Consider the following 144,179-nt stretch of genomic DNA (forward strand, 5'->3'; position numbering starts at 1 on the left):
TATGCCAGGCTCCTACCTCCTGTCTACGCTCCGCATCGCCTCCTCTCGCGCGCAAGATGGTGGCCTGGTTGGAGAGAGAGAAAATCAGTCTTTCTCTCTCCTCCCTCTCTCTCCTCTTAACCCCCGTTCGTGCGTGGAAGAGTAGAATGGAAATGGATGGTCGGATGGATGCCGATTCTTGACGAGATTGAAGGGCAATGCCAAATCATTGTAGATTGCTGATTCCAAGCAGAATTCATGGCTGGAAATCAATCATGGGACGTGCCAAATTTAATGGGAAAACCCGCAAGACACGGTAATAATTATTTTTTCAAAGAAAATGGCCTTTTGATGCAAATTTGGTTGATAAAAATGTGTTCATATGGATTGAGTTTTGAGTATGTCGTGCTTTGAGTTGTTTTCTAGCTGTTCATCGTTTAAAAATTAGAAAAACATGTGCGGGATAGCAGAAAATAGAAAACCGAGACACGAAAAACCATAAAAATGAAGGAAAATAGGGTTTTTTGGGCTAAAAATGATGCAATAAATTAATCCACACCTACTAAAATTCTTTTTCTGCTGAAATGAACTAAGGGCCACAGCCCATAAGCTGAACTTTATTTTTTGCAATTAAAAAATGGGAGAAAATGGGAAAATTTGCAAGAAAATGGTGGAAAAACCCTAAAAATAGGGGAAAAATTATATGTTGGGCGTCGGAAAATGGGAAAAATTATGAGTAATGTCCATGAATGTATAGTGAGGCTGAGGCATGAAGATTTGCTTCAGATCAGCCTTGCTTCTGTGTTTTAGTTCGGTTTTGTCCTCTTTTGATATGAAAAATAAGGGGAAAAGCCGTAAAATGCCATGCAACGAAGCATACAATCGTTAGAAAGAAAGCATTAAAAGGATGTTTTTGCACTTGTGCGCGATACTGTTTTACTAAATGTTTGAGCACTGGACATCCACGAAATGCATGGAGCATGAAAAAGAATTTAAAAGTATCAGTGATCAGCTCCTGGACATGCATTGCAATTAGTTTATGAGGACATGACCTACGTTGAGAGGCAGTGAGATACCCATGCTGTAGGCTAGTCGTGGGATCCTAAAGGGGAAATCAAGTAAGGACAATGGTACATTCCTGGACACGCTTATTGGGTACCTTGAGCGACGTTTGTGCGAAATGTCTGAATGTTGAGCGACGCATCGAGGGGCCAATCCCCAAGGTGTAGGAGAGTCGCAGAGGGTTGACGGCATTTAGCCATAGGAGGAACCCCATGTGTATGTGATTTGAGCCTTTTGGCTATGTGAAAGGGACTCCCTCTGAGGAGTAGTGGGCTAGGATCAGTTGGACTACAACGTATTACAAACGCAATGTTTAGGAAGGCAGAGATTTTGATGGACGCTCCTGGCCGCGAGGCCGAGGGGTTGTCTTGTGCGTAGTGACGAGGTCCGGCTAGTGCATGAGCCAGTGCCGGCCCGTTTTTTGGTCCATCATTATGGTTAAGTTTTCCCATGGGGAAAGAAAAGGATAAGGAAAAGGGAATGTAGATTACAAGAGGTGGGCAATGATAGAGAAGGTTTTGCATATGCATTGTAATTTCACTAGCATAGTATGAGGTTTTGCTTCTTGAGATGAATGATTCTTATGAGGGGTTGAGAAGAGAGAATAAAAAAATCTTATATCTCTTACAAAAGGTAGAAGACAAAGGAACCTCACTTTGGAGAGAGATACATATAGGAAAAGTCTTGGAATTTTGAGGAGGGTGTAGAACATCCACCATTAGTAGATGTTATAGCCTTTGCTAAAAGTCATTTGTACCATAAGTATATTGTTGTATTTTCTTTCTTAGGTGGGCCATAGCTTCTTGTATAGATGCATTATTTATTATGGAACTCCAAATATTGAAATAAGGGTGGGTGTTATGCTCAAAGAATGAGAAAGAAATTTATTATTATTAGTTTAATAACAAGCTATGAGAGTGAAATGCATGAAGAGAGAATATGTGAGAGAGGAGAAAAGAAATAGATATAGGATGTATGCACCACATCAAAAAATTATGGGGAGGGCTATTTGGAGTATCTCCTTAAATACTCAAAGGCATGCATATCCAAGCTTTCATTCATTTTCAAAGATATTGGGCCCAAGTGAGTGACAAGGTAAACTTATGCATTATTTATAAAAGGCATCCACATATCCCCTTGTCATTATGTTGACTTTTTGAATACTTGGTACAAATTTCTTAAATGTGAGGAGACTCACACACTTAGCTCCAAGGTTTATTAATGTCTTGTGACCCACTCTCAAGTCCATCTAAGCCTAGCCAAGGACCTAATGGTAGAATTATTGTAGGAAAATATCTTTAAAAGAAAATTATTTATAGGATGAAATTATCTAAGGAAAACATAGATCACTCTTACCTAGCAAAAATATACAAGCCCTTACAAATACTAGTTCCTACATAAGGCTCAAACTATGGCCCATAAAGCTATGTACATCTTACACGTTTTAATAAGAGATTCACATGGAAAAATAACAAAAGTTATGAAATGCACCCATCATATTTAGCTAGAGATATTTATCACTCTAGCATCATATTCTCTTCTATTTATGGTAGTAGGTTCAAAGGATCTTCTTCGTGTAAAGGTATGCCATCATGGAAGGCTCTACAATGGTACAAGTTTAATCTCCAACCATTCACCCGCATTTTATGCATCTCACCCTAGGCATCTTACAATTAATAGTTGCCATTAGAGTACCTCTCTAGGACAATAAAAGAGCCCTCTTATGTTGCCACAAACTTGCCATCCTTCTTGTTGTCATATCTAAGCACTAAAAATCCTTTCACAATATCCTTATTTAAGAGCTTGTTATATTGAACTTTCTCCTCCTTTTCTTAGCTTAGATAACATAATATGGAATTGCCTTTTTCATATCTAATTCCAATCTTTCAAGGCCTAGAATGTGTTGCTTAATCTTTTACTTTGGTTTGAGGTTATTCCTTTGAAGTACATGCAAACTTGCTAGCTCTATCTCAATGGGAAAAAGTGTCCATAGGCCAAATAAAATTGGGTAAAACCTAAGGATGTCTCCTCCAGTAGTGCGGTAGGCCCATAGTGCTACATTTAAATCCTTATCACAAGTCTTAGGCTTGTCACAAACTATGTCGTATCTATTCTATATATTATTTAGAGTTTTTCCGTAAGGATTGAGAACCAACCAAAAGGCTCCCAAGACTATGTGGCACAATTAGAAGAGTTTGGTATTCAAGAAATAAAGAGGGTTTGTTTTAAAATTATGAGTGGGGGTTATATTTACACACACACACACACACACACTCTCTCTCTCTCTCTCTCTCTCTCTCTCTATATATATATATATATATATATATATATAAAGAGCCACATACAATCTTTCAAAGACACCTTTTCCCTTTCCATAATCACAATTGAACATAGGATATGATTATAGAAAGGGAAAAGGTATATTTGAAAGATTGTATGTGCCTCTTGAGAGATTCGAATTTCCTTTTTAAATACATACATGATATGATACGATATTTTAATGGTTGAACATATGTATACAATGTACATCCACAAAAGTACATAGACTATAAAAACACATGAACAATACATACACACACAACACTTATGCATGCACATATATATACAAACACATACACTTGTATGCAAATGTGAGCACATGTATGCATATATGTGTACATGTTCATACACATGTAAACATATATGAGTGAGAGAAAAAAAATGGAGAGAGAGCAAACGAGAGAGAATGGATACATACTTATAAACATGCACACATGTACATTTGTAGACACAAATATCTATAGACAAATGTGTGTGTGTGTGTGTGTGTGTGCAATGCATATACACACATGTGCATACACATATATACACATGTATTAAACACACACACACACACACACACACACACACACACATTGATTACATAGTAATAATTAACTATTAAATGTTAGTGTAAAAATTATACTTAACCTATAATCAATACGTATATGTATACTTAATATTTATATTGCATGCTAATAATTAATTATTATATATAATTATCATTAATATATTATCAAAATTAATTATGAGTATAATATATGTATTATAATGATTAATATATGTATAATATTTAATATATATACTTATATAATAATTAACATGAATATAGATCATTATGATTATTTATTTAATAAATTAATTAATTATACATATGATTTAATGATATATAAATTTAATAATCTATGTATTAATTATAGTTATTAATATACAAATAAATTATATATTAATAATTAACTATGGATACATTAATTAATTGTTAATAAAATGCATAACATATATGTATATTCATATGTATACATTATTCGTATATACATTAACATATTTGCTTATGTGGCAATAATAATGATTTAGATATTCAAGAAACAAAGAGGGCCTTTTTAAAAGGGTGAGTGGGGATTATATTTGTTTTCTCTCTTGAGAGAGAGAGAGAGAGAGAGAGAGAGAGAGAGAGAGAGAGAGAGAGAGAGAGAGAGAGAGAGAGAGAGAGAGAGAGATGAATTTTAAAAAAATTTAGACATATCAAATGATATTATATTTTAATGGTTGCATATGTGCATGCAATGTGTATATGCTTTAAAAATATACATAAATGCATATATGCTATAAAAACACATGAATAATACATACATACATATAAATGTACGCATGTATACACTGTTGAGATATCGAGCTCCACTCGTGATACGCCAGGGTGACCGTTGTGTATTTATATCACCGACTTGTCAGTTGTTGCAGACGCGGTTGGTACACCGCCCATGAATAATAGCTACATGATAGCTATCCTTATCTACTCTAGTTCATGGCTCAGTTAGTATGCCACCTTAGTTAGTTGAGTTTGGTTTGAGACCCATATATAGGGTTCTTCTATTTCTTTGTATGAGAGTTCTTTTGGCTTACACAAACTAAGAAGAGGAAAACTGTTTTCAGCCTCCACCCTTATGTGTATTCCCCCATTGTGCAAGCAAGAAAGCTACAAGTGAGACTCCTTCCTTCTCTCCCACATTCTTGACATGGTATCAGAGCCTTGTTCGTGGTAAGGAGCTCAAGAAAGCAAGCCAAGCTCGCGGTGGTCTAGTAAGAGGAGCAGTGTTGCTTTCATTCTCTGTTTTGGGAGCAGATCTCTGCAGGTAGCACAGCCAGAAATTGCAGGAGTGCATTGTCTCAGGTTGAGACGCCCTTCGCGGTGAAGCAAGAGGGCACTATATGCTGCGAGAGGGGCTTTAGCCCTTGGTGACCCTGTTTTTTTTTATTTGAGGCCATTTCGGGGCCTGTTTTGAAGGCAGAAGTTTTCTGCACGCACTTAGGAAAAGGCCCTGTTTTATGCTGTGCGACCATTGTTCTACAGTTCGGTGAAAAGTTATTGTAGAAATTGCATCATATCCTTGTGCGCAGAGACATTGGGAGTTTCAGAATCATCCTTGGTTCCTGTTTATGCAAAATCGTCACTAGGAAGTGACTGTGTGGTCAAATACCACTTTCGCCAGTTTTGCAGATTTGCCCTTGTGAGGGTGAAGCTGAGTTTTTGCAGTGACAGAATTTTTCGCAGTGTTCTGTAATGGCGTCTGATTCTCTTTCACAGATTGTAACTGAAAAGCTTGACAAGAACAACTTCCAGGCATGGAAGTTTAGAATGACGAATTTCCTTATGGGAAAAGGATATTGGGAATTTGTTGCAGGAAATGAAGAAGAACCAGTTCTTCCTGATGTTCCCAATCAACAGCAAATGCAGGCATTCAAAGCATGGCATGAGAGAGCCAGGAAAGTTATGTACTGGCTATCTATCAGCATTTCAGACTCTATGATTGTGCATATTCAGGATGCAAGTACGCCAAAGGAGGCATGGGATACTCTGTCAAAGATGTATAGCACAAATACGCAAGCCAGGAAAATGCAGCTCAAGCAAGAGTTGCACAATGTGCAAAGAGAAAATATGAGCATCAATGACTACCACATGAAGGTGAAGAAGATTGCAGATGCACTTGCTTCCATTGGGTCGCTAGTGGAAGATGATGATTTAGTTTCTGTGACCTTGAATGGTCTAGGAAAGGATTATGCACAGTTTCGGACATCCATTTCAGTTCGTGAAAGATTTCCTGATTTTGAGGAGTTGATTGCTCTTCTAATTTCTGAGGAGCAGAGAAATGGTGGTGCATCTTCTTCAGGAGGAACTTCAAAAGAAACTGTCTTCTACTCAAATGTTGGAAGAGGTAGAGGCAGAGGTAGAGGAGGCTGATTTGGAGGCCGTGGTAGAAATCAGAATATGCAGCAAACTCAAGAAAACCAGTCCTATGGAGGAGGACGTGGTAACTCTAGAGGCAGGGGGAGCCAAAGAGGTCGTGGTGGATGGCAAAGAGGCCAAAATGCAAACAGTAATGTTGAATGCTACTATTGTGGTAAAATGGGTCATATGGCTAAAGACTGCTATAAAAAGCAGAATGACATCATGAATGGAAAACTGCAACAAGAAAATTATGCATCTTCTAGTAGACAGGGTGATGACAGAAATGAGCATTTGTTTATGGTGCAGCACATGAACAATTCTGTGACAAGTGCAGAAGAAAGCAACGATGTGTGGTATGTTGACTCAGGTGCATCAAACCACATGACAGGTCATGTAGAATGGATGGAGGATGCAAGGAAAATGGAAAAACCAGGATTTGTGGAGACTGGTGATGATACTGCACATTCGATTGTGCAGATTGGAAGAATTCCTTTGTCTATGCAGGATGGGAAAAAGAAATACTTGTCCGATGTATTTCATGTCCCGAATATCACCAAGAATCTGGTTTCTGTTGGTCAAATGGTTGAACATGGCTTGCAGGTCAGATTTAATCCTCATGGATGCTTTGTTGAGGATATGAAAAATAAAGGTCGCTTGATAGTAAAAGGAAAGAAGAAGGGCAGAATGTTTACGTTGGATGCAGACATGTCTGAATTGAGTGCAGCAATGTTTGCACATGGGACCGGTGTAGTTGTAGATATTGATATCTGGCATAAACGCATTGGTCATGTTAATGTACAATGACTTAAATCAATGCAGGCCCAAAATATTGTTGCAGGATTGCCTAGATTCAAGGTTGCAGAAATGCATAAGGTATGTGAAGCCTGTCAGTTTGGAAAACAGGCAAGGAAACCATTTCCTAGACATGTTCAAGAGAGTAAGAAGCCATTGGAATTAATCCACTCTGATGTGTGGACTACTAAAGCTGCATCTCTAGGAGGCTGTCATTATTTTGTTACTTTTATTGATGACTATAGCAGAAAAGTTTGGGTGTATTTTATGAAAAAGAAAAGTGAAGTTTTTGGGTATTTCAAAACTCTTAAAGCTATGGTTGAAAAAGAAACAGGTCTGCAGATATAATGCCTAAGGTCAGATGGAGGGGGAGAGTACATCTCAAATGAGTTTGCAAGGTTCCTGCAGGAGCATGGCATAAAGCAGCAATATTCATGCAGTCATACCCCACAACAAAATGGAATTGCAGAAAGGAAAAACAGGCATATTGGAGAGGTATCTCGTGCCATGCTCAATGAAAAAGACCTGCCAGATTTTTATTGGGCTGAAGCAGTTGCTACAGCAGTCTACATAATGAACAGGACTTCCACTGCAGCAATACATGGGATGACTCCAGAGGAGAGGTATACTGGTAGGAAGCCAGATATTTCTCATTTGAAAATTTTTGGTTGCATTGCCTATGTACACGTGCCAGATGAGTTGAGATCCAAGCTGGATCCAAAAGCTGAGAAGTGCATCTTTATTGGTTACTCTCTGCAGCAAAAAGGGTATAGATGCTATAACCCTTCTACTCGTAAGTTTACAGTGAGCAGAGATGTTGTTTTTTATGAGATGAGTAGCTGGTATAAACCAGTAAATGTGATTGATGATGTAGATGCACAAAATGGTAATGTTGCACAGAATTCATAGCAGCAGTCACAAAATATTAGTGGACCTGGAGCGTCCTCTAGCAGTGGTTCACATTCTTCACCATGGACATGTAGATTGAGATCAGGAGAATCTTCTCAAAGCAATGCAGATAGTGGTATGCAGGTATCACGAAAAGGAAAAGAGAAGGTTGATCAGCCCATGTTTGATGTGAATGCAAGTCACTCTTATGTGGATGGTGAATCTAGTGGCTCAGAACAGAGCATTGATGATGAGTTGGGTATTCCTTCTATTGTTACACCTGGAGTAAGGAAGACCAAGGATGTTTTGAGAGCACTTGGGAGTGAACCTACTTTGCACAGGTCTACGAGAACTAGGTATCCTGTGGATAGGCTGAAATATGATGGATTTACAGCCATTCACTATGCATATATGGTCAAAGTGATACAGGAACCAGAACCCACTTCTTTTGAGCAAGCCATGGGAAAAGAAAAATGGGAGAAAGCCATGGATGAAGAAATGGATGCCTTGGAAGCAAATGCTACATGGGAATTGGTACCTTTGCCTAAAGGTAAGAATGCAATTGGCTGTAAGTGGGTTTATAAGGTGAAGCACAATGCAGATGGTTCTGTGAACAGATACAAGGCAAGATTAGTAGTCAAGGGGTATGCACAAACATATGGCATTGACTATGAAGAAACATTCAGTCCGGTTGCAAGGATGGCAACCGTAAGATCAGTCATTGCTATGGCTACATCAAAGGAATGGTCTTTATATCAGATGGATGTAAATAATGCCTTCTTGCATGGTGACTTGCAAGAAGAGGTCTATATGGAGCAGCCACCAGGTTATGTGCATGATGTTTATCCTGAGTTTGTTTGCAGGTTGAAGAAAGCCTTGTATGGCTTGAAGCAAGCACCTAGAGCATGGTCTGACAAGATAGGAAAGTATCTTATCACTATTGGCTTTCGGATTTCCAAGGCAGATTTCTCACTTTATGTGAGAAAAACAGAAAAAGGTATTATGCTACTTGTCATTTATGTTGATGATTTGATTATGACAGGTGACAGTGATGAAGATATCCTTCATGTGAAAATGCTATTGAAGCAGAAGTTTGAGATGAAGGATTTGGGAGAGTTGCGTTATTTCTTGGGCATTGAGGTGATTAGATCACCAAGTGGGATACAACTCTTGCAGAGGCAGTATGGATTGGACATGCTGTCCAAATATGGGATGACAGGCTGTAAGCCTATTTCAGTTCCTTTGGAGCAGAATGTGAAGCTGAGCACAGATGCAGGTGAGCTTCTGGAAGACCCTACTATGTACAGACGCATAGTAGGAAGTTTGATTTATATGACTATTACCAGGCCAGATTTGAGCTATGTTGTTGGATTGGTAAGTCAGTTTATGCAGGCTCCAAGGAAACCACATTTGGATGCGGCTAGACGCATACTCAGGTATGTGAAGTCCACATTGCAGTATGGACTATTTTATGAGACTGGGGTTCACATACAGCTGCATGGATACACTGATGCTGATTGGGTTGGTAGTATTTCTGATAGACGATCTACCAGTGGATATGTGTTCTCTTTTGGGAGTGATGCAGTCACTTGGAGCAGCAAGAAAGAGCCTACAGTTGCCTTGTCGAGCACAGAGGCTGAGTACAGGGGTGCAACAATGGCTGCATGTGAGGTAGCTTGGTTGCATAAGCTACTTTATGATATGCATCAGTCTACAGATGGGCCAGTTGTCATTTATTGTGACAACATGAGTAGTATACACTTGGCAAATAACCCAGTCTATCATGCTAGAACAAAGCACATTGAGGTGCATTATCACTATGTGTGGGAGAGGGTTTTACTAGGTCTTATTGATCTAGTTTATGTCAGCACAAAGGATCAGGTAGCTGACATATTTACGAAGGCATTGGGCGCAGAGAAGCTGCGCAAGTTCAAAGACCTGCTTGGTGTGTAGGAATTGGGATTGAGCTCGAGGGGGAGTGTTGAGATATCGAGCTCCACTCATGATACGCCAGGGTGACCGTTGTGTATTTATATCACCGACTTGTCAGTTGTTGCAGACGCGGTTGGTACACCGCCCATGAATAATAGCTACATGATAGCTATCCTTATCTACTCTAGTTCATGGCTCAGTTAGTATGCCACCTTAGTTAGTTGAGTTTGGTTTGAGACCCATATATAGGGTTCTTCTATTTCTTTGTATGAGAGTTCTTTTGGCTTACACAAACTAAGAAGAGGAAAACTGTTTTCAGCCTCCACCCTTATGTGTATTCCCCCATTGTGCAAGCAAGAAAGCTACAAGTGAGACTCCTTCCTTCTCTCCCACATTCTTGACATACACATGTGCAAACACATACACACATGTATGCATATATATTTACATGCTCATACACATATAAATATATATGAGTGAGAGAAAAAATGTAGAGAGAATGGATACACACTTATAAAACACGCACTTACAAATATGCACACATGTGCACATGTAAACACGCATGTGTATACACATATATTGTGTATACATGCACACATATGAGGTAAAAAAATATGAGTGACATGAGGAAGAAAAAGAATAGATACAAACTAAAATTTATGAGAGATAGAGAGAAAACACACGTTTACACGACCACACAAATATACACCAATGTATTGAACACATATATACATATATAGATACATACACACACATATATATACATACATGTGTGCACATACACACCCTCCCTCTCCCTCCCCGAACCACCACACACACACACATACACACACAAAGCAAAGGAAAAGCAAGAAGAGCCAAAAAGGAAGAATGCATGTATCACACACACACACACCCACACCCCGATTATGTATTGGTCATTAACTATTCAATGTTATTATATAAATTATACTTAACCTATAGTCAATATGTATATATAAAGTTGATGCTTATATTATGAATCAACCATTAATACTTAATATATTAATTAACTATTAATAAAAAGAATATATATATATATAATTTATATATAGAGTGATGCATGTATATTTTATGTATATATGTTAATATATAACTATAATATATAATATCAATAAATATATTATTATTTTAACCAATAATTATTATATATAAGTATCTTTTATGTATTATTTATATTGATAATAATTATAATTTATATATTATTAATATTTTATATAATTGATTATATAAGAATGATTAATTATTAATACATCAATTAATTATAAATGAAATATACATACTTATATTACAATTAATCTATTATACATATATAGTTATGTATATATTATTAATTATTACTTATATGTGTGTAAGAGAGGGCGGGGAGAAGGAGGAGAAGATGAAGAAAGTGTTGGTATAATTTATGGGTTGTTAAATTGATGTGATATTGTAGGTTGAGTGTGTGAGGATAATATGCATGCCATGATAAATATATTTGTCTTTGAGAAACTTTAAGAAATTACTATAAGGGTTCTTTTGAGATATAGTTTATGTTTGATCTTGTTAATGTTGGTCTTTCACTCCATATATCAATGAGTTCCACATCCCCATATATTACATTTTTGAACATTCGACATTTTATTAGTCTAATTTGCCAAAGCTTTTGAAGTTTGAATTATATTTCTTGTATCAATCTCCCCATGAACCCTCTTACCACATGAAACATGCTTTCAAACCCTTGTATGGAATATTAGGATAGCATCGATGCAAAGCACCTAAATAATATGAATACGAATTTTATATTATTAAAAAATACATAACTATTATAGAATAGCTTGGCAAAATATTGGATATAATATGAGGACATGTTAACAATTACATAAATTACTATACCTAATTAAGAAAAACATTGGTGATAAAATTCTTTCATATAAAACATTATTTTCTATGATATATTCTTTTGTACAAAAACACGATTTTCTATGAAAATCTTTGCCCCTATAAAAACCAAGAGATTAGCATTTTAACTTTTAAGTCTAGCCTTTCTTTGGTATTGAGGGATTAGAAAAAAGATTAGCACCACAAGTTTCAAGTTTGAACTATCTTTGGTGTAGAGAAACTAGGACAAAGATGAAGAAAATTGTAAAATGTTAAATTACTTAATATAAAGTAAGCTTTACCTTGTAATGATTTCAAAGCTGAAGTTGAAAAATACGTTTAAAAATGATTTAATTTATAAAATCTTTTAATAATTTATAAATAAAAATAAATAAAAATACTTTAATATTTACAATCTTATTGAAATAACCTAATTATATTTAAATAAAATAAAAAATTAAAATATATTGAAATTAGCTTAATAATTATAATGTAAAATAAAATAAATAGAGAGACCTTTACTTGAGGGATTTATTATTTAAGTAGAACTATTTAGTAATAGAAAAAAGTATAGAAAACAGTAATAGTGCTTTAAATTTAGGAAAATAATCTAAAATTTTAAGGATAGGTTTAGATATACAGAATTTTTACTGACTTAAATATTACTAAATTAAAAGATTAGTTATTAACTAACTCAAAAGATAGAAACACTACACTTATTGAACTTTATTATAAGGTTCATATTTAATATCTTCATTTGCATTAGAAATATAGTTTGAGTATTGGTTTAATGTAGAATGAAACTTCACATATTGATTGAGTTTTATCATAGAAACAAAATTTGAGTTTTGGTTTTCTACATAATTACAATGCAAGTAACTTGTATGTTTGATTGAATGACCTGAAGCATGCATTCAATTTCAAACTACTATATTGTAGAATACACAGCATCAATGCAACTACTCTATATCTAATCCATAATCTAACATATTCAATTATTTTCAAATGATTCGAAAAAAATGTACTTAAAGAAAAACTATTTGATATTTACAACTTGGCAATGTTATCTTGTATAAAAATGTTTTGGTACTTACAATTTGGCAATACCATTTCATATAAAAATGCTTCATTCATTTCTATGGGATGGGCTAGCCTCATTGACATTTGAGGTACTTGCCTCAATATCTACATTTTGTTTACTTGTGGCTTGTATGATCTCCCCAAGGATCTACTCAAAATCACACTTGTCTTTGCATTGTTTCTAATAAACTCTGCTTGAGTAGCCTTAAGCTCTTCCAATGATTCAGCTACATTCTAATGAGCTTCACCTCTTTTCCTACATAACACATTTACTTGTTTTGCTTTTCAGCCTGCACATAAGTGTCATGATCATTATCATCATCTAATGCATCACCACTAGATGCATACCAACTACTCATTTAATCAAAGATGACATCCCTGCTCACTCTGAACTTACATGTGACAGGGTTATAACAGTGATACCCTTTCTGCTCTAAAGAGTATCCAATAAAGACACATTTTTCTACCTTTGGATCAAGCTTCTTCTGTAGCTCATCTAGCACATGAACATATGCAACGCATCCAAATACCTTCAAGTGCGATACATCAGGCTTCTTGCCAGTAAAGCATTCTTCAGGAGTCATCCCATGAACTGTAGCTATGGGAGTTCTAATCATAATATAAACAGCAGTATGAACAGCCTCAGTCCAAAAATGCTTAGGCATATTCTTTTCAGCCACCATCAAGGCATATGCAACTTCTGCAATATGCTTGTTTTTCCTTTCTGCAACCCCATTTTGTTGTGAGGTATACCTGCATGTGAACTGTCTCTTTATCCCATGAGACCTCAGAAAATCATTGAGCTCATTCGAGAGGTACTCTCCCCCTCCATCTGACCTCAAGCACTTTACTTTCAAGCCTGTTTCTCTTTCAACTGTAGCCTTGAAAGTTCTAAAGTGCTCAAATGCTTCACTGTTTTCCTTCATAAAATATACCCACAACTTTCTAGAATAATCATCAATGAATGTGACAAAGTATGAACTACCTCCAAGAGATACATTTTTTGTAGGCCCCCAAATATCTGTATGCACAACATCAAGGATATTTATGTTTACATCTCTGTCATATGAAAACGGTTGTCTTGCCTGCTTACCAAACTGACATGCTTCGCATACCTTATTAAATTCTGCAACTCTAAATGTAGGCAAACATGTAACCAACCCTTTGGACTGCATTAATTTCAGCCTTTGTACATTTGCATGTCCAATGCATTTGTGCCAAATTTCAATATCTGCAACAACACCTTTTTCTTTAGCATACATAGCAGCATTCATAGTAGGAATTCCAACATCCAGAGTAAACATACATCCAACTCTACTTCCCTTTGCTACCACCCTGTACTTGTCATTGAAGTCTTCTACAAAGTAGCCCTTTGCATTAAATTTGACTTGCAGCCCTTGCTCTACCATTTGATCGACTGATACCAAGTTCTTTGTAATAGATTGCACATGTAATACATCTGAAAGACTCTTTGTCTTACCATCATGCAAGGACAAGGAAACTTTTCCAATGTGTGAAATTGGGTGGCATGAATCATCACCCATTTGCACATAACCTGCATTTTGCAAATCTTGCATCTCTCCAAACCATTCTACATGGCTGGTCATATGATTGGATGCACCTGAATCAACATACCAAACATCATCATGTGTTTCCTTTCCTGTAACAGCATTTAGCATATGCTGCATAACAAACAGACGTTCATTTTTGTCTTCATTCTGTTGTGAAGACGATGCATAGTTTCCTTGCTGCAACTTACCACTGCAAATATCATCTTTCTTAGCATAACATTGGGTTGCAATATGACCTGTTTTGCCATAGTAGTGACACACAATACCAGAGTTGTTAGAGCCTTTGTTCTGCCATCCACCTCTTCCTCTAAAGCTCCCCCTACCTCTAAAGTTACCACGACCTCCTGAAATTTGCATATTGCCAAATTGTTAATTCAATCTATTTTGCTGGTTGTCACTACCACGTCCTGTACCATGGCTGCTTGAAGAGAACCTGCCACGTCCCCTTCCTGAACTGGAGTAGAAAGCTTAGACCTGTTTACCAATTCTTTCAGATGTCTCACTTTGCATGTTGATCTCTTTAGTTATCATAAGAGAGACAAACTCATCGAAATCGGGAAATGGTTTTTTGACATATATGGAAGTTACAAAAGACTTCCAAGCCTTTTCATTGTTAAGTCCACCCAAAGTAGACGACACCAAATCATCATCATCAGGCATTGCATCAATCACTGCCAAGGCATCTGCAATGCTCCTTACCTTCAATACATACTCATTGATAGACATCTTCCCTTTCTTCATTGTATTCAACTCTTGATTGAGTTGAATCTTTCGTGCCTTTGTATTTACAGAAAACATACTTTCAAGTATGGTCCAAGCTGCATATGAATTCTCTGTATTTTTGATATGTCCCAGCATATTATTGTCAATTACTGCAGACAGCCAATACATGACCTTTTTGTCTTTTGCATTTCATTCCTTCCGTGCCTTTGTCTCTTGTGCAGTTAGAGGATCACTCACCTCCGGCTCCTTTTCTTCACTTGACACAAACTCGTAGAGGCCTTTTCCAATAAGGAAGTTCGTGACACGAAACTTCCATGAAGGGTAGATATTCTTGTCGAGCTTCTCAATAATGGGGTTTCCACTGTTCTTTGCCATTATCATAAAACTAATACCAAACAACAAGCAAATCTTCTACAACCCTCGACTTGTAGTGCATAGCAATACACCAGATAGCCTTTTTCATTGTTTGTTCAACAATACATGCAATCTGCAACCAATTTGCAGATAAACTTTTTGTTTATTCTTCGGTAAACACCTTTGAACTTACAGATCTGAAATCTGTAACTTGTGCACCTGTATACGGCAAACACAACTTAAATTGCAGGGTATCTCGAACTACTGTCCGCAATCTTGCAGCTCTAAAACGAGGCCTGAAACGGCCTCAGATGCCCAAAATAACTACGGGACAGCCCTAAAGGGCTATTTTGTAGAATACACAATGGTCTTCACGCACACCAAATCTCACTGCAATCTGAGATTTTTGCTCTGACCTGCTTCTGGTGCCTCCATAGGCACTGTCCAAGAGAAAGAGTGGAAGAATGGGAGAGCTTCTTACCCTCGTCTTGCTTGCTCGAACCTTGATTCTTCTCCTTCACTTCAGCCTTCGAAATTAGCCTCTCTCAGTGGTGCGACTCTGATACCATGTCAAGAATCACACAGTGGGGGGAGTTGCTCAAGATGCTGCGCCGAACACACACAGAATGCACAAGGAGAAGCTCACTCAAGAGACAAGAAGAGAGATGGAGGCCAAAACATTTTCTTGTTGGTTTCTTCTTCTTCTTCCACACTCTTTACAATGTACACAAAGTATAGATAAGATACAACATAAAGGAAAGTGGCCTACTAAGTCAAACAATGCATAACCGACTACACTAGTCAACTGGCGCTATAACTATGCCAGTTGTAAATAGGTGTAACAACCTGAATATAATAAGTAATGAGTCAGTGGCCATGTGAGAGTCATAATAACCACCGACGTGCTAAGTGTAGATGTGTGGACCCATCTAACCAGGCGGTCCATCATCAATGTCCGCATGTGTTGAGCTTGTCATCTCAACACTTGCACCTGATTGTATCCAGAGAAACCGTTCAGAAAATTGTAGGCCTCTTTTTCAGCTACTCTCTCGAGCATGTGCTCGGTGTATGACAGTGGGTAGTTATCTCTCTTCGTAGCTATGTTTACCTTCTTCTAATTGACACATACTCTAATCTTCCCATTTTTCTTTAATATGATGACTATGGGCAAGACCCAGTCCGTGTGTTCAATTTCATAAATGAATCCCACTCTCATAAGTTTATCAATTTCTTCCTCAACAATGTGAGCGTGCTTTGGATTCATGGGATACAGTCCTCACTGCTTGGCAGGCATTGCGTCAAGTGTCATGGGTATATTATGAGTCACCACACTTGGGTCTACCCCTTTGAGTTCTTTTAGAGGGACCAAGCAAAGACGTCTATATACTCTCACACAAGAGTAAAGAGACTTACTTCATAATGCTTAGCCAAGTCATCTGCTATAAAGACAAGTCATGGGGTCTTTCCCTCCCTAGCTAAATTGACCTCCTTGACCTTGGCGAGTTCCTTGATTGGTTCACTTACTTGCCCCTGATATTTGGCTCCGAGCAAGATCACCACCCTATCTTCCTTTTTGAACTTCGTGAATCATTTTGGCAGGTCTTGGGGTTTTCACTGTTCTTGTCTCCGCATTTTGTTGCTCAGTGTCCGTCGTTCCTCCTTCACCCATCAGCATCATAGGTGGACGGTTAGGTCCCCCTTAGTGAGTTAGTCCTGGGAGGTCAATGTATTTCTAGGTCACTAATTGAGTTGACTTCCAATTCGGAATCAAACTCTCTGTCTTTGCTAGAAGAGGGGCTCTCTCTTGGTGGTCGTAGCTCAGAAGGTGAGTCCATTCGCAGTAGTGGTGGGTCATTCGGTTGGGCTAGGCCTACCTGCTCATAGTCGATTGCACCAATGTGCTCCAACCAAGTTTGATTGCAGTCTGTGTGTCAGAATCCTTTCTCTACTCTAAGTGCACTCTTCCTATACGGTCTAGGGTCTACTCATATTTGTTTGATTATACACCCCCCAGTGTCGTACTCTAGATTATCAATTTCCCTTTCGCTCTCTTCATTGAAGGAACAATAGTCCTCATATTCATTGTTAGAGCTGTCTTTTTATGGTTTCCCCTCGTTCTCTTGGTTCTGGCAATTCTCTTCTTGTTGGATTAAGGCCCAATTGTACTTCAAGTTTAAATTGTGTACCTTGGACCATCGCCATTCAGGCTTATCCAAGAGATCTTAGAGTGGCTTAAGATTCATTGTTGGATTTCCAGCTAACTTGTGGCGTGTCAGCTATGTGAGAGGTAGCCATTAGTGCTCGCTTGAAACACTTAAACAATAAGCAGTCCATGGGTCTTGGCGGTTGAGCTTGTGCTTACCTCTACATTTTGGTTTCGTTGCCAGAACCAATAGATTCAAGATTGAGCACTTGTGTACTCCCAATTGAGCATCGCAATAAGGGTTTCATCTCCAAACTGGAGCTTGAGATAGATATGAGGTTTGGGTCTTTAATCCATGCTACAAGTAAGTATCTTTGGTCTTTGATGGTTAGTTTAGTAGGAGAAAATAATTCAATACTTTGCTTTCAATTTTTGTTGCATTTAGAGTAGGTTAAGGTTAGAAAATCAGTTGGAGAAGTGTAGGGTTTGATGTTGTAAAACAGACCAAACATGGCACAAATCTGGGAAAACCAAGAAGCAGGAGAGCTGAAGGGGGTTGAGGTCGACAAGTGAGGGGGCAGGAGTGGCAAGAACATTGTGAAGGAGGGGTTTGATAGCCAAGAGACTAGGGGGGAGCTCATTTGAAACCCTAGTTGTTTGAGAGAGAGAGAGAGAGAGAGAGAGAGAGAGAGAGAGAGAGAGAGAGAGAGAGAGAGAGAGAGAGAGAGAGAGAGAGAGAGAGAGAGAGTGTGTGTGTGTGTGTGTGTGAGCTTCATTGTGTGGACCTACTTCAATTGCATTGTTGACAAGTTCATTGCCCACTACAGGTATACCCACACCTTCTCCTTCATGCATAGGTAGGATCTGGAGGTGCTCGACTGGAGTGAAGGCCACAATGGCTCAGCTTGACAAATTTTGTGTCGACTCAGAAAAAACCACGTTTCATTTGGCCGGTCTAAGTGACGGTGATTTTGGGTTGAGTTCTAGAATCAGCCCTCGGCCCACTCCCATTTGGCCATTTGGCCCAATTGACTCGAATAGTTGGTGGAAACTCAGCCCTCAGCCCACTGTACTCGAATATGTCAAAATTCGGCCCTCGGCCTATTCAGCCCTCAGCCTATTCGGACCTCGGCCCAATCCCATTCGGCCATTCGGCCCAATTGACTCAGATAGTTGGAAACTCCCACTCGACTCGGACATGTCAAAATTCGGTCCTCGATGTGTCTGAATTAGCCACTCGGCCCCTACAATTCGAGCCTATTGGGCCGAGTCTGATTTTTCCCAAATTTTTGATAATTAGACCATACAAAAGCTTGAGATGCCTTTCTAGCAGAAGGAACAAAGGGATCAATGAGACTCAGGCATAGAGGTGACACTAGTCGACCATCTAAGCGATCCGTCCCGGCAACATCATCGGGTGGAGTCTTAGAGCACTAAAAACAAATCATGACTGAGTGGAGGGAATAACAAAGAATCCTATAAACCCACGAGGACAACCAAAAACCGAGCATACAAGCCTATCAAGCTAAACCCATGAGGAGAGCGCTAGAGTCGTCTAGGCACTTGTTTTCTTACTCACTCTGATTTCCAGCCCTCAAAGCATAATTGTGAAGAGCTAAAAGCCTGATTTCACACAATGCATAGATAAGAGCACACACACACACACACACATAGACTGAGGGTAAGTTGAGGATTGGTTGTAATTAACAAGGAACACACCTAGACTTAAGAACTTGAAGAAACCTACCAATAAGAGAAGACCCAAAGACAAAAGGGTGTTCGAATCCCCAAAAACAGGACCAAGTGAAGGACACAACCAAAAATCCGAACGCAACAAGGACAAAAAATATTACGGAAGTGGATCTACCCGGCCTCATTGACTTGATTGACAACTTGGCAGAATAGGAAGTCCTAGATATGGAAGAGGGCAGCTTAGGTTGTAGAAGCAATGAGGAGCTTAACCAAAGAGATTTTCCTGAGGCTGTCCAGCAGTTAGTGAACAAATACAATGCTCAAACCCAACTAGAGTATCGCGGTAGACCTATAGAGGATATCATAGTAGATCTCAAGGAGGAGAGAAAGTTGGCACATAGGGCTCTACAGTTAGTGAACAAATACAATCCTCAACCTAGGAGACTTTCTTGAGGCTGTCCAACAATTAGTGAACAAATACGATGCTCAAACCCGACTAGAGTATTGCGGTAGACCTGTAGGGGATATCATAGCAAATCTCAAGGAGGAGAGGAAGCTGGCACATAGGGCTCTGCAAGGCCTAGCTAGGTATAACCAGGATTAGCAAACTAGGAACTTGTGCCAGAGCTTAGAAATGTGAGAGATCAAGATATTGCTAGCCTTAGCGACGGGCAAAAATCGATCAAAGAGCGAGAGAGCGCTAGAAGGAGATCTCACGACAAGGGTACCTGGTATACAAGTCTAGATGCTGCGGAGTGTGCCGATTTCAATGGCTTGCAAAATCTATTCATTAAGAGATTTTCCAAACCTAGATACTCCGATAATTTGCTGTGACTCATGGATGTCAAGCAGAAGGAGAAATAGGATATTCAAGATTATGTGACCCATGTGAGGAGCCTCTTTAAGAGAATTCCCATGGGTGAGAGACCAACCAAAAGGGGGATATCCATGGTATTCATCAATGGGGGTGATATCCATGGTACTCATCCATGGAATACGAAGCGAAGAGCTCTACAAAGCCTTGGCCAACAACTCAAGCTTGCAGCGAGATGCACTAGCAAGGGTCTTTGAAGAAGCTATTAGAATGGATGACTAGCTCAAGGAAAGAGGCTCCAAAGGCTCAAATCAAGAAGAGTCTAGTGCCAGGAGTTTCGAGAGAGTCTCAATGCCAAGTGAGAGGGTAGACCCAAGCACTCATGACAAAAGGAAGGGCACCAAGTCGAGACAAGAACTAGTAGAGATTAGGATGGGCATAGCCAAACTACATGAGATGATGAGATGACCAACGCACCCACATGTCCAATGTGTGCATTGTGGCAAAAACCACTGCTAGTTGAGTGTTAGGACCCTAGGTCATGACCTTGTGCTAAAAGTGGTAGGTTAGGCTATGACACCATGCATTGTTGATTACCTTAGAGGCTCCCATACCTGCAACATTATAGTCAACCCTATCTTGTAAATAGGCCACCAAACTTCTTTGGAAGGGGAGCCACATTGTCTCTCCTGACACCTAATGATGCTAAAGTGACCGTCCCTAGAATGGAAATAAATCCTACAAGTATCCCTAGACCATCGGGACCCTACATGACTCATTCACCTAGTGATACTCTAGTCCACTATGTGGACGAGCCTAGCAACAATGATCCTTACGTAAACCCATATGTGTCATACGGTGAGGAAGGCAATGCTATCCTCATGGACTATCGATCAGTACTACCAGTGATGGCATTAGGTATAGGGAAAGGCAAAGGCCTAGGAGGGCAAGCCCAAGAGCCCGATGTGTTGGACTTGTGATCACGCTGGACATATTTCTTCACATTGCCTCGAGAGAGAGAAAGAAAATAGAGATAAGGCGGACCTAAGATGCGCTGAGTATGGAATCACTCATCTTTTTGTCAATTGCACTAGGCAGAGGCCATCCTCTAGTTTTGAAAATGAGCCATCGGTTCCATTGGGATTGTTTGGTGTTGAGGCACTCGATGGGGAGGCCACACCTATCCCATTGCATATCATGACCCGCGCCACACCTGCATGCATACAAAGCAGGTCGGCATATCATTGCCAGGCCTAGCAACCTGGACGCAACCTTAGTTGGAAAGAAGAGTCGAAGACAAAGGAAGAAAATATGAGACGCTAAGGTCACCCTCAAAACTGAAAGTGCCATGACACTACCTATTGGAAGGAAAGTCATTGATGCAGAGGAAGAAACGTCGGCTCCTAGGTCTACTGAAAAGGGAAGTGCTAAGGTCAAGGTGTACCCCAACCCGAAATGCCAACTTGAAGCCATCAAGAAGGTGAAAGAATGGGTGAAGGAGGCCCAAGAGCACCTAAAAGATGTTGAGCCCATACTAGAAGACAAGATCGATGATCTCTCAAGCATAAGCATGCCAATCTCTCTCCCATGACCAAGATCAAGGGAGGTGATGGCACCATAAGCTGGGTCACAGAGACAAAGCCTAGACGCGCTGGGCCAGTAATACAATCAAGGCCATTGCCCAAGAACTACAGACCTAGGAGAGAGGCAAGTGACTAGCAACCTCCTCAATACATTGGTGACCACTACGGTAACTCTGAGCTTAGGCAACCTTCTTAGGCAGCACCCAATGCTACGGCTAGAGCTAAAGCAGTGGGTTGAATAACCAAATGAGCCAATTCCCACAGACTTGCTTGAGCACAATGCAAAAACCCAAATATTGAGTTTGAAATTGCACTCCATGCCTAAATCCTTGCACATCAATGTCTTTTGGGAAGGCACGAAAATGCATGCAGTCCTACCAATCTTAGCAATGGGGGACGTCACCAAAAAGGGGATTGTGGACATAGGGGCAGGAGTGAGTGTGCTAAGCCATGCGATACTCCAAACTTGGGGTAACCCATTGATCGAGACTGCTAGGTTTAATGTCACATTGGCAAAGGGAATGAAGGTGAAACTATTTAGAATGTTGAAAAATTGGCCAATAAAGATCTCATGAATCCAATTCTTTATTGACTTCGTAGTCATGAAGGGAGTGGACTACAACATCCTGCTAGGCTTGATCCTAGATGCGCAACGTGAGATTTTTAGAAGAGTAGGGCAACAGTCTTATCTTCTTAGAAAATTGAACAAAAGCTATAAGAGTAGAGATGGACACTTGGAAGACTATGCTAGTCAACCTAGATGCCATCTCCACCATGCTGAAGGGCGATGGATAGACTAGGGGATCCTATGGGGCCCTTACTAAGTATATCCCGTGCCCTGAGGATGAGCAAGACTAGATACATGTTCTTGCTACCATCAACCTATCGTTCTCAGATACTGAGGAGTATGAACAAGCCATCAAGGCAACTGGCAAGCTCAAGGACATGCCTTCAGTGCCAGAGTTTGCACAATGACTAGAACCCTTATGTAGAAGCCCCAACCCTATTGCATTCCAAGTCCTAAGCTCAAGCATATGATAAAGAACAAACGTACATAAACTATAATAGTATAAGCAAAGACATCATCTTATCCAACACCCATCGGCTTCCTAAGGAAGGAAAAATGCTATGATGAGAGACTTTTGGTAAGCAAATCTGCAAGACTTTGGTCAGTTGAGATCTTGACAAGCTTAGTGGACTTTTCCAATGACCTCTCCCATAAAATCATAACACATCTCAATGTGCTTTATCTTTGCATGAAATATCAAATTCTTGGCCAATTGCATAGCACTCATAGAATCCAAATGTATGTAGGTACCACATCAGTAATACCAAGGTCTGTAACCAAACGGCCTAACCAAAGAGCCTTCTTGCAAGCCTCAATGGATGCAAGATACTCTGCATTTTATAGTGGATAGGGCCATGCGTTTTTGCACCCTAGATATCCAAGAAACAACACCTCCAACAAAGATGAAGATATAGCTAGATGTAGACTTCCTACTATCTACATGTCTTCCACAATCAAAGTAAGTGTACCCCACAACTCCTCTGATATCCTGGCCGCTGCCATAATATATGCACATATCTAAAGTCCCCTTAAGGTACCACATGATACGCTTCATGGAATCCCAATGTTGCCTAGTAGGTATAGCCATATAACATGCCACATCTTCCACTAAAAATGCTATGTCAGGATGAGTGGCTATCATGGCATTCATCAAAATATCCATTGTAAATGCATAAGAGATCTTGGTCATCTTGGCCTTTTGCTTATCAAAGTGCATATAATCAACCTAACTAGCCTTCACATGAGAAGGTAAAGGATAGCCTATAGTTTTAACATCCTGCATATGAAACTACTCAAGGACCTTTTGGATGTACTTATTTTGTGACAAGTAAAGGATTCCCTTAGAGCGAGTGTGTGTGTTGTGCATCGCAAGAATGTGTGAGGCATACCCCATGTCTTTTATCTCAAAGCTCTTCTTGAGCTGACTTTTCAAGGCATCTAGCTCATCATTAGTGCTTCCAACAATTGACATATTATCCACATAAAGAATGAAAATCATAAGGCTAACATTGTGGGCCTTCTTTTTCTGTATAAACATGGATCAATATTAGTGTGGGCATATCACTGTGAATGCATGAAAGCATCTAACTTGTGGTACCATTCTATAGGTGCCTGGTTAAGGCCATAAAGGCTCTTTCTTAACTTACACACTAGGTGTTCCTTGCCATTTTCCTCAAATCCCTTAGGTTATTGCATATAAATCTCATAATGCAAGTTCCCATATAAGAAAGTCATCTTACCATCCATATGAGAGAGATCTAGTTCTAGTTGCGCAACCAAAGCTAATACCAAGCGTAGGATAGTTATCTTGACTATACAAAAGAGAAGAATTCATCGAAGTCAACATGATGCTCCTACTTAAAACTCTTAGCAACCAATCTGGTCTTATAGACTAGCTTGGGGGGTCCACACATACTTTTCAACTTGTACACTCACTTGCATGGCAAAGCACATTTTTCACTAGGCAAAGGAACCAAATCTCACATATGATTTTGCTACAATGAGTCATACTCTAATTTCATGGCTCTCTTCCAAGAGTGACTTTCATCTTTCTTCATTGCCTCATCATAGGTAAGAGGTGTCAAGATTGTGGGAGAGAAGGAAGGAGTCTCACTTGCACAATGGGGGAATACACACAGAGGTGGAGGCTGAAAACAGTTTTCCTCTTCTTAGTTGTGTAAGCCAAAAAGAACTCAAGTACAGATAAATAGAAGAACCCTATATATGGGTTTCAAACCAAACTCAACTAACTAAGGTAGCATACTAACTGAGCCATGAACTAGAGTAGATAAGGATAGCTGTCATCTTGCTATTATTCATGGGCGGTGTACCAACCGCATCTGCAGCTACCAAGTCGGTGACATAAATGCACAACGGTCACCCTGGCATATTACGAGTGGAGCTCGATATCTCAACACTCCCCCTCGAGCTCAATCCCAATTCCTGCACACCAAGCAGGTCTCTGAACTTGCGCAACTTCTCTGCGCCCAATGCCTTCGTAAATATGTTAGCTACCTGATCCTCTGTGCTGACATAAACTAGATCAATAAGACCTAGTAAAACCCTCTCCCGCACATAGTAATAATGCACCTCAATGTGCTTTGTTCTAGCATGATAGACTAGGTTATTTGCCAAGTGTATACTACTCATGTTGTCACAATAAATGACAACTGGCCCATCTGTAGGCTGATACATATCATAAAGTAGCTTATGCAACCAAGCTACCTCACATGCAGCCATTGCTGCACCCTTGTACTCAACCTCTGTGCTTGACAAGGCAACTGTAGGCTATTTCTTGCTGCTCCAAGTGACTACAGCACTCCCAAAAGAGAACACATTTCCACTGCTAGATCGTCTATTAGAAATACTACCAACCCAATCAACATCATTGTATCCATGCAACTGTATCTGAACCCCAGTCTCATAAAATAGTCCATACTGCAATGTGGACTTCACATACTTGAGTATGCGTCTAGCCGCATCCAAATGCGGTTTCCTTGGAGCCTGCATAAACTGACTTACCAATCCAACAGCATAGCTCAAATCTGGCCTGGTAATAGTCATATAAATCAAACTTCCTACTATGCATCTGTACATAGTAGGGTCTTCGAGAAGCTCACCTGCATCTGTGCTCAACTTCACATTCTGCTCCAAAGGAACTGAAATAGGCTTACAGCCTGTCATCCCATATTTGGACAGCATGTCCAATCCAAACTGCCTCTGGAAGAGCCATATCCCACTTGGTGATCTAATCACCTCAATGCCCAAGAAATAATGCATCTCTCCCAAATCCTTCATCTCAAACTTCTGCTTCAATAGCATTTTCACATGAAGGATATCTTCATCACTATCACCTGTGATAATCAAATCATCAACATAAATGACAAGCAGCATAATACCTTTCTCTGTTTTTCTCACATAAAGTGAGAAATCTGCCTTGGAAATCTAAAAGCCAATAGTGACAAGATACTATCCTATCTTGTCAGACCATGCTCTAGGTGCTTGCTTCAAGCCATACAAGGCTTTCTTGAACCTGTAAATAAACTCAGGATGAACATCATGCACATAACTTGGTGGCTGCTCCATATAGACCTCTTCTTGCAAATCACCATGCAAGAAGGCATTCTTTACATCCATCTGATGTAAAGACCATCCCTTTGATGCAGCCATAGCAATGACTGCTCTTATGGTTGCCATCCTTGCAACTAGACTGAATGTTTCTTCATAATCAATGCCATATGTTTGTGCATACCCCTTGACTACTAATCTTGCCTTGTATCTATTCACAAAACCATTCGCATTGTGCTTCACCTTATAAACCCACTTACAAACAATCGCATTCTTATCTTTAGGCAAAGGTACCAATTCCCATGTAGCATTTGCTTCCAAAGCATCCATTTCTTCATCCATGGCTTTCTCCTATTTTTCTTTTCCCATGGCTTGCTCAAAAGAAGTGGGTTCTGGTTCTTGTATCACTTTGACTATATAGGCATAGTGAATGGCTATAAATCCATCATATTTCAGCCTATCCACAGGATACCTAGCTCTGGTAGACCTGCGCAAAGTAGGCTCACTTCTAGGTGCTCTCAAAACATCCCTAGTCTTTCTTACTCCAGGTGTAACAATAGAAGGAATACCCAACTCATCATCAATGCTCTGTTCTGAGCCACTGGATTCACCATCCACATAAGAGTGACCTGCATTCACATCAAACATAGGCTGATCTACCTTCTCTTCTCCTTTTCATGATACCTGCATACCAGTATCTGCATTGCTTTGAGAAGATTCTCCTAATCTCAATCTGTCTGTCCATGGCGAAGAATGTGAACCACTGCTAGAGAACGCTCTAGGTCCACTAATATTTTGTGATTGCTGCTGTGAATTCTATGCAGCATTACCATTTTGCACATCTACATCATCAATCACATTTACTGGTTTATATCAGCTACTCATCTCATAAAAAACAACATCTCTACTCATTGTAAACTTACGAGTAGAAGGGTTATAGCATCTATACCCTTTCTGCTGTGCAGAGAGTAACCAATAAAGATGCACTTCTCAGCTTTTGGATCCAACTTGGATCTCAACTCATCTGGCACATGAACATAGGCAATGCAACCAAAAATTTTCAAATGAGAAATATATGGTTTCCTACTAGTATACCTATCCTCTGGAGTCATCCCATGTATTACTGTAGTGGGAGTCCTGTTCATTATGTAGACTGCTGTAGCAACTGCTTCAGCCCAGTAAAAATCTGGCAAGTCTTTTTCGTTGAGCATGGCACGAGATACCTCTCCAATATGCCTGTTTTTCCTTTCTACAATTCAATTTTGTTATGGGGTATGATTGCATGAACATTGCTGCTTTATGGCATGCTCCTGCAGGAACCTTGCAAACTCATTTGAGAGGTACTCTCCCCCTCCATCTGACCTTAGGCATTTTATTTGCAGGCCTGTTTCTTTTTCAACCATAGCTTTAAGAGTTTTGAAATACCCAAACACTTCACTTTTCTTTTTCATAAAATACACCCAAACTTTTCTACTATAGTCATCAATAAAAGTGACAAAATAATGACAGCCTCCAATAGATGCAGCTTTAGTAGTCCACACATCAGAGTGGATTAATTCCAATGGCTTCTTACTCTCTTGAACATGTCTAGGAAATGGTTTCCTTGCCTGTTTTCCAAACTGACAGGCTTCACATGCCTTATGCATTTCTGCAACCTTGAATTTCGGCAAACTTGCAACAATATTTTGGGCCTGCATTGATTTAAGTCGCTGTACATTAACATGACCAATGCGTTTATGCCAGATATCAATATCTGCAACTACACCGGTCCCATGTGCAAACATTGTTGCACTCAATTCAGACATGTCTGCATCCAATGTAAACATTCTGCCCTTCTTCTTTCCTTTTGCTATCAAGCGACCTTTATTTTTCATATCCTCAACAAAGCATCCATGAGGATTAAATCTGACCTGCAAGCCCTGCTCAACCATTTGACCAACTGAAACCAGATTCTTGGTGATATTCGGGACATGAAATACATCGGACATGTATTTCTTTTTCCCATCCTGTATAGACAAAGGAAATTTTCCAATCTGCACAATAGGATGTGCAGTATCATCACCAGTCTCCATAAATCCTAATTTTTCCATTTGCCTTGCATCCTGCATTCATTCTGCATGACCTGTCATGTGGTTTGACGCACCTGAGTCAACATACCACACTTCGTTGCTTTCTTCTGCACTTGTCACAGAATTGTTCATGTGCTGTACCATAAACAAATGCTCATTTTTGTCATCACCCTGTCTACTAGAAGATGCATAATTTCCTTGTTGCAATTTTCCATTCATGATGTCATTCTGCTTTTTATAGCAGTCTTTAGCCATATGACCCATTTTACCACAGTAGTAGCATTCAACATTGTTGTTTGCATTTTGGCCTCTTTGACATCCACTACGACCTCTTTGGCTCCCCCTGGCTCTAGAGTTACCACGTCCTCCTCCATAGGACTGGTTTTCTTGAGTTTGCTACATACTCTGATTTCTACCACTGCCTCCTGATCGGCCTCCTCTACCTCTGCCTCTACCTCTTCCAGCATTTGAGTAGAAGACATTTTCTTTTGAAGTTCCTCTTGAAGAAGATGCACCACCATTTCTCTACTCCTCAGAAATTAGAAGAGCAATCAATCCCTCAAAATCAAGAAATCTTTCACAGACAGAAATGGATGTTCGGAACTGTGCATAATCCTTTCCTAGACCATTCAAGGTCACAGAAACTAAATCATCATCTTCCACTGGCGACCCAATGGAAGCAAGTGCATCTGCAATCTTCTTCACCTTCATGTGGTAGTCATTGATGCTCATACTTTCTCTTTGCACATTGTGCAACTCTTGCTTGAGCTGCATTTTCATGGCTTGCGTATTTGTGCTATACATTTTTGACAAAGTATCCCATGCCTCCTCTAGCGTATTTGCATCCTGAATATGCACAATCATAGAGTCTGAAATACTAATAGACAGCCAGTACATAACTTTTCTAGCTCTCTCATGCCATCCTTTAAATGCTTGCATTTGCTGTTGATTGGGAACATCAGGAAGAATTGGTTCTTCTTCATTTCCTGCAATGAATTCCCAATATCCTTTTCCCATAAGAAAATTCGTCATTCTAAACTTCCATGCTTGGAAGTTGTTCTTGTCAAGCTTTTCAGTGACAATCTATGAAAGAGAATCTGACGCCATTACAGAACATTGCAAAAAATTCTCTCACTGCAAAAAACACAGCTTCAGCCTCACAAGGGCAAATCTGCAAAACTAACGAAAGTGGTATTTGACCACATAGTCACTTCCAAGTGACGATTTTGCATCAACAGGTAACAAGGATGATTCTGTAACTCCTAATGTCTCTGCACACAGGCATACGATGCAATTTCTACGGTAAATTTTCACTGACCTGTAGAATAGTGGTCGCACAGCAAAAAACAAGGCATTTTCCTAAGTGTGTGTGGAAAACTTCTGCCTCCAAAACAGACCTCGAAATGGCCTCAAATAAAAAAAATAGGGCAACTAAGGGCTAAAGCCCTTGCCCGTAGCATATACTGCCCTCTTGCTACACCGTGAAGGGCGTCTCAATCTGAGACAATGCACTCTTGCACTTTCCGACTGTGCTACCTGCTGCAGAGACTTGCTCCCAAAATAGAAAAATGAAAGCAACATTGGTCCTCTTAACAGAACACTAAGAACTTGGTTTGCTTTCTTGAGCTCCTTACCACGAACAAGGCTCTAATACCATGTCAAGATTGTGGGAGAGAAGGAAGGAGTCTCACTTGTAGCTTTCTCACTTGCACAATGGGGGAATACACACAGAGATGCAGGCTGAAAACAATTTTCCTCTTCTTAGTTGTGTAAGACAAAAAGAACTCAAGTACAGATAAATAGAAGAACCCTATATATGGGTCTCAAACCAAACTCAACTAACTAAGGTGGCATACTAACTGAGCCATGAACTAGAGTAGATAAGGATAGTTGTCATCTTGCTATTATTCATGGGGGGTGTACCAATCGCATCTGCAGCTACCAAGTCGGTAACATAAATACACAATGGTCACCCTGGCATATCACGAGTGGAGCTCGATATCTCAACAAGAGGGTCACCAATAATCACCATAACATAACCCATAGAGGGCACAGATCGATTACAAGCTAACATCTATCTCTAGAAGACCGCCACAAAATAGTAGAGTATGCAACATGTACCTCCTATCTAACATCATAGTCCTAGGCTACTAGAGCATCACTTGCTACAAGTTGTCTAGCTTTTTGTACAGTAACATGATGTGTCTCTTGATATATCACCCTTCGTACCACCTCAATGACTTGCATAGGTTGCTTATACCTTTTATCTTCATGGAAAATAACATCATCATGGCTATAGATGACCATCCAAGCCTACGAATCCCATAGGTAATATCCCATCTCACCTGCATCTCCATAACCAAGAAATATGCATTTTATGGACTCAGGATCCAACTGATTGTACTTGCCCTTGGATACATGGCAGAAATCTTTATAACCAAAGACACAAAAATGAGCATATGATGGAGGTTTTTCAGACCATACCTCCTATGCAACCTGATAGTCAAGAGCAATGTATGGAGATCGATTAATCAAATGTATGGCAATAGTAATTGTTGTAGTCCAAAAGTATTGTAGTAAGAATGCCTAGCTAAGTGTACTACGGACTTGCTCTTGAATCATCCTATTCATATTCTTAGCCATATCATTTTGGGGTGGGGTGTACGGGGTGGTCAACTGACACTTAATGCCCCTCTCGTCACAAATTTCTCCAAGGCTTTACATACATACTCTCCCCATTGTTAGATCATAGGCATTTTAGCCTATATCTAGATAGGTTCTCAATAAGAGCAAGCCAACACTGAGATGCAACCAAAACTTTCAATTTTCACTTAATGAAATATGCCCAAACCTTATGTAAGTAATCATTAATGAAAGTAAAGAAATACTACACACCGCCTAAAGACTTCCAAGGTATTGGACCACAAACATCAAAATGAGCAAGTGCTAGAGGCTCATCCATGCGTGTAATGCCGAAATTATTGTGCAAACTATGGGTATACCTATCCATAAAGAGATAATGATCACAAGAAACAAAACACTTATAGTTAAGAGTGGAAGATATTGCAAACGGATAAGCATTTTTATTCCCTTTAATAACATGTGCCCAAGGTGACGATGCCATAACCAAAAGAGACAACATAACCTACATTATCCAACTACCCAGCCGAAAGTAGGCTTTTAGTCAAAGACAAAACATGGTGTGTATCATGCAAAGTAAACATACTACTTGAAGAAAATTATAGTTGGACATCTCCAATACCAACAATATCTAATACCAAGTTATTAACCAATCTAATAGATCTTGTCATGCTATGGTAGTAGTGGAATCACTCTTGACAAGAGATGATATGAAATGAAACCCCCAAATCAATTATCCAATACTGAGTGTAGGTAGACAAGGCATCACAGTTGCAAAACATTAAGAGAAGAAGCTACAAGTATGTAGTCATCATTAGAATCGGTCTGCACGACATTAATCTCTTCAATCTTAATACTAGACTTTCCAAGGACAATGCTATGATTATCATTATTTTCTTGCACTTTACCCTTTTCCTTTTCCTTACACTTGTTATCTTGCATTTTATGACATTGTGGCTGAATGATTCTACTTCCCACAATATTGACAAGTCAATACAAACTTATGGCCACAAGACTTACTATTGCGAGACTGTCCACATGATTGAGAATGCGACTTCTGAAAGTTTCTTTCACATTGGTCATTACCACTCCTACCATTATTGCCTTTGATTGTCAAATCATGAGAGGTTCATGAAGCATCTACATTCTTTCTATTAACCTCTTCATTCAAGAATGCACCCTCTACATCCTACAATTTTAGCCCACTGGCAAGCATATTTGTATACATTATAGTACGGAAAGTGTTGCACAACTTAGACAATGTAACCAACAAGAACAAGGGAGGAATATTGTCCTTAAATTCAATCCCTTGCAAATATAAGTGGCTGAAAATAGAATGAAACTCATTTAAATGGGTAGAATGGAAGTGTCCTCCTTCATACGAAGGTCCATGAGTTGCTTGGACAATACATCTAAGAGGCAAGGATCTACTTATCGTAGACATTGTACAAATCTTATCCCATAAGTACTAGGTGGTCTAATTTTCAAAGACAACATTATACTTGACCTACTTAGAGAGTGGCAAAATGATTGTATATTTACATAAATCATCCAGTTTAGGCCAATCTTCTATGTCAAAGCATTGGGCTTTACAACCTCATGTCTCAATGGCTTAATCTATAATTTTTGCACTAGAACTTGACAAAATTGTGCCTTTCAATAGCTATAGTTGTGTGTCATCCAACTTCTCAACATTGAAGATGGCACTGTCATTCAACCTTCTAATAAATTGCAAGAAATGAAAGCACAATCAAAGACAAATGGCTTTTGTAAATGATGGAAAAATAATCCCATAGCCAAGTCAGTTTCTAACAAAGGAAGTATTACAAAGAGTAGGCATGTCCACTAATCATCAAAGAATAAGGGTCAAGTCAAGGTGTTTGCCTTATAAATTATGTATAAGCCTACAATTGCAACAAGTGGAAAATAATGATAATAGTAAACACCAAAGCCAAGTGTGCCCAATCAATTGATAAAATCCAATATACAAAACTACCATGTATATCTTGCAATAAGTGAGATACGTACAAACCACTAGGAATCATGAAGTATGCAACTCATACCGAGAACTATCAAACTCAATGAGTTAGAGAGAGATACATCCAATAGGTATAACTATCATGTATACAGTAGGTCTCCAAGATAGCAGATACACAATTAACTGAGAAAGATTAAAGAAGCTTAATACATAGCCAAATAGAATGAATACATCACTGACAACAACTTGACAGAGATAGGTGTCAACTCAAAGCATGAATCCAATCAGCCCACTAGACAACAACTATATTCAAATAGCATTCAAATATCATAGACAACTCAACTATGTCCCATGGTCTCACTAAAGTAAGCTCAACTGCATAAACCCAAAGCTCTACTCAAATGCAAAGTATCCAAGTAACACAAGTAACTCCACTGGAATAAAACTAAATGCCAAATGAGCAATGCACGCTCAAAAAATCAAGTACATGGTCATTCAAGCATCCAAGATACATGAGCAATGCAAGCTCAAAGCATCAAGTACATGGCCATTCGAGCATCCAAGATACATGAAGCATAAGCTAGGAGCATAAAACCCAAGAGAGTCTTCAAGCTCATGACTGCGTGAGTCACTGAAGTAACAAAGGCATGTAACCACAACCAAGATGAATGTCACAAAGCTCAAAATCAAAGCTTAAAAGCTTTCAATAGCATATTCGGGTGTAGAACATTAATGGCATACATCAAAATATTGGATGAAGGATCTGAATAACATCTAGAAGCAATAGGCATTAAACTTCCGTGTGTAAAAGCTTGTTACTCTGTTATTGCAACACATAAATGACAATAAAATTTGAGCTATTTCAAGCCCAAATCCTTCCCCAGAATCATTCCAAGAAATGAACATAATATCCATGGCTGCCATTCATGAAGAGCTAAAGCTGTCCAAATCTAGGTAGGAGTAAACTAAAGAAGAAGCTCCCCAAATCAATGCTCTAATATGAGTTGAAGGGAGAAGCCTTGAGTAGAAGCATGTGACTAGAAGCAAGAGCGATGGTGGAAGGATCAAGCGACGTAGGATGTGGGAACTCCAATAATCACCATGTGTGATCGGCGGTCTTCCCTTATTCAAATGACACTAAAGGAATAAATAATGAAGTGACAGTGATGGGTGCCCACCACTTGCAGTGTACATGTGTGTGGTTATTATTAGTGTAATGGATACATGGGTAGTTAGGCATAGGTGCCTTTATCTCCAACAGGTCTTGAGTCCTCCTATCAGCTTGCCAGAGAGGGTGACACTTTGTGTTGGTATGCATAGATTTCAACTACATGTCCTCAACATGGGTAGTTAGGCATAGGTGCCTTTATCTCCAACAGGTCTTGAGTCCTCCTATCAGCTTGCCAGAGAGGGTGACACTTTGTGTTGGTATGCATAGATTTCAACTACATGTCCTCAACATGGATAAACTACCCCCCTTTCATTATTCCCTTGATTGATTTAAGCCAATTAGAGATCAGTAAGATCATTAGGGTAGACATGATCAAGCTAGACACTAGGAGGACATGGTTGGCACCAATGAAGATGTTAGGAACGAAGATGGCTTTCTGCAAAGAGCATCTACTTCACACTATATATGTTGGTTTTATTGTCCACCCAAGATACATGGACACCCACCTCTCTCATGGGATCAAATGTGCTTTTGGCCAGTTGCACACATTATCACATCACTTGTTGAGAATTTAGGCAATCACACCTAGTGTAGCCTCTTGTAAGGATCAATTGGGCTAAGGATGTGCGAGCTTACTAAATCCCATAAGCACAGTGGTGGAAAGTGCTACCTACCCAAAAGACTATGAAGCATTGTACTTACCTATCATTTGAATGCAATGTCATTGTACTTTTGTCCTTCCACTCAATGTCATTGTCTATACACACAAGATTTTGTTTATGAGTCCAAACTTCCATCTTGGAACCTAATTCACTTGTGTGACAGTCATTGTCTCTAAGTCAATATTATCATGAGTCTTGTATTTTTCTTTCATCCTCATCAGAGCTATGGTGAGCATGGCTCACATAAGTAAACCTCTCTACCAACCTCTCTCCACCTTTGCTTAGCTCAAGTCCAACTAATGAGCTCATTTCTCACCTCTATATTCTTTCTTTCTTTCATGTCTGCCATAGCTTGTAGGACCTACCCTGCTTGGAGCTCTCATATCTCCTCATACAAGCCAAATCTCTTCAATCTTCCTTTTGGAGATTTATTTCCCTGCTTCTAAAGCTTCTTTGTGTCACTTCACTTCATGACATTGTGTAGTTTGTGTCTCAACATTGCAAAAAATGGAGCTCACCATTTGATTTGTGCATGTTTCTGCCCATACAGTCATTCTCCCTCTACGCAATGTGATCTTCCCTGAGATCATAGACATTTTGAAGCCTATTACCTAGGCTATCTCCAGCTCAAATATTTTCCCAAATGGTCCATTGTATAAGTTGTAATTAGTGAAAAACCAAATTCATGTCTGAAACCCTAAAAGGGCAACCATAGCTCAAAAATCCCATCATTTTCTCACTCCTCCAAGCCTATTGGAGTTCCTGTCACTTTGTTTGAGTTTGAACTTAATTTCCAGTAAACATTTGGGCAGCAAACCAGTAAGGAGGGGAAGATTTGTGAATAATTGAAAGGCTCAAACAACAACAACAAACTAGTATCTCTTGAATTACACTGCCATTACTTGTGTCTCTTGACACAACCAAAGTTAGCTCATTTCTAAGAATTTTGGTGCTGATTTCCTACTGCTCTAGTCACTCCAAAATGGGCAAAGACTCTCAGACATGTTGCTTCAAAAAAAGGATTCAAGTTTCATACTTGAGAAACGTGCATAAATCTTACCCTCATGAAGAAGGGCCTATGGACCATCACTAATGGACAAGAGAAGAAACCCCAGGATGCAATTCTTGCAATTGCCTGGCAAAAAAGTGATGACAAAGCTCAAGCCATCATAAAGCTTGAGCTGGATGACAACTATATGCACCATGTGGATAGTTTATACACACAAGATTTTGTTTATGAGTCCAAGCTTCCATCTTGGAACTTAATTCACTTGTGTGATAGTCATTGTCTCTAAGTCAATATTATCATGAGTCTTGTATTTTTCTTTCATCCTCATCGAAGCCATGGTGAGCATGGCTCACATAAGTAAACCTCTCTACCAACCTCTCTCCACCTTTGCTTAGCTCAAGTCCAACTAATGAGCTCATTTCTCACCTCCATCTTCTTTCTTTCTTTCATGTCTGCCATATCTTGTAGGACCTACCCTGCTTGGAGCTCTCATATCTCCTCATAAAAGCCAAATCTCTTCAAGCTTCCTTTTGGAGATTTATTCCCCTTCTTCTAAAGCTTCTTTGTGTCACTTCACTTCATGACATTGTGTAGTTTGTATCTCAACATTGCAAAAATTGGAGCTCACCATTTGATTTGTCCATGTTTTTGCCCATACAGTCATTCTCCCTCTACGCAGTGTGATCTTCCCTAAGATCATAGATGTTTTGAAGCCTATTACCCAGGCTTTCTCCAGCTCAAATATTTTCCCAAATGGTCCATTGTATAAGTTGTAATTAGTGAAAAACTAGGTTCATGTCTGAAACCCTAAAAGGGCAGCCATAGCCATTTCACTTGAAGCTAAAAAATCCCATCATTTTCTCACTCCTCCAAGCCTATTGGAGTTCCTATCACTTTGTTTGATTTTGTACTTAATTCCTAGTAAACATTTGGGAAGCAAACCAGTAAGGAGGGGAAGATTTGTGAAGAATTGAAAGGCTCAAGCAACAACAACAAACTAGTATCTCTTGAATTACATTGCCATTACTTGTGTCTCTTGACACAACCAAAGTTAGATCATTTCTAAGAATTTTGGTGTTGATTTCCTACTACTCTAGTTACTCCAACATTGGCAAAGACTCTTTGACATGTTGCTTCAAAAAAAAGATTCAAGTTTCATACCTAGGAAATATGCATAAATCTTATCCTCATGAAGAAGGGCCTATGGACCATCACTAATGGACAAGATAAGAAGACCCAGGATGCAACTCTTGCAATTGCCTGGCTGAAAAGTGATGACAAAGCTCAAGCCATCATAAAGCTTGAGCTGGATGACAACTATATGCACCATGTGGATACCTATGTCACGTCCCATGACTCTTGGAAAAGATTGGATACTTTGTTTGGTGCATTGTCAAAGTCTTCAAAGTATGGTTTATTAATTGAAATTTTCAAATTGGACATGAAACCTAACACATCTCTTGCAACACATCTGAATTACATGGAAAGTCTCTTAACCCAGTTTGTAGGGATCAACATTAAAATGGATGAAGATGTATGTATTGGTGTTTTGTTAAAAAGTTTGCCTCTAGATTATGATAATGTCTCCACTGCTTTAATAAACATGCCAAATCCTAAACTTGTTGACATTCATGCCTCTCTATTAGAGGAAGAAAATAATATCAAAAATAAAGGAGAGCCAAGTACTTCTAAGGGTGAACAAATGTTGTATGTCAGTAACAAGTACAAAGGCAAAAAGAATCAGCTAATTTCTGACTTTTGCAAAAAGGATCGAACATATTGAAAAGTTCTGTCATGCTAGAAAGAGGCATCAAAAGGCCTATCTGGCAGTAATTGTTAGGGAAGAAGAAGACCACAAACATAAAGAAGAAAAAGAAGAAGAAGACTATCAAGAGCAGAAGGACAAGCCTCACCAGTCATATTCACACTACTTTGATAGACTTTTTTGAAGCCTTGTATAGCCTAGCCCCAATGATCCTTTCACAAGCTTGTAAAATCCTCATGTAACTTGGCACTACAGCCTCTATACACTTTGTGAGGCCCTTGTTACAACTTCTGGATGTCCACCATGTCTTTGGTACCCACACTTAGCTTTGTTTGTGACAGCCCTCTAGATAATTACCATGTTTGTGGTGTGCCCACACTTTGCAGATGGTTGTCACCAAAGCCTCCATACTGTGCTTTTCTAGTTGTGATTGAGGAGGGGCGTTGAGAATTTAGGCAATCACACCCAGTGGAGCCTCTTTGTATAGAGAAGTTGGGCTAAGGATATGCAAGTTTACTGAATCCCATAAGCACAGTGGTGGAAAGTGCTACCTACCCAAAATACTATAAAAAATCATTGTACTTGCCTATCATTTGAATGAAATGTCATTGTACTTTGTGTTTATGAGTCCAAGCTTCCATCTTGGAACCTAATTCACTTGTGTGACAGGTCATTGTCTCCAAGTTAATATTATCACGAGTCTTGTATTTCTCTTTCATCCTCCATAGCCAAGCTCAAGATCCATGCTTTTCAACATCACTTAGAGATTGAGACTAGCAAATATAAATCCATACCACCGAAGGAGCATATATGTTAGACTTGTCAGCTTGAGCTAGAGATCAAAGAGCACTATATCTTCTTACTGCCCAGCTTACCATGAGATCTAGGGTTGCTTTCATTGTCTGTTCTTCAAAGATTGGTTTGGCCCTCTATTGAGAGTCAAGGACTATACAAATCAGAAATGACTTGGCCTCTTCCTCTTGCGGTGGCTTAGAGATGGGCTAGAGCAAGGTCGCATGCACCTCCATGATATCATATCCCCTTTCAATGATTTTATACCTCCTAGGATTCTACCTCCATACATTATATCAGCTAGGGTTTATCACTTTATTGAAACTTTTTTAGTTGATTTTCTTCTAGACTTATTGTTCTTCCAAATAGTTGTATCATCACAAATGTTTTAACTCATGGCCTCATATGTCATTTTGTCCTTTTGGTGACATCAACATATCATTTCATCTCATTCTCTCTCTCTCTCTCTCTCTCTCTCTCTCTCTCTCTCTCTCTCTCTCTCTCCACATGCAAATAGGAAAGAGGCAAGAAAAGAGGAAGCTTTAAGCACAAGTTGGTACACACTAGAATGAGATTATATTCAAAATTTTCAACTTTTATACATAGGCAATTTTTGAGGTAATTGGCTAGTATATCAAATGCTACAAGTAATTGCATGTTGTAACAAATGTAATGTTGGGATAGTTGCTAAATTTTGGTATAAAGTTGTTGAATCAAGAGACTAGATCTAGCGGTCAAAACTAGTAGTTTTTATCTACTTTTTTTCCTAGCACATTAAGGGACCTCAGGATGTTATATCTCCCATGCTTCTTTTCTTCATATTGTCATTATGCCATCTAGAGTAAGGATAGTATGTTGAGATGGCAAGCTCAACACATGCAGACATTGATGATGGCTTGTTTGGTTAGATGGGTCTACATATATCATGTTGATCTTGACGTTGATGATTATTATGGTCCTCACATGTCCTTTGACTTATCACTTATTATATTGGGGTAGTTACACCTACCTACAACTGGCATAGTTATAGTGTCAACCAATTAGTATAGTCAATTATGCATTGTTTGACTTAGTGGGCCACTTTCACTTATATTGTATATTATCTATACTTTGTGTACATTGTATTGTGAGAGAAAAATGTCATGAATCGCATGGTGGGAAAACTTCTTTGAGTTGTTGTGCCAAACATGTACCATATACATAAGAGGAAGCTCACTCAAGAACATGAGAAGAGAGAAGGAGGCCAAAACTTTTTCTTGCTAGTTTCTTCTTCTTCTTTTACATACAATATAATATACACAAATTATATTAAGATACAACATTAAAAAAAGTGTCCTACAAAGTGAGGATCATAAAGGCTACTGATATGCTAAGTGTATATATGTGAACCCATCTAACCAAGTGGTCCATCATCAATGTCTACACATGTTGAGATTGCTATCTCAACACTCCCCCTCAAGCTCAACTGTATCTTTGCAACTCCAAGAAAGCTTCGAAATTTTCAAAGTTTCTTTGCACCTAATGCCTTTGTGAAAATGTTAGCTATCTAATCTTGGGTGTTGATATATACCAAGCCAATCTCTCTTGCAACAAGCACATTCTCTCTCATAAAGTAATGCATCTCAATGTGTTTTATCCTAGTATAAAACACTAGATTCCTAGCTAGCTACATGCTGCTCATGTTATCATAGTTGATGACAACTAGACTATCTTCCTATACATCTGAATCACGAAATAACTTTTGTAGCCATACCACCTCACATGCTACCATAGCAACACCTCTGTACTCAATCTTTGTACTTGATAAAGCAATTATAGGTTGCTTTTTGCTACTCCATGTAACTGCTACAATAGCAAGGGAAAATATGAATCTATTGGTAGATATTCTATTAGACATGCTACTAGCCTAATCTATATCTAAGTGTCTAAAGATCTCTATATCCTTGCCTCATAAAAAGTCCATAATTCCAAGTGTACTTCACATATCTTAACATATGTATGGCTACATCTAAATGAGACTTTTTAGGCATCTGCATAAATTGATTGACAATACCAATAGCATAGGCCTTGTGATAGTCATGTAAATCAAACACCCTATTATCCTTCCGAACATAGTAGGGCCTTCTATCTTATCCCCAACATCAGTACTCAACTTCACATTGTTCTCCAATGGCATTAAAAGAGGCTTACATGCTACCACACCATACTTGGGCAACATTGACAAGATTGTGGGAGAGAAGGAAGGAGTCTCACTTGAAGCTTTCTTGCTTGCACAATGGGGGAAGACACACAAGGGTGGAGGCTGAAAACAGTTTTCCTCTTCTTAGTTGTGTAAGCCAAAAGAACTCTAGTACAAAGAAATAGAAGAACCCTATATATGGGTCTCAAACCAAACTCAACTAACTAAGGTGGCATACTAACTGAGCCACGAACTAGAGTAGATAAGGATAGCTATCATGTAGCTATTATTCATGGGCGGTGTACCAACCGCGTCTGCAACTGACAAGTCGGTGACACAAATACACAACGGTCACCCTGGCGTATCACGAGTGGAGCTCGATATCTCAACACTCCCCCTCGAGCTCAATCCCAATTCCTGCACACCAAGCAGGTCTCTGAACTTGCGCAGCTTCTCTGCGCCCAATGCCTTCGTGAATATGTCAGCTACCTGATCCTCTGTGCTGACATAAACTAGATCAATAAGACCTAGTAAAACCCTCTCTCACACATAGTGATAATGCACCTCAATGTGCTTTGTTCTAGCATGATAGACTGGGTTATTTGCCAAGTGTATACTACTCATGTTGTCACAATAAATGACAACTGGTCCATCTGTAGACTGATGCATATCATAAAGTAGCTTATGCAACCAAGCTACCTCACATGCAGCCATTGCTGCACCCCTATACTCAGCCTCTGTGCTTGACAAGGCAACTGTAGGCTGTTTCTTGCTGCTCCAAGTGACTGCAGCACTCCCAAAAGAGAACACATATCCACTGGTAGATCGTCTATCAAAAATACTACCAGCCCAATCAGCATCACTGTATCCATGCAACTGTATCTGAACCCCAGTCTCATAAAATAGTCCATACTGCAATGTGGACTTCACATACTTGAGTATGCGTCTAGCCGCATCCAAATGTGGTTTCCTTGGAGCCTGTATAAACTGACTTACCAATCCAACAGCATAGCTCAAATTTGGCCTGGTAATAGTCATATAAATCAAACTTCCTACTATGCGTCTGTACATAGTAGGGTCTTCTAGAAGCTCACATGCATCTGTGCTTAGCTTCACATTTTGCTCCAAAGGAACTGAAATAGGCTTACAGCCTGTCATCCCATATTTGGACAGCATGTCCAATCCATACTGCCTCTGCAAGAGCTGTATCCCACTTGGTGATCTAATCACCTCAATGCCCAAGAAATAACGCAGCTCTCCCAAATCCTTCATCTCAAACTTCTGCTTCAATAGCATTTTCACATGAAGGATATCTTCATCACTGTCACCTGTCATAATCAAATCATCAACATAAATGACAAGTAGCATAATACCTTTCTCTGTTTTTCTCACATAAAGTGAGAAATCTGCCTTGGAAATCTGAAAGCCAATAGTGACAAGATACTGTCCTATCTTGTCAGACCATGCTCTAGGTGCTTGCTTCAAGCCATACAAGGCTTTCTTCAACCTGCAAACAAACTCAGGATGAACAGCATGCACATAACCTGGTGGTTGCTCCATATAGACCTCTTCTTGCAAATCACCATGCAAGAAGGCATTCTTTACATCCATCTGATGTAAAGACCATCCCTTTGATACAGCCATAGCAATGACTGCTCTTACGGTTGCCATCCTTGCAACCGGACTGAATGTTTCTTCATAGTCAATGCCATATGTTTGTGCATACCCCTTGACTACTAATCTTGCTTTGTATCTATTCACAGAACCATCTGCATTGTGCTTCACCTTATAAACCCACTTACAGCCAATTGCATTCTTACCTTTAGGCAAAGGTACCAATTCCCATGTAGCATTTTCTTCCAAGGCATCCATTTCTTCATCCATGGCTTTCTCCAATTTTTCTTTTCCCATGGCTTGCTCAAAAGAAGTGGATTCTGGTTTCTGTATCACTTTAACCATATATGCATAGTGAATGGCTGTAAATCCATCATATTTCAGCCTATCCACAGGATACCTAGCTCTCGTAGACCTGCGCAAAGTAGGTTCACTCCCAAGTGCTCTCAAAACATCCCTGGTCTTCCTTACTCCAGGTGTAACAATAGAAGGAATACCCAACTCATCATCAATGCTCTGTTCTGAGCCACTGGATTCACCATCCACATAAGAGTGACCTACATTCACATCAAACATGGGTTGATCAACCTTCTCTTTTCCTTTTCGTGAAACCTGCATACCACTATCTGCATTACTTTGAGAAGATTCTACTGATCTCAATCTGCCTGTCCATGGCGTAGAATGTGAACCACTACTAGAGGACGCTCCAGGTCCACTAATATTTTGTGACTGTTGCTGTGAATTTTGTGCAGCATTACCATTTTGTGCATCTACATCATCAATCACATTTACTGGTTTATACCAGCTACTCATCTCATCAAAAACAACATCTCTGCTCACTGTAAACTTACGAGTAGAAGGGTTATAGCATCTATACCCTTTTTTCTGCAGAGAGTAACCAATAAAGATGCACTTCTCAGCTTTTGGATCCAACTTGGATCTCAACTCATCTGGCACATGCATATAGGCAATGCAACCAAAAATTTTCAAATGAGAAATATCTGGTTTCCTACCAGTATACCTCTCCTCTGGAGTCATTCCATGTATTGCTGCAGTGGGAGTCCTATTCATTATGTAGACTGCTGTAGCAACTGCTTCAGCCCAATAAAAATCTGGCAAGTCTTTTTCATTGAGCATGGCACGAGATACCTCTCCAATATGCCTGTTTTTTCTTTCTGCAATTCCATTTTGTTGTGGGGTATGACTGCATGAATATTGCTGCTTTATGCCATGCTCCTGCAGGAACCTTGCAAACTCATTTGAGAGGTACTCTCCCCCTCCATCTGACCTTAGGCATTTTATCTGCAAGCCTGTTTCTTTTTCAACCATAGCTTTAAGAGTTTTGAAATGCCCAAAAACTTCACTTTTCTTTTTCATAAAATACACCCAAACTTTTCTGCTATAGTCATCAATAAAAGTGACAAAATAATGACAGCCTCCAAGAGATGTAGCTTTAGTTGTCCAGACATCAGAGTGGATTAATTCCAATGGCTTCTTACTCTCTTGAACATGTCTAGGAAATGGTTTCCTTGCCTGTTTTCCAAACTGATAGGCTTCACATACCTTATGCATTTCTGCAACCTTGAATTTCGGCAAACCTGCAACAATATTTTGGGCCTGCATTGATTTAAGTCACTGTACATTAACATGACTAATGCATTTATGCCAGATATCAATATCTGCAACTACACAGGTCCCATGTGCAAACATTGTTGCACTCAATTCAGACATGTCTGCATCCAATGTAAACATTCTGCCCTTCTTCTTTCCTTTTGCTATCAAGCGACCTTTATTTTTCATATCCTCAACAAAGCATCCATGAGGATTAAATCTGACCTGCAAGCCCTGCTCAACCATTTGACCAACTGAAACCAGATTCTTGGTGATATTCGGGACATGAAATACATCGGACAGGTATTTCTTTTTCCCATCCTGTATAGACAAAGGAATTTTTCCAATCTGCACAATAGGATGTGCAGTATCATCACCAATCTCCACAAATCCTGGTTTTTCCATTTTCCTTGCATCCTCCATCCATTCTGCATGACCTGTCATATGGTTTGATGCACCTGAGTCAACATAACATACATCGTTGCTTTCTTCTGCACTTGTCACAGAATTGTTCAAGTGCTGCACCATAAACAGATGCTCATTTCTGTCATCACTCTGTCTATTAGAGGATGCATAATTTCCTTGTTGCAGTTTTCCATTCATGATGTCATTCTGCTTTTTATAGCAGTCTTTAGCCATATGACCCATTTTACCACAATAGTAGCATTCAACATTACTGTTTGCATTTTGGCCTCTTTGCCATCTACCACGACCTCTTTGGCTCCCCCTGCCTCTAGAGTTACCACGTCCTCCTTCATAGGACTGGTTTTCTTGAGTTTGCTGCATATTCTGATTTCTACCACGACCTCCATATCGGCCTCCTCTACCTCTGCCTCTACCTCTTCCAGCATTTGAGTAGAAGACAACTTCTTTTGAAGTTCCTCTTGAAGAAGATGCACCACCATTTCTTTGCTCCTCAGAAATTAGAAGAGCAATCAGCTCCTCAAAATGAGGAAATCTTTCACGAACTGAAATGTATGTCCGAAACTGTGCATAATCCTTTCCTAGACCATTCAAGGTCACAGAAACTAAATCATCATCTTCGACTGGTGACCCAATGGAAGCAAGTGCATCTGCAATCTTCTTCACCTTCATGTGGTAGTCGTTGATGCTCATATTTTCTCTTTGCACATTGTGCAACTCTTTCTTGAGCTGCATTTTCCTGGCTTGCGTATTTGGCTATACATTTTTGACAAAGTATCCCATGCCTCCTTTGGCGTACTTGCATCCTGAATATGCACAATCATAGAGTCTGAAATGCTGATAGACAGCCAATACATAACTTTCCTGGCTCTCTCATGCCATGCTTTAAATGCCTGCATTTGCTGTTGATTGGGAACATCAGGCAGAACTGGTTCTTCTTCATTTCCTACAACAAATTCCCAATATCCTTTTCCCATAAGGAAATTCGTCATTCTAAACTTCCATGCTTGGAAGTTGTTCTTGTCAAGCTTTTCAGTGACAATCTGTGAAAGAGAATCAGATGCCATTACAGAATACTGCAAAAAATTCTGTCACTGCAAAAAACACAGCTTCACCCTCACAAGGGAAAATCTGCAAAACTGACGAAAGTTGTATTTTACCACACAGTCACTTCCTAGTGACGATTTTGCATCAACAGGCAACAGGGATGATTCTGTAACTCCCAATATCTCTGCGCACAAGCATACGATGTAATTTCTACAGTAACTTTTCACTGACCTGTAGAACAGTGACTGCACAGCATAAAACTGGGCCTTTTCCTGAGTGCGTGCAGAAAACTTCCGCCTCCAAAACAGGCCCCGAAATGGCCTGAAATAAAAAAAATAAGGTTGCCGAAGGGCTAAAGCCCTCGCCCGTAGCATATACTGCCCTCTTGCTTCACCGCGAAGGGCGTCTCAACTTGAGACAATGCACTCCTGCACTTTCCGACTGTGCTACCTGCAAAGATCTGCTCCCAAAACAGAAAATGAAAGCAACACTGCTCCTCTTACCAGAACACCGCAAGCTTGGCTTGCTTTCTTGAGCTCCTTACCACGAACAAGGCTCTGATACCATGACAAGATTGTGGGAGAGAAGGAAGGAGTCTCGCTTGAAGCTTTCTTGCTTGCACAATGGGGGAAGACACACAAGGGTGGAGGCTGAAAACAATTTTCCTCTTCTTAGTTGTGTAAGCCAAAAGAACTCTAGTACAAAGAAATAGAAGAACCCTATATATGGGTCTCAAACCAAACTCAACTAACTAAGGTGGCATACTAACTGAGCCATGAACTAGAGTAGGAAAGGATAGCTATCATGTAGCTATTATTCATGGGCGGTGTACCAACCCGTCTGCAACTGACAAGTCGGTGACATAAATACACAACGGTCACCCTGGCGTATCACGAGTGGAGCTCGATATCTCAACAAACATATCCAAGCCATACTATCTTTGAGATATCCATACACTATCATCACATTTGATCACCTCAATACCAAGAAAGTACCTTAGCTCACCCAAATCCTTCATCTCAAACTTCTTCTTCAAAAGGTCCTTGACTTTAGCAATTCCACTATCACTATCATTTATAAAAATAAAGTCATCCACATAGATGACTATGATGACCAAAATTTCATTTTCTCACATAAAGTGAGTGATTAGTATTAGAAACAGAAAAGCTAATGTTGACATCGATCTTGTCAGACTATGCTCTATGTGCTTACCTTAGCCCATAAAGCACCTTCTTTAATTTGTACACAAATGTGGGATGCTGTAAACCTATTAGCTGCTCCATATGCACCTCTTCTTGCAATTCAACATCCAATAAGGTATTCTTTATATCCATTTGTTGCAAACTCCAACCTTTGGCCACTACAAAGCAATCACATATGTTTAATTTTGTAGACCTACTTACAACCAATAGCTTTCTTACCCTTAGGCGATAGTACTAAATTCCAAGTCTTATTGGCCTTTAGTGCAACCATCTCCTTACCCATTGTTACATCTCAATGAGCATGATCAACAATATCCTCAAAACAAGTGGGCTCAATATCCTCAACCACCTTTACCATATAAACATAATGATGAGTTGTATAACCTTTAAATCCAAATCTTTTAATAGGGATATGATCCTACTAGACCTATGTACCATTGGATCACTCAATGGAGCCTTTATATTACCATGTGCTCTTTATATACTTGGTGTCCTGATGGAAGGAATATCAAGCTTGTCATCCAAGCTCTGTGAACCATTGGAATCTCCATCAAACCCCAAATGACTAGCAAATGCATCATTGCCATATGAATTTTCTTCTTCCCTTTGTTTTTACCTGCAACACTTGTAGATACACCTGAAGATGCGGAGTTTCTCCTTAGTCTCCCAAACCAAGGGCTAACTATAGATATAGTACTAGATGATATTTTTAGTCCACTAAGGCTCCATGATTTTTACTTTTCTTTTTGCACATAACTATCATGATCATCATCATTATCCAAGGTTTATAACAATGATACCCTTTCTGCTCTAAAGAGTATCCAATGAAAATATAGTTTTCAACCTTTGGATCAAAGCTTCTTTCATAGCTCATCTGGCACATAAACATATGCAATACAATCAAATACTTTCAAGTGTGACACATCGGGCTTCTTACATTTTAAGCATTCTTCGGGGGTCATTCTATGAACTATAGTTGTGGGAGTTCTATTCATAATATACACAACAATATAAACAACTTCATACCAAAAATATTTTGGCAAATTCTTTTTAGCCATCAATACCCGTGCAACTTCTACAATATGTGTATTTTTTCTTTTTGCAACCCTATTTTGCTATGGAGTATATCTACAAGTAAATTATCTCTTTATCCTATGAGAATCTAGCAAATTCTTTTCAACCATCAGTACCCACACAACTTCTACAATATGCCAATTTTTTCTTTTTGCAATCCCATTTTGCTATGGAGTATACGTATAAGTAAATTATCTCTTTATCCCATGAGACTTTAAGAAGTAATGGAACTCATTAGAGAGGTACTCTCTTCCTTCATTTGACCTCAACTGCTTAAATTTTAAGCATGTTTCTGCCTCAATAGTAAACTTGAAAGTTTTGAAGTATTCTCTTTTCCTTCATGAAACACACCCATAGTTTTCTTGAACAATCATTATCAATAATTGTATCAAAACGTTTACTGCCACACAAAGATATATGCTTTGTATAGGGCTCCAAACATCTATATATATAATATTAATAATATTCCTACTCACATCTCTATCATACAAAAAAGGTTGTCTTCTTTGCTCACCAAATTGACATGATTCACACACTTTATGAACTTTTGTAACTCTAAAATCAAGCAACCTTGAAACGATTTCTTTGGATTGTATTAATTTTAGCCTTTACACATTTGTATGTCCAATATGTTTGTGCCATATTTCCATGTTTACAACAACCACTTCTTTGCATTTAGCATACATAACATCATTCATAGCAAGAATTCTAGCATCTAAAGTGAACATGTGGCCAACTCTACTTTCTTTTACAACCAACATACACTTATCATTAAAGCCTTCTACAAAATAATAGTTTACATTAGATCGAACCTACAATCCTTGCCCTACCATCTAACCAGCAAACACTAAATTCTTTGTGATGGATGGCACATGTAATACATCTAACAGACTCTTTATTTGACTATCATACAAGGATAAGGAAACTTTTTCAATGTATAAAATTGGATGGCATGTATCATCACCCATCAGCACATAACCTAGATATTTTAAATCTTGCATCTCTCTAAACCTCTCAACTTGGTTGGCCATATGATTAGATGAACATAAATCAATATATCATACATCATCATGTATTCTTTTTCTTGTAACAACATTCATCATACGATGTATAACAAATAAATGCTCATTTTTGTCTTCATTCTATCATAAAGACAATGCATAGTTTCGTTCATGAAATTTACCACTAGGTGTGGGAGCTCTCACTCAACCGCCAAGACCCACGTACCACTTATTGTTTCAAGCGTTCCAAGCCGAGCACTAATGGATACCTCTCACATAGTCGACGCGCCATCCATATCTACAGGTGTAGTGAGCTTACCTCCATGCCGTTCGAGTTACCTCCTCTCCCACGCACTCTGGTAGCTCCATGATCCAAGTGCAAGCTTCAAGCAAGCTCCATCCTCAAGCCCCACGCTCCAAGCTCCATCACCATGAGCAAGAGAAGAGAAGAGATGAGATGAGAAGAGAAGAAGAGAGGAGAAGATGGAGAGCTTCTCCACCCCAGGGTCTCTCACCCTCACACACTCACTCCCTCACACTCTCACACTCCCTCTCTCAAGCACAAGCTCAAGCAAGCAAGCAAGAAGAAGAAGAAGAAGAAGACGAGAGCCACTTTTTTCCACACACAAGAATGAGCTTCTCATTCACTTTTCAACTTTATATACAAAACCCTAAATCCCTTTTGGGCGGTCATCTCCTTTTCCCCTTTTTACATGGCTAGCCGTAGCCTAGGCCCTTTTTCCCATTGTCCTTCTATCTTCCTAGCTTCCTTTCCACCGCCTGTCTACATTTACAAATTGCACGGGTGTGGAAGCTCTCGCTCAACTGCCAAGACCCACTGATTGCTTATTGTTTCAAGCATTCCAAGCCGAGCACTAATGGCTACCTCTCACATAGCCAACACGCCATCCATATCTATAGGTATAGTGAGCTTACCTCCATGCCGTTTGAGTTATCTCCTCTCCCGCGCACCCTAGTAGCTCCACGATCCAAGTAAGCTTCAAGCAAGCTCCATCTTCAAGCTCCACACTCCAAGCTCCATCACCGCAAGCAAGAGAAGACAAGAAGAGAGGAGAAGATGGAGAGCTTCTCCACCCCACGGTCCCTCACCCTCACACACTCACTCCCTCACACCTCACACTCCCTCTCTCAAGCACAAGCTCAAGCAAGCAAGAACAAGAAGAAGAAGAAGAAGAGGAGAGCCACTTTTTGCTACACACAAGAATGAGCTTCTCATTCACTTTTCAACTTGATATACAAAACCCTAAATCCCTTTTGGGTGGTCATCCCCTTTTCTCCTTTTTACATGGCCGGCCGTAGCCTAGGCCCTTTTTCCCATTGTCCTTCTATCTTCCTAGCTTCCTTTCCACCGCCCGCCTACATTTACAAATTGCATGGGTGTGGGAGCTCTCGCTCAACTACCAAGACCCATGGACCGCTTATTATTTCAAGCATTCCAAGCCGAGCACTAATGGCTACCTCTCACATAGCCGACACGCCATCCATATCTACGGGTGTAGTGAGCTTACCTCCATGCTGTTTGAGTTACCTCCTCTCTCGCGCACTCCGGTAGCTTCACGATCCAAGTGCAAGCTTTAAGCAAGCTCCATCCTCAAGCTCCACGCTCCAAGCTCCATCACCGCAAGCAAGATAGGAGAAGAGAAGAGAAGAGAAGAAGAGAGGAGAAGATGGAGAGCTTCTCTACCCCACGGTCCCTCACCCTCACACACTCACTCCCTCACACTCTCACACTCCCTCTCTCAAGCACAAGCTCAATCAAGCAAGAAGAAGAAGAAGAGGAGAGCCAATTTTTGCCACACACAAGAATGAGCTTCTCATTCACTTTTCAACTTTATATACAAAACCCTTAATCCCTTTTGGGTGGTCATCCCCTTTTCCCCTTTTTACATGGCGGCCCTTTTTCCCATTGTCCTTCTATCTTCCTAGCTTCCTTTCCACCATCCATCTACATTTACAAATTGCATGGGTGAGAGCCGGCGCTCCTTGAATTAAACCATGATGCACTTGCGCTCTTTTACAAAAGTTTTGACTTGCGCTTTTCCTTGTGCGCCTTTCTCCCTTATTTAGGACTCTTCCCTTGTGCGTCTTTGTCTTCCGTTTCTCTTTGCCTTGACCTTTGTCTTTGTCTTCTGCTTTAACTTTTTTGGATTTTCTACCTTCGTTCGTTTGAGGGTTAACATAACCCCCCTTCTAGATGAGTGCTAGTCCCATGGCACTCACTGTCGTAGGTAGCAGGCGTGAGCATGCACTAAAGACGTGGGTGGCAAGGACATCTGTGGTTGCCATGGCAGAGTGTTGGTAGTGGTGGGGTGGAAGGTCATTGGGGCACATTGGAGGGTCAAGTGGTAGGTGGTAGGGCAATGGGAGTTGATGGTAGGGCTATTGTTTGGGGGGGTTGCACTGATGGAGTACTAGTGGCGGTTCTTTGGGGATTCTATACATGATGATTCTTGGCAAGCTTACAGGGTGATAAGGATAGGAATTTAGAATTGAGTGTTGATGAAGAGTAAACGACAGCTTCATTGGAGTCTTCAATACCTGCAATTGGGAAACCTCTCATGTGGTCTCTCCTTAAGGGGTAGTGCTAGTCTTCTTATCGTGCACAAGACATATTTTGATTAGTTTGGGAGATAGGTCAAACTCTAAGCAAGCCTGGAGTATTGTCCTGCACTTGAGGACCCAAACCGTGTATAGGTTATAGTGTGAATATTAAGTGAGTACACGTACATATTTAGGTATTACTTAGTTAGAAGACTGTCGACCTAGTTCCTTGTATAGCAATGGGTCAGTGAAGCAAGGGGCTAAGTTGATGGAAAAATTTGTCGATGAAGTCGGGATGTATGCTTGAAGATTGCTTGAGACATCATTATGGTCTTGTCAAGGCAATGTAGCATAATTGAGCTACTTGATATCTTAGCTTTTGGTAGCTAGTGGCTACTTGTAGTGCTTCAAAAGTATGGTGTACTTTTCCATTGTCTTTCATACCTTGCTTACCACTGTTGATTGTAATGGCATTGAGATGGAGTGCAAAATAATTGTGCAAATGGTTCAGGGTGACATGTCTAACCATAGGCGAGACGAGCTCCCTAGGTATGTCCTGACCTTAATGTGCCCTGAACAATTGTGGGGGATGTACAAAGGGCTAGGGAATTAGGGACGGATCCAGTCGACCAAGGTCACTGGACGTACCTAATTTGAGGACCCCTAGGTGTGGTGCTGTGATCGTGTGTGCTTTTTTTCTTTTCTTTTCTTTTCTTTTCTTTCTTTCTTTCTTTTTCTCTTTTTTTTTTGGTGGAAAAAATGAATACAATCAATGCCATACATTGAGGCTATTAGCCTTTCATTTGGATTGAGAAATGTTGGGATCCAAAGGCTATGAAGAATGGATATTGCAGAGATGATTGTGTCACCAACCTTGATGCTAGAGGAACTATTGTTGAGATGAAGAGATACACTTGAGATTTTGCAAACCTCTTTGTATCATGTGAGCCATCGAACAATTGAGGTAGCACTTGGAGTGAGTTGTGCATGGACAAGGGCAGAGCATCTTGCGAATTGAATCTTGGATGATGAAGAGACGTTCGCCCTTGTTGAGAGTATGGCTCCTGCCCAAACATAGAGTTTGGCCAAGAAGGAGGAGGTAATCGATGATTATGCTTTGTCCATGCTCAGTTGCAATATGTGCGTTCTGCAGAGGTGTCCTTGGGTTCTCATCCAGTGGCATTTCCGTCATGGCTTTTGTTTCTTGGTATTCCTATCACTTCCTCCATACTGGTTCTTTGTGGGGTTGGTGGTCTTGTGGTGACTTGGATATTAAACACTTCTAGACATTGACCTGTGTCATTCTGCATTCACTTGGAAAGGCGTGAGGGTACATGCAAGTCACATGCTTCAACCATAATGAAAATGTCCAGCTAAACAAGACATCGCCAACCTGAATCCCTTAGTTTGACTTGATGCGTATCACCTGCACTTAGTCATCATTGCTCATGGGGTGTGTTGGCCTTTGCTTCTTTTGGTATTATTTACACAGTCACAAAACACGTTGTTTATTTATGTACATGTTCATGAAACCATGTCACTTCGTGAGGATAAAAACCAATTGTAGAACTCAGGATTGTACTCGAGTGTGGCACACATATCTAGCTTCTGTGGTAGCCTACTTAGCAATAATAAATATTTGGCAACATCGAGTAGCATGGTGCCTTGTCCGAGTCTACTGGAAACATGTAGCTCCTCCTCCGTGAGAACTTTATCAATCAAAGGGCTCTCTAGGCTAGTTCTAGCTAGGTCCATACCTCGAACTGTAGCTAGAACTCGAAATGAAGTTGGTGCCACATAGGTCAGGTCTCTTTGGGACCGCCATTTGGCCAGTCGCTCCATTGAGATTGTCATGATTTGGGCTCCAAGTTCGGCCATTGTAGTGCGGCTTTCAAACCAACGTTTTTCAAATTGGCTTCTACCCTCTGATTTTTGCTTTAGTTGCTCTATCTCTAAGAGATTTGGCTGGCAAAGCATTTCATTAAATTTCACGGTTAAGCGTAGTTCATCAACCTCCTCATCAGAGATGAGTCGCATGCGTTCATGCAGGAGCCTATCATAGTGCTCATTAATATATTCCTGCTCTTCCCAGGATAGAAAAAATGGCAAGTATTCTCCAAGCTACTCCTTAGGGAATGCACCCATGTCCGCAAGGACGTAGACACATGCGAACACCTTGAGCTTAGCATCCAACTCAGTTAAGCATTCTGCAACACTTCTATGTTCAGCGAGGGCTTGCTCAGTTGCTATCTCATGCAAGGTTCTAGGAGTTTTCCTAGACTTTAGCATAGCTGGGGGCTCAGGCCTAGATGAGCAAGATTGGTCAATGCTAGGATTGCTTATACTCTCGGGGATTGTGTGTTTTTCCTGAGGTTTTGCTGCTATTTTGTTGTGGTTCTTCTCGGATGTGACCGGTATAGATTTGTCACCCTATTGTGACAGCATTGTATCCACTCTTGATTGGTCGATGTGAGTTCTATTGTTGGTGGATTGAGTGTTGAAAGCAACTATTGATGGCAACGGCTACTTTGATTTTTCAGAGCACACATATGTGTCTGAGGGTTCACCACTATTAGGAGAGACATCAATGGGTTCATTAGTGGATGGACTTGATGCTTTATTCCCCAGCTCTCCAGCGCTCTTGGTGTCAATGTTCTTGGGATCCACAACCACCTGTGATTGCTGTTGTCTTCGTTGTTTTCTCCTCTTTTTCCTGGTCAGTGAAAGTGCATCTCTCAATGACTCAAGACCCTGGACTAGGTCAATTGTTGATGTGCTTGGTTGGGCCTGAGCATTCTCTTTCTCTAGTATGTCCTTATGGGACATGGCCGTGGCCTGCTAAATAGTCTTGCTAGGTTGTGAGAGCACAACTACCTCCCTTTTCGGAGAGTCTACCTCTTCAGCCAACTCCCTTGTGTTGAACTCCTCCAGCCTAGGCTTTAGGCACTTTGAAAGTGCTGGAGTTGTCGAGGAATTTGGTTGCGACACCTCCTCCATAGGTAAACTACTAAGGAAACGTTCCACAAGGGGCATTGTCACGGCCAAGTGCTATGACTACTGTGATCCCTGATTGGAAGTAGTAGCAGCTAGTTTAGTGGGTTGGCTACCCTTGGTGGATTGCGGTGTCAAGTCCCTAGGGCGATTGGAAGTGGTTGTCCTTTGTTGCCCTTTGAGCACTCATTTGTGTAGATCGAGCATGAGTTGATCTAGTCACATTAGGTTGCTCAAGCATATCCTTGGGTCGAGAGCTACAAATGGCATCATGTCCCACCTCTTGGACATTTGGAAGCTTAGATGGAGATAGAGATTGAGAGTTGAGCAGTCGCCCTTGACAACTGTTGTAATGCTTCCTGTGTCTGTTTGGGAAAAGAGGGCGTAGGAGATCTAGGACTCATAGGTGGATGTGGTACTAGCTAAATGATTTGCTCAAGGCTATTAGATGATTGTGCCATTTGCTTTGTTGAGCGAGCAGCCTTGCCATGAGCAAATCTGTGCCTATGATGCTTGTTCTCCCCTTGGGAAATCAAATGCTCTTTGGGCACTAATGATTTTTGTGCATGCTCAATGGCTACATATGACATCTGTCTATTTAGCATGCTATGCTGAGGCTCTTTCTTTCGAACAATCATGTCTGGTTTCTTGCCTCGAGACCTAGAGTTTCTCTTAGATTTCCTCCTGTGCTTCATTGCTTTTGATGCACTCTGGCCTTCAGCTGATAGAGGCAGTTTAGCAAGGGATTTTGGTATCCAAATCCATCGGTTACCTGCGTAGTACCCTTGAGCACGTAGCAACGCTTTGGATATCCATCGCGGCGTTGTGCTGACCCTCCATCGATGCCTGTGTCTATAAGGCTTGGGCTTCTTTTGGGGTCTTCTACGATATTTTTAAGTCCAAAGCCCATCCTTGGCATTGTCTCTTGACCTTCTTATTTCAGGCATGGCCTCACTCACTGGTTCTCGTTGTTCGACCTGTGCTTGTATCAGTTTTTTCAACAAGTCCTTGCTCTCGTTAGTAGGCTTGACTGTTACATCAGCACCTTCCTTGCATTTCCCTTGAGGTTTGATGAGGTCACCCTTGCTAAAGGTTGTGACTATCCTCACACCCGGTAGTGTCAGGTATATCCTCTGTGCTACATAGTCGGCCTCACACTTGGTCGCCCTTTTGAAGGGTCTTCCTAGGAGGGTTTCTTTCTCGCAGTTAGCACTATTTAGAGGAACATGAAATAGGATAGGCAAGCTTTTCGTTTCAATTGTCGCAAGGATTTTGCACTTCCCTATGAGTGCTTGTGGGTGTCCCCCATAAGGGCTAAGAGTTGCACTAGTCGGTGTGAGCTCTGGTTGGCCTAGTAGGGTCCATGATTCATAGGTCAAGATGTTGAAATTTGCTCCTTCATCAATCAGAGCATCAATATTATGCTCTCTTTTTGCGGTGAGTTTGACCCTAAGATAAGCAGGTGGTACTATGTCTTCATCTTCCGGGTCTTGGCTTGTAAATTTAAGCCTTCTGACAGATGCCCTTGAGTCCCCACTTGCATGACTAGACATGGATTCTCCACCAATGTCTTGGGTTGTCTGTGCAGTGTTGCTCAAGGTACATCTCTCATCAAGAGTGTCATGTCTAATCATCTTGGCATTTGTAGCTTGCTGATGTTGCATTTCGCTCTGACTAGACATGGTCTAAACACAATGTCTTTGTGTTCTCGTGGTGTAGCCTTTTTGCCCTTGATGGCTAGATTGGCCCATTGATGTTCTAGGGTCTCTGTTTCTCTCTGTTCGGGTATGGGCTTTTGGTTGCTCTTTTGCAAGTGAGAATCCATGCTCGTGTAGAGCCATTACTACACTAGGGTCCAATTTGGAGGACCTGTCACGGTGTGCATTTTCTCTCCAACCTACTTGGGGGAGGTGCGGAGGGGGCACAGCCCCCTCTGCAGGGGTCTGGGGGGGCAGTCCCCCCTGACCCGCAGGGCTGTTACGGTAAATGCCATATGTGATTTGAAGGACCGTCTACAGATAATTTTGAACTACTTGCTTCTAGATTTCAGCCCAGTGATCGATCTATGAGGTGGTTTTGGCTCTACATGGTCTCTTGGTCAGTTTCAAGGTCTATAGGTTAAAATTTGAAAAAATCTAAATTCGACCTAACAAGTCTGAATTGCAGGGGCCGAGTGCCCAATTCGGCTAGCCGTCCGAGGGCCGAGTAGGAAGGGCTGAATGTGTCTAGTCCAAATGTCAAATTCGACTAGTCCGAGTCTGGTTGTCTCAGACCAAGTGGGCCGAGGGTCGAGTCACGTGGGCCGAATGGGCCGAGTCGGTCGAGCCGAGTGGATCACTCGGATGGGCCGAGTTGTCTGGGCCGAGGGCCGAATGAGTTTTTGGGGCGAGTCGGCCCAGGGGCCGAGGGCCGAATGACTAAGTGGTCCGAGGGCCGAGTCAAGTGGTCCGAGGGCCGAGTCAAGTGGTCCGAGTGGTAGTGGGCCGAGGGCTGATTCTAGGACTCGGCCCAGAATCGCTGTCACTTAGACACGCCGAGTGTGGCGCATTTTTTGCCAACTCAACAATAAATCACCCGAATCACACGATTCGGGTCACGGCCTGTCATACACACCTCCACATCAAAGCTATGGATGGAGGGAAAGAGTTTATACCTGGAATAGCCAATAAACTCCAAAATGCAAATCGGCAAACGAATCAAATCCTCATGCCTTGTTATGATAGCAAAAATCCTGATGCTTGTTTTTCTTCTTTTTCTTTGTTTTTTCCTACCCTAATGCACCCAAATCACAAAGTAAATACCTACACTACTTTATTCCACAACATAAATCTCAAGAAAGCAAAAAAACCTACTTGCCAAGGAGATCGAATACCATCTTCAACCCCCTCCCTTCATACCTATCTCAAGCATCGGTTTGGGGAAAGCCCTTACTTAGATGCTCGATTCGAAGCATGCAAGCGCTCAAGGCTTGAATCCGTTGGTCCCGATAACGGAACCAAAATGTGGGAGCTCTCGCTCAACTGCCAAGACCCATGGACTGCTTATTGTTTTAAGCGTTTTAAGCCGAGCACTAATGGCTACCTCTCACATAGCCGACACGCCATCCATATCTACGGGTGTAGTGAGCTTACCTCCATGCCGTTCGAGTTACCTCCTCTCCCGCGCACTCCGGTAGCTCCATGATCCAAGTGCAAGCTTCAAGCAAGCTCCATCCTCAAGCTCCATGCTCCAAGCTCCATCACCGCGAGCAAGAGAAGAGAAGAGAAGAGAAGAGAAGAGAAGAAGAGAGGATAAGATGGAGAGATTCTCCACCCCACGGTCCCTCACCCTCACACACTTACTCCCTCACACTCTCACACTCCCTCTCTCAAGCACAAGCTCAAGCAAGTAAGAACAAGAAGAAGAATAAGAAGAGGAGAGCCACTTTTTGCCACACACAAGAATGAGCTTCTCATTCACTTTTCAACTTTATATACAAAACCCTAAATCTCTTTTGGGTGGTCATCCCCTTTTCCCCTTTTTACATGGCCGGCCATAGCCTAGGCCCTTTTTCCCATTGTCCTTCTATCTTCCTAGCTTCCTTTCCACCGCCTGTCTACATTTACAAATTGCATGGGTGAGAGCCTGGCGCTCCTTGAACTAAAGCATGATGCGCTTGCACTCTTTTACAAAAGTTTTGACTTGCGCTTTTCCTTGTGCGCCTTTCTCTCTTATTTAGGACTCTTCCCTTATGCGTCTTTGTCTTCCGTTTCTCTTTGCCTTGGCCTTTGTCTTTGTCTTCTGCTTTAGCTTTTTCGGATTTTTCACCTTTGTTCGTTTGAGGGTTAACACTAGGGATATCATCCTTCTTAGTATAACTCTATGTTGTAATATGATCTATTATTCTACAATAATGATAAAGAATATCAGAACTACTAGAAGCTTTGTTTTTCTATCCACCTCTCCCTTTAGAGTACACCTTGGCTCTAAAGTTTCCACCATGACCTCTTGAAATCTGCATTTTGCTAAACTACCGATTTAACTTGTTTTGCTAATTATTACCAGCACATCCAATACCATGGCCTGTTGAAGAGCATCTACAAGGGATCTACCACATCCCCTTCTTAAACTTGAGTAAGATGCTTAGACCTATTTACTACTTCTTTTAGATGATTCACCGTTCATGTTAATCTATTTCGTAATCATGAGAGTGATCAACTCATCAAAAATTGAAAACAACTTCCGTACATATACATAATTGACAAAATATTTTTAGGTCTTCTCATTACTAAGGCCACCCAAAGTAGATGAAACCAAATCATCATCATTATGCTTTGCATTAGTAAAACTGCTAAGATATCTGCAATGCTTCTCACCTTCAAAAGATACTCAGTTATATACATCTTTCCTTTCTTCAAGGTATTCAACACTTGCTTGAGTTGAATCTTTTGTGCCTTTGTATTTATTGAGAACACAAATATTCTTGAAGATTGTTCAAGCTGTATGTGAAGATTCTGTATTTTTTATATGCCCCAAAATAGTGATATTAATGATTTAAAATAGCTAATACGTTATCTTTTTATCTGCAATGCTTCTCACCTTCAAAACATACTCAATTATATACATCTTTCCTTTCTTCAAGGTATTCAACTCTTGCTTGAGTTGAATCTTCCGTGCCTTTGTGTTTATTGAGAATACAAATATTCTTGAAGATTGTCCAAGTTGTATGCGAAGATTTTGCATTTTTTATATGTTCCAAAATAGTGATATTAATGATTGCAAATAGCCAATACATTACCTTTTTGTCTTTTACATTAATGACTATAGATAGCTAGTGCATTATCTTTTTATCTTTTACATTTCATTCTTTTCACACCTTTAATTTTTTAATAGTCACATGATTCCTTAGCTCTGGCTCCTTTTCTTCACATGAAACAAACTCATAGAGACATTTTCTAATAAGAAAGCTTGTCACACAAAGCTTTAACGATGGGTATTTGTTCTTATCTAGGTTCTTAATGATGGGATTTCCATTGTTTGTCATTATTACAAAAGCGATACAAAATAGCAAGCAAGTCTTATGCAACCTTTTACGACAAGTGCATATCAACATACCAAGCAACCTTTTACAACAAGTGCATGTCAACATACCAAGCAGCCTTTTTCACTGACTGCTCAACAATATATGTAATCAGCAACTTGTTAGCATATGCAACTTGTGTTCGCTTCTTGGAAAGCACCTCAAAACTTATAGATTCAAAATCTGTAACCTTTACACCCACTTTCGACTGATACAACTAAAATTGTAGTATACCCTGAAATTGATGCTCAAAATATTGTGGCTATATAATGGCACCTGAAACGGCCTTAGATGGCTAAAAAAGTAGTAGATTACTCTAAAATTCTTATTTGCACAATATACAATGCTATGCTCGCTCACTAAATCTTATAGTGCAATCTATCTGATATTTTTGCTCCACCCTGCTTTTGGTACCTTCACATGCACTATCCAAGCGAGAGAGTGGAAAAATGGAAGGGCTTATTATTCATTATTTGATTGCTTGAATCCTTGCCTCTTCTCCTTCACTTCAACCTTCAAAACTAGCCTCTCTCAATGGCACCGCTTTGATATCATGTCACAAATCATATGGTGGGGAGACTTGCTTGAGCTACTGCGTCAAACACACACCATACACATAAGAGAAAGCTCACTCAAGAATACAAGAAGAGATATGGAGGTTAAAACATTTTCTGTTGGTGTCTTCCTCTTCTTTCACACATAATATAATGTACACAAATTATAGATAAGATATAACATGAAGGAAAGTGGCCTTCTAAGTCAAACAATACATAACTAACTGTACTAATCGACTAGTGCTATAATTGCGCTAGCTATAGGTAGGTATACCAAACCAAATATAATAAATTACAAGTCAGTGATCATGTGAGTATCATAATGACCACCAATGTGCTAAGTATAGATGCACAACCCCAACTAACTAGGTGGTCCATCATCAATGTTTGCATGTGTTGAGCTTAGTATTTCAATAAAAAAGAAAAAAAGCTAGCAAAAAAATATTTTGGCCTCCATCTTATATCTTATTATAATCTTGAGTGAGCTTCTTCTTGTATATATTGTGTGTGTTCGCGATACAGTAGCTCAAGCAAGTCTTCCTACCATGTAAATCCTAAGATGGTATCAAAGCAATGAGTAGCCCCAATCCCAAGGAACTTCTGTTCTGATTGCTGTTGATGCTGAGGAGACACAGCAACCCTGGTGCTTTGGAAAATACTAAGAGGCAGTATAAAGCTGGGCAAGAAACACGGCGCCCCTTGAGTGCTCCCACGTACTAGGTCTGGTTTGGAGACCATCAAACTAGATGTCAAGACCCAATTGGCTATGCTGAAGAGTTCTAGCCTAGGCCTCAAATGCTCCAGGGAGGAGTCCATCTCCCAGACAGTTACTCCTGCTAGCACTATGTCAGTGGCATACTTGGCTATAACATTGGAGCATCAGGCGAATGTGCAGCAAGAGCTCGATGCCCTAGGCTCAAATCAACTAGGTGAGCAACAACAACCATCTATGAAGGAGCCAAAAGAGAAGAGACAGGGTGATGGGATTAGGAGAAGAGTCGTAGTATCAGGAAGTGCTCTCAATTGGTACAGTTGCAGGTATGGCTAACTACAGTGAAGGCCTTGTCTTCTAAATGTATGATGAGGATACATAGCCTCTAAGACAACTTTAGCTACTAGATATAGTGTATTAAGCATTTCAAGCAGCATCTAGCCATGATCCATGTGGAGCGGAATAGTCTACATTGCAAGGTTTGGAATGCCGCAAGGTTCATCCAGACTTTGGCTTCTGAGCTCATATTTTTATGATGATTTGCAACCACCTCTCGATCTTTGGATGCAGCACAACTAGTTCAACTATTATCCGGTTCCACCATTGCCTCGTCAGCCTATTCGTCCTCTTCTAGTGAGGAATTGGCCTCCTCCTCCAATTGAGCAAATTGCATGTCAAGGACAAGCATTTTCAGGTCCTGTTCTTGCTCCACTACATTCTCCAATTTGGCTCCAAGTTCCTATAACTCTTGTTGTTCCAGTTCCTGTATAAGGTGTAGCTCTTGTGGTTCCTGAACAAGCTCCCTTAGTGGCTGCTTCTTCAAATGAGTCAGCACTAGATGACTCGGATGGCATTGAACACTAAAAAATGTAGCAGTGGGTTTGAGTCCACCGTGTGTGCCTTGTATTGGGCACATTGGAGAATGATAGTACCCGTGTTAAGCGAGTGGTGATCAAGAACAAGCCTCACTCACAACCTGATAATGAGACATTAAGGAGTGCCAGTAAGTAATTCACTTTGTTGATGTACAACACAAAACAAAAAATAATTTTAATGTTCCACGAACACAACTCGAACGACACACAAACCCAAGCAAAGAAACTATGCCCCTTGTAGCTCAAAAAATCATCGAGAATACACTTTGAGTAGAGCATTGAATACAAACATCAAGACAATTGCTAAAAACCTTCATACCTTGTGGAAGGTTGTTACATGACATGTTGAAAACCTTTGTGTCTTTGAACTCGAAATTCAACACGACAAGTCTTCTTCGCTTGTGTGTGACTCTCTTACTCTTTGCTCTCAAAATACCAATTGAGTTACAAAGGAAGGGCAAGTGCCATTTGCACCTCTTTTTAGCCCTTTATATAGTTTTTTCCCTCATCATCATACATTGAGTTTATAGATTGAATAGAAAAGGGTTATGCTTTATTTAGGAAAACTTCATAGATAAGGATATTTATAAACATGCCTTGAATGCACGTGATGTAGAAGATATACATATAGTAACTTCCCCGAGGTTCATCCTAATATGCCAAGAAGCACACAAACCAAGAATAGAAATTAGAGATCACAAACCTATTTGTGGAATGGATACTCCAGTGTTTTGCTATAATCTTTAGGAAGCTAATCTAGCCTTTTCTTTACACTTGTGCTTTGATTTTAGTCCCTTCTCTAAAAGTGGTAGTGTATGTAGATCTTATACTCCTCAAAAACATTTTCTAACTCCATCTCCTTGAAGCTCTTGAACTCATAATGTAGGAACAAATGTTGGATAATATCAACCCTATATTGAAGTTCTTTAATATGTGGCTTGGTAAGTATTTGGAGGATTTAGATTGATTTTGCGGGGAAGACGGATTTGGAGGATTTTCATAAGGATACAATCGAGGTGTTACTGTGACTCGAGCAGACTCAAGTGTCATTTGAAGGAAGAAGGCAACTTGAGTGGTACTCGAGTGAGAGTTAAGAGAGGAATTTAAAAAATCATATGAATATCCCATAAAGAAGACGAGGTTTAATGAACCAAGATGTGCATGGAGAGGAGAATAAAATAAATGCACACTTGTAGGAAAGGAAACACCTATTAGGAAAAATAATTGCATGCTATAAAAAACATTCACTTTCATTAGAAGAATAAAAAGGTGGATATAATACAACAATGGTCCCACTAGACCCATTAAATTATTGGGGATAAAGAGGCCTATACCTAGCCACCCGTGTACTAGTTACATTGACAATACCTACACCATGTATCAATTACATGCACCATGTATTAGTTACATGCACACCTATACATTACAAGTGGTGGGCGCCCATCATTGTCACTTTATTCTTTATTCTTTTAATGATATTTGAATAAAAGGAAAGCCATTCACATATTGTGACTGTTGGAGTTCCTATCTCTCACACACACACACACCCACTCTCTCTCTCTCTCTCTCTCTCTCTCTCTCTCTCTCTCTCTCTCTCTCTCTCTCTCTCTCTCTCTAACTCCTTCCACCATAGCTCTTTCTTCCTCTACATGCTTCCACTTTAGGGTTCACTCCCTTCAAGTAGTATCAAAGCCATTGTGTTGGCATTGAAGAGCTCAACCTGACTGTGCTTTAACCTGCGGAGAATACCTACAGTTTACATATTTCATTGGCAACCATAGCCTCACCATTTGAGGTTTGTGTTGATCATCCATTTCTCCAACACTCAACAGGACCTCTTGAGGCATGATCTAGGACCTTGTTAGAGGTCATTCATCTTTTTTGGAATCTGACTATGGGAAGCAAAGGCAGTAGCAACTTCATGACAATTTGCACATGTTTTCGGCTGATTGGGATAACAACACTTCTCTAGCATCTTCTCCTCATTGGACTGCTCTCACTGAGCACTTGAAGCTTCTCTTGGATGCTTAGCATTGAGCCTTGGCATTTATTCAGCATTTGGCATCAAGATTGAGCTCATAACTTAGCTCCATTGATTGTGAATAATAGTCCATAGGCAATGAGAAATAGGACATTCCCCTATCTTCATACTTTGTGCTCATTAGTGATGGTCATATGATGCCTATTCATGTTTGTTTAATGTTGGATCATTTGTGGATGTTATATCAATGTGTTGTAATGCTATGGGATGATTTGAGCATTATCTTAGTTTTACAAAGGTTTTCTAATATTGTAATAAGTAGGGTTGAATGGTATTTTGTCAGAGAAACTTCATGCATATTGCTTGTTGATGTTTCTTGCACCTTTCATGCTTTGAAAATTAGAGGCAATACTGAAGTCCCATGGCCATAAGTCCTCTTTGACTTTTCATTACTATGAGAAAGTGAGACATATTCAGCCACATTGCCATAAAATATGCAAGGACAAGAGTAAAAAAAAGGGAAAGGGTAAAGTACAATACAAAGATGATGATCACAACATTGTCCCTAGCAAGTCCAATGCTAAGATTGAAGAGATTAGTGTTGTGCAAACTGATTTTGATGATGATTTTATACTTGTAGCTTATTATCTTGATACTTCACAAGTGATTGTTGCTTTGTTAGAATACACTCAATGTTGGCTGATAGATTCAAGGGCTTTCTTTCATCTGACCCCTTATAAAGAGTGGTTCCATTCCTATCGTAGTTTGACTCATTCTATCCATTTGGATAATGACTTGGTACTAGATATAGTTGGTATTGCTGATGTCTAGCTATAATGTGGTTCATATAGCATATTTACTCTTGATGATACATGTAATGTACCAACTCTCACAAAGAGCTTTATCTCTTATGGTACTTTGGATGATGCAAGTTATGTAGTTTCTTTTGGGGATTTCTTATGGAAGATTATCCATGGGAATCTTGTAATTGCACATGGTGTTAAGTCCAATACTCTCTACCCCTTATTTGTATCTAGGTCAGTTGGTCATGCTTTGATAGTGGATGTAGTTTCAAATGTATCTCTTTGGTATCGTTGCCTTGGGAATATGTCCTTGAAAGGAATTAAAATACTTACCCATTTGCAGCATCTTCCATCCTATCACTAAATTGATTGCTTATTACGCATTCTCTATTTAATAAATTCATTGCAATAAATTAATGACTCACTTTTCTTTAAGTGTTGATGATGATCTAGCATGGCTATGAGACCATTTAGAGACCAGTATTCCTAGTGCATCACTTAATGGGGTGATCAGAGCACTATCACGGGGATATTTGGTACAGGCAGTATAAGTTATGAAGGGGGAAAGAAGTGTCTACCAAGTGTAAGAGTGTACACAAGAACCAAGGAGTTACACATAAATGAAGATGGATTGAGTTCTAAGAAGAGGAAGTGCATCAGCATTGTGCATATGTATTTATGTGTGCATCCAAGGACGCCTGTGGAAATGTTTACTTGTGTATAATGAGCATTGCATTCATTTGGGGTTATCCTCTCCCCTACAAGTCAAGGTTTAAGGTCTTTTCTTTCATTAAGAAAGACGAGAGAGGGAATTCTCTCACTAAGAAAGACGAGAGATGTGATTCTCTGGAAGTGAGGAGAGAAGTGATTTTCTCTTTCTAAGGTCTAAAATGACACAAGCTTTTGTGTGGAATTCAATCTTAAGGTTGAGGCCCAAGGCAATCTAATGAACTCTCCTTATCTATGACTCAAGGTGGTTGCATGGACCACAAGTTAAGAGTATAGTTTAAAAATTTGTTTTTTGGAAAACCCATTTTTAAAATATCTCGCAATAGAAAAACGATCTCAAAAAACGAGCCACCAAGGTTATCGGCAACAATGAGATCTACAACTTTCATTTTGGATGTTTTTTCATCCAAACAACGCACAAAGAGATATCTCAAAATTAGCCCTGCAGAGTGAAACAACCACATCTTGCATGAAGATCAACTCAACTCTCTCTCCAAGAAGAGAAGCTCTTGAAAGCCTATAAAAGAGGAGGCTCTCCTTGGGTGTAAGAGGGAGAGGTGAAGGAAGTGTGACTTTGCATGTATCCAAGAGGAGAAGAGAAGACTCTCCTTGGGTGTAAGAGGGAGAGGTGAAGGAAGTGTCACTTTTCATATATCCAAGAGGAGGCTCTCCTTAGGTGTAAGAGGGAGACGTGAAGGAAGTGTCACTTCGCATGTATCGAAGAGGAGAAGAGAAGGTGCAAGTGCTGCAGAAGCCCTGCTGAAATCAAGTGCTGTAGAAGCTCTACTGAAATCAAGGAGAAGAGAAGGTGCAAGTGCTGCGGAAGCTCTATCAAAATCAAGTTCCAAGAGGAGAAGAGAAGGTGCAAGTGCTGCGGAAGCTCTACTGAAATCAAGCGCCAAGGGGAGAGCCCTACACATATTGTGTAGGAGAGAAGGAGACTCAAGAAGGATCAAAAGGTGCCAACTTCCAAGTTGTGCAAGTATTAGCCAGTTGTATACCGTGCAAGGAACCGTGATCTTGTTTCCAAGATCTACAAGTAAGAACTAGCTTATGTGTAACGGAGGAGCTTGCTCCTTGTCAATAATATAACTCCACAAGGGGGGGGGGGGATTGGCCCATCTTCCAGTCCCTAGTGTGTTGCCAATTTCTCTACCACTCTCTCTACATCTTTCTTTTCTCTCATCTATTCTCCCTCTGTGACAACATAATATTTGCCATATATATTTCAAGTATATAAGAAAGTTGAGAGCATGTATCTTGGATTCTATAATAGTGGTATCAGAGTAGGTCTCTTTGCTTTTTTCAAAGTAAAGGTGATTCTTGCAAGAAGAAGGTAAAGATGGCAATTGATGAAGCACCTACAAGTGAGCAATTACAAACTCAATTGACAGAGTATCGTAGCTTGTTGGACATTCCCGAAGTACGTCAATTGATTAATAGCTTAAGGGCAAGGGAAGAAGCTACTTATAAAGGACCGAATCCTCCAAAAGATGGTGACACTGGAGGAAACACCATTGCACCAATTGATGGTGAAGATGCAAAGTATCCAATTGCTGAGAAGCTTCCTAAAAGGAAGAAGGATTCTCGGGTCAAGAAGAGTAAAAAGACCTCACCTCAAGTGAGGCAGATAAGGAGGGAGTCATCTCCCTCAGCAACCAACTACTCCCCTGATTACTCAAGTTCCTCCTCCTCCTCATCATCTTCTAGTTTCTACTCTCTTGGTTCTAAGTCTCGTGAAATTTGCAAATGGACAAAGAGGGACCATAAGAGGAGCAAGCTTAAGAAGACTAAGACTTTCAAGTCTGGGGACAAGGATAAAAAATTTGAATCTTAATCTGGTAAGAGAGATCCTACAAAGGCATTAGCCTTTGTCAGGCAATTTGAAGTTGCTTTTTCTTATGCTAATTTCTCAGAAAAGTCCAAGCCAACGCATGTAGGCATGCACTTGAAAGACACCGCTAGCAATTGGTGGTTGACTCTCATTTTGGAGGGAAGGAAACCTACGACTTGGGAAAAGTTCAAGAAGAAGTTTTATGCTCAGTTCTTGCCTCTTGATTTTGAGAATGATGTTAAGAAGAAGTGGGATTGGCTAGACTAGAAAGAGCATGAAAAAGTCACTAGTTATGTGGACAAGTTTTGGTCTACTCTTCTCAAGGTTACTCCTTTCATGGAGATCAGTGATGAAGAGAAGAAAAGGAAGTTTGAAGCTGGCCTATTCCCTCATTTCCACAGAACCATGAAGGTGTATCCACATGAAACTTTATCTCGCATGATGGAGTTTGCGATGATACCTGAAAGTTTGCATATACTCAGTACATCTCGAAAGTTGGAGATGAGTTCTTATAGAGCTAGACAAGAGTAGCTCTATTATCAACCAAGAGACATGACTAATTGAAGAAGACCTATCTTTACCCATGACCAATATTCAAAGCTAGAGGGTAACAAGAAGAAGTGCAAGTATCTCTCACCCTCTAAGATACAAAAGTACAAAGAGGAAGGAAAGTGCTTTCTTTGTGGTGAGTTAGGGCATATAAAGCCTGATTCTCCTCACAAAAGGAAGGAAGCAAATGCAGTTAAAGATCCTCCTCCACCATCCTCAAATTCTGTTCTGGATGTGCAAGATAACACTCATTCAAATGAGAAGAAAAGACAACTCTTAAAGGATTGAGGGACAATCAAAACGAGTTTTGATACTCTTTGATTCAGGGTCCACAGATAATTTTGTGTCATCAGATATTGTTGAAAGGCTATAAATTCCACCAGATTGATTGGGAATGCCAATTGGATTAGGTTCGGCATTTGAATGACTTACAACCAATTCTACTCCTATTCAAGGGAAGTTGAATCTTAGAATTGGGGATTACTGTGACCAATAATCTTTTCTACTTGCACCCATAGGTAACTGTGATGTTATCTTAGGCATGCTTTGGTAGCATTACAAGATTAGACCTCTTCCTGATTTTGTTAAGAAGACCCTTGCATTTCAATTCAAGGGTCAAAACATAGTATGCATTGTTGATGCTGGAGATTGGCCTGTGCTAATGGTTAGTCATGTTAGCATTTCTAAAGAAATAAAGAAAGCTATTTCTGCGTACATGATTTTTGTGAGAGAGTCAAAAGAAACTAATGATTCAAGGGCACTTGGTGCCTCTAATGAATGCACTACCAGCTAATGCTTCTAAGTCTTAGACTTTAAAAGAACCCCTCTCTTTAATTGATCAAGCTAGACACAATTTTGTTAAACAATATGAATATTGTTTTAGTGATTCACTCCCATGAGAGTTACCTCCTAAGCGCTCGGAAGATCACACAATTGATCTTATCCTAAGCAGTTCACCACCTAACCAATCACCTTACCGAGTAAGTGTAAGTTAGCAAGAGGAGATCCTAACACAAGTAAAAGAATTGTTGGAAAAAGGGTTAGTTCAACCTAGCTCTTCTCCATACTGCTCTCCAATCTTACTTGTTCAAAAGAAAGATGGTTCTTTCCGTATGTGCATAGACTACATACCTTTTAACAAGATCACAATCAAGAATTGTTTTCCTATCCCAATGATAGATGATATCTTGGATAAGTTGCAAGGGGCTAGTATCTTTAGTTGCATTGATCTCAAGAGCGGCTATCACTAGATACGGATAGCACCTGAAGATGTTCATAAGACAGCTTTTTGTACAACATTTGGACTATACGAGTTCTTAGTCATGCCATTTGGTTTGACTAATGCACCCGCCACATTCAATCGAATGATGGAGAGAATTTTGAGACCTCACTCAAAGTTCACAGGTGTCTTCTTTGATGACATTCTTATATTTTCACGGTTTGAAGAAAAGCATAGAAAACATATATCTATTGTTTTTCAAGAGCTTCACAAGCATAGACTACAGATCAATGATAAGAAGAGTGAAATTTTCCTTTTGAAAATTCATTACTTAGGCCATATTGTTTCTCACAATTTGGTGAGAATGGATCTTGAGAAGATTCGAGCCATTGTTGAATGGCCTACACTTACTTTTGTACATGAAGTTAGAAGTTTCTTGGGCTTATGTTCATACTATAGGAGGTTCATACGAGGTTTTGCATATGTTGCATCTCCTTTACATGACCTTACTAAGAAGTGAATGCCTTTTTGTGGGGGATCAAGGCAACTACAACCCTTTGAAAGAATTAAGTTTCTTGTGACTCAAGAACTAGTTCTCATAGTTCCGGATCTTCAAAAACTTTTTGAAGTTCACTATGATGCTTCTAGGGATTGCATGGAGCTATGCTTAACCAAGAGCATCATGCAGTAGCATTTGAGAGTCGATGCCTCAAGGACCGTGAGCTACATGCTCCAGTATATGAGAAAGAGCTTATGGCAGTGGTACATGCTTTTCAAGTATGGAAACACTATTTACTTGGTGCAAATTTTGTTATTAAAACAGATCGCCAAAGTCTAAGATACTTCCTCACTCAGAAGAAGCTCTCAGAGAAACAGATGCGTTAGGAAAATTTCTTATCTATGTTTTATTTTCAAATCCTTCACACATCTGGAACTAAGAATGTGGTAGTAGATGCTCTATCACGGCGACCTCGAGTGAATGCAATCACATCTGTTTACCATAACGAGTTCATGGATTTACCCAAAATGTATGCAATTGATTCCGATTTCTCAACCATATGGGATCAGCTTAACCTCAGGTTAGTCGATTGCACCTTACTCAATTTGAGATGGTTATTTGTATCATCATCAAGCAATTTGTGTAGCATTACCGTTGCGACACAAGATAATGGATGAAGCATATACACCTCTGCATCTGTAGCATTTTGATGGCTACAAAACCGATGCTGCCCAATATTGTATACATACCTTGTTGAAGGTTTTGGAATTTCAATTTGTATCCATCTCACTTTGTGCAACACCAAGACATATTGGATATACTGGATTTGAAGGTCTAACAAGCACAAAGTCATCTTTCTTAACATCAGGAAAATTTGGTTCAAATGCATGTTTGGGTCATTTGCTGAGAGGACCACAATCGTGATCATTCAACTCTTCTAATCTAATAAAGTCATCTGCATTATCTACATCTATATTAGTTACACCACTTTGTGTTCTTGGCCCAAAATCTATGAAAAAAAAATCTTATTGGACATTTGGAGTTTGAAGAGCGTAGATAATATGTTTTCAATAATCAACCACTGGTGTTATGAACTTTGTGAACTCTGCTTCAAGTCCTTGTACATTTGACCATCTTTCCCAATACTTCAAATAATCTTTAACTCCACTTACTACTTCTTGATGATCCTTAACGTAATCAAACATGGGTAGCAACATTCGAACACCCTTTGAAATAGTAGACTTTCCTACAAAGTCTCTCTTTCATAATTCAATGCCACCTTCTCTTGGTAACTAGTCTGGGGACTTTGCATGTATCTTGTATTGTATGACAGGTGTATCTCCTTCAACATATAAAACTGAAATTGAAGAGGTCATGAGTGACCAACAAGTATATCTTTGGAATCACACAAGTATCACTCAATGTATCTCTTAAAGTCATGCACATGTGTCAATAAGAAAGGTGTAGGACTTGTTATCTGGCATGATTGAAAATTTTTCATAAGATGAAGAAAAGTGAAGGTCATGCTCGTCCTTAGCTTCTCTAAAAATTTGCTAAACATTGTATCAATGTCTTCATGTGTATGATCCACCATGAGAAACCCAAGCTGGATCATGTTGAATGTTCCTCATGTAACAAACAATGATAGATATGCAAAGAGATAGCGATATTTATTTTTTGATCCACAATTATCAAGTTGAAGTAGTAATTTCTATTGCAATCATTTGAAATTATGAAGGTCATCCTGTGGTGTATTATCTTCCATGCATGATTTATTTTGTGCAACACCTTGGTGGGGGTAGAGTGCTTTTTTTGAGTTGAGGGCATTTAGTAGCACAGAGGTTGATCTCGGCATTCCATCTACTTGTAGATCACTATTTGTATACCTGTGTAGTTACTCCAAGTTCCTAAAGCACAACGACAATGAGGCAATTGTAAAGTTAGGATCGTGAGGCCATAGATCAAGTGAGAAATGTCCATATTTGCCTTCTCCATGTCCATGTGTCATGCATGTTAAAGAAACTAGTAGTTGAGTAGATCCTTCAGTCTCTTTTGGTGGTCCATTTTATCATGTATGATGCACAAGTTTTTCTCTGGATCTAATGCTGAGGCCAAGCGCCAACTGTAGTATATGTTCCGACAACTTTGTTGTTGTAGCATGTGATATTGATGCTTTTTAAGAAGCACATTTCGCTCTTGAAGACACTTTGTTACTACAAGCTGCTCTTTGATCTTTGATCAAATACTACATTTGGAGAACTCACTTGTCTTTGCTAAGGTTACATGCTTGAACTCTATGTTCCAAATACAATTGAAGGTGAACAAGGACATTTGCTTACATCCAATACCATTCAATGTTGTATTTACTTTTGCCCATATATCTACCTGCTTGTAAACATTTAGGATGACCAATTGTGTCTCCCTTGATCCATCTTGCATTGTTCTACTCTTTTGTGGCATTTGCTCTGCATTCTTCCTTGAAAAAGTCTCTAAGGATGGCTCTTCCCATCTTTTTGTGATCAGAAGATGCTCTTATTACCCCCCTGTTTCCATGCATTGCCCTCCTCATGCCATGCTCAAATTGTGTTTTGTACTTGTAAAAACATGTCTTTGGGATTCCATGAATCTCATACCATGCCCTTCCACATACCACTTGTCCATTGAAGATGAAGGTGTACTTCCTTGTTCCCAAGTGATCAATCCTGCATGATGATTCAAACTTGTCATAAACATAGTTTGTGTGGTCTTCAAATTGCAATCCCCAAAAGTATTTACGTAATTGTTGCATTTCTTCTCCATTAGGAAATTGACAACACTTTTCTTGGCAATAATCAATCATGGAAACCTGTGAAATGGAGTCCATAGAAGTCCTCAAGTTTGCACCTTTAGGGGCAATAATTCGAGGCTTTCTATTGACCATACAATATGATCTCTTGTAAACAAAAATTGATTTTTTTGCAGAAACAAAATCTTCATTTGTATCTTCCATGTTTTTGGCACAAGCATATGTAGAGATAAATTGCATGTATGATTTTTGTTGTAGCAGCAATGTTCCATCATCAAAGGTGACTTGTTTAATAGGCCATCTTTCCAAAGTGACATAGTGGAGGTTGTCATCTATGTATGTTCCTGTGGTTTGATCAAGAGCTTTATCTACCACCACACCAACATCCTTTTCTCCTAGCAACTCAAAGTTTATCACATCATATGGAAAAGCCAATAATATAACCCTTGTCCCAACACACATTGTGTTTCCTTTTGTCCATAGCATCACTCTACTTTCTCTTCAAATTTCACGAAGGCTAAGCACATTAATATCCTCAGAAGAAGGTAGGATATAGTTTGATTCGTAATCATCTCCTTCATCATGAATTGTTATTGAGTTTGAAACAATTACCACATATTTCTTTCCCCATTTTGTAGAACCACCTATAGCTTCATGAACCTTCATTGCCTCAATTGTTGGGAATGGCAAATATACCGCTACATTTAGACATTTATCAATAGCCACTAAAATATATCCATCTTCAAGTGTTTCTCTATGGCATGTCTCATTTGGATGTATTGCATGCACTCTCCCAAGTGCAACAATCTCATGATCAACTAGCAAATTCACAGTTTCTCCAAAATAAAATTCGTCATTCATAATACCTATATAAGTGACAAAATGGATATTTTATAATTTGTATGTTTTCACCTCTATTAAAGAAGAAAATAGTAATGAATTTGGTAAATACAATGAAGTATCAAATTTCATTGAAAAGAAAAAAGCACTGAAATATTAGATGGAATGAGTCCAACATCCATAATACAAAGTATTAATGGAAACATCTTACAGAAAGGGGATAGATTTGACCATATGGCCAAAAATAAACTTTCTCATGAACTATGCCCTAAAATAAAGAAGAAAAGTTTCTTCTATTATTTTTAGTTGCCCTTGATTTTACTTTATTTTATTAGCTACTCTTTGAGTAAGTAAAAACTTCCGTGTGTGCTCTCATTGGGAAAAGATATAACAGATATTCAAAAATTGTAATATATCTATTCAACATGAGAAAAATGATTTAAATTATTTATCATGTATATATGAAAAGATTTAGCCACCTGGTCAAAAATCTATTGTATGTATTCCATATCATAGCAAATATAAAAATTCTTTATGATCCCCATAGGAAAAAATATAGTCAAATGATTAAAATCTTTGTTGTATGTATTTCACATTATAAAAATGATAAAATTTTATTGTGGTCTCCATAGAAAAATATTTAGCGAGATGGTCAAAACCTCAAGCAAAATACATACAAGAAGGATAAAAGTTCATTGTGATCTTTATGGGAAAAGATTTACCCAGATGGTCAAAACCTCTATTGCAAGTATTTTATACAAGACTTAGGATTAAAATTCTTTGTGATGTCCACAAGAAAAGATTTAGCCATATGGTTAAAACATGTATTGTATGTAACCTAGATGATAGTAAGGAAAATAATTGTTTGTGATGTCCATAGAACAAGATTTAGCCAAATGGTCAAAGCCTTTATTGTATGTCAACAAGGATAAATAATCTTTGTGATCTCCATTAGAAAATATTTGATCAAATGATCAAAACCTTTATTTCATGTATTCCACATGACAACAAGGATAAATATATTTTATGAGAAACATTGATCTCGTGCTTAAATGTTGAAACCACAAGGACCTCTAAATAATAGGAGATTTCATTCCCTATGACACAAAGTTATAAAGATTGAGGAAGTTTCAGCATCAATTAGAAGCTATTTGAGAAGAAAAGATAATTTTTATCATGGTTAAATATTTATAAATCTTATACTACTTACTTGTTCATAATAGTAAAATGTATCATATGACATTTTATTTTTAAGTTATACTATTTTAGTCTAAATCATGTTATATTAGTATATCATACTATATGCATATTATGAAATATAGTATCAAAATATATATTAATTTAATTTATTATTAATTAATAAATATAATTTAAATATATTAAATTATATTTTATAAGATTATATATATTTAATGTATTTAATATGTAATGTGTAATATCATTGAGGATTTTGAAGCCACCTTAGTGATAGTTCGAGAGTAGAATCTCTAGCACGGTGTAGGATAGAGAGTGTGTAGGAAAAATATCTAGTTGTGGAAATATGGGCAATATCTCAATGATGGGTTCTTAAGGGGGGGGCTAGGGGAAAGGAGCGGGTCTAGGAGACATGCCCCTTGTGAGAGTTTGAGGGCAACGTCCTCCTCGGTGGAGGTTTGGGAGCAATGCCCCTAGTCGGGGTTCAGGGATAGCACCCTTTGTAGGGATTTGGGGGCAATGCTCCCAATGGGGGGTTTGGGAGTAGCACCCTGATGGGGGTTTGGGGGCATCGTATTTCGTAATAAGTTATGGTAATTCGAATAGCGTGATACATTAAATGATCCCTTTCACAAGATTGGTCTTTACAACTAATCATGATGTTTTTCAAAACAAGCTTCTCTTCCCCTCCCTCTCTCTTCTACGCAACTCTCTGACCTAGTGTTTTCTCTGTTGCATTTTTGCGGTTGCAGGGTTTTCATTCCTAATCCTCTACATTTTTATCTCTCTGCTCCTGTTGCCCCTCTCTTATTGCAAGTTTTGCAACCCTAATCTTTGGCAGTTCTATCTCCTACTCTTCTCTGACTACTCTCCAGACTACTCTCCACTATTTCATTTTCTCAACTAAAACATATTGTGCAATGCAAATTTTGATTTGAATTAGGGTATTGTGACCAAAACTACTTGCATCTTTAAATTACAAATCTTACTCCACGGGTTCAATAATTTTATAGGGCAGTGAATGATCGCCACTCCACAACATGTCTGCTCTACTTCACGGGTGATTTTTGTTACGTTGGCACATATTGCTTACTTTTACTAACTACAACAAGTTTTCAACTCTTCCCTACTTCATTATTGATTTTGAGTTAAACTACATTAATTTTGATCATTCAATCGATACAATTATTATAAATCACACTACTACTCTTTCATATGATTATTATAGAATAATATTAAGATCAAGCATCACAAGTATTATCTAAATAGGAATCATGTATGAAAATTAAATGCAATCTTTATTTATGTAGCAATGAGATTAGGCACTCAATCTTGAAAATTCAATGTCTTCTTCTTTTTCTTCTTCTCAATTGCTTGATTGATCTCCTGGAGTGCTTGTCTTTTTTGCTGCCCACTACCTTGCAAATGATAGCTTCTTTGCTGTGAATATGAAAAGCATGATTTCTTGCACTATTGAAAATACTCTCTTTGTTGTGAATATGAAATATATGATTTGTGTAATGTTGAAAAAACTCTCTTAGATGTGAATATGGAATAAATGTTTTGTGCAATGCTTTCATCAATGAGTGCTTTCAAAATACTAACCTTTCTTTCTATTGTGTGATGCTATATACCTTAAGATTTCACCTCAAGGCTAAATCTAGTCTCATATTTCTTGTATCCTTCAATAATATTAGAGCATTTTATCAAGTTCTTATACATCATATTATCCTTTATTATATAGAACTTTTTATTATACTGTATTTTCATAGTAAAAACATTTTCGTAAGATTTTATGGCTACATTCTTTATGATTTTGCAATAAGCATATGACTATACAATACTTACCAATACTCAATATGATTTTTTAGGATGTAATTTGATTTTCTAACAACACATATCATGATCTTTCATGAATCTATAGATTAGACCATATGGTCAAAATTTTTTCTTACAATATAAGAAGTAATTTTTGTTATTTTATTCAATACAATCTAAGATTTGGCCATGAGATTAAATATTTTCTTATAATATAAGATGTAATTTCTATTATTTTTTTCAATATACTGTGAGATTTGGCCATGTGGCCAAATCTTCTCATTAAGGTATCTCTTAGCTAAAATAAGGACTCTTGGAGTATCACAATATCTTGCAACAAATTAACCACTTTGTTCATTTTATTACAAGAATGACATTTCTCCATTTGGTAAAATGCTTTATTATATTATCAACCCTTACTTACTTCCAAAAGGAAAGACTAGTTTCTACTTAGAATTCCTTACTTTCTATAATTTGGCCATGTGGTCGAATCTTGCCTTGCAACAAAAAAACCACTTTTTTGGGAATTGATCCTGAAAAATTAAGACTAAATCTATGGCGAGTTCGATCACACAAATTTTAGGTATGCTAGATTTGGTTGCATGGAAAAATCTTCTAAGACAAACATCTTCTATATTATCTCCAAAAAGGAAGACCATATTCTACTTGGAACTCCTTAATTACCTACTATATTTATAGGAAGTTTTGGAATGTGGTCAAAACTTGTCATGCAACAAATGAATCACTTTGTTTCCATAAACCATTTCTTTCATTTCAAATTTTCATAACTTCCCATCTATATGCTCATATATAAATATCATATCATTTTACCACAAGTTAGCCACTTTGTCCATTCCATTACAAAATAAAAATTGGCCATATGGTCAAATATTTTATTTTTAAATTAATGGTAGAATCCAAGAATCCCCCATTCTTGTTTCATTCGGCCATATGATCAAATCTAATCTCATACATCTTGCAAACTATGAGACCACTCTTTTCATTCCACTATAAAATAATATTTGGCTATATTGTCAAATTCAGTTTTACAACATGTTGTAACAAATGAACACTTTCTTCATATGGTTATGAAACTAGATTTGGCCATATGGTTAAAATTAATTTATAAAAATATAGATATATTGTAGTAGGTTTCACCATGAGATTAAACCTCCACCTTTCAAGTGTTTTTCACATTACCTTATGTTGATATCTAGGGCATTTGCTACATAGTCATATTTGTTTATATGTAAATCCCATATCACAATAAAATATATCCTCTGTTTAACTAGCCTTTAAAAACCATATGATAAAAAACCAAGGCAAATTTTCTAATCTTATAGATAAGTCTTATGACTAAATAGGATTTGACCACATGGCTAAAACCAATGACAATGTTTCTACAATATGACTCCTTTCATGGGAAACTTAAATGTGCATTAATTAAAATGCTAACTTTGGGCCAAATGGAGCCGTGAGATTACAACATAACCACATTGATATATGGGTGGATCTCATATTAGACTAAGTCTCATTCTTTGATTAAATAGGATTTGATCACATGGCCAAAAATCTTAGCAAAGTTTCTAGATTATGATCCTTGCATAGGAAACTTACATGGAGAAGAAATCCAATGTTAACTTAGGGACAAAATCTTCCATGACATTTTCTACATAACCACAATGATTTTTCACTATATCTCATACCACATTAATAGTCAACATTTCATTATTGCTTAACCAAGCCCATGGCCAAGTCTCACTATTAATAGAATTTAATCTTCTCACCGAAGTCCATGGCAAAGTTTTTACTATATGATTCTTGCAAGATAAACATAATTAATGCTAACTTAGGGCCAGAATAATCCATGAGATTTGATACATAAGCACATCTATTTATGGTTAGATCTTATACCATAGTTAATCTCAAATTTCAATATTTCGTTTTATGGAAGAGTCCCTTTGGAGTATATTTGTCTTGTATCTTGTGAAATCTTGTGGTGTTGTGTTTTCAATTTTCAACCTAGAAATCTTATACATTTATTTGGGTTTTGTGAATTTTGATTATTTGTAAATCCACTTTTTTTTAAATGACTTTTTCTCTTTATAGAACTATTCAATGGCAAAGAAAGATAGCATACCCAAAAAGGAGACCCAAACCATTGATGGAGTTAGTGGTGATTTTGTGTATCCATGGTATGTGGATGTTTATGATAGTCAAGGAAAAAGGGTTAACAATGTTCTCTTATTTACTTTAAAGAGTGATATTGCATTTTTTCTACAAGATGGTGTCATAGAGAAGATAACAAATGGATGTGTTAGGAAAGAGAAAATACCATGGAATCTTGTTAAGATCAAGGGGAAAAATGTAGTACACAGACTTGATCCTTTGTCATTTCACTTTGCATGTATTAAAGAGGCCAAAGAATACTCTTTGAAAACAATGGGATGGACTCTATTTGAGGAGGTAAAGGGCATATAATACATTATATCATCATTCCAAGCTATCCAAAATAGTGAGCTACTTTCCCTATCAAGAAAATGTGATCTCCCCAAAAAAGGAATGAAGCTCCAAGATAAACAAATAGAATTGAGATCGTCACCTACTCCGTAAGAAGAAAATAATTCACCGAATCCCACAAGCTCAAAGTTAAAATCACCTCAACAAAGTTCCTTGTCACAAGCTCTTGTTGTTAGTATGGCTGCTAACACTATTGAGAATGATGCCACTTTACTTTCCATGCTAAAAGTTACACCTGTAGAGCCAATAATTTCTCTTGAGATTAAGGGAGTAGAAAGACCATTCGATTTTCCTGAGACAATTAAGAAGAAGAGAAAGAAGGAAGGATCATGATTTCACATGTTTGAAAAATTCTTTCCATTTGGTCCAACAACACAATTTCCTATTCTCGTTGTGATAGGTACTATGAGGCACATCCTTTGTATGTTTATAGGTCATTATGCTGGGATTATGTAGAGAAGCTAACCATATCTTTCATAAAGAATCCCATGAATCTAGCAATATCAGCATATCTTATGCCTTTTGTACAAGACAACAATGAGAAGAGACCCATGGATTGTGATGAGGTGGATGCTACTAAGTCGACACTTATAGTTATTGGATTATATCAGGGCTTCACTCAATTTATGCAGCAAAGATATATATTCACAGTAATACTACACGTTGTCTAGTAACCAAGCATTTATACACCACGAGAAAAAGAATATTAGTTGATTGTCTTGCGGAAATGTGCATTGAGATTTCACAAATGACAAATATGGAATCACATAATGTTATGAAGAATGCCCCTTATGTTGAGCAAGTTCAACAATTAAGAGATCAGTGGGCTAGCATTTGGTTCTCCACCAAAACCCCAGCAAGGGCTTTCTAAGACAAGCTCTCAAAGAGTACCATGGTAGGTAATCACATATAAGCTTATCTTCTCTTTTGGAAGATTAGTATGATGCTCTTTCTTTTGTTCTATGCTCACTATTTTGATCTTTTCTTTGCAAAGATTTGTGGCACACATTGCAGAAAATTGTACATTTAGATATTGCCATATGACTTTTATCTCCCAAGAAATATTTGAAAGTTGGATCAAAATCATGAAGAGATACTCTAGAGGTGAGCTTATATCCCAAGAGGAGAGTTCGAGAAAGAAGGAAATGCAATCTTTTCCTACTGCATTTCATTTCCTTATGGATCTAAAGGATGGAGAAATCCTTACACTACAAGAGGAGATCAATGAAGGTCGTATCATTTTCCTTAAAAACAAATGGGATAAGGAAGATATGATTGACAAGGAAACAAGGGCTAAGAAAATCAAGTAAGATAGGGTCCTAAAGGAGGAATTAGTCACTCTTTTCAATGCCTCGGTTCCAAAAAGTAGCATTGTGATGAATACTTGGGAAGAGCTTGTTGATGATTATGATATCAATGATGAAGTCTACACAAAGATTTTAGACATTTACAATGATTGGGTATCAAAGAAGCTCACACGTGGAGCTGATGTAGGGTCCCTATCAAATGGAGCAAAAGATATTGTGAACTTCCAAGTTGGAAAAAAGTAAAATCCTCTTCAATTCTCCACTACTTCTCCTTGGTGTGTATATGTTGTCAGATGCAATCTAGAAACCTTTGATCTTATACATAATTTTTATAGAGATCCAATTACTATTGGGATTGTTGTTCTAGATCCAACTACCATTGGGATTATTGTTCTAGATGCAGCACATGTGGTTGAGGGAATGAAATGGGACTCTATAAAGTTTGGAAAGGTTGTATCCACTCTACTACAAATGACATGTGAATCTAAACAATTCATGTTGTTATCATTTTTTGATGGAAAGCAAATAGCAAATTTGGAAAATGCTCTTGAAAGCATTTCGTGTATCACACACATGCTAGTTGGTAGTGTTGACTTCCTATCAATGGATAGAACCTTTGCTTTTGGATCTATAAATTCTTTTGTGGTTTTGACATAAGTGACCATAGAGAAAAGCTTCATCAATTTTGAGCGATATATAAACAATGCCAACAAGCCTTCCATTTTGGACTTTGAAGGCTTGGACAAGGAGTGCAATGATGAAGATCTTGAATAAGACCAAAGGATTGCAAAGGCCATTTTGAGAAATTAGAAAATGAAAGTTATGGAAACTACAATCAAAGCATTTAATGATGCTCATGAGGTTGTATTTGATGTATATGCAAGTGGACTTGCATCTATGGTGGCATTGGTAAATCATATGAAGACTATTATAGTGGTTTGCAACACTTAAGAGCAAAAAGAGGTTGAAGCACAATTGTGGAGGGTCCATGAGAGTGCCAAAAAATATTCAAACTCCTAAGAGGTTCCTCCTACTAAAGTTCAAGTTCTTGAAGTACCATACAAGGGCATAGAAGAATCAAGCCAAGATATAGAAAGTCTAATTATGAAAGAGAAATTAAAGGCTACTTCAGGTGTTTAAACTATGTTCCTTCTCCTTTCATCAAGGAAGACACATTGATGTAATTTTGATTTTTCTCTTGAGAAATTACTTCCATTAGCATTTGCGATATTTTCTTTCTTTGGTCATATTACTTAAAGAAATTTTCACAAAAGAAGGTACCAAGCATGTTTGGTTTTAAAAATCTGTTTAAGTAAATCTTTTGCTAAAATAGTATTAAAGAGCTCATTAAAATTTATCATCCTTTGTAAGGATAAATGTTTAAAGGAGTTATTGTAATCTAGTGTGAAAGAATACTTATCATAATGAAAAGTTTGAGCTAGCTATGCAAAATTTACTTAAGTCTATTTCAATTAAACTCTAATATGTGGTGTAATGATCTTGTCATGTTAGTTTTGGTTAGATTTGTCCACATGGTCAAATCTCTTATCTCTTATAACATCTTTTACTATATCACTAGTGTATGTCTATGCATGTACCTTAGGATAAGAGAGCCAACAATATATTGCACACCCCAAAAAAGATTCATTTCACCTCCCAAAGGAGTTTTACCTCAGTAGCAAATAATGCAACAAAGATTTCACCTCCAATGTATCTTTTGAGATGTGTATATGGAATATTAAGGTAAAATCCTTCTTACAATTCATGGGTTTAAATATCTATGGGATATAACTAGTTTAAAAATAGAATAGTTAGTCCTTAAGAAGAAAATATGAAAACTTATCCAACTAGAGTATAACTTATCTCAATTAAATTATCATGTGTCACTTATATGTGATATAGTTTTGGTCACATGGTCAAAAGTATCATGTTTAAATTTTCTTTTAATAATTAGGACTAATAAACACCTCCTTTGTACATGCCATCTTGAAGGTATTTTTATAAATTGAGTATGTTAATATTATAATGATAATATAATTTTTGTAACTAATTACAAGAATCTATTGGTAGTATCCCAAGTATACTTATAATTAGCGATAAAAAGTAGGTATGGAAAAATGAATTTATTAGAATAGATTTTACCTCAAAAAAATAATCATATATATATATTTCACCTCATGATATTACTCTTGGTTAGATTTTTTCACATGGTTAAATGTCTCTTTTCTTAAGATATCATTTATTAAGTAGTACCTATGCATGTATTTGTCAATGTAAAGTTAAATTACTTTAGCGTTCTATGCCAGTTTATAGCTCAAACATTGAGTAGAATGATGAGGAAGTAAATGAATCTAATGTGCTTCTTTTTCCTCTTTGTAACTTCAACTAAGATATCTATGATTGGATACCTAACAAATTCAACAATAGTAGAGCATGATGATGTGATTGATGTGTCCTTGATAAGAAATACAACACAATTATGTGTAATACTTGATCTCAATGGTCTTCTTTTACAACGATGCTTTGCTAAGTCTAAAAAGTTTCAAATCTTTCAAATGGGAAAGCAATGGGTTGTTCTTCGAACTAGGATATATGGAGTTTCTTGAAGCCTTATTTGCAAGATTCTAAGTGGGAGTTTGGTCAACAGCTTTTCATAAGAATGTCATGGCAATTATTAAGTGCTTGGAGATCCATGCAAAAAGGAAGTATCCTTTCTTCATGATTTGGGACCAAGAACAATGTCATAGACATCAACTCAAAATCATATATAGGCCAGATAAGATGGGAGTAGAAGCAATGTTCAAGCCTTTGAAGTATATATGGGATCAATATGGAGATGTTTGTTAGCATACCAAGATTATTCTCATAGATGACAGTCCTTACAAAGGATGTCCAAATCCTATCGAGAATTACATTTTTCCTTAAAAATTTGATATTGATCATGGAGACTCTATCTTTATCAAAGAACTTCTACATACTTGACTCGCTTAAGAAAATACCATGATGCATGTGAAGTCATCAAGTTTGATCAATATGGACAGGAGCCAGTTCAATATGGACATGAATTGTATGCACAATTCAAGGTTGTCATTGATGAATGGACTAGAGCAAAGAATGATGGTATTTCATCTTCATCATCAGCATCGCACGAGGTCATGATCGATAAAGATAGTATATATGTTCAACCTTCAATTACTTCTTGCTTCAAGAGACCATCTATTATACGAACATCCTCAACAAATGTCTCATACCATCGGTCTCTTACATTGAACAACTCACAATTATCCATGTCGAAGCAGACTCCTTTGGTCTCTACTTTGAAAGATATGGAAGTAATGCAACTTGCTCGTGAGTTAAGATATCACAAACATTTCATAAATGGTAGTGCAACCAAATGTTTTATACAAAATCTACAAAAGTTGTATTTTTCCAATATACATGATGTAATGAGGTAGTGACTCTATATGGGCTAATTTTGACTTTCATAATAAATATATCCCTTACATTAGAGACTTTTGCATGGATATGAAATATATGCTTGTCAAAAATTTAAAGTGTTTTATGTAATTATCTTGGTGTTTCTAAACACCACCAATATCAATGAGAGAATCTACTTAAAGTTTTTAATTCTTTCAATAACATTAATTAATTGTGTTAAAAATTCTTATAAAGTGGTTTGAGTCCTATTTTGTACTTTATGATCGTCTATTATACAAATATCATCAACAAATGGCTCACGTCATCCGTCTCTTACATTGAACAACTCGTACTTATGTAAGTTAAAGCAAACTCCTTTAGTCTCTACTTTGAAAGATATGGAAGCAATGCAACTTGCTCATGAGTTAGGATATCACAAACATTTCATAAATAGTAGTGCTGCTAAATATTTTATATAAAATCTACAAAATTTGTATTCCAATATATACTATGCAACAAGGTAGTGACTCTATATGGACTAATTTTAACTTTCATAATAAATATGTCCCTTACAGTAAGTGCTTTTACATGGCTATGAAATATATGCTTGTTAGAAATTTAAAGTGTTTTATGTAGTTACCTTAGTGTTTTTAAAAACCACCAATATCAATGAGAGAATCTACTTAATTTTTTTAATTCTTTCAATAATATTAGTTAATCGTGTTGAAATTTCTTATAAAGTGGTTTAAGTCCAATTTTGTACTTTATGTCTTAGCTAACAAATAAGTCTTAATGAATAATACAATTTATGTCTATTTCTTTGGAAACACAAACCATTGGTCAAAGGTTAAATCTTTGGTCTTAGAAAAAACATAAACTTCTAGCTTGGTATATGAATCATCATTTTATAATATGAAAGTTCATTTAGCTAGTCAAAGTGTTAAGCTAGTTGATTTTGGTCAAAGTCAATATCCATCTTGTCCATATATTGTCCAGATAGATAGAACTTTTGAACAAAAGATATTTATATATCATGCATATACATACAAAAAATATAAAATGGAGTGAGAAATTATTAACATACTTGTGCCTATTGGTCTACACAAAAAAAAGAACCATCACATCGTAAGTTACCCAACCTTATTACTATATGGTATTATAAGATCAAGTTATTAAACCACGCCTAGCTAGTGGTGACTCTTTTAAGATCCTAGTTCATGAAACTTATACATGTCACTTTAAATGATGCTATATCTAAAAGAAAAAAATCATATTATAATATCTTCAAATCCATAACATTATAAATTTTGGCCATGATAACATATCTTCATATAATGTTTAAGGCTCTTGTGTTCTAAATTCTCTCTATACTCCTTTAAACCTTTGTATTCTTACATTAAACTTGAAAATATCCTAGCTAAGCCTCATTGATGTTTCCACCACCATACAACATCACATTTTGTTAGTATGCTAGAAAATATAGAGGTAAAATCCAAATCTCCTAATAGCCACATAGCTTACACTTCATCACTTAAGGTTTCAAGATGTGTGATCTCATATTTGTAACATACAAAGTTCCCTTTAAAGACAAACATAAACATAGTGCTCTCTTTCATTCACAAAAGTAAGACATTCATTAAAAGTGGGACTTGGAAAATTTCAAAAATCTCTAATATGGTGTTTATTATTGCAGGTCACCATGGAGAAAAGTGGGCCGACCTAGTACTTGTGAATAAGTAGAGTAGCTTTAAACGTTGAAGCAACATAACTTTCTCCAAGCTGGAGTTGGTCCGGATGGTCTCGAAGGGGCTAGCCTTCGTCATTGCCCTTAGCTTTAGAAATTTCCCAGTAAAAGTAGGAGAATATGTCTTATGAAATGCTACTATATCCTTGACAAGCTAGCTAATGTACTCTTTCAATGTCGATTCCTGCACCCTTTCTTGGCCATCAGATCACCCACCTTGCCTAGATAAAATCTCATATGTATAGATAATGTCCTACGTCAGATAAGTTCATTTTCTTACTCATTGTGTATGGAGAGTATTACATATATATACTTCATTTTTGCATGCAACTTTACCCATATAGGGCCTCTAGGGCATGTGGACCCACAACATGAATTTTGACCGAGATTAGAGCCCTACAGGAGCCTTGGCTAGAGGCTTGCATCTAGGGGCCTAAATCAGGTCCCCCAGATCTAAGCCTCTGAATTTAGGCCCTCGGACTTGAGGCCAACACTAGGGCTCCTATAGTGGTCTGTGAATCCCAGTCAAAATTCATGGTGTGGGTCCACATACTCTATAGGCCCTATGGGTGAAATTGTGCTAAAAATTGAAAACATTATCTTCTCCACGCCATCTATTTGCCATTGCAATGGAGCATCCAAATCTACTCCTACAATCGGGGGCTGCCCTCATCTCTCTCTTGTAAAGGTACCATGTTGTCAGGTCGAGGACCAAAAAGGCTTTCCTACAAACGCTCAAAGTCCTCGTTGGAGATGTGGTACTCTAGTGCTACGTCATCAATTTTCTTTTGGATGCTCATAATGGCAAAGATGTCATTGATGTTCATGCAATCATATCGAGCTACCTCGTCCACATGTGGTGGAGCATCCTGTACATCGAAACTTATAAAATCATCTAGTGCATCACACACCATGATACAATATAGCTCTTTTTCTCTTATCTCCAACACATCTTACGTAAATAGGTATTCAACCCCCTCAATAGTGATAGCATGGATAGAACTAAGGGGTGGCTCATTGTTCAACATCTTAGTAGGGAAAGGAGGTGGATATATAATATCTAAGTCCTTTGCTACCTCGTTGCTTGGATCGAGAGCAATTTCTTGAGACTCCCTCTTAAAATGTTGTAGCTATGGCTGAGAGGGTACATCAATGTCATCCTCATTGTCCTCTTGTACATAAGTGCACAAAACATAGATGGCAAAGGCTACATCACACTCAATGATATCCATCGTGGTGTGGTCTTGGGATGAGGTGGGCATGGCTCTAGCATGGAGTTGTTGTCCCACATGCACCAGAGCTTGATTTATGACCTTTGCATGGCTCAATCTGGTATGTAGGCTATACAAAAAATCTATAGAAAGCCACTGAAGAGCATAGTTCAGAAAGGAGCAAGTGAGAGGGTTCGTCGCATCACAAAATGATGCCACTATGCTAGAGCTAGGATTTGCCATGGAAAGTTAGATTCAAGGTCATGGAAAACCTTAGGTAAATTTGGTCTCTTATAGGCATGTAGTGTATGGAGATAATCCATGCGATGAAGATAACACTACAAGGATTTGAGCTAGTAGCGACATTTAAAGCGATGAAAATACAAACAACAAAATTTGCCCCTGTCGTCGCAAAAAGCGTCGCTATCGATGACGCCATAGAAACGTCGATATTGGCATCGCTATATGCGACGCTACGACGAAACCAATAAATTTGCGACGCACATAGCGACGCAAGCAGTAAATTTGCGACGCAAATAATGACGGTAACAGAGAAAAAAATTTTGTGGTAGGGCAGCCACATATAGCACTGTGTGCTGTATGAGAGCCATACAAAATAGTTTCTGCACTACTGCATACAAAGCGCTTGCAAACAAAAAGAATGCATACTGAAATCATAAAACTGATACATGAAATAAATACATGATCGCATAAAATGCGATTGGTACAATCATGAAAGGATATCACTAACACATAGAAAATGTCCACATAGATCAGGCGACTAAAAACTAAAGGTGTGTGAGCTCCAAGGATCCAAGGGCAAGCTACAAATCCTCGTCCCCCGAAAGCTTGTCCCGCCGCAAAGGAGCATCGAACGGATTCTGTAGAAAAAGAAACAACACATCAATCCAGCATACAATAATGCATTCAAATATCTCATGGTAACTACGGACAAGAAAGATGAGTGACTTACAAGGCCGCCACGTCTATACAATCAGTCGATCGATGCATTGAGACCGTGCCTCTCTGCATATCGAGTCTCAAGGCCTTGCGGATCGCGATTTGTAATGGAGTGTTGCAAAGAAAACAAAATGCTAACTGTTAGAAACATGATTGTCAGTACAAAGAATATTTCAAAAAAACAAACAAGTAAAACAAAAGAGAAACTTACAAAGTCCTCCAAATATGTCCTGTGGCCGCCACTCCCAAGATGATGGACCATTCCGGCCTCGAGTCATGCCCTTGCCGCCTCCTGCTGCTAACTCCAATGTCCTGGAAAATTTGTAGCCTCCTCCCTCAGTCGGCGCCAGTCGTCTGCATCTAACCACTCGGGCTTTGCATCCCCACCCTTGATTGCCTTACATGCGTTGGATCGTCTATGTGACATGTATGTACGCATGCAATCCATCATCCAGCCTGTAGAGAATCTATCTACTGTGGCTGGCACCGGAAACTCCTCGTGCAAGGATGCTACTATGTAGTCCTTGCTCCCCTCCGGTATGTTCTTCCAATGATCCATGACGTTGTGCCGAAAAACTTGTTGGCACAACTCTCTCATGCGAGCCATCACCCTCCCCTCATCATTCATGATGATGGCTCCTGACCTACTATCAACCAGGTATCCATAACCCCTAGGAGTCTGCTTAAGATGGGTCCTCTTCCATCTCCGTCCACGCTCCTAGGCATATCTAGGAGACCCCTCTACATCTAGTGTACCGACGGGGGTAACCTCTCTCGGAGTGCCACTCAAAGGGGTGCCACCAAAAGGGGTGCCACCTGCTGACGGCTGCACAAAAGCCGGAGTAACTGGAGTAGACATCTCCACAGGTGTGACAAATCCTGGAGGTGACGCAGCTCCAGCTGAACGACGAGACGGAGATACCACATCCATGTCTCCACAGCAGCATTCCCATGATCCCGATGCAGTCCCTCCCTCTAGCCCAAGTCGTAAGCGTCGAGATCGTCTGCTCGAAGCTGAAGCATTTGATCGCGCTGAAGCAGATCTAGCAGAGCGCCCTGACGAAGAACGAGACAGCTCCTGGTCTGCCATCTCTCTGAATCTCGCGAGCTGGTCTGGAGACATGCGTGCCATCATGTCCTGAAACTCCTTATCGCTCATCCCTCGACTCATCCTGAAAATGTTACCTGCACAGATAAAAAATGGTGTTAGAATAATCAATTTAAACTATACAAAGCACAGTAATATAAATCATTTTTAAAAAATCCCTCTTAAAATGCATATCTTATGTACCTTTATGGAAGATCTAAACAACGAATTGAGTAATACAATTCTCCAAGAATGAAGTATCCTATGGTCCCATGTTAATCTCCTGACACAACTCTGCATACACTGAAGGTCGATAGACATGTCACCACAAAAAAATGAGTTTGCCTCGTTCTCAAAAAATTCTTGGACTCCTGTATTTCCATCATTGTTAGCCGATGCGGGCTCCAAGCTTGCGGCGGCCTCCACCCCTTATAATATCGACCCCTCTATTTGCATATTATCTTCATCTATGCCCGGAACATCACTTTGATCATATACTCTTGCACTTCGAGGAGTTGAAGGTATAACATACCACCATTGAGGTTGTCGGGGGTTTGGATAGAAGATTACCTGTTCACAAACACGTACAAAGTGAGTTCAAACCATTGTTACATAAACCATGTCGTATTACAATTAGCAAGCAAATGACTCTATGCACCTGTTCACAATGGGCCGGCAACACAAAGGTGTCGCGTAAATCCGTCCATTTTTTTTCAGAATCTATTTCGAGAAATCCAGATGGACCTCATCGAACTGTTGCTCCAGCTCCTCCAAGTATCACTTTGAACCACTGCACATCGAATAGTATCATGGAGAAGCTACGGTAATCCATCGTAATAATACTTTGCAAGTTTCCAAAATACTCCATCTCATCCACAACCATGTTCGGATCCGTTGCTCGTCGCCGGCTCTCTTGCTCAAACCTTGCCATGATACCACAGTCCATTGTGGAGCGCATTTTGTCAATACGCTCCACGCGAAAATGCCGTCTGCGTGACCACGCTGAACTATATATTTTGTACTATACATTGAAACACTCAAATTAGATGTCGCATATAAAATTTAGATACGACATATTCTAAACCCCTCATCACCTTTGGACTACATCCCCTCGAGAACTCCCACTCCTCCATTGAGACCTCTGTCCCTTCGCTGGATGCTGCAGTCAAGGCTCCATGCAACCATCGTGTTGACATAAACCGCGGCATCTCCTCCATGCCTTCGGGATATCGAATCGGTCGATGACGCGTACTGCGTCGAAATTTAGCTCGCACTTCCTCTCAATCTTGCCTTGTAATCTGGTACTTGGCCAACCACGTCTCCATGGAGACATGGTGCAGCATACAAAAGCGATTCACATTCTCTTCCATTGAGGTATCCATTCTTTTTTCTACCCCATTTTCAACCACTACATCTCCAGTCAGTCTATCATCGTCATTTAGCATCCATAGCATTTCATTGTCTGGTTCCACCGTTGATAGCCATTGTGAGATATGCACTAACGCCTCTGACACCAACCAACCTTCCGCCATGCTATCTTCTGGCCGAGCTCGTTGTCACACAAAGCCTTTCAGGGTTTTCATGAAGCGCTCCAGGAAGAACATCCATCGCGTATGGACATGTCCAGCAATCTCCACTTCGTCCATAAGATGCACAAGAAGGTGGACTTGTATCGTGAGCATGTTAGTGGGTAGATATTTCTCAAAGAGATAGACCGTCTCCACTGCTCCCCGCCTCGCAGATTCAATAGAGGATGTCTTAATCTCTTTCTGTGAGATCCATTGCACCAAAGTCGACAACTTGTAAATGGCCCCGTGAATTTCTGGAGTAAGAATCCTGCGATCGCGATCGGTAGGACAAACTGCCACAAATGAGAAAGGATTATGAATAATGGCCACTTTTCAAATTGCAAAATGCCCACGCTAATTACAATCCATTCTGTTTACAAACCTGACATATCTTATGCAAATCATGGGATTTTAGCCCCGACAATTGGTCATCTTTAGAAAATGCGGACCTAAGAGAACGCATCATATCCGTCGGAGTGCAGATAGACTTGATTACTTGCTTCACAATGCGCTCTTCTTTGGTGGAAAAAACCCAAGGAGCGCGAGGAAGCTGCACTCCCCCTTCAGCACTCGATTGCGGCAAAAGCGCCTCCATCTTACCTATCTTCTTCAAATCCATTCGTGACGCTAGAGTGTCTCTCTTTCCTATGATGTGGTCCAAACCTGTAAGTGGGTCCAATATGGCAACTTGTAGAAAACTAAGAACCGTCGCATTCCATTTGGATGTGATTCCGGGTTTACCATTTTCAGCTCGTACCAGCTTGCGGCGTTCATACGTGTTGGAGGTCGTCCAAGAAAACCTTCCTTGAGTTCATGATCCTCCGGTAAGAAAGCGGCGTGTCCTTGATATACCATCTTTTTCATGGTTTGTGGCCTTCGGGAGTCTAACTGTGGCCCACACAATGGACATGCATGATAACCTGAGGTAACCAGACCTGTAAGGCGAGCCACCACCTAGTGAATACTTGATTGAATGAGATAAAATATAGATATTACCAGCGAGAATGGAGGTCTGCTCACCTGAGCACTCTCCCAATCCCGAAAAGTCATGCATCGTCCACATGAGAATGGCTCGAATGTTGGCTGACCGCCGATCATCGCGCCTGCTCATATCTTGCACAGTGACCCCCTCCTCCCACAAAATCTTAAGCTCATCGACTAATGGATAAAGATACACATCCATATTTTTTACTTTATAGCGGCCCGGGACGAGCAAGCTAAGGATGAGATGTCCTTTCTTCATAGAAAGCCATGGAGGGATGTTGTAGTTGACAAGCACTATAGGCCACACACTGTAAGAAGTCGAGCGCAGACCGAATGGATTCACACCATCCATGGCGAGACCGAGCTGAAGATTCCTTGGCTCTCACGCAAAGCCTGGGAAGGTAGAGTCAATGTGGCTCCATGCGCGCGAATCCGCTGATATTCGTTGTACTCCATCCGTGGACCTATTCTGCACATGCCACGTTGTCAAGCTTGCCATGACGGACGTGCGAAACATGTGGTTTATGCGGGGGATGAGCGGAAAGTGTTTGAGAACTTTTTGAGGGATGGTTTGCCCTTGCAAGTCCTGTCGATACCTGTAAGCACCACACTTTGGACATGCCTCCATAGTCTTGTATTCATCTCGAAACAGTATGCAGTCGTTGATACATGCATGGATGTTATTGTAGTCCATGCCAAGCTTCCGTAAAACATGTCGTGCATCATCACGAGACTCAGGCATGGTATTTGCAGGTGGTAATATATGATATTTCAATAACCTGAAAAAAATCATAAAACACCTTGAAAAAGCACAAATGTTTGCAATAATACTATTTTAAAAAAAATCAATGAAGCCTATGTGCAAGGTACTTGAATAACTCGGTCACACTCGTATTGCTCCAATCGTATTTTGCTTGCACACTTAAGAGTGCAAGCAATGTCTTCAACCGAGATACTCGGCACCCATCATATAATGGTATGGATGCTTCCTCTCTAAGCGGGTCAGATGTCTCAACATCCATGGGAATCATTGCCTCCATCTCAGGCTCCAAGATTATAGGTAGGTCGGGAAGGTTGTTTGTCTCCTCTGGCATTGACGGTATAGATGGGCCTTGCGAGTGGTGGATTGGCTCATGCAATCCATCCATCGCACGTCCACGAACTCTTCTAATTGGCCGCAAATGGTGCACTTCCCCTTGGGTCGAGACATCACCCCCCTGGATAGAAAATTTGCCAACAAGACCCAATCTTATTGTGTATGGTTTTCAATTAGCTTGCGAGTACAATGCATGATTAATATTAACTTCAAATTACCGTTTGCTGAAAATCCGCAATCGCCTGATCAATGATCTCAGATTGAAACTCGCCAAATCGTCGTACGTGTTCTATAGACAATCGGCGTTTTCGTCTAATTGCCAACTTGCATTGAGAGCAAGGACATGGGACACGCTGATTAAGATACGTCTCACGATCTTGAACAATAAGACCTTCTTCGTTTTCCATCTTATCTACATTACAGCAAATGAGGCTTAAATGGATAGCTTTATGGAGATGTACGTCAAGTTGCAAGTTGACCATAAATCTTGCATTGTACATAGTAGTTGAGAGATTTATTAATGTTATATCTCGGCCTTGTATCATGCTCAAGGATTTGTTTGTCTCGGTAGATAATTATTCGTTATTGTAAAAAACTGCACTAGAGGGCTTTGAGTATAAGTGATCCATTTATGAGCATCATTGAGGATCTCTTAGTCTAATAATAAATCAGTCTCAACAAAAAGCATCTTAGAAATGTGGTTTTTTTGTCCTAGGATCGCGTATTAAAATTAATGCCATCTATGAAATTTATCAACTATAGTAATAAAATTTATTTCAATCAATTCTACTCATAGTCATAAGACCTGAGAGAAAAATACTATACTCAATTTAAGGGATTCTTCTTCTATAACAATACTTTTGGGTTCATTTTGATGAAGTACTGTAATGACCATTAGCTAGGGTATCATTTTCTTTTAGTCCTTCCGTTGACTAGTTGGCATGATTTCTAATTTGTTATGCCTATAAAGTTAATACAAAAACAATGAATTATGCATATCACAATCAGATCCCCTACTTGAACATTATGAAGGACATGACCAATTTTAAGCCATCTTAAAGAGTCACCAATGTACGTGGCCCATGGCAAAGCACATTGCATACCATTATCGATAAGTCTATTATCGTGCATCTTAAATCTCCTAATTAGACTTTATAAACGGTATGACTAATTTTTAGCCCCCTTAAGGAGTCGATGTAATGGTACCCATAAAAAAAGTAAAGTGGATACCATTACCATAATCATGAATATGCTATCATTCCAATATATGTTATCCTTTCTCTTTCTCTCCCTCTCCCTCCCTCTCTTTCTCTTTCTCTCGTATTTCCTCTCCCTCTCACAATATATCTTAACACTCTCCAAAAGCAAAAGGGAGAGGGAGAGAGAGAATGCACTCTCCCTCCCTCTCCCTCTCCCTCTCTCATTTCCTTCCCCTCCCTCTCCCTCTCTTTCTCTCCCTCTCCCTCTCTTTCTCTCTTTCTCTCTCATTTCCTCTCCTAAACAAGCAAAAAAGAAAGTAATTTAAACATTAAACAAGCAAAAGGGAGAGGGAGAGAGAGAATGCACTCTCCCTCCCTCTCCCTCTCTTTCTCTTTCTCTCCCTCTCTCATTTCCTTCCCCTCCCTCTTCCTCTCCCTCTCTTCCTCTCCCTCTCTTTCTCTCTTTCTCTCTCATTTCCTCTCCTAAACAAGCAAAAAATAAAGCGATTTAAACATTAAACAAGCAAAAGGGAGAGGGAGAGAGAGAATGCACTCTCCCTCCCTCTCCCTCTCCCTCTCCCTCTCCCTCTCTTTCTCTTTCTCTCCCTCTCTCATTTCCTTCCCCTCCCTCTCCCTCTCCCTCTCTTTCTCTCCCTCTCTTTCTCTCTCATTTCCTCTCCTAAACAAGCAAAAAATAAAGTGATTTAAACATTAAACAAGCAAAAGGGAGAGGGAGGGAGAGAATGCACTCTCCCTCTCCCTCCCTCTCCCTCTCCCTCTCTTTCTCTTTCTCTCCCTCTCTCATTTCCTCCCCCTCCATCTCCCTCTCCCTCTCCCTCTCTTTCTCTTTCTCTCCCTCTCACTCCCTCTCCCTCTCTTTCTCTCTCATTTCCTCTCCTAAACAAGTAGAAGAGAAAGTGATTTAAACCTTAAACAAGCAAAAGAAAGAGAGAGGGAGACTCACCGATGAGATATGGTGAGCGTGGGGCAGCTCCTCTTTGCGATGAAGGCTCCTCCTCTCCTTCGCGGCAACGGTGGCGGCGGCGGCAACGGCAAGTCTTCTTCATCTCCTTCTCTCACGACGGTCGCTCTCTCCCTCGCTCTTGCTCTCAAAACTCACAAGCCGCAAACGGCAAATGAAAACCGTGCTCGATTTCGGCCGCTTTTTTTCCCTGTGGAGCGTCGCTATTTGCGTTGCTATTTGCTATTAGCGACGCCAATAGCAACGCCGCTATCCACCGTCGCTAATCGGCGTCGCTACTAGCTCAAATCCTTGTAGTGTAAGAGTAGTAGCCATGGCACAGAGAGAGAGAGAGAGAGAGAGAGAGAGAGAGAGAGAGAGAGAGAGAGAGAGAGAGAGAGAGAGAGAGAGAGAGAGAGAGAGAGAGAGAGAGAGAGAGAGAGAGAGAGAAGGAAGGAGAGCACAAGTATAGAGAAGTAAAGTGAAAATGAGTTTGGAGATCTAACTTTTATGTATCAAGGGTTTTAAATAAAGGTTCTTATAAAAATTTTAACCTTAAAGTTTTAAATTTAAATCCTAACAACATATACTTTATTTCAATAATTTAAAGCCACCATCAAAATTACTCAAGTAGACAAATGCTTTATTACACTTCATTGTAACCTCAAATATGTTTGGATCATTGAGTATGTTCAAGTCTAACTAGAGAAAAAAAAACAAAATCTGAAAGACCTTCAAAATTCCTTTAGATCAAATTCTTAGAAGAGCCCTAATTTACTTGCTTTGTTTAATGTGTTGAACTTACTTTTCCTAGCAAAAATGTTAATGAGCTCATTGACAAAACTTTACCAAAATTTTGACTCTTTGAGATGGCAAACATACCACATCAAGTGATCATATATACTTTAATAGAAATTATTTATGAATAAGAAATCTAAAACTTGTAATGTGACACATAGTTTTTCCATACGCCAACTATATAGCAAATGCCTTATATCAACACATGAACTCAAGCAACATGGTTACAAATTACTGTTGTCACTCAATAGACCAATGTAGGTTTGTTAAATTGTGAACTAAAACAAAAAGTATTGACTCTATTTAATAATAGCTAGAAATCTAAATGCTTTTAACACATATTTTCATTCCTTCCAACAACAGAGAGAGTGCTCAAAAAAATGAGTAGAAGAGATGAGCTGCAATATATAACTATGCAAAGACAATATTCCAAAGGCTATAGAACTCCAACCTACAATTTAATCATGCTTTTAACTAGGATGATTGACTAATTACAACATATATACTCACATGCTTAGACCACAATAAATCAAATTAAAAGTATAGTACTGAAGTTTAAAAAAAGTTTGTATTCACCCTTTATAAGAATTTTTATAAGGATTTCACTATCTCAAGGATATGTGGAGAATCACATTGCTTACATGTCACGGATTGTTCATGGATGATTCCTGATTCTCTATTATCTAACTTGAAATACAAGTTGATCAATAAGGGCTTATTGGACATTAATTGGATTTCTTATCTTAGAAAAGAAATGGGCCAATGACTCTCTACATTGACTACAAAAGGATAATGACCATTCCACAAGATAACCATATCTATGAGAACTGTATGTGTCTCATCTCGAGTATCTTGATCCAAGTTGATCCAATCTCCTCATTGCAAAAGTTGTTATCTTCTATACCAAAAGCGAATGCACATAGTTTGTCTAATGATGACATACCCATAATTAAAACAAAGAATATGGTAAGTAAAAGTGACTAGTACAACAATTCATCTAAGCAATATATCAATTGAATCAAGGCATACAAATTAGTAAAAAAGATTACATGAATGTAAGATCTGATTGGTTGACTTTGTACTGTTCATCAAAATGTATTCTTTTGACTTGCATGGCTCCCCCAATAGAACTGACTCATCCATTCCTCAAACAGACACTTGCATTGATAAATAATCTTCGTTTTCTTTGAAACCCCACATGAACCAAACAAATGTACAAACAATGAAAATAAAATAAACCAACTAAGATGCATATATTTGGAGCTTATGATAGGTTTCATAACACTATTGATATTAGATTTTATCTTGGACTTACATGCTTTTTGACAACTCCAAGCTATCGATCAACCATTCACAAGTAGATAGTGGTAGCAATGGGACATGCTACAATCTCTACTTTTCTACTATATACATAATAGATCAAAGAAAAACTAAGAAGGGGAGATATGAAAAGTCAAACATAAGAAAACGAGAAAAGGAAAATTCAAGTCACAAACTTTCAGAAGTGACAGCCTTGTATTCCTCGCATTTTCCCCTATTTTATTGTTGAGGGAATATTTGGGCCAAGATATAGTTAAAAGATTCATGTTACATCTTGAATCCGAGCTCTCTCATTGGTTAGGCTTATTTTTGTTTATTCACTCCTTAAGGGGCAAAAAAGAGAGTCCATATTTCTCCTAATGATACTCAACTATGGCATTATGATTCTTTAGTATGTATCTAGTAAGTCCACATTACTACTCTTCTCACTCCATATCATGGACAATGGATTTTAGGTTACTTGAAAAACAATACAAACTACTATGTGAATTGAACCATATTGTTGGTATCATAAGTTGACAACGTGCGTGATGAATGGTTGATTTTAAGTTAGAATTACATTGGAAAAAAAAGACGAATTGCTTTACATGTACGTGAAGATGTTAAATTTCAATCTATGTTCATGTGTCAACATTGCATAGCTATGTTATAACCAAATATCATAACTAAACATGACTTGAAGACATTGACATGAAGGGCATGAAGGGCTTGATCTTATCTTGTACAATTAGTTTTGCTAGGACAATAGGTCCCTTCCACCTAAATATCATAACTCAAATGAAGTCAAGAAAGTGACATCAAAGGCTTGATCTCATACGATCAGAGCTCGTTGTGGGTAGGCTAATTTTATGTGGTTGGATAATTTTATGGACTGTTTGCTTTATTGTTGGTATTAGGTGCACGTCTCTACCTAGTTGGTATACTTTGTTCTTGGGACATTAAATTGCTTAGTTGTTAAGCGCTGCAGAGTCCAAACACGCGAGGCTCGAACCGCATATGCAATAGGTCGCTGAGATTTTTGGAGTCAATGTGACGTTAAACTGAAAGGGGCCAACGCCAGGAAAGCGAGCAGCCGAGTGAGTGCTGACGGAAGAGCAACAACCACCGTACATGCAATGATGACGCAATTCGGATGGGAAAATTTTTTATATTCCCGAGGAAGGCTTGACTCGTGAGTTGTGTGCATGCAATGATGACGCAATTCGGGGGACATCGGATGGGAAAAAATTTGATATTAAATGCAAAAGCGTGAAGAGGTGACAGTTGAGGAAGGGTCCAAAATAGTGGCAATTTGTAAAGATGGGAAGATGGATATCGACAAGGCAACTTGAGGAAGGATCTCATCAGGTCGTGTGGCAGATGCATGGATAATAATACAAGAAGAAAGAATATATACAGATAGAATCTGGCTGTTGTGTACCCGAGCAGGTGTAGAGAGGAGGCCGGGAGCTGCTAGCAGGAACCGAGAGAGAGAGAGAGAGAGGGTATATATTGGCCAAGGTCCTGCGACAAAGTCTGCAGCAGCTGCCATACTAGGATGGGGCGTGAAGAAGGCGGCGGCGCAGGAGGGCTAACTAGTTGTAAACTGGGTGGGCTGGAGGTGAGCTTGGTCGGGGCGCCCGAGCTCGTCCCGCCCACCGAGCCTACGCCCCATGATGATGAGCAGGAGGAGGGCGGCAGCCTCTTCCTGTCCAACATCGACAGCACCATGCTGTACACCGTTGAGACCGTGCACTTCTTCCAACCCAGTAAAAACACAGAGGACGTGGGACGGCGCATGAAGGAAGCGCTGGGCCGCCTCCTCTCTGGGCCGTACCACTTCATGGCCGGCCGCGTCCGCCTGGGCGCCAGCGGCCGCCTGGAGGTCCACTGCAACCGGCGCGGCGCCCTCTTCGCCGAGGCCGTCTCTCACACCCACTCCCTCGCCGACCTCGGCGACCTCTCCTTCCCCAACCCTGAGTTTAAGAAGCTCGTCATTCAGGCCTTCAACGTCTCCTCCCTCGATGACCTTCCCCTCCTCCTCCTTCAAGTAAGTGAGCCATCGCTCTTCTGAAAACAATATAGATTACAATCGGCGCTTCTTTTGCCCCCTACTCGCATCGTTGCAAGGATATAAGAGCACAAGCCCAGTACCTTGCAATTTACCGAGGCTACTGTGGCTCTAAATCTCTAGCGGCCACATGTGATTCTGCATGGAGGGCATCGCGAGTCATCAACCTTGTTTGATGGCCGAGACCTTCTTTCAAAAATTCGCTCTTGCCCACAAGTGGTTATAGCTCAAGTGGTTTGAGCATGCGGGTTGAGTACGTTGGTGTGTACATGGGTGTGTGAGTTCAACCCTTAAGTATATCTAATGAAAGAATTTACCTTTGCCATCAAGGTTGTAGCTCAAAGTGGCTCGAGAGTGTGTGTACATGAGTACGTGAGTTCAAACCCAGGAACATCTCTAATAGCTCAAAGTGGTTTGTTTGAGGGTGTGTGTGTACATGGGTACGTGAGTTCAAACCCGGGAACATCTCTATAGCTCAAAATTGTTTGAGTGTGTTGGTGTGTGCATGGGTGTATAAGAGAAGCTTATATTGTGATGTTAGTAACAGTTTGCAAGGGATTCTTGTTTGCATTTCCTCTAAGCTCAAAGTGGTTTTAGGGTGTGTGTACATGGGCACCCGAGTTCAAATCCGGGAACATCTCTACAGCCCAAAATTGTTTAAGCGTGCTGACGTGCACATGGGTGCATGGATTCCCACCTTTGATACATCTTTCAAATTTCAAATAGATGGATTGGGTGGTCAAATATGGGGATTGGTGTCTCACATTTCTTGGCTACAAGAGAAGTTTATAATGTGATGTTAATAACAGTTTGCAAGGGATTCTTGTTTGTGTTTCCTCTAAGACTCGTGAGGATAATGGGATTGTGCAGCTATCTATGGTCCTTACCTACCAGTTAGGGAAAATGACTACAAATGTTTAGGAATGGACTGTGGTCTTCAAATCAATTTACAATATATTCTATCCAATTATTTGAAGTCGGTCGAGCTAACAATTCCGTTATTTGTATTAAACCTTGGCAAGGTGACGCGGCTGAAATGCGGGGCGTTGGTGATCGGGCTAGGATCGAACCACGTGGTGATGGACGGCTTGGCAGCGGTGGATTTCATGAGGAACTACGCGTCGGTGGTGAAAGGCGGAGGGCTGGTGGTGGAGCCGCGCACGGACAGGACGGCGCTGAGGGCCCGGGACCCGCCGGAGGTCAAGTACCCACACGACGAGCTCATCAAGCTGAGCGACCTGCCGCCGGAGGCCGCCTCCGCCTTCAGCTTCTCGGCGAGAGCCGGCGAGGGGGCGGACATCTCCGGCAACATGGCGGCCTCCCGGACGCATGCCTTCCGGTCGTTCTTGCTGACGGGGGAGCACTTGCGGGCGCTGAAGCGGGAGGCCGGGCGGGCGTGCAGCAGCTTCGAGGCGGTGGCGGCGCACGTGTGGAGGGCGAGGGCGGGGGCGATGGGGATGGGGGAGGGGGAGGAGACGAGGATGTTCTTCGCGGTGGATGTGAGGGCGCGGCTGAAGCCGGCGCTGCCGGCGGGCTTCTGCGGGAACGCGGTGTATCTGGCGAGCCCGCGGGCGGACGCGGGGTGGCTGGCGGGGGCACCCCTGGGGGCCATCGTGGGGAAGGTGCAGGAGGGCGGCGCCGCCATCACGGACGAGTACGTGCGCTCCGCGCTGGACTGGAGCGAGCTCCACCGTAGCGTCCCGGCCGTCGTGCACGAGGGCTGCTTCGTGACGGCCGCCTGGTGGAAGCTGGGCTTTCACACCGTCGACTTCGGCTTCGGCACGCCCGTCTACTGTGGGCCCGTCGTCAATGGCCGCGTCGAATTCGTCCTCCTCCTCCCCCACCCCTCCGCCCGGGACTCCTGCCAAGTCTTCTTGGCCCTCAGGCCCCCCCACATGGCCAACTTCGAGCGCCTTATCTATTCCTCCGCCGCTCACTGATTTGCGCCCTCTGCTCTTTGTTTTTCTTCATATCACGTGTGTTAATTCCCACTGCTCTTACTGTAAATCTCATTTGCTCTTCAATAACGACTGTATATCCCTTTCCGAGCTCTCCAATAACTATGGTGAATTCCACTCCCAACACACACACACACACACACACACTCTCTCTCTCTCTCTCTCTCTCTCTCTCTCTCTCTCTCTCTCTCTCTACATTGGCATATGAGTTAGCCACTCCACCCTTTGCCAGTTTGCCATGCCACTCCACCCGCCTAAATTTCCATTGTACAATGCTACGTTGTTTGTGGAGACCCATCTACCTTTCAGGAGTGTATGTTGATGATGTGGCATGTCACATAAGAGATAACTCATGAATGGGAAAACTTGAGTAAGCCAGCTATTCATGCAATTTCTAAAAAGACATAAGATAAGCGGGTCTAGAGTCAGTGGTTGGGCCCAAAAGTGTCTTACTTGTTCTGCCTTCAGGCAAGCATTTAAGGCCACTATAAGAAACTCCAAGTGTACTAGCCTTGGATCATAATCGAGGTTATGGCTACTTAACACTTATTGTCAAAAATGATAAGTTGCACAATGCTATTCGAGTAGTTCTAATTGGTCCATGAAATCAACCCAACTATATCCACATGATGATACTAGCATCATTGTTCACTGTTCATGACAAGTTGTAACAACCTATAGACTACATCTGCATGTATTACTTGTTGGTGACAATGAGACCTATATTTATTGTTTATATGTTTTATTGCTCTCTTGCTATATTTTTTATGTGAGAATGTTCACAAACCAATACTTTAAAGACATCAAAACATCAATCTATGAATATTTGCGAATAAAACACTGCAAATATTTATAGTAAAAACATTGCACACATATTTTGTTGAATGTGTTTTGAAAATCGAATCGATAAATTTTGACTATCAAACTGACTTGGATATAAAGTTTGTTCTTCAGCACTCGAAGTTGCTAAGGGTGCCTTCAAGATGGTTCATAACATGGAGATAGTCATCTTAGGAAGCTTCTGGTGAGATTCTAGCCTCCATATCTTGTTTGGCATAGCTTTACCATCAAACTTTCTTTTCCTTTTTTTAAAGATGCTTTGAATAAATTGGATGAAGCCCAATATTGGGCTACCTAATGAATGTCAAAACCTTGTTAATTCTATACAAACGTAATGATGTTATTCTCTAGAGTGCATGTTAAAAAGCGATTATACGAAGGACACACACCAAGAATCTAAGACTACACCTTTTGGACAAGACACATGTATTTGACTCAAAGAGTATTGTCTTTGAACTTGAATCTCACATTATCCACAGTATTAGCATTAAAAATACTGTAAAGTTATCGTTGATCATTCTTTTCAATGATGGATTTTCTTTTACTAGCTACACCTATAGCATTGTTACCTTCCTAGTTATGTTACTTACTTTACATTTTGTATGGTTCATAGTACTATAAGCAACATTGGTAAGGTGTTGCTCATCCACTCGGTTGATTTAGCTATGTGCTTATAATGCTATATATAAATTGTTGGTGCACTTGTACTCCTAATTTATATATCATTGTACTCCTAACTTGTATAATAGTTATATGTAAGTAGCTACCACACTTGTACTCCTAACTTTTAAAATATCAGATCATATAAAGTAGCACTACTTAAGGGACTACTGATCCACACATGTAATAGTCATTGCTACCTAGCATTTCTAGGATACACCCTTTAAAAAGAACTATAAGTCACTTAGTACTTAGTATTATGAACTCCCAACAATGTGCTTATAGTCACATTGTGCTAACAATATTGCCAACTATTGGCATTGTTAGTAACATTTCTAGCTCACATGCCAACTCATTCAAGGATAAGGGCACACACAAAAACAACTTTAATTTTGTTTAGATGGGGCTACTTGCCAATTATAGCATGCCATAAGTAAGACCATGATGTGGCTTGTGTTATTGTTTGGGATGCCATAAGTAAGACCATGATGGGGCTTGTGTTATTGTGAAGAGATCATTGACCATGAATTATAGATAAACCTAATTATAGCAACTAACTAATATGTGCTAGAGATGTCTTTCTAGAATGCTAACTTATCTCATGGAGCTAAACCTTTCTAAGATATGTAGATGTCTTGCTTATGTGATGCATCCATGATCTCTCCTGGGTACTTAGTCTTGCTAGCTTAGTAGCAAACCACCTCAGCCACTTCCTAAGATTACTTAGATCCAAGCTCGAAGATCCCAACTAAGATTTCAATTGCAAAGGGAGCTCCTACATATATCTCTAGCAACATCCAACCACTTTGACACCATCATGATCCACTAATCTCAAAAGATTTGACCAAGTGTTCCTTGTTGTTAAAGACACTAGATCTCTTTCTCAATTCTCAAGTCCATCCCTTTACTCCCCCAACCATGGGAAGTCTCTTAAGATGGATAGCTCACACCAAGTACATCATATCTCATTTTAGTTCTTGCTTGGATTACAATACCTATCTTATTTCAATCTACAACAACCTTGGAAGTTTTCAAGATTTCACTTGTATTGAGGAACTCCAAAATCATTTTTTAAAAGGATGACACAAGTTCAATCTAGGCCAAAAAGTTGATTTTTCTATCTTATTAAAGGACAGCCTTTATATTGGGAAACTAGATATGAACTATTTTAAGCTTCTAAGACTACAAACTCAAATTTCTCGGGACATGCTCTTATTGAAATAAAAACGATTATTTTTTTCTATATACCTCACAATAATTCAACTAATATCCACAACCATAGGAGTCCATTACAAAGCAACACTTATCGATAATATGTATAAGCAAGATTTATTAATAAGTGATAGTCATTGAATCTATCTGAGATCTATCCCTTGATTTGAATCACTCTTATCACAGTAAGTATGATGAAAATATCTGTTTTTTTAGACATAGATAAGGTCTCATTTGTAGTAGGCAAAAAGCCTTTAAATTCTTCATGAAAATAACAGGAGGCCACGATGGATTCCGTGAGGTTTTGCGGTGGATTCTGTAAAATTTTATTACCGGGGCTCATACACAAAGTGGATTCTTTGTGCGAGAAGTCAATGGGGATGCCTATCCTTTTCGAGCGTTTTGTTAATTTAATGTGTAAGTGGGTGATTCCATAGCGGGTGATTCCGCAAAATACTTATTTAAATTAATAAACGTTTATGAGTTTTGAGTGCGCACTCGTAATAAATTAAGGTTAGGATTGATTTCTAACCAATTTATTTTTGTAGCTGAAGACTGCTAGGTATTCACTTTTGTCGGTTTAATTGTATTATTTTTCTAACAATTGTGAATGCTTCAGTTGATGTGTAGAGCTAGCAGCGGTGGCATTGGGAAGCATTGGAGGATAGCGTGTATTCAAATTATCATCAATTTTTTATGGGCGCATATCTTAGGCATGGCGTCCATATTTTGACGCGCTTATTTATTAAAGTACTTGATATTTATTTATTACCTTTATATGTGCATGGGTGCACCATTTAAATACTTGTATTGGACATTGTATTTGGGTACTGCCTGACTTCTTGGGCACCCAATAGCTTTAATTCTTTAGTGGCACACAAGCAAACACAAAAGCTAAAGTGTGCTATTTTGTAAATTGGGCTATTTCTTGAGCTTGAAGAGGAATAATATATAAAATACATGCTTTGTGGAGCACTCACACAAGGCATGGGGGGAGATTGCACCCAATTGGTCTCTTGTTCATGTCGTGCAAGCTTTCTTCATTGATTTTTGTGCAAAAAGTAGAGTTCTTTTGTTCTTGGGGACCTTCTGATGCTCACTACGCGTGCATACGGTGTCTGATCTATGCACCACTTTCTCACCCAAGAAGAAGGAGAAGAATGTAAAGTAAGAGAGGAGCTTTACTCCTTGAGTTTCTCACTCTTAAGATATTGCACACAAAGATAGAGTAGAAGCAAGAAAAATAAGAAGAGATCTCTCAAGATTGCACACCACAAGAATGAGCTTATCCATTTGTGTTCTAATTTTTATACATTGGTTGAGTTGGGAACCTACCCTTCTTTTTGGCACTTGAGATGCCCTTCCACTCTATGCATATACTTTAGAAGCTTAATTTGAACCAATCTCTCAAAACTAAATAGAAAGCTAGTGCCCAAAACCTCGGCTAACTACTCAGGGGGTTCACTATATATATATTCTCTATATAACGTGCATTCATGGCCTATTTATAAATGTCCTAATCTGTGAAATTTTCTTGAATAAAACACAACCCTTTTCTATTCAATCTGTAAGTAATCCCTTTATATGATACCCTTCTGTATGTAAAAAATGTATAAAAATTGTGTTTTAAAAACCCCTTATTTTAAACTCACGTTATATATACATATATTCATGAGTGACCCCCCCGAGGTATGGGGTTTTTCCTTATGAATATTTTATTTAGGTATAATCATTAAAATGCATCATTTATTTATATATACATTTACAAGCTATGGTTTTATGTCATTCCGAGAGGTGGTAAAAGCTAGTTGCGGAAGTTGGGGTTATACTCTAGTGTGGCACAAGTATCAAGGAGTCATGGTAGCTTTACTAGTAAGGATAAGTATCGTGCAACATTGAGTTGCACTGCTCCTTGCTCAAGTTTTCTAGCAACATGTTCAATAAGGACTTTATCAAGTAGGGGATATTCTAGGATTGGTTGAGTCAAGTCCATACCTTGCGTAGTAGCAAGTACACAAAGAGAAGTAGGTGTTACATACATAAGATCCCTTTGAGACTTCCATATGAGTTGTCTCTCTCCTTCGAAATAGTCATTAACTGACCTTCGAGCTCCCTTCGAGTTTGGCCATCAAAGCTTGATTATTATACCAACATTTCTCAAATAGGCATTATCTCATTGCCTCTTGTTTCAATTCTTACACCTCTTATAGGGTTCGTTTGCAAAGGACATCATGAAATGTGAAGATTGAGTGGCATTCTTCATTAAATATGTATCTCATGAGATCATCTAGAAGCTCACCATAGTGTGCACTAATGTTTTCTTTCTCCTCCTACATTAGTGGGGCTAGGCTAGGTATTCCTTATTATCCTTTATTAATCTACTCATGTCATCATGGACATAGACATGTGCAAATAATATCAGCCTAGCATTCAATTTTGTAAGATACTCTATGACATTCCTATTTTCATTATGGGATTATTCCATTTCCACTTTCCTAAGAGTTCTAATGGTTGATTTGGGCTTTTAGTTCAACTAGGGGTTTTGCTGCATAAATCGGATGCGAGGCTTGCACATAGCAAGCAAAAGAAGCTCTCCCTCACTCTCTTTTTCTTATACAAATGAAAGCACGATTCATAAAAACTCAAAATAGACTTAAAGAAGAGTAAAGCAAAGTTGAGTGACACACTATTGGGTGCAATTTTTCCCCACACATGGAGTGGGTATCTCTTTCATGCCATATTTATAATATTAAAATGAATCTTCTTTGCTCAAAGATAGGCCCTTTACAATCACTCTTTTGATAAAAGATTTTGAGTTCATTGAATAAATGGTTGCAATTAGTTGCACAACTCAACTTTGCTAAGAGCCATAAAGTATTTCTAGAATAAATCTCCTAGAACCTCAAGTATCAATAAATTTTTTCAAAGAGGATATGTGCACGCCTTAGAATAAACAGTGGTGTGTCTATTCAAATAATTCAATGAAGAGGTCCATGGAATAAATTGTGCTTGCCACATGTATCCAATTCATCTTGCTCTACACATCACCTACCAAAATTTCCAAAAATCATGCTAGAAAACTAATTATCCAAATAAATGCAACTAGCCATAATAAATCAAATAGTCATTGGAATTCCATTATATAATAAAATCACATAGATGTTAGCACTTGGCATATGAATATTGTGGCATCACCCATGTATGACTTCACTCGTGTTCACACCTACAAGTCTCATGCCCAGAATGGATAGGCATCCCCATCAACCTTCCGCCCAAGACGAAAAGTAATTCACTCTTAGGAACATGCCCCATGTTAAAGAGAGAACCATTTAAGGCATTCATCCTGTCAACAAACACACAAGGAAGAACCATTAAAGGCACTTATCTCCTTCGTGTAGGTGCCACCTACCAACATACCCCTGGGGTGGGATAGTAATTGTTGTCAATTGCTATTGATTGGATGTGGAGTAAATAAATGCGGAGAACCACACAAATCACATATATTCATCCATTGAGCTTCCTCAATAGGATGGTTTTGAAATTTTACAAGATAGGGAGGATAATTATTACCAGTATGCAAGTGGTCATATAATCACTATTAATATATATTCATGAATTAAAATCTCATGATCATCTTCAAGCAACGGTGGAGAATTATACATTGGATGGGCAGGTAATGAACCTTTAAATGGACGGAGAAGACTAGCATGAAAGGTATTATGAATTTTCCAATAGGCATGCAATTCTAATCTAAAAGCATTAGCATTAATACAATGAATAATTTTGAAGGGTTCATAAAATCTAGATGCAAGTTTAACATTAGGATTCTTCTCAACATTATGCAATCTACGTTTCTCTATTTGCAACCAAACATAATCACCTTCTTTAAAACACATAGCTTGATGTTTCTTATTAGCTTGTTGAACATAGGATTGTTGGGCCTTAGCAATCAAGTGTTTAACTTGTTCAAAAATAGTGAAATGAGTATGTACCCAATCATCAATAGAAGTCACTTTCTAACTTAAATGAAATGGTGGTGTTGGCATTTTGCAACCATAGATAATTTCAAAAGGTGCTTTGTTGGTGGTGGCAAAGTGAGCTGTATTGTTGAAGTGGGAGCTCACGCTCGACCGCCAAGTCCCACGAACTGCTTATTGCTTCAAGTATTTCGTTTCCTACCCCCTTCTATTTAAATTATCCCTTCACCTATGCCCATCTACTCTTTACAATTTGTATAGGTCGCATGTCACTCTTTTACAAAATTTGGAGACACCTTTGCATTTTAAAATGTGCCTTTCTCCCTTTTTCCTTCTTTGAGGTTGCCTTTATGAATTTTTCATTTTTTTATTTTGTTTCCTCAATTGGGCACGCATTTTTAAATTTTCTTTGATTTATTTTTGCTTCCTTTTTCCTTGTCTTGCATTGGGATTAACATTACCCCCTCCTAGTCAAGTGCTAGTCCCATGGCACTTGTAATGTTAGGTGGTGAGGGCTTGGTGATTGAAGGGTTGTCATGTGGTTGATGATGGGGCTCTTGCAGGGATTTAACATTGAAGAGAAGCATGTCAAAATGGTCGACGATTTGGAGACAGAGGTTATATTGAGTGGTTGATGGGGGCCTCTGAGGTTGGTGGTTGGTTACATTCGTATTTACCTAAAAAGAAAAATAAAAGTGCATTGCTTAGGGGGTGTGTCTACCTTACCATGTGGTGCATTGTGTACATACTAGTGGAACTAGGAGCTAGGTCGGTGAAAGCTTGGGGTGTTGTCCCACACTTGAGGACCCAGTTTGTACATAGGGGAGGTGCAATGGGTGTGGCTCCGGGAGATAAGTCCGAGCATGAAATCCCTAGGTATGTCCTAACCTTGATGTGCCCCAAGCGTGAAGTGGGGAACAAAAGGGGCTAGGAGGTTAGACACCGGCCGACTGAGGCCACCAAATGCAACTAACTCGAGGATCCCTAGGTGCAGTGATTGTGGCAATCATCAAATGAGGTGTGCCCATTTTCCATTTGATCTTCTTTTCCCTTCTTACTTTTGTATTTCTTTTTTCTCTTTTCTTTCTCTTTTTCTTTTTTGTGTTTTCTTATTCTTTTTTTAAAAATGTGTACAAGGAACTAATCCTCGGATTCTGGATTGTGAGAGGAGAAGATTGGGGGCTTAAGTGATTTACTAAGAAAGTTTCTACTTTTCATATAGTCTTTTAGGTTCATGTGTACATTTAGAGGATTTGTTGATAAAAGTACTATGCAAAAGGATGGAAGGAGGATGGATCGCATCATTAACCTAGCTATGGCATAGCTATCTATGTTGACACATTTAGATTAAAAAATAGGGGTGGTAGGCGGTATTCGTGAGAGGTAGGCTGTTGCTTAAGAAAAACCCTAAGCAACCTAAGGTAGTTACAAGTTATGATAAAGCCAAGATCAGAGCAGGAGGATAATTCGCTAAGGAAATGGAAGATTGAGGGTCCTAAGTTGTTTTTAGAGAATAGAAGAGCTACCTCTGGCTCAGTAGCATTTACATTGTAGATTTTAGGAAAGTTGTAGTAGTAGCGACCATGGATGTCAAGGTTAAAGTCCACCCCTATCCTTGGATATGGCATGTACACTGGGTTGTTTCTTTCATAGGGCAAGGTGCTACAAAATGACATCCATGCATCTACATTCGTGTCCCTGATTCTCCACCTCCATTTTGCCTGTGATTCGTATCCTTTGACAATCCTGGACACCTCCATGACCTTGTCTTCCTAGTAGTCATGTGCCTCTATCTCCCACAGTATTGGATGTGTTTCTCTTTCTACGCTCCACCACTCCCCAAGCCTTCTACCCATGTTGATCACTTCCTCCACCACTTTAGGGAATAACACCTTGCTTAATGTGGATAGGTATCGGAAGGTGAATTTGAAGGGCTTTATCTTGTTCTCCCATTGCTCCCATACTGTGAGTTCTAGGTTTTAGCTGAGTGGAAAGCATTCTTCTCTCTAGCCTTAGGTGGACTAGTAGGTCCTCCTTGGTGCGTTTGGTCTTAGGTGGTCGGGGTATTTCATAATCACTATCTGAGTTTACTTCTGACTCTGAATTGAACTCTCCATCTCTTCACTAAAAGAGATAGTTTCTCCTCATGGTCATGGTTCTAAAGGTGATTCTATTCTAAATAGAGGTGCAACACTTGGTTGGGTGAGCCCTGCTCATTCGTAATCAATTACCCCTAAGTGTTCCAACCACATGTGATCACACTTTGTTCACAAAATTTGTCTCTCGATTTTAAAGGTATTTTCCTTCCACAGTTTGGAATCTACTCATATTTTCTCAATTAGGTGCCCGTCTCAGTGTCATACTCTATTGTGTCAATCTCTTCTTCACTCTCTTCACTGAGGGAACAACAGTCTTCGTACTTGTCATCCAAATTGTCCTCATCCGACTGCTTGTCATCTCCTAGGTTTCTATGCTCTTCTTCTTTCTCATTCTTGAGCTTGTTCTTTAGCACTCGAAGTTGCTAAGGGTATCTTCAAGATGGTTCATAACATGGAGACAATCATCTTAGGAAGCTTCCGTTGAGATTCTAGCCTCCATATCTTGTTTTTTAGAGATTTACCTTCAAACTTTCTTTTCCTTTTTTTAAAGATGCTTTGAATAAGTTGGATGAAGCCCAATATTGGGCTACCTAATGAATGTCAAAGCCTTGTGATCTACTCACTTCTCTCTCAATATCCATGAAAGAAAAAATGTGCAATTGATGAAAGGCATAATGAGCTCACCTCCTTACATTCACATTGATCTCAAGACTCCAAGGCTTGCAAGTGGCTCCATGATTCAAATAGTGCTCGTTGATCCACATCCTCCACTCCATGGATACCAACTAGATCCATGAGTACTCCATCTTCAAGAGAAAACATAGAGAAGAGAAAAAGAAACTCAACCTCTCCTCCACTCCCTCTCTCACCCAAGAAGAAGGAGAAGAATGTAAAGCAAGAGAGGAGCTTCACTCCTTGAGTTTCTCACTCTTAAGATATTGCACAAGAAGATAGAATAGAAGCAAGAAAGATAAGAAGAGAGCTCTCAAGATTGCAGACCACAAGAATGAGCTTATCCATTCGCTTTCTGATTTTTATACATTGGTTGAGTTGGAAACTTGCCCTTCTTTTTGGCACTTGAGATGCCCTTCCACTCTATGCTTATACTTTAGAATATTAATTTAAAACAATCTCTCAAAACTGAACAAAAATCTAGTGCCAAAAACTTCAACTAACTATAAGTCTTCCTCTCCAACATCAAGAAATATTACAACTTGGATGGGAGTCAAGCTCGACTTTTTAAAAAATACTACAAATAGTTATATAACTATGAAAATCAACAAAAAATATTTGCATGCACACAATGAGTTGTTTCACTATAAGATAAAGGTCTTTTGACGTTCAAAGCGATGAAATTGTTCATTAAAAAAATTGCCCCCATTCATCGCTAAAAGCATTGGTATTACCGTCTCCATAAAACCATCTCTATTTGCATTGGCATTTGCATCACTATTAGTGTCACAATTTTTGTCACTTTTACGATGCTAATAGCGATGCAAATATTGATGCATATTGTGACGGTTTGCGATGCCAATATGACGTGTGCAGTAAATTTGCGACACTAATAGCGATGGTTACAGATAAAAAAAATTTGTGGTAGAGTAGCCCTACCACATATAGCACTATGTGGTGTATTTATATTCTACAAATCGATTATATGTTGGGTATGCAATGGTTGTCAAGATGAGCACAAAATGTACTTGAACCCACAAGATTGATACATAGAATAAGTACAAGATCGCTGATGAAAACTCATGGAATTATGGCAAGATACAAGGGATGATTAAAACATAGTACATAGAAGATGCCTGCACAAATCACAGGACCAAAAAAGAAAAGGACATGCACTCCACAAGTCCAAGTGTGAGCTATCGATCATCACCATCCAAAAGCTCGTCTCCCGATGCAAAGGAGCATCAAACAGACTTTGCAAAATGAACAACTACATATCAGTCCACCATACATAATACATTTAAAAAAAAATAGTAACTACAAACAAGAAAGATGATTGACTTATTGGGCCGCTCGTGCATACAATCTATTGATCAATGCAGTGAGATCGTGTCTCTCTATATATCAAGTCTCCAACCTGATGGGATTGCAGTTTGTAATGGAGTGCTGCAAAGAAAACAGAATAAAACTGTTAAACATGATTGTCAGTACAAGTAATATTGCAAATAAAAAAGTGAGAAGAAGAAAAGGAAAACTTACAAAGTCCTCTAGATAATTTCTGTGGCTGCCACTCCCAAGATTATGGACCATCCCTGCCTGTAGTCATGCCCTCATTACCTCCTACTACTGTCGCCAACATCTTAGAGCATCTATTGTTGAGATATCGAGCTCCACTCGTGATATGCCAGGGTGACCGTTGTGCATTTATGTCACCGACGTGTCAGTTGCAGATGCGGTTGGTACACCGCCCATGAATAATAGCTACATGATAGCTATCCTTATCTACTCTAGTTCGTGGCTCAGTTAGTATGCCACCTTAGTTAGTTGAGTTTGGTTTGAGACCCATATATAGGGTTCTTCTATTTCTTTGTACTTGAGTTCTTTTGGCTTACACAACTAAGAAGAGGAAAACTGTTTTCAGCCTCCACCCTTGTGTGTATTCCCCCATTGTGCAAGCAAGAAAGCTACAAGTGAGACTCCTGTCTTCTCTCCCACAATCTTAACATGGTATCAGAGCCTTGTTCGTGGTAAGGAGCTCAAGAAAGCAAGCCAAGCTCGCGGTGTTCTGGTAAGAGGAGCAGTGTTGCTTTCATTTTCTGTTCTGGGAGCAGATCTCTGCAGGCAGCACAACCGGAAATTGCAAGAGTGCATTGTCTCAGATTGAGACACCCTTCGCGGTGAAGCAAGAGGGCAGTATGTGCTGCGGCGTAGGGCTTTAGCCCTTGACGATCCTGTTTTTTTTATTTGAGGCCATTTCGGGGCCTGTTTTGGAGGTGGAAGTTTTCTGCACGCACTCAAGAAAAGGCCCAGTTTTATGCTGTGCGACCACTGTTCTACAGGTCGGTGAAAAGTTACTGTAGAAATTGCATCATATGCCTGTGCGCAGAGACATTGGGAGTTATAGAATCATCCTTGTTGCTTGTTGATGAAAAATCGTCACTAGGAAGTGACTGTGTGGTTAAATACCGCTTTCGTCAGTTTTGCATATTTGCCCTTGTGAGGTTGAAGTTGTGTTCTCTACAGTGACATAATTTTTTGCAGTATTTTGTAATGGCGTCTGATTATCTTTCACGGATTGTAACTGAAAAGATTGACAAGAACAACTTCCAAGCATGGAAGTTTAGAATGACGAATTTCCTTATGGGAAAAGGATATTGGGAATTTGTTGCAGGAAATGAAGAAGAACCCGTTCTTCCTGATGTTCCTAATCAACAGCAAATGCAGGCATTCAAAGTATGGCATGAGAGAGCCAGGAAATTTATGTACTGGCTGTCTATCAGTATTTCAGACTCTATGATTGTGCATATTCAGGATGCAAGTACGCCAAAGGAGGCATGGAATACTTTGTCAAAAATGTATAGCACAAATACGCAAGCCAGGAAAATGCAGCTCAAGCAAGAGTTGCATAATGTGCAAAGAGAAAATATGAGCATCAATGACTACCACATGAAGGTGAAGAAGATTGCAGATGCACTTGCTTCCATTGGGTCGCCAGTGGAAGATGATGATTTAGTTTCTGTGACCTTGAATGGTCTAGGAAAGGATTATGCACAGTTTCGAACATCCATTTCCGTCCGTGAAAGATTTCCTGATTTTGAGGAGTTGATTGCTCTTCTAATTTCTGAGGAGCAGAGAAATGGTGGTGCATCTTCTTCAGGAGGAACTTCAAAAGAAGCTGTCTTCTACTCAAATGCTGGAAGAGGTAGAGGCAGAGGTAGAGGAGGCCGATTTGGAGGCCGTGGTAGAAATCAGAATATGCAGCAAACTCAAGAAAACCAGTCCTATGGAGGAGGACGTGGTAACTCTAGAGGCAGGGGGAGCCAAAGAGGTCATGGTGGATGGCAAAGAGGCCAAAATCCAAACAGTAATGTTGAATGCTACTACTGTGGTAAAATGGGTCATATGGCTAAAGATTTCTATAAAAAGCAGAATGACATCATGAATGGGAAATTATAACAAGGGAATTATGTATCTTCTAGTAGACAGGGTGATGACAAAAATGAGCATTTGTTTATGGTGCAGCACATGAACAATTCTGTGACAAGTGCAGAAGAAAGCAACGATGTGTGGTATGTTGACTCAGGTACATCAAACCACATGACAGGTCATGCAGAATGGATGGAGGATCCAAGGAAAATGGAAAAACCAGGATTTGTGAAGACTGGTGATGATACTGCACATCCTATTGTGCAGATTGGAAAAATTCCTTTGTCTATGCAGGATGGGAAAAAGAAATACCTGTCCGATGTATTTCATGTCCCGAATATCACCAAGAATCTGGTTTCTGTTGGTCAAATGGTTGAACAGGGCGTGCAGGTCAGATTTAATCCTCATGGATGCTTTGTTGAGGATATGAAAAATAAAGGTCGCTTGATAGCAAAAGGAAAGAAGAAGGGCAGAATGTTTACGTTGGATGCAGACATGTCTGAATTGAGTGCAACAATGTTTGCACATGGGACCGGTGTAGTTGCAGATATTGATATCTGGCATAAACGCATTGGTCATGTTAATGTACAACGACTTAAATCAATGCAGGCCCAAAATATTGTTGCAGGATTGCCTAAATTCAAGGTTGCAGAAATGCATAAGGTATGTGAAGCCTGTCAGTTTGGAAAACAAGCAAGGAAACCATTTCTTAGACATGTTCAAGAGAGTAAGAAGCCATTGGAATTAATCCACTCTGATGTGTGGACTACTAAAGCTGCATCTCTTGGAGGCTATCATTATTTTGTCAATTTTATTGATGACTATAGCAGAAAAGTTTGGGTGTATTTTATGAAAAAGAAAAGTGAAGTTTTTGGGCATTTCAAAACTCTTAAAGCTATGGTTGAAAAAGAAACAGGCCTGCAAATAAAATGCCTAAGGTCCGATGGAGGGGGAGAGTACCTCTCAAATGAGTTTGCAAGGTTCCTGCAGGAGCATGGCATAAAGCAGCAATATTCATGCAGTCATACCCCACAACAAAATGGAATTGCAGAAAGGAAAAATAGGCATATTGGAGAGGTATCTCGTGCCATGCTCAATGAAAAAGACCTGCTAGATTTTTACTGGGCTGAAGCAGTTGCTACAGCAGTCTACATAATGAACAGGACTCCCACTGCAGCAATACATGGGATGACTCCAGAGGAGAGGTATACTGGTAGGAAACCAGATATTTCTCATTTGAAAATTTTTGGTTGCATTGCCTATGTACATGTGCCAGATGAGTTGAGATCCAAGCTGGATCCAAAAGCTGAGAAGTGCATCTTTATTGGTTACTCTCTACAGCAAAAAGGGTATAGATGCTATAACCCTTCTACTCGTAAGTTTACAGTGAGCAGAGATGTTGTTTTTTATGAGATGAGTAGCTGGTATAAACCAGTAAATGTGATTGATGATGTAGATGCACAAAATGGTAATGCTGCACAGAATTCACAGCAACAGTCACAAAATATTAGTGGACCTAGAGCGTCCTCTAGCAGTTGTTCACATTCTTCGCCATGGACAGGCAGATTGAGATCAGGAGAATCTTCTCAAAGCAATGCAGATAGTGGTATGCAGGTATCATGAAAAGGAAAAGAGAAGGTTGATCAGCCCATGTTTGATGTGAATGCAGGTCACTCTTATGTGGATGGTGAATCCAGTGGCTCAGAACAGAGCATTGATGATGAGTTGGGTATTCCTTCTATTGTTACACCTGGAGTAAGGAAGACTAGGGATGTTTTGAGAGCACCTAGGAGTGAACCTATTTTGCGCAGGTCTACGAGAGCTAGGTATCCTGTGGATAGGCTGAAATATGATGGATTTACAGCCATTCACTATGCATATATGGTCAAAGTGATACAGGAACCAGAACCCACTTCTTTTGAGCAAGCCATGGGAAAAGAAAAATGGGAGAAAGCCATGGATGAAGAAATGGATGCCTTGGAAGCAAATGCTACATGAGCCTAAAGGTAAGAATGCAATTGGCTCTAAGTGGGTTTATAAGGTGAAGCACAATGCAGATGGTTCTGTGAATAGATACAAGGCAAGATTAGTAGTCAAGGGGTATGTACAAACATATGGCATTGACTACGAAGAAACATTCAGTCCGGTTGCAAGGATGGCAACCGTAAGAGCAGTCATTGCTATGGCTGCATCAAAGGGATGGTCTTTACATCAGATGGATGTAAAGAATGCCTTCTTGCATGGTGATTTGCAAGAAGAGGTCTATATGGAGCAGCCACCAGGTTATGTGCATGTTGTTCATCCTGAGTTTGTTTGCAGGTTGAAGAAAGCCTTGTATGGCTTGAAGCAAGCACCTAGAGCATGGTCTGACAAGATAGGATAGTATCTTGTCACTATTGGCTTTCAGATTTCCAAGGCAGATTTCTCACTTTATGTGAGAAAAACAGAGAAATGTATTATGCTACTTGTCATTTATGTTGATGATTTGATTATGAGAGGTGACAGTGATGAAGATATCCTTCATGTGAAAATGCTATTAAAGCAGAAGTTTGAGATGAAGGATTTGGGAGAGCTGCGTTATTTCTTGGGCATTGAGGTGATTAGATCACCAAGTGGGATACAGCTCTTGCAGAGGCAGTATGGATTGGACATGCTGTCCAAATATGGGATGACAGGCTGTAAGCCTATTTCAGTTCCTTTGGAGCAAAATGTGAAGCTGAGCGCAGATGCAGGTGAGCTTCTGGAAGACCCTACTATGTACAGACGCATAGTAGGAAGTTTGATTTATATGACTATTACCAGGCCAGATTTGAGTTATGCTGTTGGATTGGTAAGTCAGTTTATGCAGGCTCCAAGGAAATCGCATTTGGATGCGGCTAGATGCATACTCAGGTATGTGAAGTCCACATTGCAGTATGGACTATTTTATGAGACTGGGGTTCAGATACAGCTGCATGGATACACTGATGCTAATTGGGCTGGTAGTATTTCTGATAGACGATCTACCAGTGGATATGTGTTCTCTTTTGGGAGTGCTGCAGTCACTTGGACCAGCAAGAAATAGCCTACAGTTGCCTTGTCGAGCACAGAGGCTGAGTACAGGGGCGCAGCAATGGCTGCATGTGAGGTAGCTTGGTTGCATAAGCTACTTTATGATATGCATCAGCCTACAGATGGGCCAGTTGTCATTTATTGTGACAACATGAGTAGTATACACTTGGAAAATAACCCAGTCTATCATGCTAGAACAAAGCACATTGAGGTGCATTATCACTATGTGCGGGAGAGGGTTTTACTAGGTCTTATTGATCTAGTTTATGTTAGCACAGAGGATCAAGTAGCTGACATATTCACGAAGGCATTGGGCACAGAGAAGCTGCGCAAGTTCAGAGACCTGCTTGGTGTGCAGGAATTGGGATTGAGCTCGAGGGGGAGTGTTGAGATATCGAGCTCCACTCGTGATATGCCAGGGTGACCGTTGTGCATTTATGTCACTGACGTGTCAGTTGCAGATGCGGTTGGTACACCGCCCATGAATAATAGCTACATGATAGCTATCCTTATCTAATCTAGTTCGTGGCTCCATCAGTATGCCACCTTAGTTAGTTGAGTTTGGTTTGAGACCCATATATAGGGTTCTTCTATTTCTTTGTACTTGAGTTCTTTTGGCTTACACAACTAAGAAGAGGAAAACTGTTTTCAGCCTCCACCCTTGTGTGTATTCCCCCATTGTGCAAGCAAGAAAGCTACAAGTGAGACTCCTTCCTTCTCTCCCACAATCTTGACATCTATAGCCTCATCCATGAGTCTCCACTAGTCATCTACATCTAGCCACTCAGGCTTTGAGGCACCACTCTTGAGTGCCTTACATATGTCCAATCGTGTGTGTGACATATACACACGCATACACTCGATCATCCACCCAGTGGAAAACCTCTTTGCAACAGTGGGTACCAGAAAATCATCGTGCAAGGGTGCTACTATGTAGTCCTTACTCCCCTAGGGTATGCTCTTCCAATGGTCCAAGACGTTGTGCCAAAAAACTTGGCGGCATAACTCTCTCATGTGAGACATCACCCTGCTCCTCTAATCATTCATGATCACAACTCCTATCATATCATCTACAAGGTATCCATACCCCTCTAGGGGGTATGTCTAAGGTGTGTCCTCTTCCACCTATGACTGCGCTCTTGGGCATAACCAAGAGACCCCTCTACATCTATTATACCCATGGGGATGGTATCTCTCGGAGTAGCACCCATAGGGGTGCCACCCTGCGGGGACGGTTGAGCAAAAGCTGGAGTCACTAGAGTAGATGTCCCTACATGTGTGATAAATCCCACGAGTGGCATGCCTCCACCAGAAGGATGAGATGGAGACCCAGAAGGACGAGATGGAGACACTACATCAGTGCCTTCACAACACCCACCTGAGCCACTCTCTCTCCAACCTGCACGAGAGTGAGGAGTAGCACCTATATCTTGAGCCGACCACGGGCCCACAACATCCAGATCTCCGCAGTACCCCTTGGAACCACTCCCTCCATTCGGGCCCAGTCTGGAGCGTTGACCTTATCTACTAGAAACCGAAGCATCAGAGCATGCCGAATAGATCTAATGAAATGGCTTGATGGTGTTTGAGATAGCTCCTGGTCTGCCATATCTTTGAATCGGGCCATCCGATCTAGAGATATACATGTGAATATCTCTTGCAACTCCTTGTCGCTCATCCCTCGACTCATCCTGCTCTCCAAATATCGTCAAAGGTCACCTGCATATAGATAGAAAATGATGTTAGCATAGTCAATATAAAGATTCTTGTAAAGCACAGTAATATAACTCTAAAAAAAATAATGTTATTTAAAATGCATATTCTAGAGTACTCTTATAAGCAATTCATCAACGAATTAAGTAGATGGATGCTGCAAGTATGACATAGCCTATGGTTCCATGTCAATCTTCTAGCACAACTCCGCATACACTGGAAGGTCGATAAGATAGGTTACCACAAAAGGATAAGTCCACCTCGTTCTCAAAGAATTTCTGGCCTCCTATCTTTCCATCATCATTACCTGATTCTGCCTCCTTTACATGCTTCAAGTCATCTTCGACCTCCACCCCTTGCAATATCGACCCCTCCACTTGTATACTCTTCTCATCTACGCTGGGAACATTGCTTTTATCATACACTCTTGCAATCCAAGGAGTTAAAGGCACAACATACCACCATTGAGGCTGTTGGGGGTTTGGATAGAAAGTTACCTGTTCAAAATCACATATAAGAGAGATTCAACATTTGTGGCATACTGTGTCATGAAAATTTTTTATAAAACTGTTTATGCACCTATTCACAATGGACCGGCAAGACAAATGTGTCATGTAGATCTATCGTCCATCTTTTCTTGGAACGTATTTCAAGAAATCTAGATGGACCTCATCAAACGATTGCCCCGGCTCCTTCCAATACCACTTTGAACCACTGCACATTGAATATGATCTTGGAGAATTTCCACTCCTTAGTAGAGACTTCCACCCCTTCATGAGAAGCTACGATCAAAGCTCCATGTAACCATCACATAGACATAAACTGTTGCATCTCCTCCATGCCCTCAGGATATTGAATCAATCAATGGCGCATAATGTGTTGAAATTCTGATCGCGCTTCTTCTTGATCTTTCTTGGCTTGCTTGTACCTAACGATCTATGTCTCCATGGATACATGGTGCAATATACAAAAACGATTCACTTTCTCCTCCATTGCAGTATCCATTCTTTTTTCTACCCCATTTCCAACCACTACATCTCTGGTCAATCTATCATTGTCCTTCAGCGACCATAGCATACTACTGTTTGAATAATCCATCGTTGGTAGCCACTATGAAATATGCACTAACGCCTCCGACACAAGAAAACCGCATGTTACCTTCTGGCTAAGCTTGTTGTCCCACAAATCCTTTCAGAGTTTTCATAAGCACTCCAAAAAGAATATTCATTGTGTATGGATGGGTCCCGCAATCTCCACTTCATCTACAAGATGCACTAGTAGGTGGGTTTGTATCATGAGCATGTTTGTGGGCACATATTTCTCAAAGAGACAGACCCTCCCATTGTAAGCTACCCACATTTTTGAAAATAAGCATGGGATCCAATAAGTGGTTGATCTATAAGTGGGTCCAATATGACAACTTGTAGAAAATCGGGAACCGTCGCATTCCGTTTTGGATGTGACTTCGTGTGGACCATTTTCAACTGGTACCAGCTTTGGGCATTCATTCGTGCTGGAGGTCATCCAAGAAAACATTTCCTCAATTCATGACCCTTCGGCAAGAAAGCGGCATGCCCTTGATATACCATCTTCTTCATAGTTCATGACCTTCGGGATTCTAACTGTGGCCCACACAATGGATATGCATGATAACCTCCTAAGGTAACCAAACATGTCCCAAGACCCCTATTTAGTCAATACAAACTTGAACGAGCTATGTTAGATATCACCACAATGAGAATGGAAGCCTACTTACTTGAGTAATCCTTGAATCCTACGGGATAATCTGCGATGTGATATTGGAGATGATCCATGCGTGCAAAATATCCTTCCTTAATTAATCCAATTAAAATTCAAGCACAATCAAAGCAATCAACCCTAATATCATATTCTAGAAAAACATTCCTTTATTCCCATGGTAACTTGTCATTACAGACCCCTGCTATGCATTTGCCATCAACACAAGCCTTGGAATATTTATCCAAATCACAATGCAACAATCCCTTGATTGAAAGAAAAAAATTTAGGGTGTTGTTCAATCAACCAACAAAACTAATTGTATTTTTTCCAAACAATACAATAATAGACGTGACAATAATTCCATCGCATATTCGCTCTCCCCCTTGGGGCCAAAGAGTAGAATTTACTTAATATTCCCTCCTTTAGCCTAAGGCATATGCTAAAGGTTCCAATACTATACATGACGTAAGTCCTATCATTACAATGCAAATTAATCAATCTAGCAAGAGCATTTATGCCTCTTCTCTAAGTGACAATTATCTTTTAGTTGTTCCCTACTATGCAACATTTTTTCTTGGCTTTATCTTCCTTTCTCCTAAGGCAAGGACTCGCATGTCATCGATGTAAAGTTTACATAATCTCTCCCATATATGTACTGTGTATATGCATTTGCAAACTTTAAACAATATTATCCTCGGTAAAGATTAATCAAAGACTCATTGATGCTCAATACTTTAGTGTCCCATATGTTGCTTATGCTATGCATGGATTCATCACATAGCAACTAGGTGCAATTTAACTCCCTTTAATACAAGCACTTCACAAACTTCATCTTTGAATATTTGAGATGCGATTTATCCTTTTCAATGACCTATTCTAGCACCACAAGGTACGGAGCCTAATGTATCTCTTGTGAGCATTAAAACAAACATCTATCAATTTGAAAATACATTACTTACGACCGTGCCGCAATTGGATTGACAGTGATGCCTTCGCCCGAAGCTCTGTTACTGGGTGTAGGATTGTCATCTGCACGTGACATTCTTCGCTTGGAGGCCATCGTCTGCAAGTAGACTTAAGAGATTAAGAAGGTGGAATAGATTCGAGATGGGAGAGCATAAGAGAAGATAGTTAAATCGAGGATCGAGACAGAGGGAAATTGTGGAGCCTCTCGGGGTAACTCTTCTCTCTCTCTCTCTCTCTCTCTCTCTCTCTCTCTCTCTCTCTCTCTCTCTCTCTCTCTCTCTTGTAGCCTTTCGGGGTCTCCTTATGCTCCCTTGTGCCTCCCCATGCCTCATATTTATAATGAATTAGAGAGGAGGGGATAAGTTTGAGAACAAGAGTGGAGGGGCTCTTAGAAGACTCAGTGATCTGATGCTCAGATCCTAAATCTGATGGTTGCATTGGCTCCAAAAGGGGGGTAAAACTCTAAGACACTTGGTTAGAAAGCTCTTAGTTCACTCCTTTTTCTTTTCTCTGTTCGAAGTGCTGTCTACTGCTTGTAGACTGCGATCGCAGCACGTACGATTTCACAAATCACTTTTCTTTATTTTTATTTTTATAAATTCTCCAAAACTAACTAAAACATCACTTGTATTTTCTTTTAAATGACTTTTAGTTCTATCTTTTTAGAATAATATCTAAAATATAATAGTTCCTCCCCCAAGAATCTAATATTTTTGGACCGTTGAAACTATACACATTAATACTAGTGATTAATATGGCTCATAAGTCCCGTTCACATTGTACTTTTCGTGAAGGGTGGCTACGGTCCTTATCAATCCGAGAAAAATGTTAGATTTATGACTCTCTATTTTTAAAAATGTATATACATTTTTAATTGAATGAAAATTATTAGCTATTAATGCTAGTCAGTTTTTACCTTAGTTAGTCTTTAGTTAGTAATATTACTAACTTATAAATTGACTAACTAACTTTCAAACTAACCAACTAACTTTTATTGCATGGAAATATTACAATCGACCATCATGCTTGCTCATAACTTCCACAGCAACCCCCTCCTCCCACAAGATCTTAATCTCGTCAACTAATGGACGGAGATAGACGTCCATATTCTTGACTTTGTAGCACCCAGGAATGAGCAAGCTAAGGATCAAGTGTCCTTTCTTCATAGAAAGCCATGGTGGGATGTTGTAGTTAACAAGGACTACAGGCCACACACTGTAAGAAGTTGAGTGGAGACCAAATGGGTTCATGCCATCCATAGCAAGACCGAGCTGAAGATTCCTTGGCTCTCGTGCAAAGCCTAGAAAGGTAGAGTCAATGTGGCTCCATGCACGTGAATCCACTGATATTCGTTGGACTCCATTGAAAGGGAGCGACGGATCGAAGGTTGGACTCAAGAGCTATGGTGGGAGAGCAAGAGCAAGAAAGGGAGAGACTAGAAATGGGAACTCCAACAGTCACAATGCGTGACCGGGCCTTCCTTTATTCAAACTGTCACTAAAAGAATAAAGAATAAAGTGACGGTGACGGGCGCTCGCCACCTGTAGTGTGCAGTGGCAGTGACAGCTAGATAGATATATAGCTTAATACTATTCTAGGGAGTTGGTGTGAGACTATGTCTTATAAGCAAAGGGGTTCACCTTCTACTCCCCCTAATTTCTCATTCTAATTGAACCAAGTGTGGTATTAGCCCACTCTCACATTTGATTTGTTTAAAAGGATGACATTAGAATGTCCTTAATGATGACCAATCCCATGCTTCCCTTATGAAGTAGAACTGGAATTTCCATTGCCCAAATAAATGTGATATTTCCTCTCTAGGTTTATAGAGGAGGCATCTCACACAGGGTATCAAAGCAAGGGTCAAATGATAGGAGATTGATGAACAAAAGGAATTAACTAAACAATAACACATGTTTGACTTGAATCCTTGTCGATTGGATATACTAAAGTTAGTGAAGTACACCATGATCCACTAGATATCACTAAGGAAGCTATCTAGTTGAGAGGGATCTTCCCATTAATGATCACTCAAGTACCTTATATTTCCATTGTCATGGACATGCTAAGGAAGTAGTTGGAAGTGTTTGCCATTGATATCCTTTGTGTTCACACCATTAGGAGGAGCACTTAGAGAAGCTTTGTAATATATTTGAAAGATGTAGAAAATATAGTCTCTTGTTAAATCCCTTGAAGTACCAATATTTGGTTAGACACAAATGTATACGAGGGCACATTGTGTCAAGGAATATGATTGCAACAAACTTCTCAAAAGTCACAATGATTTCCGATCTCCCACCACCGACCAAATATAAGGGCATGCAATGCTTCCTTAGCCACATAGGATACTACCGATGATTTGTGTTAAGCTATCCTTAGTTGCTCAACTTTTGTACAAGTTTTTTATTATCTTTAAGTGGACTAATGTGAATGCTAGCAAGTGTATGAGACATTGAAGAAGGCTCTCACTATAGCACCCATCTTACGATTCTCACACTTGTCAATAACCTTCCATGTGCAACATTGATGCATCAAAGTTTGCTATGCGAGTGGTATTGCGCACAAGGCTAGAGACCACAACATGGATTTCCCAATTATTTTGCAAGTAGGTAGCTCATTGATGCAGAGATGAAATATTCCACAATAGAAAGAGAAGGCTTGGAAATGGTGTTTGTGGTTGAGAAACCTCGACATTTATCTTCTTACAATGCCATTCATATTCTTTGTGGACCATCAGGCATTGCTCTACCTTGTTAACAAACCATGTGAGAGAGATGCATTGCCAAATTATTATTACTTTTTCTAGAGTTTTATTTCTCAATGGTAGAACACAAGGGGAAAAGGGATTATATGGCAAACCATGTTTTTAGAACAACCACTAAGGATCCCATAGAAAAGGATATCATGGATGACTTGTTGAATGCCCATCTGTTCAAAATCTCTAGCGAAGAATAATTCTATAAAAAAGACCTTATGCCTTATTGGGTTGATAACATAGTACAAATCCTTGAATAAGAAATTTCAAACTATCTAATTGAGAAGGCTTGAATTAGATGACACATCCTACCCAATTGATTGTGCAAGTAGACTATATCAACTATGACATTATGGTTTGTTAAGAAGATATGTCCTGGAGTATGAGATGCATAATGTGCTTATGAAAGTGCATGTAGGAATTGCCTATGGAAACATCAATGGAGATACCATTTCAAGAAAGATTCTTCAGTCTCAATTGTGGTGGCCTATACTTTTTTGTAATGCAGCAAAATTTGTTAAACATTGTGACAAGTGTCAGCATATTAAAGTACACATTTGGAAAGAAAAGATGGATCTAACATTGGTAATAGCACAACAACCATTTGAGAAATGGGGCAAGACTTCATTGGTCCCATCAACCTTGTAGCCCAATACTCACAAGCAAGATACATAATTGTGGCAACTAACTATCTCATGAAATGGGCAAAGGCAAGAGCAACTAGAAAGAATAATGTCACAACAACAAAAACGAAATTACTTTGGGAGCAAGTGATCTCTAGATTTGGTTTCCCCATAGAAATTGTGCATGATCAAGGTATGCACTTTATCAATGAAGTGATAGCTCACTTACTATCCACCTTCCTAGTTATTCATTGAAAATCATCACCATACCATCCCTCGGCTAATAGTTGAGATAAAGTGATGAACAAAGTCCTAGTTAACGTGCTAACAAAGATAGTCTTAACCTCTCTAGTGATTGGGACAAAAAATTGATGGCAACCTTGTGGATATATCAAATGGCTTACAAAATAGCCACAAGACGCGCTCTTTTAGAGCTACATTTTGGGATAGAGGCAATCCTACTTATCACATTCTTTGTTCCAAGCTTACAAATTACTATTCAAGAGTGATGGGAAGACCAAGAAGACTAGATTAACTGTTTGATCAAACTATAACTCATGTGTATGAAATGAAAAAATAACATGGCACAATTGATAGAATCTGAGTATGTAGGGGAGAGAATACATAGCAAATATGAGAACAACAACTTCTTTAATATTTCCAAATGAATTGATACGAATGTGGCCTTGTCCACCTGTGTGCTTCTAGTCTAAGGCTTAGATAGAGATCTAAATAGATGACATGCGAAGAGCTTAAGGTTAGCTAGAAGAACTCTGATTGGTTGAAAGATAGATCAATGATGGCTTTGGAGCCCTCTTCCTTTTAGAGCCTGAGAAGGTAGTCTAGTCACAAAGGTCACCTTTTTTCCATTTAGTCACATAGCCCTCATTTGACGTACAATTTGGGACCCAACCTTATAACTTAGAGAACTAAGGATCATTGCCAGAACCTTACAAGGGTGGGGTATCAAGCACATCAAGAGATTATCTAATATGAAAACTTGTTGACTCTTTGTTCTTGCTTATTCTTTCATGCTATTATGAGGGTGAAGGAGAGGGAGAGAGTGCGAGTTCATAGTGAGGGACTTGGTAGAGAGAGCCTCTCGCTATTCCACTTTCTTCTAATCTACTCTTTCATCATGAGAGGTGAGATTGAGAGAGTGTATGTGAGGTTAGAAAGAGTGGGGGACATGTTGAGGAGCTTGCTTTGTTGTACTTTTGTTGTTCTTCTTCATCTTTTCCTCTCCATATTGCATGCAAAGGTGGACATGGGGACATGGAGAAAATCAAGGAGTATTTCATGGATCGTGGACCTTGCTTATCAAGATATTTCAACTATAATGAGGTAAGTTGGTTAGTATTATCTCTACACCCAAGCTTTGGTTGTTCTACTACACAAGTGGTAGATTAGATTCATTGTAAGGTGTGTGAATCATCTAGGTTAGAGATAGCCATGGTGATGTGTATCATGCCCTTGAAACAATAAGGGTTATGCCCTTCCACATTGCTACTCTTGATGCTCATGTAGACTCAATAAGGTCCTAGGCCTCTGAGTTTTAGCTTTTGCTTATGGCCTTTCTAGTGAAGAGTCAAAATAATGACATATAAAGATCCTCTTTGAAGCTAAAAAAAGCAAAATCATAGAGTTTAAAGCCATAGGAGCAATTAGTCCACCACCAATACAAGGTGTTTGAATCACAATAAGAGAAAATGAGAGATGGATCCTGAAAAGCTAAACTAATGCTCCAAAACACATGTTTTAGTAGGTTTTGAAGGTAGAGAATAAGTTGCCTATAGTGATGTTGAATTCATCCAATCATTGGACAAGTTTTTTGTAGAGGAAAAGGGTTATGGAGAAAAATGGAACGTTAGAAGGCTCCACTAATATAAAGCATATACATTTCAAACCTCAAATTGTTAGTAGCAACACATAAAAAACCAATAGATCAATAACATTGATTGTCTAATACCATATAAGAATGTGCAAACTATTGAAAGCGAGAGATAGAATGAATGAACATTAAAAATAAGAAACAATGCATGAATATAAGAACTTAGAGTATATGGGAAATGGAATTCAAAACATGAAGCAAAAGTGCAATACAATACCAACAATATTGCCTCTTTAGTCTCTCTCTAGCCAAGGATACTTGATGGTGTGATACAACAATAAAGAGTGATGTGGTGCATATATAGAAATCCAAGGACGAGACTTAAAACCTTATAATGAGACCCTATGCCAATGATTTTTCCATTGCCTCCATATTTGAAACTTTTCCAAGAGGATAGCCCCAAGCTAAATTAGCAAAAGGCTAAAATGGCTAAGGTTCCTTCTATATCTGTAGTTGGTAGCTTGATGTATGCCATGGTTGCTACATGTCTAGACATTGTCTTTAGTAATGATTAGTAGGTATATGGCAAAACCTTGCAAAAAGCATTAGGAGATAGTAAAAAGAATAATGAGATACTTGAATCACATTAAATCTAGGTGCATATGCTTTAGAAGGATGCATCTGTTTTTGGATATATAAATACTAATTTTGTAGAAAATATAGACTCTAAGAGGTCTACTACAAGTTTTACCTTCACATTCATAAGTGGTGTGGTCTCTTGGGCCTCTCAATTGCAACCATGTACAACTTTATCTACCACTAAGGCTCAGTATATTGTAGCCTACTAAGGCCTAGAAGGGAAGCTATGTGGCTTACTTGTCTAGTGGGAGACTTAGACATTCCAAGAGAAGTACCTACATTGAACTGTGATAGTCAAAGTGCTATTTAATTGAGGTATAGAATCCTATCTTTCATGCAAACATTGAGATGAAGTGTCACTTCATCAAAGGAGGTGCTTCATGTGACAAGTGCATTGATCCTAACAATGTCCATATAGACGATAACCTTATAGATATTCTCACAAAGAGTTTACCTTCTAAGCACTTTGAATAACTTCAAAGTGCTCCACTGCATTGGATAATATCTTCACTTTCTTCTTATACTCTCATAAAGATACATTGTACTTTAAGTGGGAGGTTATTGGGCCAAAAGAAAATGGCCAATAACTGGGCATGCACTCCTTGTATAAGTACATACTACAAAGTCATATATATTGAAGATAACAAAGAATAAGGGTACCATTCATTGTACCCACTAAAGTCTCTTATGTGTTTTTCTCTCTCAACCCTCTTTCACTTCGTAGCTTCTACCTCACTTTCCATCATTACTTCCCTCTCACTACCCTAACCGAGAGATGTATCCATAGATTATTTTAACTATATTAAGAAAAATTGCTAAACCAAGTTGAGGGCCAACCCCATAGGAGAAATAGCTACACTGGGAAATTTGCAACTTGGAATCTCAAAACATTGTCTTAGAAGATTCATGAGAGGATTGGACTTTAGCTCTTCACCTGACTGTGAGATGTACCTAAATATTGGTTCAATTGTCCTAGCAACTCTATCTAAGCCATCCTAAGAGCCAAGCCCATGGGTGAAATAGATACATTAGCAAGTTTGCAACTTGGAATCAGAGACCATAATCTTGAAGTATTCATAAGGATGGAACTTACTATGAGATGTATCCAAATATTTCTTCAACTATCTTGGCAACACTGTCTAAGCCAACTCTAGATCCAAGCTCATGGAAGGAGTAGCTATATTAGCAAGTTTGCAATGTAGAAGTAGAAAAACTAGACTCAAAAGCTTCAAATGTCAAGATGTACATGCTCTTGATTGAGATAAGAGGAAAAGTTGGTGATGGTTGGCGAGTGTGTGCCAACATGATATTGAGAGAGAGAGAGAGAGAGAGAGAGAGAGAGAGAGAGAGAGAGTGTGTGTGTGTGTGTGTGTGTGTGTGTGTGACATTGAGAGTGCGAGGGATGTGGCATAAAGTGCTTGGTGCTTCTCTACTCTTTCCTTGTCTTTACATCCTTCTCATGTTAGAAATTCAAGGCTAGTGGTGGAGTGATTGTCTAGATTGAAAGCTTATTGATGAATAAGGTGGCCACATGATGATTGTGAGAAATCTAGGAGAAGGATGTAGTAGGATGCAAAGTCAAACATGAGAGAAGAGAAATTTTCCTTTTGTGGATGGAATTGGAAGTTAGCATTCAAGTACAACCATTTGAGTGCAATAGACATTGGAATGTAAAAGGAAGACATGGGAAAAAATTTGAAATTAAAAAATTAAACAAAAATAAAAACATACAAGAAAATAAAAAATTACGAGAGTAACTCTTTTTCTGGAAAAGTCGTGTTAAAGAGGTGGCTTGAGGTGGAAGAAATATTATTGTAACTACCTAGAGAGAGAGAGAGAGAGAGAGAGAGAGAGAGAGAGAGGATGCCATGTGAGAGAGTAATGGAAAGCTGTAAGCACAACCTAATCATGAGAGCGTGACCTAAAGCAAGGGACCTAGTAGAACTAGCACATCAAAAAAAGGGGAGCACATCTAGCTATTTTATAGTTATTCGGAAAGAATGGGGGAGAGAGGGAGAGAATCGAATGCATACCCATTCACTGCCTGATAATAGAGCTAGCATTGAGAAGTAGTGTTCAAGATGGGGTATTATGGTAGATTAAGTGGTTAGGGAAGGAGTAGAAAGAGAGAAGAAATTGTGAAGAAGACATGAACACAAGTATGAAAATGTACCTCTTAGCATGAGTAAAGTCGAATACTCGATGGTGGGAAAAGAGCGGAGCATCTAGAACCAAATCAATTCATGAGGTGGGGGGGGGGAGGGGAATCCCTTACAATTTATTCCACTAGGAAGTTTGGAAGTCCTTGATTCGATGCACAAATTGAATGCTTGTTCGATGCTAGAAAAACTAACATATTGCCTCATTTGATGCTGGAAAAAGCAGCTCATTGCCTTGAATTGAACGATAAGAAAGCAACATCATGCTAAATTGTACGCCATAATCCAACTAGAATCAAATGCTATGTTGAATGCTTGCTTGAATCCAACGCCACGATTCCATCACAATCGCCATGCTCCAATTACAAATTGCCATGTCCAAGTTGCCTTGATTACCCATCACCATGATAGTTTCAGCATCGCCATGTTGCAAATTGCTCGGACTCGGATCAATCACCCTGTTGACTCCATCGTTGCAGTCTCCTCCAGATCGTCGCGATTGAGCGCCTTGTTAATCGCCACTGTCATCTCTCCCAATACCCTGGAGAATCGAACGCCATCGTTGCATGGTGAATCGAATGACATCATCCAAGTGCAAATCGCCATGATAATTCCACCAGCGTCATGCTCCGAATTTCCCAGAGAAGCAATCGTCGTGACAAATTCAATCGCCATCTTCCAATCGCCTTAAGAATCAAATGCCATTGTCTTGTCCCAAATCACCACCATAGCCAGCAGGCCTTCTATCGAATTGTCCTCATCAGGGATTAATACGCAGTATTGTGGATAGAATCGCTTTTCTCTGATCATCGCCATATGGTAAATCAAATCGACGCCATCTCTCAAGTTTGGATCGTCACAACACTCGTTTGGGATTGTCATCATAGCAATTGCCTTCAAATCACCATACTTGTATCTCTCGATCACCATGGACATCCAAATTTGTGGGGATTCGATTCAATTGTAGTAGACTTGTCTTCAAAGCACTGTCACAACTCGATAAAATTTGGATTGCCATCATTCGATTCTGACTGCCATCATTGTTCGACTCCATCGCTCAACCAAGTTTACATACATCAATTGGCTATCTCACCGGAGTTTGAACCATAATGCTTGAGCCAAACACGACAACCGAATCTATCACTCCTACAGCCCGCTCTTAGACTCCCTTCAAATCTTGGATTGAATAGGGCCCTTGGAGCGCCACACTTGAGTCTGCCAACACCTCGATCACGAGGTTCGGAAGCCTTGATCACTACTTGAGGACTGCCAAAAATCGGAGTGGAGTTTTCTACTTGACAACGTGGGGTACGAGAATTCGAGAAGAGTTCCATGCCTCGAAGGAAAAGACCATGCACCACCTCATGATGAGGAAAGACCTCTAGGATCTCTTTTAAGATGATGAAGGTGATGCAGACGGCAGGAAATAAGATTCATAGAAAGTGGGATCCTTGCAATAGCTCCACTGAAAACCAAAGAATGGAAGAAGACGAATAACAAGGCACTAGGCATCATTTCCTGGGGACTAAGTGATGATGTATTACATCATATCTCTGGCGATTCTGCATATGACGATTCTTGGCGGGCTTGCAAGATGATAAAGGATAGGAATTCAGAGCTGAATGTCGATGAAGAGTGAACGACACTTTCGTTGGAGTCTTCAATACCTGCAAGTGAAAACCTCTCCTAAGTGGTCTTTTCTCCCTAGGGGTAGTGCTAGTCTTCTCAATCGTGCACAAGACATAGTTTAATTAGTTTGGGAGACAGGTCGAACTCTAAGCAAGCTGAGAGTATTGTCCTGCACTTGAGGACCCAAACTGTGTATATATTTTGGTGCAGATATTATGTGAGTGCTCGTGCATACTTAGATATTACGTAGTTAGAAGACCACGGACTGGTTTCTCATAACGATGTGTGGATGAAGCAAAGTTGTCCATGTTGAGAAGAAGTACATGTGAAGATGTATGTGACATCCTTTGCATTGTGACTGCATGAGGTGACATAATTGAACACAGGGACACTGCACTATCGGTAGCTGGTAGCTATTGGACCTGTGTGATGAGGACAGTGTACTTTTCATGGCTATTCGTGCAGTGCTTACCACAATTGATTGCAATGGTACTAAGGTAGAGTGCAAGAGGCAATCGTGTGAATGGGTCAGGGTGACAGGTCTAACCATAGGTGAGACAAGCTCCCTAGGTATGTCCTATCCTTGATGTGCCCTGAACTATTATGGGTGATGCTAGGGGACTAGGGGACTAGGGACGGAGCCAACCAACCAAGGTCACTGGACGTACCTAATTTGAGGACCCCTAGGTGCTGTGCTGTGATAGTGGGTGGCTCTTATCTTTTCGTTCTTTTCTTTTCTTTTTTCCTTTTCTGTTTTCTTTTTTGTTTCTTTTTCTTATGCTTTTTCTTTTCTTTTCTTTTCTTTTCTTTCTTTCTTTCTCTTTTTTTTTTTGACTTGCCTGAGTACAACCATTGCAATATGTTGAGGCTATCAGCCTTCCAATGGGTTGAAAAATGTCAAGCTTCGAAGGCTTAGGAAATGGATATTACAGGGATGATTGTGCCCTAGCCTCGTTGTTAGAGAAGCAGTTGTTGAGCTGGGAAGATACACTTGAGATATTGCAAACCTCTTTGCGACACGCGATGTTGGTATAATTTGAGGTAACAACTGTCATGAGCCAACTGTAGAGCTTGACCCAGAAAGAGAGCGTAGCCCATGACTATGCTTTGGGCCATGCAATGTGGGCACTCGCAAGGGTGATTTTTTACATTCGGCAGTGTGGCTTTGTCGCGGCTCTTTGTGAGGTCGATGGTCTTGTGGTGACTTGGGCATTGAACACTTTCGCACAATGACCTGTATCATCCTACATCCACTTGTCACTTCATGAGAGCACATGCACGATATATGTCGCAACTATAATAAACCAGTGCAATGCAAGGAGACATCACTTATCTGAATTCCATGGTGTTGACTTAGATACTTATCACCTACGCTTGATTAGCTTTTTATTTTGCTAAAGATGTTAAATATATTAAACGCAGATATGAAAAGTTTGTACAATGGGGAACATATCAGCACTTAATTTTTTTAAAGACAAAAAGTCATGGCCAGGTAGCATTCGATAATCCTTGTATATAAGATGGGGCTATTCTATTTGTACAAGGCATGGAGAGTTTGGGTGGTCGGGCGACTGAGGCTGTGTTGGTGAGGGGCTCCCGTGAGGCTGGGTGGGGTAAATGTCGGCCGGGACCTGAATGGTGTAGTCCCTGGTCGCAACTATTTCCAAAATACTTTTGAACAACGCATCAAATTCTTGCATGTCTCAAGCTGCCCTCTCCTCTTTCGAGCACCTGGTGCTCGAGTGTCTGTTGGGGGCTTGCATGACTGGTGCTGCCACGCCTTGTGTGCTCCCTTGAGCTTCTATTCCCCTGGCCTGGGGATTTTTCGGCCTACATCCGGGGCGGTGTCGCTTGGGGCCTCGTTTCTCTGCATACCTTTTGAGGCTAGGTACATAGCGTTTCGGCGGAGGAGCTTGTGTTGCATGCTTCCTTCGATGGCGGATAGCATCTTTGCAAGCCAGCTGCACTAGGTGCTCCATGTCTGCTACCGTAGGGGGACCTGCAAAGTGCGAACCAAGGATTAGGCCTTGAGACATGATAAACCTATTCGCATGGAAGGGATTATATAGTGGGTTATCAAGCGCACATGACGAGAAGGGGAGAGGTGAGGCATGCAGTGTTTGTTGTAGAGGGATGGTCCCCCATGATGATGTTCATTTGGCTTCTAGCCATTAGCAGATCTTGGCTCATGCTAAGTTGCGTGGACTGGTTGTCATGGAGTGGGGCAGGGCTCATCCTCGGAAGGATAGACCGGAAAGGGAAAAAGGTGTATAGAAAGGGACAGTACCCTGTCTACACCATCAGAGATGTTGGTCAGGGCTTCCTATGGTGGTAATGAGGGTTGCATGCCCTCCACCTGGAGGTGGGAATGATCACACAACCTCTAAATGTGTGGTGAGAGGAGGATCTGAGGAGCTTAGCCTATTGAACCCATTCTTCTCCCTGCGCTTGACTATCATTGCTTGTGTGTTGATATTTTCTATACAGGGTCACAAAATTCATTGTTTATTTATGTACATATTTACAAATCCATGTCACTTATGAGGATAAAAGCCAATTGTAGAACTTTGAATTGTACTGGAGTGTGGCACACACATCCAGTACTCGTGGCAGCTTACTCAATACCGATAGATATTTTGCAACTTCAAGTAGCATGGAATCTTGTCCGAGTCTACTGGAAATATGTAACTCCTCCTTAGTGAGAACCTTATCAGACAGAGAGTTCTCTTGACTAGCTTCAGCTAAGTCTGTACCCCGAATGGCAGTCAGCACTCGAAAGGAAGTTGGTGCCACATAGGTTGGGTCTCTTTGAGACCGCCATTTGGCCAATCGCTCCTCTGAGACTGTCATGATCTGGGCTCCTAGTTCGGCCATTACAACACGGTTTTCACACCAACATTGTTCAAACTGACTTTGACCCTCTGTTAGTCGCTTTAGTTGATCTATCTCTAAGAGATTTAGTTGGTAGAGCATATCATTGAATGTTACAGTTAAGCATAGTTCGTTGGCTTCCTCATCAGAGATGAGTCGCATGTGTTCATATATGAGCCTGTTATAGTGCTCGTCAAGATGTTCTTGCTCTTCCCAGGATAAGGGAAATGGCAAGTATTCTTCAAGCTGCTCTTTAGGGAATGCGCCCATGTCTGCCAGGACATAGACACGTGCGAACATTTTGAGCTTAGCATCCAACTCGGTTAAGAATTCTACGACACTTCTATGTTCAACGAGGGCTTGCTCGGTTGCTATCTCATGCAAGGTTCTAGGAGTTTGCCTAGGCTTTAGCATAGCTGGGGGCTCAGGCTTAGACGAGCAAGATTGGTCAATCCTAGGATTTCTCATGATGTTGGGGTTTCCATGTTTCTCCTGAGGCTTTGTCATTGCATCATGGTTCTCCTTGGATGTGACTGGTATATATTTTTCACCCTATTGTGACAGCATTGTATCCACTCTTGATTGGTCAATGTGAGTTCTATTTTCGGTGGATTGAGTGTTGCAAGCAGCCGTTGATGGTAATGACTGCTTTGATTTTTCAGAGCATACGGATGTATTTGAGGTTTCACTGCTATTAGGAGAGGCATCAATGGGTTCATTGGTGGATGGACTCGATGCTTTATTCCTCAGCTCTCCAGCGCTCTTTGTCTCAATGTTCTTAGGGTTCACAAACACCTGCAACTGCTGTTGTTTTCGTTGTTTTCTCCTCTTTTTCTTAGTCAGTGAAGGTGTATCTTTCAATGACTCATGAACGTGGACTAGGTCAACCGTTGATGTGCTTGGTTGGGCCTCAGCATTCTCTTTCTCTAGTGTGTCCTTATGGGACATAGCCGTGGCCTGTTGAATAGCCTCACTAGGTTGTGAGGATGCAATTGCCTCCCTTTTCGGAGAGTCTGGCTCTTCAACCAATTCCCTGTGTTTAACTCCTCCAACCTAGGCTTTAGGCACTTTGGAAGTGCTGGAGTTGTCAAGGAAGTTGGTTGCGACACCTTCTCCACAGGTAAACTACTAAGGACACGTTCCGCAAGGGGCATTGTCACAACCAAGGGCTGTGACTGTTGTGATCCCTGATTGGAAGTAGTAGCGGCTAGTCCAATGGGCCGGCCACTCTTGGTGGATTGCGGTGTCAGGTTCCTAAGGCGATCGGAAGTGGTCGTGCCTTTTGTTGCCCTTTGAGCATTCATCTGTGTAGATCGAGCATGAGTTGATCTAGTCACATTAGGTTGTACAGGCATATCCTTGGGCCGAGAGCTATGGCTAGTGTCATGTCCCACCTCTTGGACATTTGAAAGCTTAGATGGAGATAGAGATTGGGAGTGAGCAGCCGCCCTTGACGACCGCTGATGTGCTTTCTATATCCATTTGGAAAAAGAGGGTGTAGAAGATCTAGGATTCTTAGGTGGACTTGGCACTGGCTGAATGATTTGTTCGAGGCTTTTAGACGATTGTGCCATTTTCTTTGTTGAGAAATCATCCTTCCTACGAGCAGTGTTGTGCCTCTGGTGCTCATTATCCTCTTAGGAAGTCAAAAGCTCCTTGAGGACTAGTGGTCTTTCTACACGCTCAATGGTTACACATGACCTCTGCTTATTAAGCATGCTAGGCTGAGGCTCTTTCCTTCGAACACTCATGTTTGGTTTCTTGCCTCAAGACCTGGAGTTTCTCTTAGATTTCCTCCTATGCTTCGTTGCTTTTGATGCAATCTAGCCTTCAGTTGATAGAGGTGGTTTAGCAGGGGGTTTTGGTACCCAAATCCATTGATTACCTGCGTAATACCCTTGAGCACATAGCAACGCTTTGGATATCCATCATGGCATTGTGTTGACCCTCCATCGATGCCTTCGTCTATAAGGCTTGGGCTTCTTTTGGGGTCTTCTACGATATTTGTAAGTCCAAAGCCCGTCCTTGGCATTGTCTCTTGACCTTCTTGTTTCAGGCATGGCCTCACTCACTGGTTCTCGTTGTTCGACCTGTACTTGTATCAACTCTTCCAACAATTCCTTGCTCTCGTTAGTAGGCTTGATTGTTATGTCAGCACCTTCCTTGCCTTTCCCTTGAGGTTCGATGAGGTCACCCTTGCTAAAGGTTGTGACTATCCTCACACCCGATAGTGTCAAGTATATCCTCTATGGTACATAGTCAGCCTCACACTTGGTCGCCCTTTTGGAGGGTCTTCCTAGGAGGGGTTCCTTTCTGTAATTAGCACTATTTGGAGGAATATGAAATAGGATAGGCAAGCTCTCCGTTTCAATTGTCGCAAGGATTTTGCACTTCCCTATGAGTGCTTGTGGGTGTCCCCATAAGGGCTAAGAGTTGCATTAGTCGGTGAGAGCTCTGATTGGCCTAGTAGGGTCCATGATTCATAGGTCAAGTTATTAAAATCTGCTCCTTCATCAATCAGAGCATCGATAGTATGCTCTCTTTTCGCAGTGAGTTTGACCCTAAGATAAGCAGGTGGTACTATGTCTTCATCTTCTGGGTCTTGGCTTGCAAATTTAAGCCTTTTGACAAATGCCCTTGAGTCCCCAACTGCATGACCAGATGTGGATTCTCCACTGATGTCTTGGATCATCAGTGCAATGCTATTCAAGGAGCATCTATCGTCAAGACTGTCATATCTTGTCATTCTCGCTATTTTAGCTTGATGTTATTGCTTTTCGCTTTGACTAGATGCAGTCCGAATGCAACACGTATGTGTTTTTGCAGTGTGGCCTTTTTGCCCTTGTTGGCTAGATTGGCCCATTGATATTTTAGGGTCTCTTTTTCTCTCTATTCGGGTATGGACTTTTGGTTGCTTTTTTGCAAGTGAGAATCCATGCTCATGTAGAGCCATTACTACACTAGGGTCCAATTTGGAGGATTTGTCACGACGCACGTTTTCTCTCCAACCTACTTGGGGGAGGTGCCGAGGGGGCAGAGCCCCCTCTGTAGGAGTCTGAGAGGGCAATCCCCCCTGGCCCGCAGGGCCGTTACAGTAAACACCATTCGCAATTTGGAGGACCATTTATAACCAAATTTTGGACTACTTGCTCTAAGTTTCACCCCAGTGATGGATCTGTGATGTGCCTTTAGCTCTACATAGCCTCTGGGACTTGATCAGGCATGGAGGTAAGCTCACTACACTCGTAGGTGTGAGAGCATGTACTACTATGTGAGAGGTAGCCATTGCAGTTGGCTTTAAATGCTTGAAAAATAAGCAGTTCAAGGGTCTTGGCAATAGAGCATGAGCTCCTACAATAGGTTCTTGGGTACCAAGATAGGACATGATACCGATGCCCTATTCTCCTTGGGTCACTACGTTTCGCTCTCTCCTTTTTACACACCCAAATATGCAATATTGAAGGAAAAATATACTAAAATGAAAATAGATGATGAGCAAGCCATAGGAGCCCTCGCGTAGTAGGAGTTCATGATCTAGTTGTCCTAGGGTAGGTAGGTAGTTCATACCACCACTCATAAAGATGGCTTCTTTGATAGTTCTTTTCTACCAGGCTGCTGTGTTGGAGTAGTTGGCTAGCAACTAGCTTCAAATTTATGTTAGATCATGCTGAGCCTATCCCTTGTGGGTTTCATGCCTTGATTTTGACAGGGGATAGGGTGAGACATGTTCTTGTGCTTTGTTGAGTTTTTTTTTTGTGGCAACTTGATGCTTTTTATGGTTATTGTTTGTGTAGATCAGTTCATGGATTCGTTCGAGGGGTTGATTTGCCCTCTCCCATAGTCACCAATGAGAGCTCGATTTTGAGGCCCATTTTTTTAGTGCAAAAGTGGCATGGGAGGCATGAAAGAGTAATTTTTATGGAAAATGAAATGAGCATGGATCAATGAGCTAGAGATTTTCTAGATGGATTTTGATGCCAGAAACCTAACACAAGTGTCTGTCGTTCATCGATCAGAGTCCATTTGACCCTCCATTTAATCTCCACAAGATTTCTCATTATAAAGTGACTACTAGATTCGAGAGCTAGAAAGAGTGTGATAGAGACCAGATTGATAGATTTTGACGCCACGAAGTCAGCCCTCTAGTTGGATTGTAATTTCATGCCGTTTGCCCCCTCAATGGAACCAAAACCACTTGTGTCCAAGTGTGAATACATAGAATATGAACTAGATAATTAGTAATTAAGCTTTGTAGCTTAAAATAAAGCAATTCTCACAATTTGGGGGGTGCAATTTTTTTTTTGCCCCCTCAAATTATCAATTCATGGAATCTGCACAACTATTGGAGAGGAGGGGAGGCATCAGAGGTATGAGATCCAAAATTTCTACACTTTCTATCACCTGAACTCTCTCAATAAATGGTGCAATGAACATAAAATTATAATTTTAGTATTTCTCTCTCCCCTCTATCTCTCTCTTGCTCTCTCCTCTTAGTGCTTGTTTCCATGACTGGTTCTGTATGAGAGAGGGGTAGGTTGAGATGAAATATTTTGGATGGCGTCAGTAGCCATGAATGAGTGCCAACGACTTCATGAGCATGAGATACGCATGGACTTTTATGTGGTTTTATCCGTAAGTGGAATTTTTTGTAGTTTTATGATGCATTTTGGTTTTATATGATTGAAATTGATTGCTACTCTTATAAATGATTTGTTCTATCAGAAATATCACAAAACCAACAAGTATTAATTGTTTAATAATTTGTGTTAAACATGCAAAACTTGCAAAATGCAGTTTTATGATAAATCATGAGTTTTATGGGTTTTGTTGTATCATATCATGTTCCTATGGCATGAAATGGTGAATAATGATAAATCTCATTATTCTTAATTATTTTACATAAATATTAGAAAATATTATATATATATATATATAATATAAATAAAAATAAATTTTGCATAGAAAAAAAAGATTTAATGAACCAAAAAACTACAAAAAATTATAAATGTATTCATGAGTGTATGGTGGGGCTAAGGCATGAGGTTTAGCCTGAGCCTTATCCCCATTCTTATGTTAAAGTGTGTATTTATTTCTTTGTATATACAAAAACACATGAAAAATACTATTTACATTTATCAACGAATGCAAAACCATAAACGGTATGGGGAAAGGGTCATGGAAAGTTAAGAATCCATTGAAATATATTTTTATGCATATCTTGATATGTAAGATTTGTTTATTTAAGTTTTTAAAGAAGGGCAATAGCACAAATTACTTCAGCACTGCCTTAGCAATGGCGCATTGCATTAGGGCGAAATCCTAAAAAGGAATGCCTGCATACAATCCACACTATTTGCTCTATAAGTTTACATGTTTGTGCACTTAAGGGCATTCACCTTTGCATTGCATTGCATATACATGGTATCGAAAAAACCAATCCTCAATGCACATCACTTGTTTTTGAGCGATTGAGTGTAAGGAGTCTTATGCTCTAGGATAGTACATTTGTTTCCTTTGTGGTAATAAGAATTATATTATCTCCCGTAACACTCTATAAAAATCGAAAAATGACTATGCTGTGTATGTGCTATATGTTTGGATAGCACATCTTGGAACCAATCCCCGAGGTGTAGGAGAGCTATAGTGGAATCAGAGTGCTAAGTTGGGGGGGATCCTCCTTATGTTTGTGCTACAAGGTGCTAGTCACCATTATGTTGGGGTACTCCCTGTGTGGAGTTGGAAAGGGATTCATTGGACTATGAAAAATACAAACATGTGTTTAAGTTAGATCTGTGTGTTTAGCCTCAATGATGCTCGGGGCCGCGAGGCCATGGAATGTTTTGGTTGAGCATAGAGACCCAAGCTAGAGTCTTAGAGCTAGTATTGGGCCCATTTTTTGGTCCCAAATGTTAACCCTCAGACGAACAAGGTGGAAAATCTGGAAAAGCTAAAGCAGAAGACAAACGCCAAGGCAAAGTGAAATGGAAGACAAAGACGCACAAGGAGAAGAGTCCTAAATAAGGGAGAAAGGCGCATAAGGAAAAGCGCAAGTCACTACTTTTGTAAAAGAGCGCAAGTGCATCATGATTTAATTTAAGGAGCGCCGTGCTCTCACCCATGCAATTTGTAAAATGTAGATGGGCGGTGGAAAGAAAGCTAGGAAGATAAAATGACAATGGGAAAAAGGGCCTAGGCCACGGCTAGCCATGTAAAAAAGGGGATAAGGGGATGACCGCCCAAAAGGGATTTAGGGTTTTGTATATAAAGTTGAAAAGTGAATGAGAAGCTCATTCTTATGTGTGGCAAAAAGTGGCTCTCTTCTTCTTCTTCTTCTTCTTCTTCTTCTTGCTTGCTTGAGCTTGTGCTTGTTGAGAGAGGAAGTGTGAGAGTGTGAGGGAGTGAGTGTGTGAGGGTGAGGGACCGGGGAGGAGAAGCTCCCCATCTTCTGCTCTCTTCTTCTCTTCTCTTCTCTTCTCTTCTCTTCTCTTCTCTTCTCTTTCTTGCGGTGATGGAGCTTGGAGCATGGAGCTTGAGGATGGAGCTTGCTTGAAGCTTGCACTTGAATCGTGGAGCTATCGGAGTGCACGGGAGAGGAGGTAACTTGATCGGCATGGAGGTAAGCTCACTACACCCGTAGATATGGATGGCGCGTCGGCTATGTAAGAGGTAGCCATTAGTGCTCGGTTTGGAACGCTTGAAACAATAAGCGGTCCGTGGGTCTTGGCAGTTGAGCGAAAGCTCCCACATTTTGGTTTCATTGCCGGGACCTATGGATTCAAGCCTTGAGCGCTTGTGCGCTTTGAATCGAGCATTGAAGTAGGGTTTTCCCCGAACTAGTGCTTGAGGTAGATAGGTAGGAAGCGAGGGAGTTTGAAGAGGCATTCGATCTCCTTAGCAAGTAGGTTTTTGATTTGTTGTTGAATATTAGAGTAGGACCATCCATCTACATCTTTGGTTTTGATTCTTGTTGCATTAGGTTAAGGTTAGGATAGGAAAAAAGAAGGAAAACAATAGGATTTCTGTTGCTGTATAACAAGCTAAAACATGGAAATAGGGGCACAGATTTAGGTTTTTGGCTAGAAGAGTATGAGGGACTAACCTCTGAGGTCACAACAGGCTGGGATGGGGCAATAAGAGGCCCAAGGAACCAGGAAAGGCCACATTTGACATCCTGCCCTCTGAGAAGAGAGTGTGCTTAAGAGCCAGGGAGAGAGAGAAGAGAGAGAGAGCTGCGGGGAGATCATCAACGTGATGATCGATTCGAGCGCCACACCATTTTCAGGTACGCCAAGCGTTTCCCTTTGTGACTTTGCATCTAATTAGGTGGCATGGCACGATTCGGTGAAGTAGACGTCAGCCTAGAGGCATCGCATGCAACTCGTGGGCCGTTGGCTGCGCAATCGGACCAGTTTGTCCGAGTCCCAAAATAGGATTGCCCTATCTCTAGAATCGGACTGTCCGACTTCGAAAATCGGACCTCTTCGAAAACCGTCCGACTCCGAAAAATGGACCACCCTTTCGATCTGATTCCCAGAATTGAACCAGTCCCAGATTCAGACCAATCCTAGAATCGGACCACCTTTGTCTACCGAATCCATCCGATTTTGAAAATCGGACACTTGGGCCCTGAAAATCAGACATAAGGAATAGGACACCTGTCAAAATCGGACGTTTGATTCTAGAAATCGAACGTGACCAAAATCAGACCACTGGACCGATCGGACCCGACCAAAATTGGACATCCGATTCCGATAATAGGACTCCTGAAGATCGGACGTCTGAGAATTGGACAAAAAATTGTCAAAATCGGACAGGTATCTAGAGCACGAAATTTGATGCATCTAAACCCTGGCCTCTTTCTTCAAGCACTTTGATAGCTCCACGATCCAAGTGCAAGTTTCAAGTGACCTTGATCTTCAAGCTCTAAGCTCCATGCTCCATTGCCACACACGCGAGACAAGAGAAGAGAAGAGAAGAGAAGAAAAGAAAAGAAGAGAAGATGGATAACTTCTCCACCACAGTCCCTCACCTTCACACACACACTCCCTCACACTCTCACACTCCTTCTCTCAAGCACAAGCTCAAGCAAGCAAGGAAGAACAAGAAGAAGAGAAGCGCTACTTTTGGCCATACACAAGAATGAGCTTTTTCATTCACCTTTTGGCTTAAAAACATAACCCTAATCCCTTTTGTGAACCCACCCCTTTTCTCTACATGATGGGCCACTTTAGCCTAGGTCCTATTTTCCTATTCTCTTCTATTTACATTGCGGCTTTTCTACTCTTTACAAATTGCATAGCAGGTAGCCTGGCACTCTTTTATAAAGATTTAGGGGCACCTCTTCCATTTTTGCACTTACCTTGGTTCTTTAAGGTGTCTTTGTGCTTTTGGCCTTTTTTTCCTCTTACTTTTGCTATTGGGCCACCCTTTTCCACTTTGCCTTGTATTTAAAAATTTTCTTTTGCTTCCCTTTTTTCTCTTTTGCCTTTCTTGCACTGGGGTTTGCCTTTTTTTTTTTTCATTTTTCCTTTCTTGCACGGGGTTAACAATGTCCCAGATTCTTCGGCACCATTTAGGTTTTTCCTTTAACCTTTCTAGGCTCTTTCGTGACCTTATCCTCCCTGTATTGAGCAGGTTCTCTCCTCCACAATGTGGGATTTTTTACTCTCTCATCTTGCCACCGCTTTCGTAGCCTCTTGGAGAGCTATATGGCCCCTTCAACCACTTGCGGAGGTAGCACCTTATTTAGAGCATCAGGATAGAAGAATTAAAATTCAAATAGTGTGCACTTGTTCTCCCACTGCTCCTAGTGATTCAACTCATGTGCCCAGTTGATTGGCAATTGTTCTCAATTTATAGCATTTGGACATCAGGTGTTGCTTGTGGCAAGGCACTAAATTTTCTCCTTGTGAGATTGGCCAATTCCCTACATTTTCTTTTTGCATCGATTATTCTTTCCATGGCGGCCAGGTCTTCTTCTTGGCCTTTTTCTTCTATTGATGGAGACATGGGTGGGCTCTGTTCAACAAACCACTCTTTAGGGTCGTCAAGCGGCTCCAAATCAAGGCCTTCCTTCATTGATGGTTTTGTTTAGGTGGTTGTGGTTAGCTATTCCTACTATCCTTGGCCTCCAATTCCTAGTTGCTCTAAGTCCTCTCTAGAGAGCCTTGCTTGTAGTAGAATCTACCTTTGTTGTTCAAGACTTAGGCCTAAGCCAATTTTGGGGGTGTGTTCTTAGAGCCCATATTTTATGGCTCTTCTTGTGATCTCCAGTTTCTTCTTTAGGCCTTCTACGTCGTCCTCATCTCCTACTTGAGTTATATGAAACACAATATTTAGGAAGGCTTGTTGTTGGACCTCTAGCCCCACCATCTGCTGCTTTATCCCTTGTCTCTACCTTTATCCTTCCACTTTCTACTATATCAAGGTGGTTGGTTAGGTCTCTGACCCTTCCCAATTTTCTCTGTTCCTAGGCCTTGACCTTCTCCTCCATTTTTCCTTGATTGCCGCCCAGCTATCTTGATAATGTTGCCATCACTTCTTCTTGTTCTTTCCAGATGTCAAACATTTTTTCCTTGTCTTGTTTATGGCACTTCAACTCTTCTTGTAGTCTTGCCTACTCTTGGATATTCTTGAGGAGTTGGTTCTCCACCTTTAGTAGCTTTTTGGGTGACTCGTCCTTTTGGGCATTGGCCTCTTGAAACTCCTTGAGCAACTGTTCCTTTTTCCTTCTCTCTTTATGGTATTGTGCACGAGCTTGAGTCTTTACTCTTTTCACCTTCTTTGTGAGCTCATTTTTGGTCTTCTTTAGTTGCTCAAGGACCTCTTCCATGTCCTTTTGTCCCTACATGAGACTTGAGAAATCTATTTCCAAGCTCATTTCATTCTCTACCTTCTCCAACTGGAGTTCCTCAGCTTGCTCTTCTGTCCTTTGCAACTAGAGTTCTTGTGTGCCTTCTTCTTCTTTCCTCACATCCACCTCCTTCTTTGCTTCTAACTCCTTCTTCAAGTCATTTAGCCCCTCTAGTAAATAGTCATGTGCTTTGTCTTCTTGAGTTGATAGGTTGAGAGTACCTCTTTTTCAATCTCTAGCTCTGCCATAGTAGCCTTTCTTTTCTCTTTCATCTTTTCTAGCTATCCTTGGAGCTCTTGTTATATATATTCATCATAATGAGCCACTGGTGGCAACGCTAGCAACATGGATGTGTAAAATATTACACGTTGCAATGAACAAAATCTGAGATAGAGATAGAGAGTACACAATAGAAAAGAGGAGAATCAGTAAATTCTTTAGCTTCAAACAACTAATACAAAGATGGCTCTGTCCACCTATGCGCTTCCACTGTGTGAAGCTTAGATGGCGATCTAGACAGAAGATAGGTGAAGAGCTTAAGGCTAGTTGGAACAACAACTCTGACTGGGTGAAAGATGAATGATCGATGGCTGTGAAGGGGTTAAGCTTTTATAGCTTGCGAAGGCCGTGAGGTTGGCATGACCGACCTACCATATAAGCCTCCACTAGTCGGCCAGGGAATATTCCAGGGAATATTCCCTTTACCATCGGGCCGGGGGCGATGCCCCCGGACCCCCACCAGGGGGGCCGCTGGCCCCCCTAGGACCCCCCCAGAGCCGAAAGCGGCCCTTGGACCCTACAATAAGAGCCCCTTTTAACTCCCTTACCCCGCAACTCGATGCAATGTGCCTCGAGCTGCTACCAGCTTAACCACTCCATCTAACCCAAAGATTAGACCCACAACGGTTACCTTTTTGCCATTTGGTCACATAGACCTCATATGATATACAAGTCAGGACTCAACCAATGTCCAGGCTCACATTTGGCTTCTCCTCATAATGGGGGCCTTACAACTTTGAGCACCATGGATCATTGGTGGCACCTAATAAGGGTGGGGCATTGATCCCCTCAATGTCCACCCATAGGTGAACTATCTCCTCAGCCCAATGCCGAGTCTCTAAAGATGAACTTGAAGCAGATACTTTGTAAGTGCTTTGGTGAAGATATCTGCTCCATTCTCCTCTTTTGGACAATAGACCAGTTCCACTATCCCATCCTCTATCAAATCACGCACATAGTGATACTGGATCTCTATATGCTTGGTGCATGCATGAAACACTGGATTTTTGGCAATGGCGATGTAACTCTGATTGTCACATCTTAGCAGAGTTGGTTCTCCATCCTGCACTCCCATATGCCGTAGAATCCTTCTCAACCATACTGTTTCACATGCAGCAAAACAAGCTGCCTTGTACTCTGCTTCGGTAGAAGACAATGCCACTATTGGCTGCTTCTTACTAATCCAAGAGAAAATTCCTGAACCCAAAGAGAAACAATAACCAGAAACTGACTTCCTGGAATCACTGTCTCCTGCCCAATCTGAGTCACAATTCCCCACAAGAGAAGTTCCGAAACTGTATGTGATACCATAGTCAAGAGTTTCCTTCAAGTATCTGAGCACCCACGTCCCATCCTTCCAATGACTCTCATGAGGGTTGTTTGAGAACCTGCTTAAAACTCATAAAAGATCCTAGGGAGGCTTTCAGCCTCAATAGAGACTACTACTTTGCACATTTCTAGCAATGGGGTAGGACTACCCCCCAAAAATGGGTTGAGCTTAGCATTCTTGGGCTACAATTGAGGTTGACCAATGAGAGTCCAATGTTCATGGGTAAGAATGTTGAAGTCAGCTCCATCATCGATAAGTACGTCAAAGGTGTGTTTTTTGAGTAGTGATTGTTATTTACAAGTAAGCATGTGCTACTACTTCCTTGTCCATGTCCTTAATCTTTGTGATAGTGGCCATTCTTACATTTATAGGGGATTGAAACATTGGACGCTCATATAATGGATGGGTTGGAGGGTAATACTTCTTGAGGTGAATACCATTGAAGAAGCCTAGGCTCTTGCCCTTTAAGGTCTCGAGCTCGACATTGTTGGTATGACTAATGGTGCAGACCTTGAAAGGCCCTAATCCTCTAAACTTCATTTTTTGCGTATGGCCCTTCACAGAG

The 144,179-nt window shown here is 40.0% G+C and overlaps 1 protein-coding gene across 1 annotated transcript; it reads left to right on the forward strand.

The window, feature by feature from the left end:
- Positions 1 to 96,606: 96,606 nt before the first annotated feature.
- LOC148036778 (acyltransferase GLAUCE-like) lies at positions 96,607 to 100,032 on the forward strand. The gene is made up of 2 exons (XM_087675663.1): positions 96,607 to 97,310; positions 98,354 to 100,032. Exons 1-2 carry the CDS (start codon positions 96,819 to 96,821, stop codon positions 99,269 to 99,271), a joined length of 1,410 nt encoding a protein of 469 aa, XP_087531789.1. The 5' UTR covers positions 96,607 to 96,818; the 3' UTR covers positions 99,272 to 100,032.
- The last annotated feature ends 44,147 nt before the right edge of the window (positions 100,033 to 144,179 follow it).

Source organism: Lygodium microphyllum, chromosome 4 (genome assembly GCF_053477565.2).
Source record: "Lygodium microphyllum isolate KBCC chromosome 4, Lygodium_microphyllum_v1.1.10, whole genome shotgun sequence".
In the NCBI taxonomy this organism is placed as follows: Eukaryota; Viridiplantae; Streptophyta; class Polypodiopsida; order Schizaeales; family Lygodiaceae; genus Lygodium; species Lygodium microphyllum.

What these genes read in the sequence shown, in the direction of transcription:
- LOC148036778 (XM_087675663.1), top strand. Translation starts at nt 96,819, where the DNA reads ATGGGGCGTGAAGAAGGCGGCGGCGCAGGAGGGCTAACTAGTTGTAAA. An exon ending in TTCCCCTCCTCCTCCTTCAA is followed by an intron (nt 97,311 to 98,353) that starts GTAAGTGAGCCA and finishes AACCTTGGCAAG; the next exon opens with GTGACGCGGCTGAAATGCGG.